Genomic DNA, 144179 nt, shown 5'->3' on the forward strand with positions numbered 1-144179 from the left:
AAACAGGCACCTCCTAGTTTGAAGAACTTGAAAGGAGGCACTACCAGCAGGTGGGCAGAGCCTGATCTGATGATCCTGATGGGGCGGTAGTGAGTGAGTTTCTTTTGGAGGAATTCCAGGCCTTTATTGTCAACCTTTCTGATGGGCAGCCAGTGGAGACTCCTGAGTGAAGGGAAAATGTGTTTCCTGAGGGAGAGTGCAAGGAGGAGCCTTGCAGCAGAGCTTTGAATCTGTTGGAGCTTTCTCGGTTGGCATGTAGGCACTCCTAGGTGGAGGGAGTTAGAGTAGTCTAGCTGCGATAGAATGATAGCCATGATTGTGGAAATTCAATGGGGTTAGGGTAAGATCAGCTTGAAGATACAAAGGTCAAAGGTGCACAAATTGTACACTGCATTGATGTGACTGGAGAGGGTCAGCTCTGAGATAAAAGTGCATCCTATGTTTTTGACTGAGGGGGATGTAGTGGGCACAGATCCTAATGAATGTGTCCAAGGGATAGGTTGGGGAAGGAAAGCTGTTTGGCCTCAGATTAGGTTTTCGTTTTTTCCATGGTTGCAGAGTCAGTAATTGTTTGTCTTCCAGAGGGCAATGTCTAAGAGGCAGGATGGCAGGTTGAGTTTGGAATCTTGAGGAGGAGGAGGAGAGGGAGGCTCGCTGGGGGCCTGGTTGGGGGGGAGAGGAGAAAGGATGGAGAGAGATGATTTGGGAGCAGTTAGAGAGAGAAAGAGGAGACCGTCTGAGGGTGGAGTCCCCTATGCCTAGGTAAAAAAAGTCTGTTGATAAGGGTGGAATGGTTAATCGTGTCGAAGGCTGCTGAGATGTCAACGAGGATGAGAGTAGCACAGCCCTCTGCGCCTGCTGCTCTTTTCAAGTCATACAGATAGAGACCAGGGATGATTCAGTTCCGTGGAGGGGTCTCAAGCCAGACTGGGCAGGGTCAAGAACGCCATGGGCCTCAGTGAAAAGGCTGAGCTGGGAGTATGCCATACGATCTAGTAATTTGGCTATGTAGTTGCTGCAGATGGGAATAAAAAGCCAATTTTGTTTCGATGAGTCTGGCTAGTCCACAACACTGCAAGTCATTTTGAGCATTTAGCAGTCATTCGACTCTAACAGCTAAAGTCTTTGATGGCCAAATGTGTATATATGCTTGATATTTACAAACGCTGGATTGTTAGGGTGAATTTTGTTTAACAAAAAATAAAAATAAAAAGTAAACACGTACAAAACCCAGAGTGCTTTAGGTATTTAGTGATTCAGTCATACAACGCTTGCAGACATATATGACAGACATCAAGTTCTTTGGTCATTCTTTCCAAAATGCTCTTTAAAATGCAAACCAGCCATAACCGCATTGGTTTTATTGGTGGCACTTCACATTATCTTTGGAGTACTTTCTAATCAATAAATACATTCAGTGTGTTAAGCAATCAACATTATATTCAAACACATGACATGCATTTTTCAAACCGTTGCAAAAATGATGGTTGTCTCTTCAGAAAAGTAAAGGGTAAACATGATGCATTATTTTACAATATTAAACCCATGCCTACATTTGAGGCAAGCACAGAGTTCCCACAGATGGCACTAAAATGATATTGAGAAGCAAGCACTAATTTCCCCGCCTGCCCCACATTTCAGAGGTCTGTGACCACCCAAAAGGTGCAAGCAGGAAACAGATCATAAAAAAATGGCGAAGAGTAAATCTGAATGCTCAATAAACCTGTGAAAGCTTACCCAAAGCCGTAGAAGGGTGAGAACAAAAAAAGTGTGCTATAAGTACACACTGTTTTACAGCTGTAAAGGTATCCTGAAAAGATATCCATTTAGCCAACTTTTACAGAAGCTGCTCATTGCTAAAAAGGCAAATGTCATCCCTGCTGGGTTTCTCATGTGTCTTTGATGACTTTCTGCTGCACGCACTGCACTACGAGGAGAACCAACTGCAGAGTATGTCACAAATTGCATAACTAAGATGTTTTTAATTAATCATTACATTTATTATATTGTAAATACACAGTAGGACGTTTACTGTGAAACAGTATTTCAAACAACAGCAGAACATCTATATCAATACCCAAGAATCCCAAAATATTCCTACATATTTTACAGTCCAACCAACTCTATGGAGTTAACACACAATTTAAATTTAACACATCACCCATAGCCTTAACTACACCCACAAAGCTAATATTATGCTGGAACGCCGATCCATTGCTCAATTTCACTCTTGGAGTGTTGGGTATTTTGAACAATTGCACAAACAGCAATGATGTAAACAGTGTGTACCACTTCATCTATATATATAAAACAAAGTCATGTTTGTTTGAGGTTTTGTATATGGCGTTGATCTTGGAGAGGTAACTCCTCATGAGCGGTGAAGTCTGGCGTCATGAATTTTGCATGGAATATTCTTTTTTTAATTGCTAAATTAATGCAACTATTTCTTGCTTGATAGGTCATCCCGTTCCTGAGACAATTACGTTTTTTGCTAATTTCGGCATTACATTTTGTGGTGTTCCATACGCCATCTACAGGTCATTTGTAGAACGTGCTAATCAGCAAGCTGTCTGTGCTAAACTGGTCTTGCATTTTTTTTGTTTTCAGATTTATTTAGAAGCGAGTTAGGGTGTCTTTCTTTTCATTACACTCAATGCATGTTAATTTCACTAATTAATTAAACACCACATTTTTACATACCTCCGATTTAAGTTCTCACATGTATATCATATTTGTATGTAGCGAAAATGGCCACCACTGCTAACAACACTGCAAATAATCAGAGTTACGATACAAATATGATGTTCATGTGACAATTTAAAGCAGAGATAAATGAACATTTGGTGTTCAAATAATTAGTGAAATTAACATTTATCATGTTTTTCCTTTGTGGCAAACAACAATATTTGTTTATCTTTTTCAGTGGAATATGAAAACAAATCTGAGAATGGACATCCCGGGGGAAGCCAGGTACTTATGCTAGCTTGTTATAAAAGGTGCCTGTATTTTGCAGCTACGAAGAATGCTGTTACTTTCTACACATTCAGGGTCACCCTTATCCATTAGTCCACCATGAAAAAACGTAGCCAAAGATTCCAAGAAACTTATCCAACTGTCTTTACTCTACTGAAGTGTCTATGCCCAGGCAGAGTATACAAACTTGACTTGTGATTTGGCCATATTTAATGGCGTTCCAGCCCAAGGGACTGGAGGTACATCGACTGCAGCACGTAACTTGCCTTATTTCCATTTGTCCCCATTTAAATATTAGAGCTGTAACCATGAGAAGGTGGTTCCACTTGCATATATTTCCTATGTAAACTTTACCATTTGACTAGACCGGATGTACAAATATAGTTATGTTGCATTAATATTACAAACCAGTCTAGGTGCTTCTCATAGAGTGACAGCAGGCAATTTGTGAGATAAACTAAATATTAGCATTGAAACCAAAATTCCTTGTTCCAACCTTCTCTAACTTGTGTCCAGTTTGCAGACATCTTATGTTCTTATCGATTCCTCTAAATTATTGTTTTCGGAACAAAAGTAGACAAATAGCCTTAACAATTACCTTTGTGCACTCAACTGTAGAACGCACTGCATTCTCCAAATCTTGGGCAGCAGAGATCTGAAAACACTCTTTCAACTAACATAACATAGAAGATGACAGGCTTGAATTAATAGAGCAGAAGCTTTAACAGTCTAATCCCTGCAACCTTAACAACAGACTTATAATGTTATGGAGCCTAAATGTGGGGCAAAATGGGGATGAAGGGGCATAGTATGACAACCCGGACAGAGGGGCGGAATCTGGTTGAGGTGAAGAGTCTGGCAGAGGTAGAGTAAAGTTGTGAGGACACATGCACTAATTTTTGTATTTTATATGTGTGTACCAATTTCTGTCTAAGATTAAAGGCAAAAATAGTTTATTTTTTATCAAGTGTGCCCTGGTTTTTAACAAGGTGCCAATTTGTATGGACTATCTTCTTGATGATATTGCTAACAGGGCTGTATGTAGTAACACATACAAGTCTGTCCATTGGAGCCTTAGGTTGTGAGGTCAAACATGTTTCTCTGCTTGTATTAGCTGCCCTTTTCAGATTGTTTCTAACAATCTTGAAAGGATATCCTCGGTCAAGAAGTCTTTTTTTTAAGATGATCCGCATGGGAGTAAAAATAATTTTTCCCAGAACAGTTCCTGCTATTGCTGAGGTATTGGCCATAAGGTAAGTTTGCTTTTAGCCCGGCCGGGTGGAAACTTGTGTAATGTAATAAAATATTCTGGTCCGTAGGCTTGTTAAATAGTGTGCTATGCAGACCATGTGTGTCTTTATAGATCTTTAAATCAAGGAAATTGACCTGCTTCGTGTTCCATTCCATGGTAAACTTTATATGTTTGTTACAATTATATAACCACAAATGGAAACTTCCTAACTGTTCTTGCGACCCTTTTCAAATAAGAAAAGCATCATGTATATCTTTTCCAGACTAATATATAGATTAAGAACGAGTTGGCTGCTGATGACACATTCTGTTGTTCAAAATTGGCCATGTATAAATTCTCTACATCCGGAGCAAAGATAGCTACCATACTAACACCCTTTTGTTGATTATAATATTTTTTTTAAAGAGGAAAACATTTTCCATCACCACCAGCCTGGGGCACCCTGCTATGTGTTTCCAAGATGTTTTTCACTACTTACTACTCCAGGCCTCCCTTGGACTCTCTCCCTCCCTCCTACTCTCCTCCTTCTCACCCATTGTACCAGATGAGGTCACTAAGACTGTTTGCCCTATGAAAGTCTCCTACAAACAGGTGCTTCCCTGCATCTCTAGAACTATCAAGGACAATATTGATGCCCTTGCTCCCTCTTTGGTTCAGCTCTGCAACCACTTGTTGCCACTGGCTCCTCCCTACAAGCTCTCAGGCACTCTCATGTGCAAGCCCTCTTAAAAAAGCCATCTGCTAACCCTTCCTGCAAGGCTAATTACCACCCTATTTTCACTACCCCCTTCCGGGGCAAATTACTGGAGAAGTTGGCCATCTCCCAACTCACCCACCAAGCTGACGCTGTTGGCTGTCTCCATGATCACCAGTCTGGCTTCAAAGCAGCCAGAGGCACAGAGACTGCTCTCTTGCGCACCTGTGACGATTTGCTCTCTAATCACAACTCCTGCTCTCCTTCTGTTCTCATCCTCCTGTACCTGTCCTCTGCCTTCAACACTGTCAGTCATGCCACTCTCTTAAATCGCCTCTGCAATTCTCTGGGCATAACGGACCGGGCACTGGCTTAGTTGACTTCCTTCCTCTCTAATCGGCCATCCTAGATTCAAATGGGCCCTTTCTCCTCTCCCTCAGTAGCTACTTACAGGATCCCTCAGGGCTCTATACTCTCGCTGTGGCTTTACAACATTTACCTTGCCCTCCTTGCCCACTGGATCTCCTCCTTCTTTCCTCCTTTCCAGTGTTATGCCGATGGGACACAGCTTTCCTTTAGGCTGCCCTACTCTACCTCCCCTCCTTCCTCTCTCATTCCTGATTGCCTTACTGCTATTGAGACATGGTGAGCTGCCAATGATCTCTATCTCAACTCCAGTAAGACCAAGATCCTTCTCATTGGAACTCTTGTCCCTTCCATCCCCCCTAATCTCTGGCTACCCTCCTTGGGCCCCCTCCCTTCACCCTCTTGTGAGGCAAAAAACCTGGGTGTCATCTTCAAATTCTCTTGCTCCTTCTCACCTCATATCACACCTTGCCAAGAAGGCCCACTTTCAGCTCTACCTCCTTAAAGTCATTCTCCCTTTTCTCACCTTCCACCAGAAACTCAATGTCTCCAGAGATCTGGTTCTGCCAAGCTGGGCTACTGCAACAGCCTCTTCCGCAATCTGCCTCTTTCCTCCCTCTGCTCCCTTTCCAACTAATCTACAATAGGACCGCAAGACATATTCTTGGCCTCAAGCCCAGGGACCGCCTCCCTCCAACCCTAAAATCTCTCCACTGGCTCCTGGTGGCTGCAAGGATCAAATCCAAGACCCTCTGCATCATCCACAAGGCTTTCTGGGGCCTGGGACCACACCATATCCATCTTTCCCTCCCTAAATACCTCCCAATAGAATGCTTTACTCCTCTAGCTCAAACCCTCTGCAGGCCAAACGTTTCTTTGAGCAGAGAGTGGGGGGTAAATCTCTTTCCTCGGCAGGAGCCTCCCTCTGGAATGGCCTCCCTCCGCCTCTCAGACTTGAGCCGGATCTCCATAAGTTCCGAAAACTCTTTCTAAAGAATTTCCTCGTCTCCTTCTCTCCCCCTCTCCTGCTAATTCCCCCTTCTGTGTCCTACAGGGACCAGGCCCTCCTCCTACCACTCTCTGAAGTACCCCATTACCAGCACTTGCATTCAGACACCCTTCTAGACTAGCCTACCGAGTCTTGTCCACCGCTGTTCCTTGTTCTCTACCCTTACCCCTGTCTCCCTGCGCACTTGCCCATCATGGGCTCCCCTAGCACTTACCCTGCCTCAGCCCTGGGGCCTCCGCCCACCGGTACTTGTTTACTGCACTTGCATGATACAAATGTCACAAGACCTAGCAGGACCGTTTCTTGTTGTTTATCCTCTCTTGTCCCCCTTTCCTTTTGTCTTGTGGTACCTGGAAACACTTTCTGCTGTATAAGCGCTATACAAATGTCCAATAAATAAATATAATTAGTATAGTGCTCATCATTCTCTACCAGAGTTTTCACTATATTTATGTAGAAACCAATCTGATGGACATTTGTTTCTACATAACTATAGTGAAAACTCTGGTAGATAATGATGAGCACAATACTAAGGTTAGACTTTACACCTCGGCCAGGTTTAGGGAGGAATTGCTTGACCTGTCTGCCAAGGGGTTGGATGATGGCTTTCTCACATGTAAGGAGGTTACATTCGTCACCTCTGATTAGTGTAAGGTGCCTGTTATCAATGCTATCCCAAAGATGCATAAGTCTACTGACAATCCCCTGGCAGGCCCATTTCTTTCCCTATGCAGTTCTATACCTGAACCAATGAGCCAAATGCATCGATGTATTTCTACAACCGTTGGCAATAAACACCAGATCTTACCTTAAGGACACACCAACATCCATAGATAGCTTTGAAAGTGTACCATTTGATCAAACTGTCCAAATTCTTGTGACACTGGACACTGCCGCCCTATACACAAATATACCTCAGAGCGAAGCACTCACTGTTATAAGAAGAATGCTTGGGCCCCATGTGGTACTCACCGCCTTTTTAGTGACACTCCTTGAGTTGGCCCTGTGTAACAACTTTTTTGCCTTTCGAGAGGACATGTATTCTCAGAAAAAGGGCTCCATAGGAGCAGCCTTTGCCCGTAGGGTGGCCAACAACTTCATGTCCGAGTTCGACAACATTTATTTATTTGTTTTATTTGCATTTTTAAAGCACTCACACAGCCCGCAGGCATCTTGTTTGTTTTAGTTGCGTATTTATAACGCACTTAAATACCTAGAGGTTTCTAAGCATGGACCCGGGGATCGAACCTGTGTTGCTTCGTCTCGTCTTGCTTCCAAGGCAAGCAGGTTGCAGCTGAGCTATCCTCCTGGGATATTTTCATGTGTAACAACAACCAGTATGCGTCCAATGTAGCAATGTGGCAATGTTATATTGACAATATAATCTTTATATGGACGGGCCTTGAAGATCATCTTGATGAATTTCTGACCTGGCTCAATTTATGCCACCCCGAACTGACCTTGACGAGCAATTTAGACTGCCATTCCTTGCCCTTTTCAGATCTTTGAATAGGGCATACAGATGCAGTCTTGTATAACAATCTATTTACGAAACTGACAGACCACAGTAACATTTTGGTTTATGACAGGCAACATCCAAAGGCCCATCTGGATAGTCTGCCCTATGGGCAGTTTCTCCGGCTATGGCACAACTGCATCTTCACTGCAGACTTTGAGGAGCAAGTTCAAAACTTAGCTGAAAGGTTTGGACAGCGCGGATATTCACGTATGGTTGTTAAACATGCCACAAAAAGGCCCCATTGCACCAATTGGGAGGCCCTCTCAGCACCCAGGGGTCTGCAAGTTCCCACAGATAGGATGGTGTGTGTCCCTACTTTCTCGATGCACACTAACAATATCTCGCAGTTGATTAAGAAGTATTGGCGCTTGATTACTTCACCTGCATGTACCACCCAGTTGCACCTTTTTTGCTCTTTAGCGTGGTTTCAATGTGAGGGATAAACCGGTCCGCTCACGTTTTAAAAAAAAGAAAAGGGCCCTCTCAAACCACTCTTCCTGCAGATAGACAAACCTTTAGAACTGCAGTGAGGGGCCATCATCCATGTGGTAATTGCTGGGCCTGCTGTTATACTAAGAAAACAACATAGTTTGGGCTTGTTACATTTAGATGGCAGCTGGGTTAGTATACTATATGTCACTCAATGAATGTAATCTATATCATTTGGTGTCCATGCAAATTGATTTACATTGGGATGACCACCCGTAAGATCTCGGTGGGAATAGGCAAGCACTGTAGACGAATCAGAAATGCTGTGGTCACTATGCCTCTGGTACAGCACTTCCAAGAGCAAGAACAGAGTCCAGATGACATCAAATGGTGGCCATTGCTCAGCTGAAAGTAGATAGTTTTGGCATCCCAGAAAAAAAGCTCTTTTGTTCACACTTAAACAAGTTTGGATCCATCAACTAGACAGTGTGAGGTCGGGCCTGAACGATGTAATACATTGTACTACATTGCTGCAATCAATTCAGCCCTGTGTGACATGGATATCCAGTAGGCAGTGAAGTTGGTGCCGATGATGCCCCTGTCCTTTCAGGGCCTGCAGCTTGTGCTGGTCATCACTCAGCCTCCTCGAGTCTGGTTTAACCATTAAAATATGATTCAGAGGTTCAATACATTGAGGTCTTTCACCATTTAGAATTCCAACTCAGTTGAGCCTTGTCTCCTGCTGTCACTCCTCTGTACTTCGGAATCTTTGACTGGGAGCCATGCAAGCTTTTGAGTGCTCAATGCCATACACAGATAGCTCATTGTTGATGGCCAGGGGTGTCAACACATGTATTGGAACAGCATTTTATATCCAACATAGTTGTGGTTCTGCTTTCATTGCCACACCCACATGCTTCAGACTCCTCCACTGGCTCCCAATTATCACTTCCGAGCATTCTGTCAGACACAGTTAGCCTGTCCAAGATGGCCCCAAGATATTACACCTGTATTGGAGTGGTATCGATGGTCACCATTTGTGCTCCTGCCCACGAGTGGAGAGGAATGTCCCCCTTCCGGCGCAAATTACTGGAGAAGTTGGCCCTCTCCCAACTCACCCACCAAACTGACGCTGTTGACCTTGCTTTCATTTTAGCTGGTCTAGATAACGCAGGTTGGAACCTGAGAACAGTTAGCATGGGATGCAGTAACAGACCCATGCAAGTTTGGCCTCAGGAGGGCCTCCGACGCCAGTAAGCACAGATAAGGGTCGTCCCTCTTCTAACTATTCTTTGCTTCACACCTTTTGCACATTGTGCTTGGCTCTGTATAGTGCTGTGTTCTATTCTTGGTGGCAGACGAATTATTGGGTCACTCTGTGTCTGTGTTGGTGTAAGGCCATTTTAATAAATAAGGTGACTTTGTGATGGCACATATTTCGTCACTTGGTGGGTTCTTCTCGGCATGGTGGTATTTGCGTGTTGTGCAGTGGGGTACTCCGCACCACGCATTAGTCTGGGATAAAAATCCACGTGCTAAACACATGCATGGGTTCTAGACACATGGAATTGCCTCTTGGATGTTTTTGGTTGCAGGGGCTTGACATGGTGAAGGAGTTGAGAGAGATTTTTCTCGGTCTGTTTTCTGTCAAAACTGCACCATTAAGGTACCATCAAATAATTTGACGAGATAGGTGTGGGTTTCGCATATTAAGATAACTCTTCGAACACACTGCCTACTTCCTTATAGATTTCCATCCAGAAGGCCACCATCAACCAAACGAATTTGCATTTAATCTTCATGTTTGTGTTGTGTCATTGCCGGCTTGCTACCCTTTGTGAATAGTTCCACACTGCCTTGCCTGGTGTCCCTTATGGTCTAAGTGTGTGCAGGGAGATTGCTTTTGCCCTTGCACCTGGCAGATTTTTGAGAACAAAATGTACAGGTTAGATTCCTGTACCCAGAGTTTTAATAGAAATTGGCAATAACCATTCAAAAGATGGGATGTATGTTGGAGTAACAGTGTGTTCTTTTGTTTGTGTTTCTTTTGCATAATGGTCAAGTTGAAAATGAAAAACAATTAATGTTCAATCCATATCTAATGCTTTACGTCTGCCCTGAAGAAGGGCGGGTGTTTCAATGAGAAATCCTTATACCCATGGGACAAAACACGAGTTGACATTGTTAATTGAAGGATGATAGTCTTGTGATTTTTCTGTGGTCAAACTATGTCCATAGGCGACAAGTCATTAAAACGGTTGTCCATCCATTAATCAAATGCGAAATGTCAGCAGAAGAAAAAAAGAAAGTTATTTGAATGAAAATGACTTTCGTTTTTATTCTCCCGCAGAGGTTTCTGGCAACCCACTCACCCCCACATCCTTACTTACCTGTTGGTGGCACACCTCGCTGTGTGCCGCCGACTCCCTGTCTCCCTGCAACGCCACTTCCCTTCCGTCACGTGGATGGGAACCAGCGCTGCAGGGTCCTTTTATTATTTATTTTTTACTTTATCCTACCGGGAGCGGGGGATACTCCTGCAACCCCCGATGCCCAACCCCCGGTCCCCTTGTTCACTATGATGGCTCTGAATATGAGAACTGTTCAACATTTTTGGCTGTGCGTAATTGTGGTACAGCCGAAATGTAAACAATTCTATCATTTGGTTTTTTTTTTCAAACATTTATACGGATACCTATTAAAACGCCAGGCGGTATAAATTAGTGCTGCACGATTGGGAAAAAGGGTGGCCCAGCTAGGATATACATACACGCACTTTGTCTATTCACATTTCACACATTACAACATACAAATACTTTAGTCTGGTTTTGTTCACTACAGGTTCAGCACTGTACTGTTGTTTATGAACCTAAATTAGCTATATTCATCTGAACAGTTTGTATTGTTTGCGGACTTGTGTTTATTTTGTATTTTGTTGTATTTGTTTACAGCACTTTTTGCAGGTCTTAATTTGATTCTCTCTCAACAAATGATTTGTTCTTATTGTTCATTAACAGAACAATACATTTGGTACAATTGGTTCAAGTCTGTGAGTATCAAGCATTTGAGAATTGTTTGTAAACTATCCTATATTTCTATGGACCTCATTACAAGTCTGGCGGTAACCGTGCCGGTATAACCGGCAGGTTGCCACTGGACTTGTACGTTTTACCAGCGCCTGGCTTGCCAGAAACACTGGGGCATTACAACCCCAGCGTTCCGGGAAGTCAGGCTCCGGTGATTGTAAATCCCCATTCCCATTTGAGTCTCATAGGACTCAATGGGAATGGGGACCACTGAAGCACCGGCACCCTTAATAACCAACGGTGATGGTGCATCCATGAAACTCTCCAGGCGGGTGCCATTCTGCCCGCAGACTCGCAGTGTGGAGGTCTGGTAACAACAGTGCCGGTAGGTTTACCAGCACCATTGATACCAGACCGGCACACAAGTAATGAGGCTCTATGGGCCTTCTTACAAGTCTTGCGGTAACTGTGCTAGTAAAACCGGCAGGTTGCCACCGGACATGTACGTTTTACTGGCACCTAGTTTGCCGGAAACACCGGGGCATTACTACCCCGGAGTTCCGGGAAGTCAGGTGCCAGTAATTGTAAATCCCCATTCCCATTTGAGTCCCATAGGACTTAATGGGAATGTGGACAACGGAAGCACAGGTGCTTCCATGAAACTCTGCGGGCGGGTGCCGTTCCGCCCACCAGGGCTGACAGTGGCAGGCAGAATGGCACCCACCCACAGACTCATAGTGTGCTGGTTCGGTAACAACGGTGCTGGTAGGCTTAACGGGACCATTGTTACCGGACCAGCACACTCGTAATGAGGCTCTATGTCTCCTTAAAGAACATTTTAAAATGTGTGCCTTGGGCTCTCCCCTTCTTTTTGCTATCTGGTCTAAATATAAATAAAAAGGTGCACACATAAGTTATTTGAGTAGCATTTCATGTTGATGCAATAGAATCAATTGGTTGAGCCCAATACATAAGAAGATGATGCTGCATTTCCTAGAGTAGCAAATATGTCAAACGCATGTAAACTACTGCAGCTAGGCATGGTCAGGACAGATTATGCCAAACTCGAATGCTAGAATGTCCAGGTGTCTAACCAGATCAAACTTTAAAGATTTTTCTAGAGACAAGACATAAAACAAGACATAGGAGTTCATACCGGGTTCGACTTCACATTCATATAAAGGCAGTTTAGAAAATAAGTGCAATAGTTGATGGTTGACATTTGAAAAGGTAGGAGCCATTCAGGCTTATTAGGGAAGGGAAGTGTAGCGAGGATACTGTAGGATAGAGTACAATTAAATTGATTATTATTCCTAATTAGACTTGGGGGATTTGATTAGAATATTTTTGGGTGGGTTGGGAGAACATAATTTGTGCATGGGTGTGAGTGGAATTGTGAGTGGAGGGGCAATACACCTTAGAGAAGCTTAAATCAATGAGAACAGTATTTGCATTCAGTAGGTGTATGAGAAGGTCAAATCATTGAGAACCCCACATGAAGTTTATTGTGAAAGTTCTAAGGACCCCACATGTATTTGGTGGATGAAAGATAAAGCAAGTGCACTTAGAACCTTACATGAATTTAGTAGACAGAGAAGGCCAAATCCCGAAGAACTCCACATGCCTTTAGAAGGAGAAGGCCAAATCACAGTAATCTCCACATGTACTTTGTCAGTGGAGGAGAAGTCAAACACACATTTCTAAACCCATGTGCATTTAGTATGCGTAGAACAAAACCAACACACTAAGAACCCTTCAATCATTTGGTGAGCTTAGGAGAAAGCAAAAGCACCGAGAACCTCACATACATTTAGTACATGGAGTACAAGCCAAACACACTAAGAATTTCATATTTAATTAGGAGGAGAAGGCCTAAGAAGTAAGAACACGTGTATTTTGTAGAATTAGGAGATGGGCAGAGCACTGAGAAATGCATGTCCATTCAGTAGGTAAAAGAGAAGGCCAAACGAAAGAGAGCCAACATGCACTTAGTAGGTTGAGATAAGCCAAGCATTGAGAACCTCGTTTGATTACAGGATGCATATATGAAGGTCCAAGCATGAGATTCTTATGTGCATTTAGTAGGGGAGGAGAAAGTCAAAGCTCTAAGAACCCCATGCGCATTTAGTAGGAGGCGGAGAGTGTCAGCATATTGTGAGCCTCATGGGTATTTATTTGTTGAAGGAGAAGGCCAACTCACTGAACAACACTTGTGAATTGAGAAGGCATCATGAAGCAAGACATACACAACAGACTTAAAGTTCAAAATAAAATACTTTATTAAATCAAATGTCAGGATGGTAGACGTCCTAAATTGCCCTATGCTAAGGTGGGATTTCCCTACCTAAATTAAACTAAGGAGAGTCTGAGTCTAAGAGTTCAACTTAAAAGTCTGTCTGCGTGCAGAACCTATATGTGCCCTCACAACTAAAGCTAAAAAATGTGTGGGGATAGCAATAATAAAAGAAATAGTGTTTAATTCAAAGTTCTATGCTACCACCACAAAGTCCTTGGATTTCAGCATTCAGTGGTCCCTGTCTAGGCGCAGTTGTCAGACCACATGGTCCATCCATCACAGGTCGGGCAATCAGGATCCCTGGGCTCTTCAGCCCACACAGGCTGTTCTGTACTTGCTCCTGTGAATCAAGACAACTTTACTAAGTTCTTTTTTATCAGCTTCTTGGCTTTATGTGCTGGTTTTCACTCCTCTGGCTTCTCTTTGTCAGCCTCGTGGCTCTGTCATCACATGTCACACACCTCTTGCCCGTCTTTGGTCTTGTGGCACTGCATCCACTCTTAAAAGTTCACTTTGGAGGTTTTTGTTCCTTCCCGACCTTTGTATGTCGCTCTGTAACACTTACAAACTTTTCTGTAATTTGCTTTCACATGGATACCTGGGCGATCCTCTGGTAATTGTTTGCCCAAAAAGTTTTATTCGATTCAGTGTTTAAAATGTTTAAATTCATGTTGCTTAATGTTAAGTTCCCAAACAGCGTGGTATTCAATATGCATTTGTTCTGCTTAATTTTAGGTTTCCATTCAGTTTGGTGTTCAATATACATTTGTTTTGATAAATCTTAAGTTTTTATTCAGTTCAGTATTCAAAGTGCATTTGTTTTACTTAATTTTCATGGACAGTTACCTTTTCGTTGTCTGCTAGAAGTGTTCCGATATTTGGGTGCTCTCCCCGACACTCACCAGCTTCCTGTGTCTCCACCTGGCGGCTTCTACTGCTTCCTCTCCGCTTCTGAAGCAAGGACGTCCACCGATTCCAGCCCCACTAGCGTGCTGTGTGTTTTCCTCTGCATGCCGGCAAATTGAAAGCTTCCTCATGGAAAGCAGACAGCGTCCTTTCTTCTGGGGGCTTTCTTGCATCTCCTGCTTCCTATTCTCTGTCATGGAGGCTCCCAGACCTGCTGCAAGGAAATTACCCACTTGCTTCGGGTCCCGCAAGTAGTCTGGGATATCTGTCAGTGTCCCGGCTCCTTCTTCAGTCCACCGCGGCTGCCTCACCGCAACAAAGGTCCCTTGCTGGTCTCTCCCAAACAGGCCTCCTTGTTGCTCCCTGCTCTGCTCCACTGGTCTCTCTTTTGTACACCTGCATCCCTTTGACAGTCTGCACGTGTGGAACCCTAATGAGACTTGCCTGGCCATAATTAAAGGGACATGCCTGACTGTCACAGCACTTTACAAGCATCTTCTTTGTCCCAGTACTAAAGTGGTAAAAAAAGTGTAGTGTTCACTACTCTTAGTCGCCTCTTCCTCGTCCCAGTACTGTCAAGTATCACATGTGTGGAAATGAGGGGAACAGTTTTATAGTTTGTTTGTTTGTTTATTACTTGTATGGCGCACCAAACCCAAAGGTAACTGGGTGCAACAGAGAACAGAATACATAGATACTTTAAGCTTAGTTACAGAGCACATGGGCTAAGGTAGGTCACAGTTAGTCTTGGGAGTCGTTGGAATGTAGCCATTTGAGAATATTACGTCTGAAGCTGTAATAGGATTGATCTATCCTGATGTCAAGTAGGAGAGAGTTCCAGTACTGGGCCTCCTTAACCGAGAAACTACTGCCGCCTGTTTTTTGTAGCCTGAATCACGGTATCTGTAGGCATTAGGAGTTGGAAGCTCTGGTAGGACGGGCAGATGTTCTTCTCAATATTCTCTCTGCAAGGTAGGGGAGAGCTGCGTTATTAAGGCATTTATAGGTTAGTGAGGCTGTTTTGAGTGAAATCATGTCGATGACTTTTAGCCACTGTTGTTCTCTTCTTATATTAGAGGTGTGTTCTCTAGTAGTTAAGTTGAGGGGAATTCTAAGGGCATTATTTTGCAAGATTTGCAATTTGTCAATGATGTATTTGCTGGCTCCTGAATACAAGGCGTTACAGTAGTCGAGTTTGGAGAGTATTAGGACGTTAGCATACCACTTGCTTGTGTTAGGAAAGCTTGGCATGCCCTGATGAGCTAGTAGGTATAAGAGGTGGAGGATGCTAGGGAGTTTACCTATTTTTTCAGCGTCAGGGTAGAGTCCAGGTGAAAGCCTAATGTTTTCACTACTTTAGCTACTGTAATTATGTTGCCGTCAATGTTGAATGCAGAGTAGTTGTGGCCAAGTTTCTTTAGGTTAACAGCAGAGCCGAGGAGAAGGATTTCAGTTTTGTCATCATTCAGGCAGAGACCGTGATTGCCATCCATGCCTGAATGATGAGGTATATTTCATTTACCAAGGCCGTATCAGAGACAAAATTGCCCGAAAGGGGAATGAGGATGAGAATGAGGATACTATCCCATAAAGGTTGGGGGAGGGTTAGCTTGGTCCTGAACAGGAAAAGGGAGATACCATGTCTCTCATGTGGGCACCCAACTCGCATTTCCCGAGGACCCTCCACCCAGGTGATCCTCCCTTGCTGTTCCATCCCCAGGGTCGCGATCTAAGAGCAATGGCCTTTCCCTGGCCACCTGAGCAGAGGATACAAGGGGAGTAGGAGTGAGAATACCCTCAGGTTTCTCACAGAATTTGGTAGGTGAGTGTCAGAATTCTTCCTCACAAACTTGACCCCGTAGTGTAGAGGAAGAATTCTTTCTATCAATGTACCTCTCTGAATGTAAAAGGAACATACAGAAAGATTGATTAATCGAAAGACTGGAATCCTTGGAGACCTTGTGGCTGTGAAGACAGATACAGTAATTAATAACCTGAATTATTATAACAAAATTCGAGCACAATATCTATTACACTAACCTGTGAGGTTAGTGGCAAGACCCAGAACTATTAGGACAAGGACTCTAGTCAGTAGTCGTGGAATTTCCTGTAACAGAAACCACTGCGTGAGAACAGAATAGACTGAGGGATCAATGATACAAATAATAGCCTAAACCCCTATGTTAGATAAACAGTATGAGGAGGTAATAATATCCCTTGGATAGCCAAACGTGAGAGAAAAGTTCCTATCTAACCAGTATAGTTTGTAGTGACCCACTTCCCTGAACCAAAAGGTAAACAAAAATGAAGCACAAGTTACCGTACCGCAATAGTTCCACTAGATCTCTCCCACGGTGCAGCTGAGGCTGAGTCCGGGTCTGGGTTTTCAACGAATCCTACGGGGTGGCCAGGATAGAAAACACAACACTCCCACGTAGCAGCGGAGGCTGGCAGGATCCCACGATGCAGCTGAGGCTGAGAACTCCTATCCCGCAAGGAAGCGAGGGTTGAGAAAGTTATCGGTACAAAATGCGTGGAAGTAACAAAAAGTGAGTACACAAGAAAGGAACTCAAACGAGGAAAACCTGAAATCCGTATGGGCGTCAAAAAACAAGGGGTCAAGAACAGCAAGCCAAATACCAGTCCGAATCAAGAACACAAGCGGACGGCGACAGAACCAAGGAGCAGGCAAGTAGAGAGTCCAGGGACGAGTGCCGTATGTCGGAAAACCAGAAGTTCCAGGTACCAAGAGAGACTAGTGAAAATCCAAATGCAGGTCCGAAAAACGTTAGCAGAAATCCCAAAAAAGGCACAGAACGAAGCCGAGTACCAAAAAGACTCAATCAGAAACACTGATCTTAGAACAGGGCGGAGCTTAAGAAGAGCAAGTCATGTGACTAGTGTTTGCTTCCTGAACGCCTACTCCCTCCCCTTGACAACGGCTTCCACCGTTGCAAAGGCAACTTCCAAGCCCTTCTGTATGAATCGGGTCGGAAACGCAGGAGTCTTTTGCCGTATTTCCATACTACATTAGGTTTAGCAAGACTCTTGGCGAATCATGGAATTCTTAAAACCTGTCTCGAGTCCCGTGGCATGACAGTACCCTCTCCAAAAGGTAGACCCCCTCTCCGAGAAGCCCATAAATCGGCAATCAACCGTGGGGCATGGATATGATCCACCGGTTCCCAAGTACGGTCTTCCAGCCCATAGCCCTTCCAATCAACAAAATACCATTGAACACCCTTGGAAACTTTAGTAGAGAGGATCTTGCGAATCTCATATTTCTCCTCAACCTGTATCTGTAGAGGCAGTGGACGTGAAGGCAGGGAGGTGTTTGGGTAGAATGGTTTCAGAAGGGATACATGGAATACCGGATGTATCCGCCACTTCAGAGGAAGGCACAGACGCACCCTCACTGGGTTGATTAATGCAGTGACCACATAAGGGCCCACAAAAGGAGGCAAGAGGGCCCTTCTCCCCTGTAAGTGCAGATTCTCCATAGATAACCATACCTTCCCACCCACAGAATAGCTAGGGGCTGGAGAACGATGAGCATCAGCATAGTGTTTGGCGCGTTCCTGAGCCAGTTCCAAATGTCGCTTAACCTGGCTACGGATCGACACCAAACCTTCCACACAAGAAGCCTCTGCGGGATGATTAGCAGGATAAACAGGGGACAATGGCAAAGACCTAGGAAGACGTCCAAATAAGGCAAAAAAGGGTGAGGACTGAGTAGAGGAATGCAGAGAATTATACGCAAATTCTGCCATAGTGAGGACTGAGAGCCAGTCGTCCTGATATTGATGGGTCAAACATCTTAGGTATTGCTCCATGGTGGAATTCAAACGTTCCGTTTGTCCATCCGTCTGGGGATGATATGAGCTAGAATATCTTTCATCAATACCAAAAGAGGTAGTCAAGGATTTCCAAAAATGAGAGGTGAATTGCGAACCCCTATCCGAGATAATAATTGAGGGAAGACCAAAGAAACGGAAGACATTCTTTAGAAACAACTCCGCCAACACCGGAGCAGTAGGTATCCCACGACAAGGTACGAACAAGGCCAACTTGGTAAAATAGTCGATGACGACCCAAATAGTATCAAAACCGGACACCGAAGGTAGTTCAACCACGAAGTCCATAGATATCATGTACCAAGGCTGGTCTGGTATGGGCATGGATTGTAGCAAACCTACTGGTTTAGCATGGGAACTTTTACACTGGGCGCAAACATAACAGCGAGCGATGTATTCAGTAACATCTCTACCCATGGATGGCCAGCAACACCACCGATGTAATAGATCCATGGTTTTCTTAGTACCAGGATGTGCTGCCACCCTAGAATCATGACACGAACTAACAGCTTTCTTCCGAGTAGTCTCATCTGGCAAGTATAACAAACCTTTGACATACGGAAGACCCCTGATGATATTAAGACTCAATCTTTTAACCTCTTCTGGATTTCTCTGCACCCAAACCAGTAGTTCAGAACGAAGAGTGGGTTTTAGAGCACAAGCACATACCACCTGATGGGGTAGAAGCAACTGCTTCTCGGGTCGGTTCAAAGAAGGAACACCATGCATACGAGATAATGCATCAGCTTTGGTGTGTAAAGCTCCAGGTCTGTATGTTATGGTAAAGTTAAACATTGAAAAGAATTCATGCCACCTGGCATGTCGAGCCGTGGAACACTTTATCGATTGTAGGGCTAGTAAGTTCTTGTGATCTGTGAATACCTGGACTGGTACTGCTGAACCCAATAAATGATGTCGCCAGGTCATAAACGTATCCCTTATGGCCAACAACTCCTTTTCTGTTACGGTATAGTTGCTTTCATAAGATGTTAATTTTCGGGAATGAAAAGCAACCGGGTGTAATGCATGGGTATCTGGGCATTCTTGAGACAAGATAGCACCCAGAGCTATGTCAGAAGCATCGGCTTCAACCACAAAAGGAAGAGAAGGGTCTGGATGTTGAAGAATGGAAGTGGTTGTAAACGCTGTCTTGAGATTAACAAAGGCATTAGTACAATCCTCTCCCCATATAAACAACTTTTTACTGCTTGTGAGAGCAGTTAAAGGACCTGCCACTGTAGAGAAGTCCCTAATGAATCTTCTATAGAAGTTTGTAAATCCCAAAAAAGATTGGAGAGCTTTAAGTGATGTAGGTATTGGCCAATCTAATACTGCTTTGACTTTTGACTGACTCATTTGGATTCCCTTGGACGTGATATCATACCCGAGAAATTCCACTTCAGTGGCATGGAAGACACACTTCTCCAATTTAGCAAACAGACGGCTCTCTCGAAGCCGTTGTAAGACCTGGGTGACGTGTTGTACATGAAGATCATAATTAGCTGAGTAAACCAAAATGTCATCTAAGTAGATAACAAGGAATTGTTCGATCATATCATGAAAGACATCATTTATGAAGTACTGGAAGGTAGCAGGGGCATTACAAAGTCCGAAAGGCATAACTCTGTAATCAAATAGGCCATATTTAGTTTTGAATGCAGTCTTCCATTCATCCCCACTACGAATGCTAACCAAATTGTAGGCCCCTCGGAGATCTAATTTGGTAAAGATAGCTGAAGAACCCAACTGATCCAACACGACAGAGATTAGCGGAATAGGATATTGATTCCTAATAGTGATTAGATTCAGAGCCCTGTAGTCGATACATGGACACAGATCCCCTTCCTTCTTAGGAACAAAAAATAGGGGGGAAGCCGCGGGAGACCGAGAAGGACAAATAACCCCAGACTTAAGAGACTGATCAATGTACTCTTTGAGCACTTGGTCCTCCTTGTGTGTCAATGGATAAATCCTCCCGGAAGGTATCTTGGATCCGGGAATAAGATCTATGGGGCAGTCATAGGGTCTATGAGGTGGTAAAACCATGGCACTTCCTTCATCAAATACGTCTTGAAATTCAGCATACTCTTTAGGTAGTTCCCCTGTGAGCACTGCTCCGATGGTGGATGTAACATTCAGCAACGGACGACATGGATTATCTACTGGAGATTTTGACTGCCAACACTGGTTTTCACAGTGTTCCGACAAGAATTCAATATTATTCGTGAACCAATCAATGGTTGGATTGTGTGCTCTAAGCCAGGGAATCCCTAAGATAAACTTGAGCTGTGGAGCTGAAATGAGATCGAATCCAATGGTCTCAGTATGCCCCTGACCAGTTTCCATAACAAGGTCAATAGTTTGATGGGTAACCATGCCAGACAACAAGGAAGAACCATCTACAGCATTAACAGCCACTGGTTTGTCCTTCGCGGGAATGGGTAAGGCTAGCTCTTTGGCATATTGCGAATCGATATAGTTTCCTGTGGCACCTGAATCAAGCACGCAGTAGCTGGAACCAATTTCCCAGGAGGGAACTAGAACATAACTGTCATAGTGAAAGGCGTTACCAAACTGGAGTCCATTAACATGGAAGGGCTCGACAAACAGACTCCTCTTATTGTCGAGCTTTCAAGTTTCCCTGTTTCCTCATGGGTTTCTTAGTACACTCCTTCAAGAGATGATCGGAAGCACCACAATAGAAACATAAATGGTTCTTTTTTCTATTTTCCCTCTCTTCTGAAGAGAGGGGTCCCCGTGTGGCCGCTCCAATTTGCATGGGCTCGGGTCCTCCTGCAGTTGGAATAGGGTTGATTGATACTGGAGGAGGTAACCCCTTTTTCTCACCCTTTCTAGCGGCCTTGCGGGCATCGATCTGCAGAACCAGTTCCAACAATCCTGGAAATGTGTTTGGGACGACTGGTACCAAAGCAAGTGTATCTTTTAATGAATCGGATAACCCTTTGTAAAAAAGCGAGGCCTTCTTATCATCCAGCCACCCTGTCTCAGCAGCCAGCTGGTTAAATTTGGCCAAATAAGCCAGAAGAGTTGAATCCCCCTTTTGTAAACTTAACAACTCCAACTCCATAACCTGGGCCTTGTACCGTGTATCGAAAACCTTACCCATGGCTGCAATCAATGCATCACAGTCAAACAGTAGAGGGCTACCCTCTTCCAATAAAGGGTTAGCCCAAGCTGCAGCAGTACCCCCAAGATGGGATAACAAGAAGGCGGCTTTGGTTGCGGAATCAGGGAAAGATTCTGGTCGACATAAGTAGTGCAACCGACATTGATTCAAAAATGTCCTGAAGTGTTTAGGATCCCCATGAAACCGTTCAGGAGGAGCTAATGGAAACTGTGAGGTAACCTACACCGGTCCTGCCTCGGCCTGTGCAGCTGCAGCACCTGCACCCGAAGCGGATGGAGGTGGATGAACCAGAAAGGAGGGGGGATGCATGGCCGTTTGTATTTCCAGGATTCGTTGTTGGGTCGTGGCATGTGCATTAGCCATGTCAGTGCGCAAATCTGCCACTAACTGAAACAAATTAGCCAGGGTCTCGTTAGATTCCATTTATGAGGCTTCTGATTTTGTCAGAATTCTTCCTCAGAAACTTGACCCCGTAGTGTAGAGGAAGAATTCTTTCTATCAATATACCTCTCTGAATGTACAAAGGAACATACAGAAAGATTGATTAATCGAAAGACTGGAATCCTTGGAGACCTCGTGGCTGTGAAGAAAGATACAGTAATTAATAACCTGAATTATTATAACAAAATTCGAGCAAGATATCTATTACACTAACCTGTGAGGTTAGTGGCAAGACCCAGAACTATTAGGACAAGGACTCTAGTCAGTAGTCGTGGAATTTCCTGTAACAGAAACCACTGCGTGAGAACAGAATAGACTGAGGGATCAATGATACAAATAATAGCCTAAACCCCTATGTTAGATAAACAGTATGAGGAGGTAATAATATCCCTTGGATAGCCAAACGTGAGAGAAAAGTTCCTATCTAACCCGTATAGTTTGTAGTGACCCACTTCCCTGAACCAAAAGGTAAACAAAAATGAAGCACAAGTTACCGTACCGCAATAGTTCCACTAGATCTCTCCCACGGTGCAGCTGAGGCTAAGTCCGGGTCTGGGTCTTCAACGAATCCTACGGGGTGGCCAGGATAGAAAACACAACACTCCCACGTAGCAGCGGAGGCTGGCAGGATCCCGCGGTGCAGCTGAGGCTGAGAACTCCTATTCCCACGATGCAGCAGAGGCTGATAATATCCCGCTGTGCAGCTGAGGCTGAAACACTCCTATCCCGCAAGGAAGCGAGGGTTGAGAAAGTTATCGGTACAAAATGCGTGGAAGTAACAAAAAGTGAGTACACAAGAAAGGAACTCAAACGAGGAAAACCTGAAATCCGTATGGGCGTCAAAAAACAAGGGGTCAAGAACAGCAAGCCAAATACCAGTCCGTATCAAAAACACAAGCGGGCGGCGGCAGAACCAAGGAGCAGGCAAGTAGAGAGTCCAGGGACGAGTGCCGTACGTCGGAAAACCAGAAGTTCCAGGTACCAAGACAGAATAGGGAAAATCCAAATGCAGGTCCGAAAAACGTTAGCAGAAATCACAAAAAAGGCACAGAACGAAGCCGAGTACCAAAAAGGCTCAATCAGAAGCACTGATCTTAGAACAGGGCGGAGCGTAAGAAGAGCAAGTCATGTGACTAGTGTTTGCTTCCTGAACGCCTACTCACTCCCCTTGACAACGGCTTCCACCGTTGCCAAGGCAACTTCCAAGCCCTTCTGTATGAATCGGGTCGGAAACGCAGGAGTCTTTTGCCATATTTCCGTACTACATTAGGTTTAGCAAGACTCTTGGCGAATCGTGGAATTCTTAAAACCTGTCTCGAGTCCCGTGGCATGACAGTGGGTGAGAAGTACAAACTACTGATGGTGTCATGTATACTTAGTAGGTGGGGAGAAGAACAAAGCACTGAGAACCCCATGGGTAGGCATACAAGAAAGTCAGAGCACTGAGGTCATTATCGGCATCTAAAAGATAGAGGAGAAGGCCAAAGCACTTAGTAGGCATAGGATTGGCACAAACACTGGAAATCCCAAGTGTATTTAGCCACTAGAATAGTAGGACAAAACTCTAGGAACCCTCACATGCATTTAGTAAGTGTAAGAGATGGCCAAGCACTGAGAACCCTGGATGGCTTTTGTAGGCGTAGGAGGAGGCCAAAACACTCAGAACCCCATATGCATTTAATACGAGAAGGGAAAAGCACTGTACATGCACATTTCATAGGTATGGGCAAATGCTACAGCGCAGAGAACCACTAGTGTATTTAATAGGCAGAGAAAGAGAACAGTTAACTGAGAATCCTAGGTGCTTTTGGTAGATGGAGGAGAAGTCGAAATCAGTGGGAACCTCCTGTGCATTTTTTAGATAGAAGAGTAGACAAAAGCACTGAGAACCATGTATGCATTGAGGATGAAAGGAAGATGTACAAAGCCCTGCGGACTCCATGCGCATGTCCTAGGTGCACGAAAACGCCAAAACACTGCCAGCCCTGCACGCAATTTGACGGCATATAAGAACCAATGAGAATTCCAGAGAGAAGGGCAAAGAACTGAGAAACCCAAATGCATTTTCTAGACATATCGGAAGGTGAGAGCACTGGAGTCCTCACTCGCGTTGGCAAAGGTGAACTCCAAAGTCCTAAGTACTCCATGTGCACTTAGTTGCATCAAGAGAAGGCCAATCGATAAACCCATATGCATTTAGTTGGGGAGCAAAAGGCCAAACTATGAGCACTCCTTGTGTTTTTAGTAGACAAGGGAGGAGTCTAAAACACTAAAAACCCTGCTTGTACGTTGCAGGCACAGAGGAAGGCCAAACCACTGAGAACTCTATGTGCATATCCTAGTCCATCAGTTTGTTGGTTCATGTCTCAAGCATGAGTTGATATGGCTTCTTTTGGTGCCAACTGATTTACGGCCGGCCATTGCCTCCAAAGTCTTCTGTGAAGGAGCGCATGTGGAGGATATCTTTAGGCGCACAGCTGGTCCAATTATTCTTTTTAGTACTTTCTATTGTAGATCTATTGGTCACACATCATCTGTGGTTTTTATCAATGTTTTGAATTTACATCATATGAAAACGTTGTGCACTGCCATTGAATTCTTTCTTTGCTTGTTTATGATGAAACATTAAGATTGTTTTAAGGGAACAGAGGCATAAATTACCCCACCTCTCTTGTTTTCAGTCTGATGTTCTGTATGGGGTATCCCCGCTTATGTACCTTAACTGTTTCCATGCAGGGTGAGGGTAACCAGTCTCGATCTTCTCCTTGAAGTGAGGAGTTGACGTTGACACAAGTACTGAAGATGACCTGAGGGTGGGAAGCCTTATGTGGAAGAAATGGGGACAGAATGGACTCACATTCTCTACAGGTCAACAAAATGAAGTAATGGGATGTGTAGTTCTGAAATGAAAATGGAAAAAAGAAAGGATCCTTTTAATGAATGCACTGCTGCTATCAGACATGATGGAGTTGTTGATGCATAATATTCACTTTATTGCCCTTAATAAATCTCAACTTCATTGTAAACTAGCGAAATCGAGATATCAATTCACAAGAGGGTTATTTATGTGGAGTTGTACTGACAGGTTTGCCAGTACACATTACATGAATGTTGTGGAGATGTAAACATGGGAGAGTCAGCAGGAAATGGCAACATTTGCATATTAGTTAAAGCTGCTTATTATCTTAGGCTACACATCAAGAGGATGAACAGGAACAGCAAATAGGTAATGCAATGCCTGATTACACCAACTCCAACCAATGTGTGCATGAAGGAAGACATGGGGCCATTGTTTTTAGACCCCTTAAAAAATAGGTGGGTATACAGGTTGAGGGTTAACATTTTTGAAATGTCATTTTAGCAGGTCAATCAATCGTATTTGCGGGTAAGCACGGTAAAATCGATGATCCTCAAAATTATTGGTTATAATAGTATACCTTGCATGTGCTGATGATCTTGCAGTTTTTGACACAACATTTGTCAGCCTCTGTAGAAGTGCAAAGGCTGTGACTGAATATGACTGAATATACGAAGCTAAATGTATTATCCATGCCTCTGGTAAGCAGTCAGGGAACACACTGGAGCCAGGTAAGTGCAGGTTAGGACTGGTTTATTATACAAAAAGTAGGTTAATGGTCCAGTCAGAAAGATAATACAGGAGAGAAGTACAGAGGCATCCTTCTAGAAAGAGCTCCCATCCTGTGTCCCAACAGTCATCCCTGGAACACACAACTGTTCAGGTTCTACATTCTACACTGGATTACTCCCACTGAAGAGATGTTCTTAGCCACATCCTACACACCTCCCTCTTATACGAATGAACAAGACGATACAGCTAGACAGAGGAAACATACACTATCAATTCAAAGATTGGGTTAAACGCACACCCAACAGAGGACCCACACAGGGCTTGGACTTCACACTCATCTCACCACCAAAACCACATTCTCTTCGCCCACCAGGGAACAACAAAACTCTTTTCGTCCAAGGCTTCCAACCTCAGATCTGGGCCTGCCACGCCCACTCATACCAGCTTTCTTATCTTTGATTCAAGAAAACTTGGGGCCCAGTTAGTCACATCTTTAATGCCAGAAACCCTGGAACCCCCACATAGCAACATTTGCATCCAAGCTAAAACAAAGTTAACCACCTTCCATCTAGGGCTGCCACCCCCTGATAATGAGCCTGCCACACTCGAGAACAAGTCCTAGTACCAATCAATAATCACATTCCCAATATTATCCTGTCATCAATCCACCCTCTCCTCATGAAACATAAAATAAGAAAAGAAAGGATAGAAATAGGAACTAACACGACACCAGACCATACAATGAACATAAAACAAACCAACAATAGAGATACTAAGAACCATAGGGTTAGTATGCAGGATGAATTAGGCAATACAATGTCTTATTCATGCACTCCATGTTATCGTCCTTTCCTTACCAGGAGTATCGCATAAATGCCACCCAGTTCCAAACGATAGCTCATATCCAATGCTGACGTTTCCTGCACGGGAAAACACCACAGAAGACCTTTGCTTTTAAAGTCCATAAACTCACTCTCACAATCAGCACTTACTCGACCTCTCGAATTCTTATTGCTCACTGCCACCTTTCATAATTCAACAACTAAAAGAAGGAAACCATCAACTTCACTACAATCCTCCTTTGCTCAACCACATGCTTAGTGCTGGGAGACAATAAAGAACCTTGTCTAAAATAACACATCATTCATGTCTATGTTTCTATCACTTCATATATGTATTGTTATAATTTATCCTAGAAGCAGTAAGGCACCCAATTTTCATTTCCCTTTTTCTTATTCTACACATAGTAAAAGCTATAGGAATTACTATATGCTAATCTAGCTGCTGCCATTATTCTAGAATAGAGGTGATCAGCCACTACCTCAAAATAAAAGTATTGCATGAAAGCGATGGTGACCAGTCACCACTCTCAACCATGATATTTGGCAACTTGCTTATTGTCTTAAATCTTCCCATAGCTGCACATGTTGAAGAGGTACCATTTTCAAATGTTTCCACTTTTCTCCTTTGAGACATTCGTTAAGGGTACCACGTTTGTATGATTGCATGTTTGCACATGACCACATGAACATTTAACTATATAACCCCTCACATATGCACGACTGCTTTCTGCACATCACTGCATTCACTACATGTAAGATAGTAATACATATTCAAATGTATATCAAATGACCTTGAACTACTCCTATTTTGCTTATCTATCACCTTTACATATACATGTCATAGGTTGTGTGGTACTAAGATCTATTTAATGTGTGCCTATGCACACTTCATATCTAAACTGCTGCATGAGAAACAATGCATCCAAGCAGGCCTGTATGTTAAATACGGTCTGTAACATTATTAAGGAGTCCCAGCTGCAAACAAAAATAAAAGTATTTGGCCATGCCCATCAACTCCCATATTAGCACATTGCCTAGCACTAATTTTAGAATAATTTAACAACTACAACTGTAGGTGATGACTTATCATAAACATCTAGATGAATTAAATTGCTAACTGCAATTGCTAAAACATTTGTAAATTCCTTATTACCCCCTCCAATGGTTAATCTCCTCCATTCATCGCACATACCCATACTATTGTATGTATTACTAAACAAACAACAGATTGACATCTTTTATTCGACTGTTGAGCCATAAAAGAACATTGTCACATGACACTATATCATATTGATACATTAATTACTGATACATATTTAAAAACAACTATTAAAAAAGATAAAAACATAAAAACAACATAACAGTTGTACTATCTTAAAAAACTATTAATTAACACATGGGAGGAGAACATCCAATTACATATCATAATATTTAAAAACTAGCAGCCCTCCAAGCATCAAAATACAAATACAGCAATTCTCCAAGGGACTACATCTCACAGTTAACCATTAATAAAGCTGCCTCTCACACTGTAGGCCTCAGCAGCCAGGCCCGTTGTATACATTTTAACACTTTATAGACCCATCCAGGTTCATCAGTTTTTTTACTTAACTCTAGGGCTTCATTCACTGTAGATAAATTTACCGATCTCAGAAAATAGTTTAAATACAGCTTTCTCAGTCCCTGAATGGCGGGGCGGAAAAACATAAAAAGTACAACAGTCTCTACACTGACAGAGCACAAGTGCAAGGTATTTGTGTTTCCTAGTCTCCATGAGCAACACATTTTGTCACCTTCAGTGAGCCTAGTCTAAAGTTAAGAAACGGAGCACAGGTAAACAGAGGTTTAATCCAGTGCTTATATTTCTCGAACCCAAAATCTAGCTTGGATGATATATAATCGTTCGCCAACTTTAGGTTAACAATCAGCAAAGGGTGGAGCCAAATTCCAACTCGTCTAGGTCATAAAGGCATTTTCTGACATGTGCCAGTCATGGCAGTCCAGTGGCTCCCACTAGGCTCAAAACGTGGATCATGTCCGCCCTAAAAACCTCTTGTTCGGGCATATCCCAGAGCCTTAGCCAATAGAGGATTGGTTTTTCTGCTACAGTTAGTTCAATTGGACATAGTTTAAGTTCAGGATGCAACAAAGCATTAGGCATAGATAAGGGGATGCCTAATAGTCTGTTGAGAAACATTTTCCACCATTCTCAATGGTTTCAGGTCCATAAAACCCCATAGCTCTGCCCCGTATGTGGCAGTCGCCGTAGGCTGCTTCTTGTATAACAGCACCCATGCCATGGCCATTAAAAAAAGGCACGTGTTCTGCCACTATACTTTTCTAACGTGACAGTGGACTTGGCCATTTGACTTGTCCAGGATCTGCTATCACTAAAACATATGCCCAAGTAATCATAATACCGTACCTGTTCTGGTAGCAGCCCCCTGCTCTAATATCAAGGTTCACCTTTTTTTCCATTTTCTCTGTATTCAAGGTCAATCCTAATTCAGTACATTTCTTCAGAAACATTAGCAATGACTACTTTAATTCCTTATGAGTAGTTGCCAGAATCACAGCATCGTAGGCAAAGAACAAACCTGGGTATCTCATTTTACCCCACTCCGAAGGATCTTTGCCATCCAGCAACAACTGGTTCACCACATCCTCCATATAAATGCAGAACAGTAGAGGAGCCAGGGAGCAACCCAGCCTTACTTCTTTAGTAACGTTAAATACTCTGGTAACCTCACCACCCAGTCCCACTCTAATTACTGTCTTATTATCCTTATAGAGGGCTTTAATTGCCCTTAATAGACAAATTGGCATTCCTCTTTTTTGCAAGACTTGCCATAGTAAATTTCGTGACACACTATCAAAAGCGGTCGTTAGATCTCCAAATGCGGCATACAATCTCATCTTGTTAAGGACGGTGTATTTTTGGGTAATGTTATAGAGGCGGAAGCTCTAGTCTACTGTTCCCTTCCCGCTCTGGAAGCCCGCCTGAAGCGTGCCAATAATCCCATTTTCTAAGATCCAAGTTTGCACTTGACCCAGAAGTACCTTGGCAAAAACGTTTCCCGCTCTGTCTAACTGCAAAATGGGGTGATCATTTGCAGTACTATCCTTCCCCCCTTTTTTATAAATGGGCACAATTTCTGCCATTATCCATGAATCAGGGACAGAGTCAGTAATAGCACATGCTTCGAATAGCTTCCAGAGGATCGGGCCCAAATTACTAGTTCTTCTTTGAATAAGGATTCATAAAGGTAATGTGTGCTGATAAGCAAACTGTGCTCGTACTGTTGACAGACACATTGTTCAAGGGGTCCATTCTTGCCCTATGTGTTTAGAGCTATTAACGAAAACTTATTTGCAGAAATAGCCTGGAGTCAGGATTGGCACGTGGGTTTGGGCATACTTCTGGTATTGTTTAAAAATAAATATTTGGAATGTGATTGGGCCCAGAATCATGGTCCTGTGGATTGTTGCCTTCCTTGCACACCTTTTCTAAATTATATTTTCAAAGCCCAGCATTATATCTACCAGTTACCCAGTCCATCCATGCAGTGGATTTTCATGCAAATGAGATTAAATCATTTACCAGTTATGGCTTTTAAGGGTGCCTGCTTGCATGTATCAATGTGTTAGGCAGAATTATATGCAGTGCCCTTTGGGAACACCACACACAATTAGGACTACACGTGACAGTACAAATTCACCTTTGGTACAAGCCTGTACTACACAGTAAAGTGGTAGTGATGGCTGAGCAGCCAGACTTATCTCAAGAGCAAGTGAGCAGTATCAATAGTTACCCAAAGGACAGCAATTACTATGATTCAAACAAACACTGACTCAAGGTTTCTGAGTAAAATAATATACATTTATTTACACATCAGTTGTAAAACATTTCACTAAAGTAAAGTACTTGAAAAATCACATTCTTAATACACTACACCACACCCAATAGATTCTGGACAAGTTAGGCTCAAAATGAAGTGTGAGCAAAATGCACTAAAGCAATTTAAAAGGGAGGGAAAGACAAAGTTAGGCAAGAATTGAGCAGTGATAACAAATAAGTAAGCAGGGCAATCTAGAAAAAGGAACTACAGTGAGGAAATCAAATTCAAGGGGCCTGGCCCAAAGTCAATGGACCAAAGTCTTTGCTCAAGCTCACACAGTTCAGGGTAGTTCACGGTTAAGTCTTTGCCAAGTGTTCAGGATGAAATTGGTCGGCAGAAACATTAGTTTAAAGAATGGAGAAGGACAAGCCCTCGGATTGGCAAAAGGTTTCACACACTTTCACCGTGGCTGAACAAAACGGACAACCGGATTTGAACAGTACCTTAAATGGAGAAGAAGGCTGTAGCTGAGGCGGACGTTCCTGGCAGGTCGTGCAGGCTCACAGTTCCTGAAGCGACTGTCATGAAGTAGGAAGACTGGAGGGTCTTGCACTGCCCAGGGAAGAAACCAGCAGCAGAACAAAGCAACGAATAAAAGGTGCGCTCCTTAAAATGCAAGCAGGGTCCATTCCTCCTGGCTATCCGGTTCACTGTAGCTCTGTACAGCAAATTCGACCAGAGAAGGGAGACCTGGCGAGCTGTTTGGTAAACTGGTTGTTCCCAACAGCTCAAAGGGAGAAGATTCCTTGAAAATCTTCCCTGTCGTTGGAGTATGAAGATTCGGACCTGCAGCAGGGCTTCACTGGGCGGTTCAGTCGTTGTAGGGGTCCTCTTCTGTCAGCTCCTCTTCGGTTCTTTCGTTCCAGTGGCGACTCTACCTTTCCAGCCCCAGAGACCTGCTTTTTATGCAGTTTGTCCCCATTCACACAGCCTGGCTGTCAATCACACAGCAGGGTGGCTGTCCTGTCGGGACAGTCACCACAACCAATCAGATCAGAGTGTGACGTGGGTCTCCAAGGAAACCCTGTGCAGGGAGTCCTAAACCCCTCCCTCACATCCTGTCCCCCCCCCAGACATACATGCACCTAAGGAGGGCTTCTGTGTAGAAGCCCGCAAAAGGACGGTGAACAAAAGAGCCAAACCTGGTTTGGCGCGCAGATAAAAACACGAGAAAGACTTTTACAAAAAGAAATGGCGACTAAACCCAGCCGGAACCGTATAAAAACTTATATGGTCTAGCGGGTTTAAGTTCCAGGTTCGAGGCTACCAAGATAGCCTATACAATACCAGGGTTGTTTAAGATAACCGCGGTAGGAAAAATAGGGTAGTTACCACCGCCACCAGCAAAGTCTTAATGAAAAGGAAGCAAAACAATGCTCCAAGAGCAACAGACAAAAAGGGATACGTATTAGCCCTTTCCAGAACTCTATTTAAAATAGTTTGTACTGGGTCTGTGAGTTTTAAAAGAGACTAATAAAGTCAATGGCAACTTTACATGTTCTGGGAGACAGTAGTCAGTCGTAGAAAATGGAGTTTAAAGTGGGAAGTCTGAAAAAGACAACCCTGTGTCACTGCACTGAAAGTGCTGTGTAACACACAGTAAAAATATGATGCCACAGTCTATGAACACAAGAAAATGTTAAACACACAACAAAATACATGTAAGAGTGGAAAAAAAGGCTCACACTCTTACCAGGTAAAAACAATAAATCCTAGAAATCCAGCAAAGCTGCTGAGGGACTCAGTAGGTAAGAGAAATAAGCCATTCTGGAGAATTCTCCCTAACACAATGGAAGAGCGAAGTTGTCACCTATGTAGTGATTGTGATGCGACAGAATCACTCAGACATGTAATCACCTCCTTTAAATCTATTGTACCTGGCCGATGGACTGTTGCGATAAAGAGCAAATTGTTTTGGCTAAATGGCTTATCCAGATGCAGTCTGTCCAGATCAATTGCTATGGTTAAAGTATGACAGGCCTTTGAATATGAACTTGCCAACATACTTTAATCCTGTGTATGTTCTTTAAATTGTACAGGTCCTACCGAGGTAAAAATTTGACTTAAAATATGTGATGAAGCAGATTTATATTTTGTGTGCATATTGTATTCATTTTTAACTTTAACTTTTTAAGGAATTTTTTAATTTGTGTTGTATGGTATTTGCGTTTTAGAAATTCTTCTGTATTAATTGTATGAATAGTTCAATATGAACTGTAACCCAATGAAATAAATTAAAACAAATATTTGGACTTTGACTATAGGATGTTTCTCTTGGACTTGTGTAGTAGGCAAAGGAGGGAAAGGAGGGCGACACTGAATTCAATATTGTGGCTGAACACACTCTTTATTAATAGCAATACCATGGAGTAGCATTGGGTTACTGCCTACCTAGTTTTCTAACACAATTATTGTCAAATATGTTGTTGAGGATAATCAAAGTAAGTGTGGCTCCAATTCTTCCCCCCTCCTATCAGGAATATATTCTTGAAAGACGTTGCCCCCTGAGGCACCCTACCCTAAAACCAAAAGTTCCACATAATGGTATACAGAAATGCAACCTACTTTTAAACCTAGTCTCCCATAATCTAATAAACCAAATTTCCGAAGATCAATCTGAACAAATGTCTAAAACCTAATCTTTATAAATCCATCTCTCAATTAACAAATTTCCAAACAGTTCTTGTAGAAAGGTTCTTAGAAACCGTACTCACAGTTGGGCTGTTTCTGAGGCCTCATTGTCCTCAGCTGTTTGATCAGCCCTTTTCCAGGTTTCTAGGGACTTTGCTCAGTCACAGCTGTTTTCGTTTCTGTTTCTTAGACACTTTCTCTTCTCTATTGAGGACTCGGTCTGGACCTAGATCCCCAGTTTTCACTGTACTTCTCAGATGTGTTAATATATCATCTGTTGTTGTAGTAAATGGTCTTGTATGAAACTGAGATGGTCTTCCTCAGTAGAGCCTTCTTCTTTAGGGATAGTTTTCTGGAATGGCCACCCCTGCTACCTATGGGTGGTGAGAGGTAATTATCTTCCTTCCCTTGCTCCTTTCAGGCACACATCTTTGGACCCTCCTGCCATACGTCTGCCTCTGCCCCTGGGTCACAGGTTAAAGGTATGCCCACCAGCAATGTGTTGGGTTTTGTTACTCGCTTCCAGCCTCTTGCCATGTCCCCAACTAAAGCACTTTCTCATTATTGAAGTTAGAAGCCTTCCACGGCTGCACTGAAGGTTAGTTCTGTTTGTCTTTCTCTTTGGGTGTCTTCCACAGACCCCCATGGTGTCAGGGCAGTTGGGCTTTCAATTGTTATCTCTACCAGAGCTCTGTTGCTGTCTTCCTGGGTAACACAAACATTTGAACATGCAGTCCTCACTGCTTGGGTGATCTTCATGGTGTTATGGTGCTGGTAATTAACCCCTCTAAGCGTCTCTCTCTTCTGGGGTTTCCTCGTCCTTTGTATAAGTCAAGGAGAGGCTCCATCCCTCTTCCCTTCAACCCATTGGCCGATTTCTAGCTGGGATTGAAAAACTGATCAAACTGACGGTTAGAAAACTTCATCAGAGACAAGGATGCACCAGGGTACCTAGGTGAGTAAATTAGTGTGCACTGGTCTGGAGGAAAAAAAGGATTCCGCATAGTAGGCAATTGGGTGTGTTTAGTGTACTTGAAGGAATTAATGAAATGTTAAAGTTCCAAAAAGGGGGGAAACCTTGGATAAAATTATTGGTGTGTGTTAATTAACCTGTCTGTCTCTCTCCTCTGTTATTGAAAACGGTTAACTTGTTTCCCTCCAAAAAGGTCTGCTGGAGTACGATACCCACAGAGGAGACCCCGGACAAGGGAAGGAGGAGTCCTGGGAAGAGGAAAGGAGAATTCCCTAAGGCAGAGAAGGCAACAGGGGGCATAGGAGAAGACCAGATGTCAAGACAGCAGTTCAAGATTTGTTGAAGTAACAATAGGGCCACTAACTTTCTTTAATTATTTAAAAATGTAGTTCTTCTGACATGCCTAGTTAGTTACATGGTCACAGGCCATTCCAGCATATGGACAGGTTTTGGTGGAGCCGGGCCCAGCATCAGGCATTGTGATGGCGAATGTTCCTAGATTCATATTAGGAATAGACTTTTTTTGCATCAAAATATTGATGCTATTTTAAACCCAGATTTTATTTTAGAAAGAAATTTTACATTTACCGAGGTTAAATCCACCTCAGTGAGAAAGTGGATTGAAATGTGTAGGGAAGGACCTTAAAGAGCAGTGAAAGAATTATGGACGCATCTGAGGAAGACCTTTATGAGCACATGAAGTGCTAAGAAGAGAAGGGAACTGTTGGGATGAGCGTACAGTATTCAAGAGTGTCCAAAAGATTCAGACTAAGGGAAATCTATTAGAGCATGAGAAAAGAAATGTGCATGGCAGAAGGGGCACAAGGGTTGCAGTTGGGAGATGACCATATGATAGGTTCATTGAAAATAGGGAAAAGGCAAAACTTGCATCGTTAAGGTAGTTATAGAGGCTTAGGTAGGCCAAGGTATAGGACAGGGAGGTGATATTGTGTAGCAGTAGCGAAATTATAGTAATAGTATGAAGTGATAATGTGTGACAATGGTGGTGCAGACACAGGGCCCGAGTGAGGGAAATACTGCCATATTGAAAGTGAGGCCTAGTATTTTATATTCCTTGTTGTAAGTGCAGTAGTGTAGCATAAGTAAGAGTTGGAATCATTTCCCTTTCCCAAGCCCCAGTAGTGAAGCTGAGAACAGTGGCATTCATGCTGAATAGATAATGGTTTATTTGTATTCAGCTGAAGGCCCTTGGCAGACCAAGATTGGAATACGAACAACAGAGCGAGGGTAGGGCTGCAGCCTTCCCAAAGGACAAATCCATGGGAATCAGATTAGAGGTCTCGAGCTGCCAACATGTAGATTTAGATTAAGGAAACTAGATCCCCCTTCCCACCCCCTTATTTGAACTACCAGGCAGCTGAGGAACAGATTGCATACATTGATAAGAATTAGGCCTGGACTTGTGAGTGGCTTTTTCTTTTACCCGACATTCCCGGTGACTAGAGTGCAGGTTCTCTGTGCTGGTCTGTGTCGCGTCTTTTTACAGTAAATCGGTGAAAAACTGAATACCAACAGATCAGATCTTTGTGCTTTTATTCGTGAAAGACAAGCGCCAACATTTAGTTTATGGTTTCACCATTTATTTATCATGTACATGTGCCCTTGTGATTAAAAGTATTTTGGCTGCGTGCCTTTTTCAAATCTGGCCAGATTTGAAAAAGGCATGCAGCCGAAACACTTGTTATCAGAAGGGCACATTTACATGATCAATAAATGGTGAAACCATAAAATAAAGTGTGGTGCTTGTCTTTAATGAGTAAAAGCACAAAGAATGTACAAGAATTAGACTGATTAATGTGGTCCTCGAGAAAGCAGTGAGGTTTCAAGGTTCATTTAAAAAATCGGTGCCATCTTGAATGTGTCTTGATTGCGGACCGTGAGATTTCATGGCTCCATATCTTCTGTGTTTTCTTTGGTTTTTGGGATGGGAAGAATTCAGGAGCAGGTTCTTTGTGATGCTCCTGTTGTGAGTGGCAAGCAGTTCATGGTGACTGCCGCTGCAAGGTCTTGTGTTCTTCTTTCACCTACATTGTTCTCAATGTTTAGAAAGGCTTATGCGTTTGCGATATAATCCACAAATTGTCTAGTTTATCAATTGGGAGCTTTGTCACTGACCTGTGTTGTTCTTGGATCTCCCATGACAAAACCTGGTCTTGGGAAAACTATGAATCTTTTGGCAATAGTGCCTAGTGTATTCTGTGACCTATTGTCCACCCCTTTCCTTTAATTCTCTCTACAAGGACATTGGATCATACTGGCCTTTAATTGGTATAGAATGTCTGCAGGATCCCACCTGAGCCACCCTCGGTGAGGAAAATCGGGTAGTGCCTCATCCTGCCCCTTCCATAGCGGCCTGCTACCTCAAAGTTTGACAGTTCTTAGTGTAACTGCACCGCACATGATAAAAGAAGAACGTGAACCAAAGAAAACAAGTCAAACTGCCATTTCAACATTAGTGAAAATTCTGTCCACAAAGGATGTATTCGTTAAAGGATCCCACCAAACTACAGTAGCAATGGCTGCAGATGTTTCACAATCGGCATTTTGCCATACTCTGAATCTCTTCATGTAAACATTATTATCCCTCATCTGTGGCTACTGTTGTTCCAAGAACTGCAGCAGAAAACTATAAAATGACTTCTTTCCCCTTGCTGTTTTCCACAACTTTGTTGGAGCAATAGACTGCATCTCCATATGATTAGTGCCTCTACCCTGGTGAGGCCATATGTTTTAAAAAGAGAAAAAAAAAACCTCTTTTCCATGAATTTGCAAACTACCTGTTCTGCTGACCTCCTAATCACCCACAACAATTCCAACTTCACAAGATCAGCCCATGTTAAATGCATCATTAGCAGCAGACGCGCAGTGTCCACCACAAGAATATAATTAACGTTGGATCATGGCATTACTCATGTGTTGTGTTTGTCACAGTGCATGTTCAATTACATGAATTTGATGGTAGAACAATTTCACTAACACTGTTGTTTGTTTGTACTTTAGCTTCTTGTTCATACTCTTTACCCTATGGTAGTGATCTTCAAACTGTGGAGCTGGCTCTCCTAAGGGGCGGGGGCAGGCCAGGGAGTGTCCAGGGGGCAGTGAGGCTCTACCAAAAGGGATTATGGTGACTGATTTTAATAGAAAATATAAGTAGAAATTGTATTTGTGGGGGGAGCAGCAATATATTTACTCAAAACATTTGGACTCAGTGGGGGGGGGGCTCTGCATAAATACATTTGAATACCACTGCCGTAGAGTGTGTTTTTGCCTCTATAGGCGACAGTGCACAACCACTTAAATCTTTGTTAATGGCACCCATTTAGAATTCTAAAGGCACTTTTGAGACCAGGTACAAAGTGGCCCATGTGAATTCTGGAAACTCCACAGATTGCATTTTTGTTCTACTGAAAAGTAAATTCATTTGTTTGCATGTTCCTTGTTCAACCTGTTTTATGCTTGGAAAATGTATGTCTTATTGTAATGGTATACTTAATTCTGCACAATATTGACACCCAAAGGAACATCCCATTATTTGACCAAGAGTAGGATCTCAATAAAAAGGAAAGCAGTGATTCTGTACACTCGGATGACGTTGACAACAAAGTGGATAGAGTCAGGCAGGCTTCAGGTCAGATTTAACTTCAGAAAGCTGCTGCCTACCGAAAAGATGGACCTTGAAATAACTAGAAAAGCAGCACATATTCAATTAAAGGCAGTTAGAAACTTGGTAGTATATGTCTAACACATAGATGGATTGCAACTAAGCGTATGAGGAATGGAAATTGGTACATTAAATCTGTCCAGCACATGATAAATTATTCATAGACGAAGGATTGCTGGTGTTGCGTTTGGAATTTAGTTAACCCCCTTCTAAAAGATGACTGTTCTGTGATTTATTTTCAAAGAAACAGCTCACAGAGGCATTCTCCAGAGGATTTTTTAGGCAGGGCAAGCCGTACTAATAGTTAAAACAGAGCTCATAGGAAGACAGCAGAGGCATGTTTTGAGTTACACAAAAAAAGAGAATGTAACACAGGATACTATTTATAATTCAGTGTATTTAATTAGGAAGCATATATTGAAAGAATGCATGTATAAAAGGTAAAGATAATGCACCGAGTAGAAGGGACAAACATTACAAGAGAATAAATAATTATATATGAAGAACGTGCTAGTAGTAGCAAGAAGAGGTCAGGACAGAGTTGGGATTGAGAGATATCTTTTAAAGGGCCTGCGGTAGGGGCCATGTAGTTATGCTTAAGTCTTAAGTAGCTTAACTCATAGAAAGAGCATTTTTTGGGCGGCTTATAACTTTGGCGGTTTTCTAAGAATCCTAAAACAAACTTCGCACAAAAAGTATATGCAACTTCGGTTTGCGAAGTTTGGTGTGGTTTCGTCCGGGGGGGGGAATTATATGGGGTCCTCACATTTTTTAAGTCCTCATACACACAACGGAATTTTTTTTGGAGCAAGCCTACAGCCTAAACCGCTGTATGGATTGTCACCAAACTTGTGCCAGGAGTGGCGGCTTGGTCCCAATATCATGCTTTTGCAAATTGGGCGTAAATCTGTCCAGTAGTATTTTTAAAAAATTGCCAAAAAGGTGATATCTGGGTCCGGTACGCTGACTAATTTCCTGATTTGGAGTAATCAAAGACGCATGCTGATTGGATGCTTAAAAACATGAGGTGCGTCATAATTTTTTAAACAGTCATATTGGGTCTGCAGACAGCCACCATTGTCCATGGACAGTGCAGTGAGCAAAAAGTCTGCAAATTGCATTTGTGGATATTTTGTGGCAGAAAGAGGGCCTGGAAAATGTGGGTGTGGAACAAAGTTGATATGGAGCTGTTTTAATAGGTGAAAAAAGCAGCGCAGATGCAGCCAAGTACGCTATCATGTTTACAGTCCGCAGACGTCCTTGGGAGTGGGGAGGTTCAGTGTGAGTCTTGTTTTTTGAAGGTTTATTGTACATACGTGTATATGGTTTCATTCTATTGTGTTGGTTGTGGGCAGATTCTTGGGGGCATGGCCATGCTGTCAGGATTATTTGTTGCATTTCTATGAAGAATGAGCATCTGCAAACACAACTGGTCCAAGCCGTTTAAGTAAGTGCTGTGAACTATTGGTGGCAATTGGAAGAGAAGATTGATTGCTACATTTGCATAGTAATTTACTCCAGTTGTGTTGCTGAATTTAAATGGACCAGAGAGTTGTGCCTCTGTATCCTTTGGTGGGCCTGCACTAGTTTTTATTAGAAGAGCCATGTGTATCTTTGTCGTCTGATGGACGTGCAGTTGTATTTGGACTAGTGAGTTTTGTAGTTGTACTATTTGATGGAGCAGCGGTTGTTCTTAGTTTTTTCAGCAGTATTGCTAGGAGATCTGCTATAGATTCTGTTTGTAATTGTTTTCTTTGTAATGTTTTTCTTTTTTGAGGTACAGAGTACATATTTAGATGGTGGTGTACAGTGCACCTAGCCTGTTGTATACTAGGATGTGAGGAATGTCAGCGTTGACTTTGTTTGCATCACAGTTAACTAGGAATAAACCATTAAGTGTACCGAGATGTGAAAGTGCTACGTAATTCATACCTTCTTTGAACACTCTGCTACCAAAGTCAATCAATGCGTGATTTAGGGGTAGACATTGTGATTTGTGAATAGTGAAAGCAAATGCAAGAGATAGAAAGAATTGTCCTCTGTGTATGTGCATGTCTTCGAAAAGAAGCAAACGTGCTATTGTGCAGTGTATTTTTTTTAACTTCTGCAAGTTTGTCAAAGTGGATGTTGACAAATTGAATGTTGTTGTCAGGTGGATATGTTTGAAAGCCAACGACTGTACCAATTGCACCATTGACTAAACCATGTTCTACGTCAAGGTTACATTATAGAGTTACTCTGCAGTTTAGACACAGAGCTAATACTTGTTCTAATCCAGTTGTGTTAGAGATACATTTTCCTAAGCTATTTGGTTGTGCTGTTGCTTGTTGACACATAGGGAGTGTCAAACCAAGCACTTCTAGTTTGTCTGTGGAACTGATGTACAGTATGGGTTACATTTCTTTTTTCAACAGTGTATCATTGAATTGACTACATCTTGCAAGGGTTGGCATTTGGGACATGCATTTAATATTTGATTGAGTTAATCTTTCCATGACATCACAGGCAGATGTGTTTTGTCCATATAGCTCATGGATTAGTCGAGTTTTTAAGATGAATTTTGCATCTTTAGTAAGCAGACCAGTTCTAAAGCTTTTTAACCTGTTAGCATAGGTGAGATCTGCTAACTGACATGTTTTGAATTAGTTCTCTGGAGTGAAAATGTTTCCAGAAATGTGCATCTCCAATACTGCCGAGTGTTTTACAGCATTGTTTGTGTCCTAATGTTTTGAATATAGGTTGACCTTTTACTAATGTTAACTGTAGGATGTGTGCTAAAACAATAACATGTTTTTCCTCCAAACAGTTCTTTGTAGTCAGTTTTTAGGAATTCTTGCATTCTGAGATGAATTAAAGTCAACATAAGGTTGGAAATCATGCTTACTTCATCTATCAGGACCAGTATCATTTATTTCAGAATTCTGCGTACTTCTGTAGCAGCTTCTGCTGATAAAGTGTAGTATTCTAATTTTTGTTTTGCTGTTCTGCTGGGAGGAGCAGTAGTTGGTGTAACATTACACCTCCTATCTTGTAAGCAGCTAAATCTGTGGGGGCTGTTACAACAGCTGAAATATTGTTTGTTAAGTCTTGTAGAAATGTGCTGATATTTTAATTGAGAACTTTTTGTCAGAGCCAGTTTCCCAACAGGAGGAGAGTTTTATCATTTTTACATGTACACATTTAGTTTCATGTTTAAAACCATGTTCAATTTCTTGAGTGACTTCTAGATAAATGGTAAGTTGTTCATCATTTAGCTGTGATTTCATGACTGGCAAGTCTTCTTCCGATTGTTTAGATTGATACATGCTATTTTCTACCTCAGTCATGGCTATTTCTGCTTTATTTAGAATGAGTGGTTCTCCAAGGGGTTATTGGCTTCCTGTAAGAGAAGATTGGCTGCCTTCAGGAGTGTCTTTATCTAGTAGAGATTCAATGTATTCCTCTTCTTGGCGTTCATTGTCCAACATTTGCTTGCATTGTTTAAAATTGACATTTGTTATACAGCTTTCATTTGCATTAATGCAGCTTCAAATGCATCATGGGGCCTCATTACACGTCCTGCAGTAACACACCAGTGCTACTGGTTGCTTGCCGCCTGACTCATAACACCATTTCTGGCACCTGATATCCTGATGCCACTGGGACATAACAAGACCCTACAGCCCTGGATGTCATGCGCCAAACATTTTTAGTCCCCATTCCCGACTCCATCGGGAATGTGGACATGGAACTACTGGCACCATTACTAATGGTGCTTCTGTGAGAGATATGCCGGTAGGGGCAGGATCCCGGCAGGTCAGAACTGCCCGGGATCCATGCTCCTGGCAGCATTCTCATGGTACGGTGGTCCAGAAAGGGTGCTGGTACTTTGGTACCAGCACCCTTATTTCCAGACTGACGTATTTGGAATGAGGCCCATTGTCACTTAATAATTCTTGATCTTTTCTCCAAGGTTTAAAAGTTGTAGTAGGGTCATGTAATACAGTTCTCTATGTTGCAGAGATTTAAATGATAACTTTATATGATTAAGTAGGCTGGGTTTGGTAAGTTTTACTAGGCTTCCTTCACAAGTTGAGAAGTTGTCTTATCTGTTGTGACATTGTTTTTGTAGGAGTAGTGTTAGGCTTCATCATACAGTCAATTGTTATCCAAAGCAGTACTTCTGTTCTGGTAGTATGTGTCAATTAAATGTTTATTTTATGTCCAGGTTGTTGGAATCATTTGTAGCTTTTGTTCCCACGTCTTGGTAGGATTTTAATACTCTTTCTCATGATGAAGCTGGACCAAGTTTTAGCCAGACAATGGGGTTCATTACGAGTTTGGAGGTAGCTATGACGCTATTAGTGCCATGGCTGCCTCCAAACCCAGGTCTGGGTCTGGTCTGGCTGAATGGGGACTTACCGGGTCATTCCGACCTTGGAGGACCCGTTAAGTCCCCATTCAGTAAACCATTCCCCTTCCCATTTCAGCCCCCATAGGGCTCAATGGGGAAGGCGCAAATAACGGGCCCGCAAATGGCGGGCCCGTTATTAGCTCCAAGGTCCCTTAACAGGACCCGCAGAGAACGGCTGGTCAGACCAGCCGTTCCTGCTGGGACCCGCTAAGGGACCACAGAATATGACGGTAAGGGTTTACCGACACCGGCATCCTTACCGGTGCCCGTAAACCCTTACCGCCCAACTCGTAATGACCCCCAATGTTTTCAGATTGCTCATATAGGGTGTACCTGTAAAACGGTCTGCTGCTTCGTAGCATTTTTATTTCAAAACTGTACAATTTGTGTGACCGTGTTTTTTCAGATGATATGTTATAGCAGAGGTCCTCTTGGTCTGTTTCCTCAGCTTTGGTGAGATAGGCTGTGACATATCTTGCAACTGCAGTGGTATCACTCGAGGGGATAATGACCCTCTAGAGCCAGCATCTTTGTCCCATGGCACTATATGGCTTAGATGCCTTAGCCATGCATGATTTACATTGGCTTGACAAAATCAAGGGTTATTTCTGGAAGCGGATATTAAAATTACGACCCTCGACCACTGTTGAGTACCTAAGATTAGAATTGGTGTCAGTCTCACTAAAGCGCCAGGCGATGATTAAGCAGGGGTGGCTACACCTTAAAATTAATACTGGACGAACATGTCAATTGATTTCCCTGCTGGGGCCCGCTTTGGGTTCATGAAAAAAGTCTAAAGGAGAGGAATTCAACAGCCTAATAGTTGAACTGTATGAAAATATTGGTTGGTTCCCTGACTTCAAATGAGGCACTAGGCTTGTTATTCTACAAAAGCTATTTAAAAGCAAATTGAAGAAATAGGATTGGACCAAAAACTACATGCACCTCTTTACATTGACCACATATGCACATCTTTCAAATGTCACCCATCGGTTTTTGAATGCTCAAAGATATTTGAGACAGTGTCCCAGCCCCGAGGTTCAGCACTTTATATTGAAACTAACTATAAACCAACTTCCTCTGTTAATAACTCCTGGTGATTATTTTAAGATCCCGCTTCTGCACTGGACCTATCGCATTTGTAATAGTCTATTATTTACAGAATGCAAAACTCTTGGACCGGCTATTATGAATGCAATGGGTGGTTATGACTCTATAAAGCAGGATGTGCATTGGAGCTTTTGTCTCAATACAGAGGGCCTCATTACAACCCTGGCGTTAAGGGGCTCACGGCGCCGTAAAAGACTGTGGCGCCGTTAAACCCTTAACACCAGATTCACACTTTAACACCTGCTTTTTGCAGGCGTTAAAGTCCATCCCGCTAAGGGACCTTGGTGCTTATTACGGCACCGTCATTTACGGTGCCGTAATTAGTGCCTTCCCATTCCCATTGAGCCCTATGGGCCAAAAATGGGAATGGGGAAGGGGCCATGGTGAATGGGGATTTACCGCCCCGCCAACCTTGGAGTGGGGCGGTAAATCCGCCATCCACCATGGCGGAATCCGGCATGGACCATGGTGCTAATAGCACCATGGTCCAACGCCAGGGTTGTAATGAGGCCCAGAGAATGAAATGGTACAGCTAGCCTTGTACAGACTCGGTGTACTATTGACAAATGACTGCCCAAGAGTAACAATCTGTGTATATGGTAACAATGTTCCCTTGCTCTCATACAATGAATGTTAATCGATCTATCTAATAGGCCGATCTGTACTAACAGTTCCTTTTACCTTCTCAGTGAGTATAGTTAATGATGACTGGTACATTTTAGTATTTATAGTTTTAAAGATTTTAAAGATATTACAGAAATGTAGAGTGAATTGTATGTAAGTATTTACTGTGATGTCAAAATCTGATGGAGCAACTAATTGTTGTTGTACACCGTCAGATGCGATAACTTGGCTGGTGTACTCCTTAACAGAGTGAATATGTGGAATTTCTTTATGGGGAAAAATGTATTGTGTATTGTGTATTTTGATTTGTTTGACTTTATATCAATAATATGTTTTAAGTTTGTAAATGAGACCATGGATAAGGTAGTGTGACGGATGGATGAATGTATGGATGGGTAGATGGACAGATGGATGTATGGATGCATGGATGTGACTTCATCAGCATGATGATGCAGATCATCTAGACCAGCTGTGGTCAACCTTTCTTCCCGCTGATGTTGTCGCCTACATAAACCATCGGTCCCAGCAAGCAATGCCAATGCTGAAGGATCATGGGAGCTATAGGCCAAAACATTTGGAGTGTGACTGGTTGGCGACTCCTGATCTGGATTCATGCAAATCTGATTTCTTAGTTGTGTATATATTTTAGTCCGGTGTTTCATACCAATGCTATTGTTTAGATAAACAACATAGAAGCGATGCACAATACACAGTTGTTCTTGTGGAAACCTTTATCAGAACATACATTTCCGTTTAGCTCACAAATCCTGCATGCAGGCATATCTGATATTTGCATCCATGTTAACAAAGAGGCAGTGTACTGAATTACAAGCCAGAACTTTAAATTCAAATAAGTAAGCACAAAGTTAAATTATACACTACTTAAATTAACTATCATGATTTTAGAATTTTAAAATGCTAATCAAACTAAAGCTGCATGTAATGAAAACAATTAACTTTGCACACGGCTTCGTATCTTCTTGTCATGTGCTAATGTTAAACTAAACAGTGTGGCGTTTACTGTGATTGTCGCTATGCAGCCAGACAATATTAAGTGAACAGATCCATGGCTGGGTTTCCATTTGAATGTCAATACAACACATCTGTGCCCTGGTCCCCAAAGACTTCACAACATTAGCATACAGTATGCTGTTTTGAAAGCTAAATAGAATAATAACAAATCCAGCAATATACTGCTCTAAAACAATTCAAGATCACCTTTTACTATTATGTCTGGAGTTTATGAAAAAGCAAATAAATGCAAACATTTAAGTGATATAGGAACAAATAAAATAATGCAATAACCATTCTCAAGGCGATCAGCCCTTGAATAGAACATTGGCTCGGCTATGTTAATGAAAATCTCCATGAGGGATACTTATCAAAAACCCGTTTATTGTTTGGTAAGCAGCAATTCTGTAATGGGTTCTAAAGCATGTATTAATTATTTATCAGCTGCGTGGTTTGCATAGCAGGGAAGCTAAAGCAATGATGTGAAAAGTATTTCCAAAAGCACTCACATTCTATTAAAAAGATTCCTAAAAATGGTGGGTGCTCAGCGGCAGAGAATACGATATTGGCTCCTAGAAACGAAGGCAGAGGCCTTATGAAACTCAGGGTGCTTCAACAGTAAAAAAAATAATAATAATCTATTTCCCCATGATAAATGGCTGCCTGGGCAATGTTCTCTTTTATCCCCCTTCCACTGGGGCTAGATTTGGTATCTTATTGCCATAACGGCACCATCTGCAGCTCTCTCCTGGGGGCACTCTAGCAAATCTATTCATCTTTTATAACCCACTTAGTACCAGTGACCGGGAATCAAACCTCTGTTGCTCTGCTTGTTTTGCTTCCAAGACAAACCCGCTGCCCCTGAGCTATCCTCCCAGCTGCAAACCTGCTAAACTCTCTAGTATTGCATTTGTCTTAAGAGCAGAGTTCTAACTCCTCCCCACCACATACATTGTTAGTTCTTACACCTTCCTGCTCTTTTAAATATCTTCATTAATGACGGGCTTGCTATTCAAAAGCACTCACATTCTATTAGAAAGTGGTTGAAAAGCTGGCTGTTACAAATATAGCTTGCCAGATCGCCCCATCTAAGTGCATGCCAACTTGCGCCGTTGTTTTACTACTGACTAAAATGAAAGCAAGTAAGGGGTGACAGCATTTGTTTCATGCTACATCAATAAAAAGCCGGACATCATTGAGAACACATGCAAAGGTTTGGTAGCTGGTCGATCTAAGGTTGCTAGACTGCCGGTCACATTTACTGGTAACGCGTTACAGGGTGCGTTACAGGGTGGATGGATTGACTATTTCAGTGTCTGTTTTTCTCTCGTTATGCCCATGAGCCGGCAGATCATGGGAAGTGGAGTGGCTTTGTTGCATAACAAGCGTCCCTTGTAACTGCAAATGTTGGGGTTCTGCAGCTGCCTAGGCCATTAGTCTTATACTGTCAAGTCGTTCCTGGCTGCACTGCACACAGCACAGGATGGGATGCCAGGTGGGCATGAAAGAGCACAACTTGCAAGATCATTCCTTTGTATAAAGTTGTTTTGTCTCCCAGCCAGTACTCTAACTTACTCTACAGGTGGATTCCAGGGGGTAGGGGGGTCCGGATATAAAGAAGAGAGTGATGTCCTTTGTCTATTGTTATTATTGAGTCTTTTCGGCCAGAACATGGAAAACCACCAAACAGGATGGCTATTTACTTATTAGAATTGCCAACCACCAAGGAAGTAATGCTGCTAATCCCAGTAACTGACATTACAGGAGCTATGCAATCTTTTGGGCGAGTAGAGCACCTTGCTGTAGGAACATGGTAGGTACTCTTTTATTAGGACCAGGGCTTTGATCAAACTGACCTACAAAAAGGAGGAAAAGTACTGGCCAACAGAAAGCATGTTTCCCACTACAGGCATTGTTTTTGCTGTCTGCCGCTTGAGCAGCTATTAGCACATGCTAGGATACTACAATAACCAGTGCCAGATGCTTTCTGGCAATCTATGAAAAAGGTTGCCACAAGTGCAACATAGCCAGGTCCCTCATGCAAACTGAGACCGATCTGAGTGGACCTGTCTGTGCCCATGGGAGAGGATGAATACCAAGGAATCTATGTGATTACTGCGCGCCCATAATGTCGACAATGAAATTGCTGAATCCCATTATGGCATGGCGAGGTTATCACATAGATCACTGTGCCTGGCATCCCCATAACCGCCGCCCCCTCTACCCACTTACCTTTTCGGTGGTACACTGTGAAGTGTGCTGCCGTTTCTCCTCCGACCCTGCGGCATCAGTTCTTGCCCACTAACGCAGGCCTGAATACGTATCAGAGTGTCCTTTTTTCTTTTTTCTTTTCTTTTGCTTTTCTTTTATTTAATGTCCCCCCTACTATCTAATGGAAGCAGTGGGGACACCCACAATCCCCTTACCCCCACTACACAGAGAAAAGCGGAGCGGGGGACACCCCCGCTTCTCCCATTAGTCGTGTAGTGGGGGTTGGCATTCTATTACTGCACAAAGGCACAGTATTGAGGAGGTTGCAATTTTCGGGTCAACATTTCAGTATTATTCCATACCAATTATGGGTGTACAAAGCAGACATATGCTATTTAAGTGTCTTGCATGCCAGAAGGAAGAGACTTATTGTGGAGAATCTCAGAAAATCAGAATGAAAGGTTATACAGTTGTGATGAATCCAGGGTATTCGTCCCTTCTCCCCCAGGGACAGCCAACCACTTTGAGGCTGGGAAGGTGAGCAAGCTCCGCAAGCAGGAGCTCACTGGGAGTGACTTCCCCATAGGGGATGAGAACTCCCAAACTAGAAGAACAATGCCTGTGAAATATCTACTCCCCATCTATATGGGGGCCACAGAAATTAGAAATGTGTTAAGACCTGTTTGTTTGACTAACACCATTGCTGATCTCCTCCTCAGAGTCGACATGTTATAATCAGAAACCTGTTACCTCTCATTACAGTGATCACTATAAAAACGCTGAAGTCCTCTCCTTGAGGAGGAGACTGCATGACGCAGCGCTGAAAAGCAGGGGAGGTGATGGGCAGAACGAGCACTGCCACTGGAGTGTGGAGCAGAGACTGCCTAGGGATGGGACCAAGCAAAGGACTTGTTGGGGCCAGAGCCCCTGGGACACTGCTGAATCCAGGAATGCAGGGGATAAAAGCTCCTCAAACCCTGTGCTGAGAACTTGACTAAGAGACAGTACCACCAGTACTGGCGAGACCCCAAGAAGGACACCAGAATGAAAAGCAACTGAATGGCAGGTGGAGACGAACAGCGCGAGAAAGGCATCACTGACCCTCCCAGACGGAAGTGCCATGATAAAGCAGGTATGGAGGCTATTAAGGAAGAAGTGAAGTGGGCAGTTGATCACTAAAAGGGGAAATCCAAACACAAAATCCTTTAATGTCGAAAGAGCCTGAATGCAGATTAAACCAGTACCGGAGAGTCCTAAGAGACATCAAGAAAGACAATAAAGTAGAAAGTCAAGAGAAACTGATTGCTAAAACCCAGCAGGAGAAAGGGAGGCAAGCGCTGATAGAAATTGAGGAGAATATGATTGCTAAATCCTAACACAAGAGCATGTGCCTCACCTGGCCTTTTTTGACATTTTTTAATAAATGGAAGGATGGTAGACCAACCTCAGAAAAATGTGTGGGGCTATTCTGCACACATTTTCATATGCTCAAAACACAACAAACGCATAGGCCCGTGCACTCTGGGTGGACACAGCCCACAGGCACAGTTTGCCCTATGATATTTAGTTGGAATATGACAGCCAAGAATACGCCATGTCATCTCCAGAAAGGGAGAGGGTCCAGATTCCCCCACCATGGCCAGCCTTATTAACTAACAAAGGCTCCATGGATCCGTTCTTTTGTTGGGCCATTAAGCTGGTGGCTGTGATTACCATACTAATAGAGTGTACTTCAAACAGGCCCACATGAGGTATGAATGCAGAGGTTAATAAAGGAGAGAGAAAAACCCAGCAACCTTTCATATGTAAGTGTTTCAACCTGAAGCCAGCTCCCATCCTCAGTATCATTGATAGTGAGCTGCCATGTCTGGGACTGCGTAATTAAAGTAGGCTACCCTAGTAGGGGGACCCCATTCATAAGGTACAAGAATGTGGTTTGCAGGAGCATGAGGGTTTGTTCCTGCCACAGCTTCAAGGGAGATCTGCCGCTTTAACCGAGAACCACAGAGAGATCCATTAACCAGATAGAGTCTTTGATCAACAACAGACAGCAAGATGGGTGGAACTTAGCATTACAAGTTTTCACCCCTTTACCTTTCCTGTTGCAAAGTGAAGGAAAGCCAGAATCTCCAAAGAGGGAAACAGGATCCAACTTCTAAACATCTCCCAGGGAACAGAGGGAGATAAAGACTCAGAGGACCCTCCGGATGATCCAGAACTGGTACGCAGCCAGCACACACAGTGCCCTGATAAGATCTGCAGTACGCTTCCTAGGTAGGAAGCGACAGAAGCCTCCTGAACCTGCAACAAAATACAAGGTAGCTGCCTGAAACATACTCCTCAGCTTTTGGCAATCAGTCTTAAAGGATGACGTGAGTCCATTGAGGAAGCAAGGAGAAGTGCCTCGACGAGCATCTACCAATGTCCACCTTAAAGGACATCTTCAAGCCAGTCGAGTTACTCCAGCTGCAACTGACTGCAACACTGACCGTTGTCAAGCCGCAGTCATTTAAAGACATCCAAGACATGTTGGTAAGTGCTTTAGAACTGCTGACCAGCACTGAGACAACAGTTTCGGACCCTGAGCTGCCGTGTAGTCAAGCCTGGAGCCATTTGTCCAGCCTTGCTCGCCAAACAGTCTTGCTGTCTGATAACCGCAGCTGACTGCCATCTTGAACTCTGCCACAGAATCCGACAAAGCACCCTGAACACCTACGGCACAAGGTACATTGTGGTTATGTCCCCCTGGTTCTTCCCTGACGGCCCCTAGAGACATATTAAGACATATTATGACCCATTGCACCCTTTCTGCTTAAGCCAAGTAACTTTAACCTGTTGTGGTTATTATTCTTACTGACTACCCTCCTGTCAGTATTCCGAGTACATCCCTTTTCTTTCTTTGAAACTGTCGGTCCTCTGCATTGCTTTACAGGGTGGGATGTATTTCTTAGTGTTATATGAACTGTCCGTGGTGATATAAAAAAAAGTAAATATGTTTGATACAACCATGACTAGACAGTCCTTTTTATCATTGGGTAATAATTGTGTTTTCGCTGTATTGCAAATAACCAACAATCCATGAGCTTTCAGAGATAAGACTGCTTTTCCACCATGTTACCAAAATTGGACAAGGAGGTTTATAATGTGCTTGTTATTCCAATCTGTTTGGATTCCTTCTGGTATACTAGAGGTGTGGGTCTGATTGATGGTTTCGAAACCAATCTTCATCCCTGGACCACTGGTGTCCTGGAAGTTAATTTGTCACATTGGTGGCAGCAGCCAGATCTAGTCATCCAACGATAAAAGTACTGTTGCAGGCAAGGTTTAGGTACTGCTAGGTATTGTGCAATAATCACAGATTAATTGCACTTAGTCATATAGACTTTGAAAGGCATGAGCAAGGATGTACAGCGTGTCCTGTGTCAAGAGATGGGACTTTCCCACAGCACCAGTGTTAATAAACCTGAGTTGCTGACCAGTCTCGAAGCTTGTGTAAAAGTGAGGATGGCTGTGAAGGAGACTCCAGGGGACGGGCTGGTGGAATATGACAAGCAAGACAGCATAAACAGTATTTCTCACCAACCATCCCTCTGGCAGCAAGTGTGGTTTCTCAACACTCCGGAGTGTCAGTGAGGTCAGGGGCTAGTGTGGCATCCCGAAGGTCCCAGGGCTCAGCACATACTCTAGGAGGCCCTGTAATTGTTCTGGTGGTAAACGATAAAGCGGCTAGAAAGCTCATGCCGGAGGAGAGGAGACGGGCACTGGAGGAACAAAAAGAGAGGGACAAGATCACCATAGAGCTGCGCAAGCTGGCTCTCAAAGAGAAGAAGGAGGCCAACAGATCCATCTCAAGCAAAACCAGTGATAGTGGATCAAATCAGGGTGCCTGGGATAAGCCCTGGTACCAAATCTCCAAAGAATTATTGCAGACTTATGAAGTAGGGAAGGACATTTTTGACTGGTTTGAAGCACTCAAGCTTGCTTTTCAGCTACAGGAGGTGGAGGGGGAACATTGGGGACTGATGCAATCCTTCAGTTAATTCCTGAGGGAAGGCCTGTTTATAAGAGCATGAAGGGGGCCCTTCTTAGGAAGTTCTGTAAGACTCCAGAATAGTATCTCAAGAGCTTCAGAGTTCAGAAAGAACAGTAGGCAGACATTTAATGCGTTCACACACTACTTGTTGAAATATCTGAGCTGGCGGGTGGCTACTAACAAAATTGACACATTTAAATGGATGACTTGGTCATGGCATTAGTGACAGATGGAGAGCCTGAGGAGGAGAACAATCCCCTCCCAGACCACCAGCACACAGTGGACACATATGGGTCAGTTGAAGGTGTCAACCTTTCAAAGGATCTGTCAGAACAGCAACTGACAGGTTGTAACCGTTTACTGTTTTCGCTGACTCTCAGTCACGCAGATTGGTGCACCTATGATGTGGACACTGGGGACATTAAGCCAGTGAAGAGCAACAGTCACTGGATGTCCAATAAGGTAGGGACACCATCAAGGAGGAATCTTCCAAGATGCTGTCTCCAGGAGTGATAGAGCCATCCCACAGTCCCTGGGCTAGCTCTGTGGTACTGGTCCCTACAAAGAGCAGTGGTGTGAAAACTGAAGTCCGCTTTTGTGTGGACTACAATGGGCTCAATTCTGTCACGAAGACAGATGCTCACCCCAACCCTCGGGCAGATGAACTCATTGACAAGCTCAACACTGTCAAGTACATAAATACCTTTGACCTCACAGCACGGTACTGGCAGGTCAGCTTGACACACAGAGCGAGAGAGGTCAGCATTCTCAACCCGAGAGGGACATTATCATTTCACTATGATGCGCGTCATATTGAAGAATTCACCCACCACTTTTCAGGTGATGGTTAACCTTGTTTTGTCAGGACTGGAAAAGTTCAGTGTCACCTATGTAGATGGTACTGCAGTGTTCAGCCACACCTGGGAAGATCACCTATCCCACCTGAAACAAGTGCTTTTGGTGCTGCAGAATGCAGGTCAGACTATCAAGGCCACACAGTGTCAGATAGCACAAGGCACAATGACTTACCTAGGCCACCTGGTCAGTGGAAGTAAGAAACAACCTCTCTAAGCAAAGGTGCAGGCTTTGAAGGATTTGGACATCCCTACCACCCAGACACAGGTGAGATCCTTTGTAGGTCTCACCGGGTACTAACAGTCATTCAGCAAGGGTATGGGACCACTAACATGCCCCTGAATGATGTAACTTCCAAGAAAATGCCAAAGAAGTTAACTTGGACCCCCATGTATCAAACCTCCTTTCAGGATTTAAAGGACGGATTGTGCAGGGCTCCAGTTCTGAAAGTGCCAGACTATGGTCAGGAGTTCATTGTCCTGACAGACACCAGTGATTTTAGGATTGGAGCAATGTTAGCGCATATGAACTCTGAAGGGGTAGAGCAAGCTGTCGCCTATATTAGTAGGTGATTGACAATAAGGGAAAGGAACTGGGCCACCGTTGAAAAAGATGCTCACGCAGTCGTGTGGGCAGTAAACAGGCTGAAACCCTACATCATTGGGTGATATCTTACTATCAAAACAGACCACCGACCTCTTCTATGGTTAATTGCCATGCAAGGAAAGAACCATAAACTTTTGTGTTGGGCCATATCCCTACAGGACATCCAACACAAGCAAGTTCCCAGCATGGAAATGCAGATGGCCTGAGCCAGTGCTTTTGCCTAGATGATGAACCAGACCCTCAGTAGGGTGGTGGCTCACATGTTGAGGTGGGGGGATCATGTGAGGAATTCAAACATTAACACAGTGGGTGTGCACTTGCCTGGGCTTTTTTGTGTACTCAAATACTTACAAACTGGTCTGTCGCCTTTGCAAGCTCCCTATTGTCTGTAATAGTCTTGTCCACCAGGTGCTGGTATATGTCAGCATAACAATTCTATAATGCATGCTTGCACGCAATCAAATTGTACAAGGAGTTTTATAATTTGCTTTTTATTCCAATCTGTTTGGATCCCTTCTGGTATCCTAGAGGAGTGGGGCTGATTAATGGTTTAGAAACCAATATTGACTCCTGGACAACTGGTGCCCGAGATGTTGATTTGTCCCAGTACTTTCATTATTATTTATGTGTAACCAAAATAAATCTGCATTTTTGCTTTATGAGAACCGTGAACTGTGGCAAGGAACTGAGAGAAATATTGATTTACTTCATGAGAATTGTTGCTTTGACCCAGGTCAGTGACTGGTCTTGAGAGACCATTCATTAAGAGAGTGTTTAAATAAGTGATCAGCTAGAGTGGTTGCCCTAAAACCAGGGTGAGAGCCTGTGTTGTTATTGTGTTTGTTTTCTTCTAGCGGTAGTGCCAGATGGTTGGACAGGTTAGGACGGGGGACTATTTTTGGATGACAAGCACCTTAGTTTTCATTGTATAGGAAGCAAGTTCCCTTCGAGCACTAGGGGCAGTGAGGCATTTTACTTTTCTTTTGAATAAAGCATAGTTGGATCATGTTCTCTGGTCCGAATTATACTACCTGTTCACTACAAAAACATCTGCTCCACACAACTGGACCTAAAAGTAGAGATGTTGTTGACACACTGAGCCTTTTCATTACAGTATCTTTATCTAAAATCAGTACAATTCTACACTAGTTGCTTGGAAAATACATTTTCATTTTCAAGCTGCTGCTGTAATGAGGGCACCAGAAGATGGGAACTGCTGGGCATGACATCAACTCATATTGTCAGCAACTGATATTTATAGAGCTTAAATCATCTGTGAAAATGTTGTGGAATTTAAAGTTAAAAGTCAGAAATGACAAGCTGCTAAGTCTTCAGGAACTGATTAAAGGGAACACGAAACAGGTGAGAGAATGGATGAGGCCCACGAAGCCCAAGAGGCCACCTCACCAATGCTTGACAGAGGAAGAGTTTCAGCTCAGGCATTTAGAGAAAGACAGACTTGGTAGTTACTCTGGGCACACATGCTTCTCGTGCCCGCTAAACGTAGGTTTCTCGGGCCATCACAACCCTGAAAATTCTGTCACTGCTGAGGAGAAAATGTAATGAGCGTGTAGCAGAATTAACTCAATTGAGAGAAGACTTGCAGAAAATATAGAAGCTTTAGCCAAAAAACAATGTAAGTGTAAGGAAATACCAAAACATTTCAGGACAAGGAGGAGATAGAAGTCTAATTCCAGTAAGAGACGTGCAACACCACACAGGATTGCAGTGAATCCAGGTGCTTCTATACCAGCATCCAGACAATGAATGGAAAGCCTCTGGTCTGCAAACACAACATCAGCCTCACCATGTAAAGACAAAACTATACTGCCAACACTAGACTATCACTTATATGGTGCCAAGATAATTCCAACGGCAAAGCTTCCTTCTGTGTCGATGGATTGTTAATGAGATATGAGATTTGTAGTTATTCCTAGGATGGCACACATGGCAGTAGAACAAATACATAACACATCTTTCATCATGATGGAAACCTTGTGAACAACATGCCTCAGCTTTTGAAGTTGATCAAAGCTCCTATTGCCAATATTACTGGCTATGATGTCATCAGTGGTGGGGGGTTTCAGGATAGCTCAGTTCCATCTAGTTGCCACAAACATCGGACACCCAACAAACATCAGATTCTTGCATTCAACCATCAGGAATAGAATTTTAGTGATGCAACCTTATCTAATAGGAACAGGCTCTGTAACAAGATTGCACTAAAATTCAATGGGCCTCATTACGACCCTGGCGGTAAGTGGTTAACGGCGCCGTAAAAGGCTGCGGCGCCGTTAACCACTTAGCGCCTTACTACGAGGTCCCTTTGCGGGACCCGACCTGAACCGCTGGTCTGGACCAGCCGTTAAAGTAGGGACCCGCAAAGGGACCTCGCAGGCAATTACGGTACCGCAATTTGAAGTACCGTAATTGCCGCCTTCCCCATTCCCATTGAGCCCTATTGGGCAAAAATGGGAATGGGGAAGGGCCATGGGGAAATGGGGAAATGCCGCCCCGCCAACCTTGGAATGGGGCGGTATTTCCCCATTTCCCCATGGCCGACTCGTTACAACACCGGCACCAACCATGGTGCTAATGGCGCCATGGTTTAGCGCCGGGGTTGCAATGAGGGCCAATGTGTTTCTGCCTGTAAATAGGACATTGGGAAACCCCACATTGTTCAGCACAACATCAGGTTCTCTGATGAGAGCCACTCTATGAGCAGATCTAGGAGATGTTAAAGATGTCCAACATCATCTAAATGAGCTACAATTATGGTGATCTGGGGGAGGTGGAAGAAGGAAACTCAGAGAAGGTTGTTAAATATCAAGAGGAGGTTGGACGTGAATAGGCAGGCTGAACAGACAGACAGCACATGAACTTCAAGGAGACTGGTTGTGCCCAAGACATGGGATGAGGGAAGTCCAGATCCAAAAAGGGCGGACTCACAGTATGAATATTCAAGAAAGTGCAGCACTGTATCACACAGGGCCAGTGCCAACCTAGAGAGATAAACAGGAGGGGAGACATTCAGACTTTCGGAAATCATAGATCCTTTCATCAGTTGCTCTGAACACAAGGTCAGTCAAGGCTACTTGGCACTACAAATCACTCCAGCAGAAGCAAAAACAGATTTCGTGACCTTTGGCGGCAGTGTCCCATCACCAACATGGAGACACCAAAGAATAAACAAGGAGGTGATGTGGTGGTGGAGGAAATGCACAGCGAACTTTTAAATTCTATATACTCATAGATAGAGGAATGTTGCGTGAAACCCTCAAGCCTGAGACTATGAGATAGAATAGGGGCATGAAAAACAGTCAAAATGGTCCTAACTGTGGCCAGGAAGACCATTGAGTGAGAACAGAATAAAGGGAAAAACCTATTAAGCGTTTCACCCTGATTTTAGGTTAGGTTGGCTGGTATCGAAACACAAAGAAATCCTTAACCATTTTGGCCCATTCTGTGTTAAACCCCTGAATAAAGGCACAGTTCCCAGTTATTTACCATTGGTCTGGTTTCATATCCCTGCTACCCTCATGACACTGAGTACACAGTTCAATAAGTAACCATCTGATTAGATCCAAGCGCTTTGCTCACAGCACACTTACTCGGTTTGTCATATACAGATTTAGTTTGCTGTGATTCACAAAATTGTTGAATTCAAGATTTACAGTAGCATTGTAGTTCCAGTGCTTAATTTATAAGAAAATAAGTGCCAAAGTGCCAGGTCCGAAATATTTTTACGAAATATTTTATAGCACGCCTGTGACAAAACAGGGCAGGCAGTGCCCCACCCACCGCTGGCACCACCCATGGTTGTTCCATACAGTGTCAACATATTTGAGGTTGAAGCTGCAACTCCCATTTGTTAATTAAGGGTGATTGATGCACTGTGTAATTTACAGATATCAATCCATGTAGTTGTGTCTTGAAATATAATAAATGTTTAAGTGTTTCTTTGAAACACATCATCATTAACATTATGCGCTGATCCTATAGGTGGCAGGTAGGGTATTCAATCTTAATATTACGAGTGACTGTTCAACTCAATCTGTAACCAGTGATGGGTGATTTGGAAGACTCAGCTACTATAACACATATGGGACTACCAAGATAGTGTTTGAGCCCTGAAGACGGAGTTGCATCCGAAGTGCATTGGCTATAATACACAAGGCTTATTTGTTCACTTCCTTTTACAGAGCAATACAAGACTGAGTCATGATGGACTAATGATTTTATGATCATTTACTACTTTTGTTATTTACTGACAGAACTAGATTTGAAACCTGGTTGAGGGGACGGATCAGAGAGCACTTTGGTCGCCTCCGAGTGAACTCTAATCCTTTTGTTGTATCTGATTGATACCCTTTTGCGAATGGGCTTTTGACCAAGGTGCTCCTTGAATTTGATTTACATAAGGATTTTTGTTGACAACAAAATTTAAAACGTGCTCACCCTAGCCCCATTTTCAAGGAAGAACATGTTACCCATCTATCCACAAAATACATGAGCAAACATGCTTTCCTCCTATGGCAAATTGATGGAAAAATACGGGAAAAAACACTAGCAAACTGATGAACTTACTTGTCAAACACTGCAGCAAGATCTTCCTGTATAGGTGGCCACTCAAGACAGGCACTTCTCTTCGAAATGGGCCTTTTCACGGACCTTGCCCCTCTATTGGGGTTGCTTGCTGGTGACTGGACAGTTGCTGTCAAACCATCCTGCCAGTTATTACAATACAAAACGTGCAGCAATGTCATGCAGGCTGAGTGGAGCAGTGCGCTTTCATGGCTCATGAACATCAATGAACACGCCCAGTAAGTAGAAACCCTGGCCAGTGGACTTTGCAGTTGATTGTTATGTTACTGGGACTGACTGACAGTTAAAATAATAACGTTGCCAAAATACTAAAGCATAAACAAGCTGGGGTCAGAAATAAGTGGTGGGGCTCAACCGTGGGAAGCCCCCCTCCCCCATGCATTACGAAGTGTTTAGTTCTATAAATTGACAACACATGTTTCAACATTCATAGGTGAGCCTTTTCCACTGCCCTGTCGCTTTTTTCACCTGGGCCTGGAGTTATGCACTATAATGCCATGAACTTAAATCTTAAAACTCATCTCTACGAGCAGATGAATTGGGGCATGTGTAGTAATTCACGAGATTTAAATTCAACATAAAAACACAATAAGGAGAGATTACATTATTGATGTTCATAGTACTAATTCAATAAGTACACATTATACAAGCATGCAAGGATTCTCATGTATCATATGGTGGGATGATGTCTCTAGTTATCACATTACATTGTTTCTAAATGTAAATGTAAATATGTCCCAAGGTTAGAGGTTAGCGTGCATTTTTAATGTTGCTTGATCCTAACACAATTGCTTCTCACAAATATATCCCAAGGTTACCAGGTTATACATACATCATTGCATGACTCCAAGATCCCAACAAGAGTGCTAATAGATCATTCAAGTAACATGCATGGTTTTCAAATAAAATGTATTTTTCCGTTTGTGTACTATTATGTGCTAAATTAGACTGCATTTTATTTTTCTGCGGCATTTGAACACCATATTTCATGTGCTTTTTTCAATCTCATGCATGTTCCTGACTCTGATATGACCATAATTCAGATTCACAAATGTCCTTGCTTGTTTATTTCTTCTCACTGCTGTAGGGTTCTCGGAGCTGGCTGCAGATCGGATAAGGAATTCTCTTCTTGACTGGAACTGGAATTGGAACACAAATCACGTGGTTTACAGAATCACAATCATTTTTAGCAGATGGCGACATAGCTAGTCCTGTATTTTTTTAATTTATTGAGCATTTGTTAGGCACCTATACATCATAATTGGGTTTCAAGGCACCACAAGGCTAATTGGGGAGGGGATAATGGAATTAATAACAATGGCAAAACAGCAAATATACATTTGCGGTCCTATTAGGCCGTGTGGCATTCGAACGTGCATGTGCAGTGAAGAGAAGTGGAAAGATAGGGACTGGTGGGGGGAATAAATGGACAAGCGCAGGTGAGTGCGCCGGGAAGGAACTGCCAAGGAGGAGTCAAGCAGGAGGCCTCAGGCTAAGTGATAGGGTGGACGAATGCCAAGGGTGACAAGCACAGCTGGCTGGCATGGCCCTGCAGGGGCAGTGCAGTGGTGGTGGGTGCTGGTGTAGACTGGGTAGCAAGCCTGGTACTTGTGAGATTCACGAGGACCAGGCCACCAGACTCAGTGGCAGTGGGGTAGATAGCAAGGAAGGGAAAGAGGGAAAGAGAAGAGCAGAGTTTTGAGAGGTTTTCGGAATTTAAGGAAGTTCGGCTCAAGTCTGACAGGGACTGAGAGGCTGTTACAAAGGGAGGCTCCAGTCGAGGAGAGAGACTTGCCCCCACTCTCTGCTTGGAGAAATGTTTGACAGTCAAAGGGTTGGAATTAGAGGACCGATGAGCCCTAGAAGGGGCGTATTTAGGCAGTGCTCGAAGTGTACGAAAATAAGTAGTGGAGCTATGTTCCCTGCTGTCCTGCCCCACTCCCCACAAACCCCATTCCTGCACCCTCACCCACACACAATCCACACCCCCCAAATAAACACACCTGCTATTTATGGGAAAGTGCAAGCCTCAACTTCTTCCTACACTTTTATTGTAAAACTGAACCATTCCAGAATGGTTTCTTTTCAAAATAAAAGTATAGGAACAGTGAAACTTAAAAAATAAAAAAGTATAGGAGCACCGTTCCCGACCGCTCCCGTCCACTTCGACCTCTGTATTTAGAGAGGTAAAGTTGGAGGTAGCATGGTCCCAGGCCCCAGAAAGCCTTGTGGATGATGCAGAGGATCTTGAATTTGATCCTTGCAGCCAAAGGGAGCCAGTGGAGAGATTCTAGGGCTAGAGATATACAGCCAAGGATAAGCCTTGCTGCCCTGTTCTGGATTAGCTCAATGGGGTATCGGGAGCAGAGGGGGCTGTTGCAGTAGCCCAGCCTAGAGAGGACCAGAGCTCTGGAGACATTGAGCTTTTGAAGAAAGGTGAGGAAATGGAGAATGAATCAGAGGAGGTGAAGCTGGAAGTGGGCCTTCTTGGCAAGGTCCAAGATGTGAGGGGTGAAGGAGAGAATGGAGTCGAAGATGACCCCACAGTTTTTGTCCTCACAGGATGGTGAGGATAGAGGGCCCAAGGAGGGCAGCCAGAGGGAAGGAGGAAAGCAAGGCGCAGGTGTTCCAATGAGAAGGATCTCCATCTTACTGGCATTAAGACAGAGATCGTTAGCTGCATACCATGCACTTGCGCGATCTCAATGTCACTTGGCCTAGTAAGATTGTGGTCTCTGTCCTCCCTCTGTTCCCCCTTCCTTGCCTCGTCGCTCCTTGAAACAATTGTATATAGGCACGTTACAAATGCCATATCACATCATATCATATCATGCTTGGATGATGGTCGGACAGTTAGGGATGAGAGTGGAAGAAGAAGAGGTAGTGGAGGGGAGTTTGAAGGAAAGCTGTGTCATCAGAATTACACAGGAAATGAGGAGAGAGGGAGGAGATCAGGAAAGCAGGAAAGCAACAGGACACTGCAGGTTGAGAGTGTGGCGGTACAGAAAAAAGGGCACAGTTGCAACTGGAAGGGCTATTGGAGAGGAAAGAGGTCAGCCATTTAAGTGCCCACTCCATGATGCTGAGGGTATCACAGAATCGTTTTATGAGGATAACATGATTGACCATGTTAAAGGCAGAGGAGAGATCGAGGAGAATGAGAATAGCAGGAGAATTGGAGTCAAGATTTGCAAGCATGTCTTCACGGGTGTTCAGGAGAGCAGGTTCCATGCATCGGGATACCCGGAATCCATACTGATCTTCATGGAGCCAACCAGCTACCCCAAGAGCTATAAAGACTTCAAGAAACTGACAGAGGTTGGAAAACTTTTGGGATTCAGTATGTAATGTGCCCACTACTTGGGATTCCAGTTCGCCCCTACCAAATGTAGGTTTGTGGCTTTGTTTAACCTCCAATTCCTGACCATTCTAGCCCATTCCTCATAACAACCTTGTTCATTATATAGCATCAGTCCCTAGATCACACTATGCATCCTTGCTAAGTTGCTTTTCGTTTTCCTTTGTACATTGTATGGTTTTTGGTGCTAGTGAACTTGTCAGCATGACAGTGACTCAAGCCTACTGTTCGTCACAACTTGGTGCCCTGTTTCTAATGAGGCATCGCTCATACTTTATAAACATGTGTTTCTCTATAATAGAAAACCACCTACAAACATTAAAAAAATAACCTACTGCACAGTTCTTTAGGCATACTCTCCAACATTTGAAAATGTGCAGGGCAGTGATTTTGGACAGATAACGAAATGTGTGCTTTCTTGTCAAACCAGAGTAAAGCCTGACTAACATTGAAATGTGACAATTCCAATCCAGAGTCCACTCAGCAAAGTATGTTAATCCATTTGTGATTTCAATCCCATGAATTGATGATAGCAGAGGTGCGAGCTGCAATATTCATATCACCATCCCCCTGATGAAGGGAGTCAATGATATCACAAAGGTGTCTAAAAGTGCAATAAGCAGAATTAAAGTGAATGTTATTGTTGGAAACAATGCAAAACATATACATTTTCTTTTGCACTGCAGAATAGCTTCCCAGTAACACTCCACCACTCCCTAAATTGAACTCCACAGCACTTACCCATCCTGGTGTTTAATTATCCTCTCACGTGAGATCATTCCCTGGTGTTGTGCTAGATACCAGACTACAAGAGGTAGAGTTAGAGAGTTAACAGCCATTGCTGGATTTATTTTATGGTATAATATCAAGCTTGGTGTTCATCTCAAAGTCTCGTTTCTTGTCCTTTTGTATTTTATAAATGTAGGAAAACTGTGCATGATCAAATACAGTTGCTCCCTAGTTGCAATGCACAAAGAAAAGAAGGTGGAATTGAAAAGCTTTTGTTTAAATGTCCTGTGAGATGAGAATAGGGGTGATAAAGCTCTCTAAACTCTGGAGTTCAATTGCTTAACAGAGCAAAGGGTTAAGCGCAGCAAACAAGGCTTTGCACATCAAGAACCAGGGTCAAATGGCCTCTGCTTCCTTTCAAGACAGGAATAACCCAAATGAAAGATGCACCTTGACACATTGCAGGAGTATAATAAGGTATTCCATGTCAGCTGGGTTTCCCATTCAGCACTACATTACCATGAGAGAAATACATCACTTCACAGCCAGCAGTCCCTGAGACAACTCTTAAGACCAACCAAGTATGATATGAGGCCAACCTTGGGAAAAATAATGTGTGTGTCGCTGGTGGAGTGCTTTGAACCCAGCTCCCAAGTACGCTCCATTATAGCACAGTTGGCATGAACCATTTGTTTTGTATCTCTTGTTTTAAACAGAGGGAAGTGGCAAGCACTGTGCAGCTTAGAAGACATTTAACATGAATTGAATGATTGCAATGTGTATATTAAATTCATGTCTCTTTTAATATTTCAAACTTCAGTAGCAAAAAAGTGCATGTTTTCAATTAGGGGTAGTCAGAGGTAGCACCTTTTACCCCGGTCACTCCCCTTGGTGTCTCTAGATACATGTCTGCGAGAGCTGGGCACAGAAGCGGCACCAGTGGCCAATTGTCCAAGCACTTAGTGTCAGAAAGTGCTTTATGTCAACCCTAATCCTGTAGTACTCTATTAAACAAACACAGCAGTGAAAAACTGATTACCCCTCTCTCCGCCCATAACGCACTGACTGGTAACGGATTTCTCAGAAAACACTTTTCTGTTTTAAAAGCATTTGTCAAATATCTCCGCCATGAGACATGTAGTCAATTCTATGTATCAAAAAGATCAACTTAATTTTTTGCCATTTCACATATAAAAATTAGATATACAGCACATCATATGTGGTGCAATTAACAAACACTAAAATGTGTATCAAAAACACAAATATCAATGGGGTAAAGTAAATAGCTGTTATGTTTGATCATCATCGATACCTTAGACGTGTGTGCAACAGTCACAAAAACATTCATACGTATCCTTCTGAAAGACAACAAATCTTTTTCATAGGTTTTTTCCATAACATGACACAAAAGTGTGATGTTAAAACAACCTAGCCTTAGTCTCAGATCAAACAATAAGACTTTCTAATGTATGGTCTTAAAGATCGTTGACATGTTTCGGGCATTAATATCTCTAGTATCTTTTTCCAAATTATTTTATGTGGCCCTCTTCAGGACAGGAGCATTTCTTTTTATCAATGCGTTAATCTTGTATACCCCCTTGGTATAGAGCGAAAAGGTAGCAACAGAGCGAGGGCGTGAGTACACTAATATTTCAGCGATTTCTGAAAGATGTCATCTTTTAGAAGGTAGGACCGTCTAAGTTGGTATCCTGATTTCTTGCGGATATTACATGGTTCTTATAATGTGATTTTTATGAGGGTCCGTCTAAACTCAGAGTCAGCAAGTCACCCTTTTCCAGTCATTGGCGTTCGGTTACGTGTATTGTCTGTTATTCGATTCCATATTAAAATCCCTTTACAGCTTTTGTCTCGATAGAGAGTGAACGCCGATGTCCTCCGGCTTCCCTCTGTATTCGTGTCGGTCGAAACCATCTTGTGGCAGAGATATTTGACAAATGCTATTAAAACAGAAAAGTGTTTTCTGAGAAAACTCTTACCAGTCACCGCATTATGGGCGGAGAACGGGTTAATCAGTTTCTCACTGGTGTTGTTTGTTCCTTATTTTTCCAGTTTGGAAACTGATCCCCCATTAACAAAAAAGAAGGGAAAATACCCATTTTGTGATAATAGTACCCTATTAAATCCATCTTTGTGAAATAAATCACTTTTGTTTAGACATTTGTCGGTGAGTGCAGTCCCATGATTTTCAAAAGCACTTCCTTGTACAAAAATGGAGCCACCATGATGAACACTACCTGTCGGAGTGTGAACTGTATCCATAGAGAAATGGAAACTATCGTACCCACGTACCCACCCAGCTATCATGGGTGGGTACATGATCTGAAGAAATCTGTTTTAAACATGCATTGGCAGTGGCTGAGTGGTGCTCTGAACCATAGAAATTCAAGAAACATCTGACAGCTTCTATCTGCAGCCAAGGGTCCCAGAGAGCAGCATATTCTAAATCCCATCAGTGAGGCTGCTTGGCTGGAACATATTGGTGAGAAACAGAAGTCTGTATCATCAATCTAGACTGCTGGTAACCCAAGGAATGGGGAACGTTGGCCAATTGATGCATCAATCAACACCTTGATGGTGGACAATCAACACCCTTAACATTTCTAGGGCACTGGGGCCTAATGGCTAGCCAATCTGGTACTTAAAAAGAATCCTGCTGTTTGGACTCCCTGTCTGAAGGCACTGTTTGATGAAGTATGCGATGAACACATGATCCCATCCACAAGGAGGCAGTCTGTGCTTGTCGAGTGCATAAGAGTAGGTACAGGAGTAAACCAGCAAATTACAGAATGCTCTCCATGTTGGATGTGACTGTCAAATTATTTTATGGCCTGGTACTAAAGGAACTCCAGGATTGGGTTAAATCTGAGAACATCTTGGATGTTCTGCAGACAGGCTTTCAGGCAGGTTCCTCCACTGCGCGTAATATTTGTATGCTTGATCGGTTGATATTAAAGCCTCTCAGAGGGACGCTCCGGTGTTATACGTGGTGTTTATAGACGTTAGCTCAGCCTTCGACTTAGTTTACACAGACATACTCTGGAACAAGTTGACGCTGTTGGGCTGCCCGGGTAGACTTCTGATCTTGCTGAGGAAGTTGCACGAGGAGACAAGTGCTAGAGTATGCCTTGACAATGCGGGGGAGTGACTGTACCGGTGGTGCTCAGCAGGGGAGTCAGGCAAGGATGTGTCCTGGATCCTCTGCTGTTTAACCTCTATGTTGCGGACCTGCTGAAGAGAATGTTAACACTCTAGCTATCCACCAGCAATATGAGGGATTAAGATTACTGGCATGTTATATGCCGACGATCTTGTAATCTTTGATCATACCCCATCCAGAATCAGAGCTATGCTGGAGTAACTGGCAGAGTATGCCAGGGAGAATGATCCTGTGGTAAACATTGCTGGTGGCGGGAAGGAAAATTAACAGTGTGAAAATGTCACCAGCCTGGGGGATATTGAGTATGTTGAGCAGTACCCTTCTCTCGGGTTGGAAATGAGTGCAGATAGTAGCTACCCTCACATTGTCTCTACTAAAAAGAGGAAGAGAGCTTTGCTGACCCACATGTTCAGCCGCTTTGCACATCAAACATCAGGTTATTCCCTGAAAGGGGAATAATACTCTATAGACAGTGCTTCTGCTCAGCAATTTCATATAGCCTAGAGGCATTGACTATGAAATACCTAAAATGGTTAAACCACAAAGAGGGTGCGTTCTGGAGGAACCTTCTTAAATTTAGACCTTCTGTCCCCATGGAAACCCTGCGCATGGAGCTAGATCTTATATCATTGGCTCCCCAGGTGGAAAGGAAAAGGGTTGAATTATATCTTAAAGGAATAGTGTGCTCAAAAATATTATTGTCCCGAGGGTTCGGGCATGTATTTTTAAGAATACGTTGATCGATCGTACAAACATTTCCTATGCACCTTACCATAGTTTTCCTATTTTTTACACATGCGAAATCAGGCAGCAGGGCACGGCCATCTTGTGATACTCTTATCAGTTGCTGCATCACCCAAGGTGGACTGCCCTGGTGGGACTAAATCATATCCCCCACCCTTGAGGCTGATATCACAAGACGCCTACCGCCCATTTCACAACACCAATGCACGTCTCGTGTCAACATTCTCTGCCCTCTTGCTAATGACGTCTCTCCATGGAAATGGCAGGACGCCCTTTCCTCAATAAGTATAAACAGACCACTTCTCATCAGACAACATCAGATTTGCTTTTTCAATCGTTTCACTGTCTTTTTTTTAGTATTCTGTCCTTCGTTTCTGTTCTCTGGTCAGCTACCTTTGTTGCTCATAGCCCATGCAGACAGATACCCCCACATAATGGCAACAATACAGCCCTACCTGTACGAGTCGGAGTATTCCTAGGCGGAATTACTCGAAAGAGAAAGATGCACAAACGATGGGGCTTCAAACAACAGTTGGGAGGACGATTCAACAGATCAAGAGCCTGAGCCTAATCGCATGAACGATGTTTCCAACTGGTGTACCTGCAATCGGTGCACAGTAATGCCAACCGAGGAGGAGAGCTGGTGCTGCCGAGAAAACTCTGGATGCTTGTCTTACATATCGGAAGACGATACATGGCCGCAATGCGTTACCGAGCTGCATGACTTCAGGGCAGCCTGCCTCACACGGTCCGTGTTGAGGATTATGATGGTGCTTATGCACGAACTTCGAGCAACAGTTCGCCCTCTCAATCCAAGTAACGAGTAAGTGTACTCTAGTTGTGATGCCACTTAGGCCACTACCATTTCATGGTTGTCTCCTATATTGTCGTACTTTGCTCTATTAATGCCAAACAAATGTAGTCTTGCAATTCTATACATCACTCGCAATTTGGGGAAATCATAGTGGTCTCCTTATGTTTATTTCATGTACAACCCAGTGGCGTAACACAAGATGTGGGGGCCCCCCTGCGAGCCATGCTGAGGGGGCCCCCCAACTCAGCAACAAATCAAGGGTCATGCCACACTCTGGGCCAGCCTAGATTATCATACTTGCGCAATACGCACAAACGTGCTGCTGAATGGATATGTCGCACACTGCACTAGGAGAAAGATTTACATATGTGTTTTAATATGACATACAGCACACTGTCTGAGAAAAATTGGCTAAAAAGCCAGAGTGTTTGCAATTGTTTTGTAGGGTAACACCAATCCAATAGATGAAAGTCACCAACAGAGCACAGGAACATTAAAGCTTTGCTATTAAAAATGCCATGCCACAATGAAAACATGTTCAACTGGCTGCACAAGGTAGACCAGTGTCGACATGTAATAACAATATAGTAAAGCTTGCCAGGCCACATTTAGACATATCTAGATTGGTTGCACCAAAATGGCAGTCGAAGCAATAACACTCATCAAGAATAGAACACACATTCAAGCTTGTGTCTCTGTGGCCTCTAAAAACACGGCCAAACTCTTTAAAATCTGAAAAGAACTGGTCAATCCTGTTGAGGTCTTTACATCTCCTGTTCCCTCCCATGCCCTCTGTATGGCTCTGTCATCTCACTTCTCTGCTAAAACTCAGGACATCCTGTCCTCCATCTCCTCTTCCTCTACCTCTTCCTCTCTCGGCTCCCCTTTGGCCATCTCTACCTCTCTTCCTCCTTTCTCCTCTTTCTCGCTGACAACACCTGACGAGGTTTCTAGACAAGTCCGATCTATGAAAGTGTCATCCAAGCAGGTGCTCTCCTGCTCCACCAAAACCATCAAGAACCATATTGACACACTCGCTCCAGCCTTGACCGATTTCTGTAATCACTCTTTCCCCTCTCCCGTTAATCACTCCCTTATGCACCCACTCCTCAAGAAGCTTTCTGCCGATCCTGCCTGCCCGGCAAACTATTGCCCAATCTCCATCACCCCTTTCCTGGGCAAACTGTTGAAAAAGCTGGCCATCTCCCAGCTTACTCTCCACACGAAATCTGTTGGTTGTCTCCATGACCATCAGTCTGGCTTCAGTGCCAGAGACACAGAAACTGCTGTCCTGAACACCTGTGCAGTTCTGCTCTCTAACCTTGATTCCAGCATTCCTTCTGTCCTCATCCTCCTTGATCTTTCCTGTGCTTTCAACACGGTCAACCATCCCATCCTGATCAATCCTGATCAATCTACTCCATGAGAACCTGGGCATCACGGATCAGGCCCTTGAGTGGCTGACCTCCTTCCTCTTGGACTGCCCCTCCCACGTCCAACTTGGTCCCTTTCTCCCCACTATATCCTCTCACTCTGGTTTTTCAACCTCTAAGTGGCCCCTTTGACCCACCTGATCTCTACATTCTCCTCTAACTTTCAGTGTTATGCGGATGACACTCCGCTTTCCTTCAAGCTCCCCTCATACTCCTCTCATCTCTTGCTCATTACCGACTGTCTATCCGCGATTCAGGATTGGTGTGCCTCCAACTATCTCTGCCTTAATGTCAGTAAGATGGAGATCCTTCTCATTTGGACTCCTGCCCCTGCTTTCCCTCTCTCACTCTGGCCGCCCGACTTGGGCTCTCTTCCTTCGCCTTCCTGTGAAGCAAACAACACTGGTGTCATCTTTGAGTCCACTCTCTTTCTCTCCTCACATCTCAGACGTTGCCAAGAAGTCCCACTACCAGCTGCTCCTCCTCAAAGGGACTCTTCCCTTTCTCACTTTCCCCCAGAAGCTCACTGTCTGCAGAGCCCTGGTTCTCTCTAGGCTGGACTACTGCAACAGCCTCTTTCTCAATCTGCCTTTCTCTACGATCCAGCCCCTGCAACTAATCCAGAAAAGGACTGTAAGACTTATCCTTGGCCTCAAGCACAGGGATCGTATCTCTCCAGCCCTGAAATCTCTCCACTGGCTCCCAGTTGCTGCAAGTTTCAAGTTCAAGACCCTTTGCATTGTCCAGAAGGCTTTCTGGGCCTGGGGCCCAAACTACATCCAACGCTCTCTTCCAAAATATCTTCCTTCTCAAGCCCTTCGCTCAGCTACCTACAACACTCTAAGGGTTAGACGCTTCTCCAGGAAGAGAGTGGGTGGTATATCTCTCTCCTCTACAGGTGCCTCCCTCTGTAATAGCCTCCCTGCCCCTCTCAAGCTTTAGCAGACCACCTGAAGTTCTGATAGCAGCTCAAAGCTTTCCTCTTCTCCTCTGCTTTCTCTCTCTCCCTCCCCTGCTGGCCTACCTGACCTACCTGTCTGCTGTACTGACTGGTTGCTTGGCTACCCTCAGAGTCTCACTGAGTCGAGACTCTTTCTTGATCAGTCACCCTTGCACTGCCTCTGGTCCTACCATGCACTTAGGGGCTGTAACTGTAACCCTAAAGTCCCTTGTTCTCCTTGCACTAACCAGAGCTGTGCTGCCCTGACAGCACTTACACAGAGCATTGCTGCCCTGTTTTTCCCCTCCTCTCTCCCTTGCACTGCCCCGTCCCTTTCCCCTTGCGCTTCTCGTTATCGCACTTGCACGATCTGAATGACACAAGGCCTAGTAAGATCGTTTGTCTTGTCCTCCCTCTATCTTCCATCCCTTGTCTTGTCTTGTCGCACCTAGAAACACTTGTGCAGGTGCGTTATAAATGACTTATATCATATCATTTGATCACAGATGACCAGAAAAATATACAATGCTGCAGTAAGAAACGGCTGACTGGCAGCACCCAAATGGCAGTCTAGCCAGGTAATTCACTTAGCAGGACTGCTTTATCATAAATGCCCCATTAAAATAAAATCATACCAAACTGAGGAATGACTAGACTGGCTGCACCAAAATGCCTCTCTAGCCACTAATACCACATATCATGCCTAATTAGCCTGGACATGGACAGCCATTATAATTTTTCGTATAATCCTGCCCCCCCACACATCCCCTCTCCCTCCCACCCCAACCTTCATAATCAGCTCCTTGGCTCAGAATTACCTCCACGTCCCTGTCCTTGCCCCAGAGCTTACGGTTGAGGCTCCTTGCCTCATAGGTAAGTACTGGGATGAGGAAGAGTGGGACTAGGAGTATTGAAGATTACAGGTAGCTAAATCAAGCATTACTTCCATGTACCTCTACCTCATCCCAGTACTTGTGTATGAGGCAGAGTGCCTTATACACAAGTACTGTCGCATACACACTGGGACGAGGAAGAATAGGGCTAGGAATAATGAAGATTACCAATAAATAATCCAGGCATTAAACACAAGTATTGGTGCAACACCATTGAGTTGACTCGGATTCAACACTCCCCGCCCTGAAATGTTGGGCTATGTTGACTAGACCTGGCTGACCTTCAGAGCTGTTGCCAGACAGAAAAGGACACAGATGTTAAACGGCACCTGGGTTTCTCTTTTAGCATGAACCCACCAATTACTAACATAAAGCAATTCACTGTTAGTACCTGCATTCAAATGTCAAATGTTGTAGGCAATTGAAATCGTGATGTGGGTTTAATACTTGCATGCCAGGGGAGTGATTGGAAGGGTAGAGAGGGAACAGGAGACCACTCATTCTCACAGCAGTCCATAAGTGGGTGCTTTAAACCTTAAAGGAGAGAGTTAACTGCTTGTAACATTGAAGCTGCACTAGAATAGTCTCATAAAAATGCATAAAGTAATTAGATGACCCAAACAAATAAGTTTGCCCCTCCCCCACCGCCCATGAACTTGGCACCCCTCCCAACATTTGAAGAGTTAGCCCCCGAAATGTAGGTTTTGTTGTGCCCCTGAACGCAAGCACATACACCATTCACCATATACACACACGCACACCCAGCCATCCATACATTTAAGTGTGCAGTCTTTCACCATACTGGCACACCCAGGCAGCCATCCATACATTTAAGTGTGCACCCTTTCACCATACACTCACACAGGCAGCCACCTATACATTTAAGTGTGCACCCTTTCACCATACAGGCACACCCAGGCAGCCAACCGCATATTAAAGTGTGCACCCTTTCACCATACACTCGCACAGGCAGCCACCTATACATTTAAGTGTGAACCCTTTCAACATACACTCACACACGCACACATCATGGGGTTGAGGGGAGCCCTAACACTTAAAAAAAAAATTGGGCCTCATTACAACTAGGCTGACTGTAAACAACGGTGCTGGTAAGCTCACCGGCACTGTTGTTTCCGGGCGGCATATTACAGCAGAACGGCACCCACCCGCATAGTTTTCACGGAAGCACCGGCACCGTTATTAACGGTGCCGGTGCTTCTATGGTCCCCATTCCCATAGAGTCCGATAGGACTTTATGGAAATGGGGACTTACCATTTGCCGGCGCGTGACTTCCCAGACCGCCGGGGTTGTAATCCCCCGGTGTTACCGGGAAGTCGGGCGCCGATAAATCATTACGGGTCTGGCAGCAACCTGCTGGTAGCAATGGCACAGTTGTCGCCAAACCCGTAATGAGGCCCATCGTTTCTTTTTGAAGTCACTCTGAGTTCATAAAGAAATTATTTCTGTTACAGAAATAATTTCTTTATAAATGCAGAGGGAATTCAAAAAGAAAAAAAAATATTATTTTTTTTGCAAAAAATATATATATTTTTTTCTACAAATGGGGGCCCCTCCCAGGACATGTGCTGGTGGGGCCCCCTGCACCGCGGGGGCTGCGGGGGCCCCTGTTACACCAGTGGTACAACTATGAAGCAATATTTCTTTGTTTCCCAAATTTAATGGAATGCATAGTCGTTCAATATTGTACAGTGTCTAAGTAACATTTGTACTGGCAACAATGCCATTGGATACAAGATTGCATTTTCAACTAAGGTTTACTACACTTATCTTGTTCATTTAAAAACAGTTTTGTATCTTTCTCTTTCACAGGTGGTACAGGCTGGTGGCCTATCGTTCGTTTACATGGTGGCTTCATGGGAGGCTTGGACACCGCGTACGACAAGTAATACCCGCCTGTGTCGTTGGTGCCATTAGAGAAACTGTCCTCAGTGACAGCGGTCAGTACAGGGGATTTTCCCACACTGTGCTGCAACCCAAAGTTTTTAATGTGTAGTACATTTGTGCCATCAAAATCAGCAACAAAATAAAACACAACAGAACTTTTATTAATGGTTGTTTAAATGTTTCAGTGAATTAAGTGTGTCTCCATTCAGCAGTGTTCCGGGCCTTGTCTGCACGCCTCATGCCCATCCATCCCCCTCCATTGTCAAAGGCAGTTGACACCAGTGGATGTGCGCTGTCAAAGGAGGCTGGCAGGTGTGGGAACGGCCAAGGTGCCAAACACCATGTACACTTCAAAGGTATCTTACGCGCAGGGGTCATTGTTCACATGCCCTCCTCAGACCCTGTGTCTCCAGGCAGGTTCCCCTTGAAGCAGGCTGTGCCCCTGCAATCAACATAAGCGTGTCTCCATTCAGCAGTGTTCCGGGCCATTCCTTCATGCCTCAGGCCCCTCCATCCACCCCTCCAGAATCAATGACTGTTAGCACCTGTGGATGTGCCCACCCAATGGGGGCTGGGAGGGGTGGGAACGGCCAAGGTGCCAAACACCATGTACACTTCAAAGGTATCGTACGCGCAGTGGCTATTCTACACATGGCCTAGCCAGACCCGTGTCTCCAGGCAGGCTCCCCTTGAAGCAGGCCACGCCCCTGCAATCCACATAAGACCATGCCATATACACGTCATTCATTCACATACACACCCACTTTTCTAATTCTTTATAAACCACTTGATATTTATCATGAGAACATCTTTGAGCACTGCAAGTCAACTCGTGAACGTGCTACATGAGAACTTCTGTGACCACTGCGAGTCAGCTCGTCATTGTGCTACCTGTGAACATCTCCCTGTTCTCCTGCTACCAAATACCCTGCTTGCTGAATCTGTTTGTTGGTCAAGGTAATGGCAGGTCACCTAATCATATCTCCTTGATCTTTAAATTTCTATCTATTTCGAAAGAACGTACCCAGTAGTGTAATGTTCATTCATCACATTGCCATTGACTTGAGTTTAACTTGTTATGTTATCAATATATAGCAATTATCATCAGTGTCAATTGGGATCGAATTGCATCCTTCGCAGACCGTGTCTATAAGCATCTTTCCTTTTCATGCAGGATAGTACATTCAAGGAACGAGCAATATGTTACGATTTGCATCACATCAATGAATTGTGTATGAAAGTTATCCTATAATACAGCCGGCTACGCTACACAGGTTTTGCTTCGGTGACCAAATCATAGATTGCATAGATAAATGAAAGATATAATTCCATCTTTCTCACGCTTTTATGCAAAGTCATTTTCTAATAATTTTGACTTTTTTTCTATACAGAATTTCCAACAATTCCTGCATGTACGGTTTACGGTTGCCCCTCTAACACCCATAACAAACCTTAAGGCACTACAATGCATGTATTCCCGAGGAATATAGATCTAATAAGAGAATGGTCAGATATTGTGGATATGCGCCGGAAGAGCTTGAAAGTAGAGCCCATGAAGTCTTGGGGGACTCGAGGGGTGTTCGATTCCACATATGCAGTCTGCACTTTGCCATGAATATGTACGACCAATCGCACTACACAAAGAAGCATTGACTCACAACGTATCCTAAATTGCTTCCAAATGCAATTCCGACTCTATTCATGCACACACTGCCTCAGGTGAGCCACGGTTCCTGATTTAGCTGTAGGCCTTGGGGTACTGAACAGGTAACTACATGGACGGATTGGTATTTTAGGTGTAAATGTCCCTCATAATACTTTTCATATTTACAAGATTATATTGCTTTGTAACTAAACCCCATTTTGCTAAACATCTATCCTTGGTTTTAGGAGCATCATAGAAAACAATTTTTGGGCACAGATAACTCTGCTATAGTGCCCTTGGAAATAAGCATAATCTTTTTGTAATCGCTTGCTTTACATGTCAATTTTTTAGATTATTAGATTAGCATTTCTAATCAAATCTAATTTTCCCTTTACAACTCCATGACAATGCTCTGAATGTGAAGGAGCAAGATTCTGCATCCATGTCTTTCCTGGAGTCAACAACACCTTGAGCGCATATCAGGTAGTATTATTTAGCTATTAAGTTCCAGAAATGTTTTATGCATGGAATTTGAGATAATATGATCAAATTTACATAGCCTATCGTTTGTTTACATAATGTTAGATTTGTGTGTTTTTATTGATATGTACCATTGTCTGCATCACATTGTGTGTGTTCAATTTCACTTTTTTTCATCCATACTAAAACAAGTTCTGTTTTACAGGATGATGCTGGTACTTGGACTACAATTACATCATCCTTCGGAGCTGATACAGAGCCAGAGGTATGCATACTGACAGTTCCCTCGAATGAAAGTAAGTTGGTCCTAGATCTGATACCATTAGACATTCACATTATTATAAACTAGCATCTTTTGCAAATTGCTTCAGTGCAACATTTCCATCAGTGGGTTTCGCACAGTCATCTTTCATCAAGTAAACTAGCCATCTATCAGGTGAAATTCGAAATGTATATTTTGACTAAATGACGTACGCGGTGTGCAAGGGTATCTGTGCGATATAATCATTTGATTTCAAATACAAATTACTTATTTTTAATGGATAATCTTTTCTAGGGATGTATACAAGATCGGGATATAGAAGAGGAGGCACTTGGATCCGAGTCGGTGGACCAGCTTGCTGATGCGGTTGTTACAATAAAGAAGAAGAAGAAGTTTTCACAGAAAACCAAGAAAGCTATGGTAATTTACAAACAATTTCATTTTCAAACAGTGTTTTGTGCTGGTGCCTTCATAAAATGCTTTTAAAAAAATCTAAAGTGCCATATACTGTATGTTGGATTTACAATGAACATGTTTTCCAACCTGTTGTCTGGCTGTCCGATGGTGTACAAACTATTCAGATACAGACAACTAAAGAAATCAGAGGTGCTGCTTGCCAAACTGATTTGACCATGTAGCAATTATTATTTGAGGCGCAGCATGTTCACATCAATAAGCAGACTTGAGATGCTTTTGCCCAATGGCCAGAAAATGAATTGAATGTGACCTGCGAAGTCAGCAAAGTGTTGTTGGACCATTGCTACAATGTAAGAGCTCCACCAGATGAAGATGAAACTGAATGTAATGAAGATGCTTTAGAATGAGACGCAGAACTCTTGACACAATCGACACCCGCCAAAAAAGGCCCACCCAAAAAACAATCAACATTGATGTTTTCTCTGATTCGTGTTCTAGTAACAGAAGCTGAAATAACAGAGACTGAAGCATCAACACAATTGACTGAGGAACTACCCAAAGATTTCAACTACAGTTTGTCCGGTTGGGCTGATATGTCAACCACAGTTGAGTCAGAAACAACATTCATGCAGGATGATAGTCTAATAAAGGAACCCAAATACATTGAATTCGACAGCTGCTTGATGGAGATCATAATGATGCTGAAATGTTTGCATCCAGTGAGAGGGGAAGTATGCGGGAAGCCATTGGTGAATGTGACTCGTGTATCACAAGGCAGTAACCTCAAAATACAAGCCACATGTGAAATGCTCCATGCAAAATGTTCATGGTCTGCTCAACCGATGCTGGGGAAACTGCCAGCTGGAAATCTACACTGTGCAGCTGCATTGTTTCATTGACTCTAGTTTCAGAAAGTTGTCCAGTTTCTGTCAATTTGTGGGACTCCAGTTCCTTTAAAATGCAGTAATACAAATATCAACATCAATATCTATTCCCTGCTATTAGTGAAGCTTGGAAAATTGAACAAATGTCTATTCCAAATACATTCTCTGAAAAATGGTTCAGGCTAGCTGGCGATGGACAGTGTCACAGCCCGGGATTTTCAGCAAAGTAATGAAAATACTACTTTCAGGACATGGAAACTACAAACATTGTGAGTTTGGTGGTCGTGCAGGTGTCCGAATGTCAATCCTCAGTGGCCATGGAGAAACTTGGTTTTATAAAATCCCTGGAAGATCTCCAATCGAGAGGAATGCAAATCAACCTCATAGCTATGGACAGACATGTTTCAATAGCCAAGACAATGAGAGAGCAGTTTCCAAATATTCACCATCAAGTTGATGCATGACACGTTGCCAAATCAATCAATAAAAAAATCTCAGCTGCAGGAAAAGAAAAAGGTTCTGAAAATATTTTACAGTGGTCCCAGTCTTTCAGCAATCATCTTTGGTGGAGCTCCAATACTTGTGATGAGTCTGTGGAAATTCTACTAGAAAAATAGCACTTGCTAATGCACCACTCTACCAACGTTCACTCTTGGACAGAAAACCAACATTTCCACCAATGTGCACATGGCGCTTTGCCACTGGAGCATGAACTGAAGAAGATGTGGTTGATTCCATCTTCACCTCCACACAAAGCTCTTGAGAAGATTGTGTTTGATAAAACTCTATCAACAGATCTGAAGGGACTCACAGAATTCTGTCACACAGAAGATTTGGAGGTTTTCCACAATATGTGCCTAAAGTGCAGGCCCAAGAGATTGCATTTCGGCATAGACGGGATGCAATATAGCACATTACTAGCGGTATTAGCGCATAACGAGAATGTGTGGCGTGAACAATCGAGGACTGTGGGAAACTTTGGGATGCTTTGCTACACATTGGCCTTTACGAAAAGAAGCAAAAAATGGGTGGTAAAGCCAATATACAAGAAATGGAATTCGATTTTGCAAAAGATCTTATTTTCACTGTCTTGGACCTACATACTCACGAAATTGCGCGCAATTTAGTTCTGAGGACACATACATTGCCACAAAACATTACAAATGTGCCCTGTCCACCTAAAGCAGAGTTTGTGAAACAGTTCACTTCCAGGTTCAAATGATTACCATCTGTTTTTTTGATCAACAATGTTTATTTAAAGTGTCCAAATAAAGCATCAAATTTGTCTTTTTAAATCTTTCTTCTTTGTCAATTTTTTTTTAAACAAGTACCATTTTTACGAATGCCATACAATGTAACACTGTGCTTTTACACTTCGCAGTTTGTGGAGCTACTGTGGGACCTTCACTGATCGTTGAAGGCACATAAAGATAACAGCATGAAAGCAACTTTGGGTTTCTGCAGTTACCAAACAGTTGCCACAAAAGGGAGTAGACATAGGCTAGATAAGATACTTGGCACGCAAGAACTACTGACTGTGAGCAAAACAGCGCATCAAAGTGGGTTGTTGGTGAGAAATAGTTGCATTCTGACCAATATATTCATGGGGGCATGTGTTGGGGTCGTTGCTAATGTAAGGAAGGAGTGAGTCCGTTGAGCCCCCAGCCCCATACATTATATGCGAAAGTGACACCCTGCTCTTGCACTCCTTTTCCCTTCTGCAGCCATGAGGAAGAAAGCCCTGACATAAGCAGAGGTGGGGCTTTGGCTAGACACACTTGGACTCCATTTTGCATACCCTAGACTCCAACTTTGGACTAGGCCGCATTCTGGCATTGCAAAGTTTCCCCTCCCCTTCAGCAGCACCGCGAACAGTGAGCACTGGCAGCCCCCACCTTTTTCCTCCTGCGCCTCCCAAGTCCCTTTCTCATGGATGCGCCGAGACAAGATGTTGTGAACAAAGAATGTATTCATTTAATTCTTCCTCTGAGATCATTGTCCTGTGAGTGTTAGGGCCAAACCATGACTTGTAGTTGTTCATCCATCTCAACAAATGTTCTCCTGCACCTCTCACCCCTGCTGCTAGAAAACTACTGCTTGTTCAACCTTGTGCCCCTCCAAAGCTATTCTTTTCATGTACCAGATGTGTGACCCTTCCTTGCTGACCACCCCAGAGTGCTTCCCAATAAAACAAGACCCCAGTCACAGTATATTCTGTCCTAAAATAACGTGTCACTCCACCCTCTTTCTAGCTCTGATGTGCCAGACCAGTCAGCTATCAATCCCGACCCCTGCTGGTTGCCTCAGGGGCAAGACCCTCACACTCTTCACCTCGCTAGTGACCCAAAGTGGGATAGTGCAAACACACGTGTGCAATTTATCGGCCTCTAATATATAGGTTGAGGTGGTGCAGGGTTAGGGTCTGGAAACCAGATGCATTCAAGGAGAACTGCGGTCATGGGTTCAGGGGACAGAGGCCTGGCAGGAAGGGGTTACAGCAGGGCTTGCTCGGACATTCTCGTACAAGCACATTTTATCAGGGCTCGAGATTTGCTCCTTGCGAAAAATGTTTACGTGATTTGCTGTGTGAACAGGAGATGGGCTGAGCTGACAGGTGGTGTGTGCTGACTGTGGAAGTCACTGGGAGAGTGCAAAGTTATCCAGAGGAACAAAGTAAATCACATTGGTGGATGGAAGCAAATAATTCATATGTTTTTCAAAAATATTTCTAATGCCACTGTGGTCTGAAGGGCTATTGGCTCCCATTCTGAGTGAAGGTCAGCGGCTTTGAATTTTCCCTTGAGAGCTGAGCAAACCCATGCATCGTACACAGTATAAGGTTTTTAAAACTTTGAAGGAAAGGGAGGATTCGGAAAGGAATGAATGAAGGGAGGGGTATAATAACGTCAAATATGATAAGGTTCACCATTCCAAAACTGGACAAAGGAACATGTCATTTCATTTTATGAAAATGTGTTGATCTGAAGGAGTCTCTGTGTTACACCGAGAGAATGGAAATGCTGAATATTATGTACGTTTGTCTTTCAACGATTTTATAGACCAATGAGTCAACGTATCATTAGCCTATCATTATTGCTGGTTTACATTGTACTGAGTTGTTCTTTGTGTCATATTGCAACAACACACAAATACAACCTGTGTGTGTACTTGTCTTTGTCCCGTGCACATGGGCACTCCAGCATCGAGATGCATGTAGTCCACCACTGGGTTTCCCCAGCTTCCATAAACGCCAAATTCCACGCTAATATTTAGTTAAAATGCCATCTATGTGTTCTTTGAATTGTAGCGCCAACTTCCGCATCCCATTTCGAGCTGAACATACTCCATAGCACTAACCTCTGAAGCAAATTGTAGACTACTTTCCACGTTGTTTTCTCTGTGTTCCTATTGTTTCACGTCTGTGTTCATTAGTTTTAACACTGGCCGAATTAATGGGTAAAATGATAAATTGTAATAAAGATCGGCTACTGAGACACATTTCTGTTATGTTTTTCAAACAGCTACATCCTGCCTTTCTACGATTGTCATCGATTCCAGATACCAACTGACAGCTTTTTTAACCAGCAGCTCCAGATGCACTTGAATGGCTGGATCACAATGATGCTTTTTGGGACGATCGCCATGGGCAGATATGCCCTTACGTGGTTCCAGCGATAAGGAGCAACCTGACTTCTTTTACAGTGGCCTAGCGCCAAGCTGATGCCCAAGCCTTGCAATTCACGGTGCGTCCAATGCACTTCTTATACCCAAAAGGAACACCGCGTGACTCACGATAAACATTTGTGGATCGAGAACAAACAACAAAAAAATTACCCATTTGCCTGAATATGGCTATCACCGGATGTTCTCGGAGCATTTATTGTGAAATAAAAGTACTTCACAAATTGTTTTACAAAGGTAGCGGGCGCCCCTCTCTCGCAAGAACAGACATGATAACCTGTTCAGTGGTTATTAACCACTTGAGAGTTCGCAGCCACTGCTTTTACTCACTGTGCCTTTCACAGATGGGAAATATCCATTTGCATATCAGTCTTTGTCCTGCCCAGGGGCAGTCCAGCACCGAAATACAATGGCAACTACAATCTGAACGAGAGTACCACCAGCAACCCCATACACGTGTTTCACCCTTGTTGGGGATCATCAGTGAGGTGAAGCTGATGCCTCTCTAAGCACAGTGAGAGGGAGACCACGTCTGGTTGCCCCCAGGAGACCTAGGGTTACCAATCCCAGGTTCCTTAAAATAGTTTTACAAAGGTAGCGGGCGCCCCTCTCTCGCAAGAACAGACATGATAACCTGTTCAGTGGTTATTAACCACTTGAGAGTTCGCAGCCACTGCTTTTACTCACTGTGCCTTTCACAGATGGGAAATATCCATTTGCATATCAGTCTTTGTCCTGCCCAGGGGCAGTCCAGCACCGAAATACAATGGCAACTCCAATCTGAACGAGAGTACCACCAGCAACCCCATACACGTGTTTCACCCTTGTTGGGGATCATCAGTGAGGTGAAGCTGATGCCTCTCTAAGCACAGTGAGAGGGAGACCACGTCTGGTTGCCCCCAGGAGACCTAGGGTTACCAATCCCAGGTTCCTTAAAATAGTTTTACAAAGGTAGCGGGCGCCCCTCTCTCGCAAGAACAGACATGATAACCTGTTCAGTGGTTATTAACCAATTGAGAGTTCGCAGCGCCCGCTACCTTTGTAAAACTATTTGTTAAGGAACCTGGGATTGGTAACCCTAGGTCTCCTGGGGGCAACCAGACGTGGTCTCCCTCTCACTGTGCTTAGAGAGGCATCAGCTTCACCTCACTGATGATCCCCAACAAGGGTGAAACACGTGTATGGGGTTGCTGGTGGTACTCTCGTTCAGATTGGAATTGCCATTGTATTTCGGTGCTGGACTGCCCCTGGGCAGGACAAAGACTGATATGCAAATGGATATTTCCCATCTGTGAAAGGCACAGTGAGTAAAAGCAGTGGCTGCGAACTCTCAAGTGGTTAATAACCACTGAACAGGTTATCATGTCTGTTCTTGCGAGAGAGGGGCGCCCGCTACCTTTGTAAAACTATTTGTTAAGGAACCTGGGATTGGTAACCCTAGGTCTCCTGGGGGCAACCAGACGTGGTCTCCCTCTCACTGTGCTTAGAGAGGCATCAGCTTCACCTCACTGATGATCCCCAACAAGGGTGAAACACGTGTATGGGGTTGCTGGTGGTACTCTCGTTCAGATTGGAATTGCCATTGTATTTCGGTGCTGGACTGCCCCTGGGCAGGACAAAGACTGATATGCAAATGGATATTTCCCATCTGTGAAAGGCACAGTGAGTAAAAGCAGTGGCTGCGAACTCTCAAGTGGTTAATAACCACTGAACAGGTTATCATGTCTGTTCTTGCGAGAGAGGGGCGCCCGCTACCTTTGTAAAACTATTTGTTAAGGAACCTGGGATTGGTAACCCTAGGTCTCCTGGGGGCAACCAGACGTGGTCTCCCTCTCACTGTGCTTAGAGAGGCATCAGCTTCACCTCACTGATGATCCCCAACAAGGGTGAAACACGTGTATGGGGTTGCTGGTGGTACTCTCGTTCAGATTGGAATTGCCATTGTATTTCGGTGCTGGACTGCCCCTGGGCAGGACAAAGACTGATATGCAAATGGATATTTCCCATCTGTGAAAGGCACAGTGAGTAAAAGCAGTGGCTGCGAACTCTCAAGTGGTTAATAACCACTGAACAGGTTATCATGTCTGTTCTTGCGAGAGAGGGGCGCCCGCTACCTTTGTAAAACTATTTGTTAAGGAACCTGGGATTGGTAACCCTAGGTCTCCTGGGGGCAACCAGACGTGGTCTCCCTCTCACTGTGCTTAGAGAGGCATCAGCTTCACCTCACTGATGATCCCCAATAAGGGTGAAACACGTGTATGGGGTGGCTGGTGGTACTCTCGTTCAGATTGGAATTGCCATTGTATTTCGGTGCTGGACTGCCCCTGGGCAGGACAAAGACTGATATGCAAATGGATATTTCCCATCTGTGAAAGGCACAGTGAGTAAAAGCAGTGGCTGCGAACTCTCAAGTGGTTAATAACCACTGAACAGGTTATCATGTCTGTTCTTGCGAGAGAGGGGCGCCCGCTACCTTTGTAAAACTATTTGTTAAGGAACCTGGGATTGGTAACCCTAGGTCTCCTGGGGGCAACCAGACGTGGTCTCCCTCTCACTGTGCTTAGAGAGGCATCAGCTTCACCTCACTGATGATCCCCAACAAGGGTGAAACACGTGTATGGGGTTGCTGGTGGTACTCTCGTTCAGATTGGAATTGCCATTGTATTTCGGTGCTGGACTGCCCCTGGGCAGGACAAAGACTGATATGCAAATGGATATTTCCCATCTGTGAAAGGCACAGTGAGTAAAAGCAGTGGCTGCGAACTCTCAAGTGGTTAATAACCACTGAACAGGTTATCATGTCTGTTCTTGCGAGAGAGGGGCGCCCGCTACCTTTGTAAAACTACTTCACAAATTGTACAGTTTTGCTTTTCCTTTAAAAGTATAGTTTATATTCAAAATTAGGACATGCTGTGTTGTGAGATGATGTGTGTATATATTCCGGGTTCTACGTCAACTAACGTTAACATGTTGGTGATGATTGGGTGCTTTGGCGAAGCTGCCCAGTAATGTCATGGAGATAGGTGGAGATTATCACTAGGTTTCGTGATGTCAGCCTCAGGGGCGGGGGATATGATTTAGTGCAGCCAGGGCAGTCCACCTTGGGCGATGCAGCAACGGATAAGATTATCACAAGATGGCCGCGCCCTGCTGCCTGATTTTGCATGTATAAAAAAGAGGAAAACTACGGTAAGGTGCATAGGAAATGTTTGTACGATCGATCAAGGTATACTTAAAAACACATGTCCGATCCCTCGGCACAATAATATTTTTGAGCGCACCATTCCTTTAAGGAACCCTAATTCATATACATACAGATGATCAAGATCTGAACATCAAAAAACAACAAAAAAGAAGAGGATACTCTTATTATGAATTTGTATTGGAACCCAGAGGTCCAAGAAGGGAGTACTTTCATTGAAATTGTAACAGATATGATCGTTCAAAGTTTAGAAGAAGAACCAAATCTTTGCATAGTGATCTGTGCTGATCTGAATTCAAATTGTCTTTAAAAAAAGCACTAATGAGACAGAAGGAACTGCGAAAAGAAGCACAAAAATTCGAAGAGCAGAAGAATGGATGGAGGAAATGTAGCTAAGAGATATGCATCTCCTGAACGGAAACATCACGGGAGAAACACCAGCGGCTGCGACATGGACAAATGGGAACAGTCGAGCAACCCGCGACTATTGCTTTGTATCAGGTAATCTCCTACCGGAAGTAATAAGTATGGTGGTAGAGAAGTTGTTACACATTGATCATGATCCTTTAATAATAACATTAAAAAGAGCCCCTAGTAGACCTCAACAGAAATCGAAACAAATAGAGGTTGAAGGAGGGCTTAATCGCTTACGAATCAAACCACAAGAAATTTCAAAAATATTAAAAGATCTAGTGATTTGCTAAGAGAGGAGCCGGATTCAGTTGAATACGACCGGACGTTATTAGCATTTAGAGAAATAAGAAAAGTAATAATGAAGCCGAAATTCAAGCATTTACATGTCTGTAACATAGAAATAATAGCACAGAAGAATCTTCTAAGGATAGACCTATGAGAATTAAGTATGTTAAAGACTTGAAGTAAGAAAGAACTTCTAAGGAAACATAAACAAATGTACTGAAACTGGATAATAATCCAGAGAACAAACAGACATGCAACAGAAAGTCGCTGAAATTATGTTAAGATCACTTGCAAATTTCGAACAGCAGGAATTTCTGTCAACTAATGAAAGAAAAAGGAGAGTCTACAGACTCACACCTGCTAAATCCAAAAGCACAGGAGACTTGGGTGGCACACTTCAGACAGACAACTATTTGAGAAGCCAAATATGACATCTATAGTGCTGGGGAAAGATAAACCCAAAACAAAAAATTGGAATATAAGTGAGAGGGAAGAGATCTTGCGACTGATAATGAACGACAGTCGGTCAAGAGCCCCAGGCTCCGATGGGGTGTCAAATGAGATGATGAAGGAGGTACCTGAACAGTGTGCAGAATTCTGCGAATTCCTATTTAATAGGATTTTTGAGAAATGTACAATACCCAAATCCTGAAAGTCAGCCATAGTGATCCTCATTTTCAAGCAATGGGACAAACAAACAACTTCAAATTACAGACAAATTGCCCTCCTGGGTGTGGTAGGGAAAATCTTTGTGATGATCATCCTGAAGCGGCTAAAAGATTGGATAAAAGAATCAAACTCATTAGACAAAAGACAAACAGGGTTTGTGAAAGAAGTAGGGTGTAACCTAAACCTATTGATCCTGAATCTTCTCAAACAACGTTCTGAGCAAAATAAGGAAAAGATGTACATGGCCAGTATTGATTTGAGACAAGCCTTCGATAGTATAGATCGCAACTTACTATGGAAAAACAAAGGGTGTGTCATGGCCACTAACCAAGGGCCCTTATTTCCTCCTTCCAAAGGGTCCAAATGGACCCTGTCCTGGCGCCTTTGGCGCAAGGCTCATAAGAAAGTGTGCTCTGCACATTTGGGGTCCAAGGCACGTGTATCCAGGCCGGGCGTGGCCATTAGAAAGCGTTGGAAGGCATGTGCAATCACATATGGGAATGGTGAGGTGGGGCCACAAGGTGGAGCTAAAGCGGAGTGGCTAAGGGCAGACTATTTGCGCCGGCCCCACCTGCATGTTGAGGATTCGCATTAATCTGCTGTATGTAGCGTAACGCTTACCGCTGTCTGAGGCTCCTACCTGTCTCCAGCTCTGGATCTTCTGATTCCAGCTTCACATCTTCGGTGCGCACCTACCTAATTCCAGCTGTACATCTTCAACGCGCACCTTACCTGGATCCAACAATACCATCGCCCGGAGTGCATCCAATCTTGATCCGGCATACGCAGTGCGCACCTTACCTGAAGCCAGCCATACCACTGCTTGAAGTACTACGAGCTTCACGCCAGTATCCTCAGCGTGCACCTTGCCTGTCTCCTCAAATCCATCTTCTGTTGGGCACCTCTTCCTCACCTGTCAGAGTCTTCACTCACGCAGAAGTCTTCTTCTCGTCAGGCATCCTCGCGGTTCTTCCATCTCGCAGCTGCGAACAGCTTCCCAGATATCCATCTTCTGACTCCAGGCCATCCCTGCAAGAAATAAAGACAGCACAAGGTTACAAACCACATAAACATTTAAAGCTTGGCCGCGCAACACCTAAGCCTTGCGTTTCATTTAGCAACCCTACTTACCTTCTAGTGAGGTCTGCTCCATTCCTTTTTGACACCGCATGGGTACACTGTCAGCAACGCGACTCAGCAGAGCCATCTTCAACACCTATTGGGTAAAAGAAAGACATTATTAAGAATACAGACAATAATCATTGGGAAAGACTTTACAGAAGCATACGGACAATAATCATTATCAACACTCCCCTCCCATGCGGATTGGTCGCAGCCGGTCTGGGCCATTGTGCATATGGACCAGTGAAGCAACTGGGTCTGTCTATAGTGCCCCTGCTGAAGAGAAGCAGGACAGAGAGCTCATCTTTGCAAAACAACAGGTTAGAGCATATGGGAAAATGCTTGCACACCTCGATCTGGCACGAGGGTTCCGAGGGGATCGCAATTCAGTCACAGCATTCTCACTGCCACTTATTTTCCCCCAAGGGCATTGCCAGCAACCTGACCAGACCAAATCGCCACAGCTGGGGGTAAAGCAAGATCCAGGGAAGCCAAATCCAGGGAGGACTCCAACCGTGCCCCAACGTCCTCACAGAGACCAGGTGAGCGTAACAGAATGCAAAGCCTCTCCGAATCTCTGCCTGGGCGTTATGGAAACCTCTGAGACTGACTGGTTGTCCCAATTTTTGGGGGAACTGCGGGCTCAAGTGCATGCCTCCAGACAAGAGACTAATGCTCAAAGAAGAGATCTTATTGTCACTCGGGAACAAACTGATGATCTGGCAAGACATATGCTTCAAACTCATGTAGGGCAAGTTCCTTTACCCGGTGTCGCATAACCCCTTCGCCGCAGCCATCACCACCAGTCCAATTGGTCCTCCCGGGGGCTGTGCCTTTGGCCCCGTCCAAACGTTTTACTGGAGATCCCAACAAATATGCTATATTCATGAACCAGTGTCATCTCCATTTCCTGTGCCACCCTGGGGCCTTCCCTAATGACAGTGCCAGAGTTGCCTTTGTACTTTCATATTTGGGAGGCAGCGTAGCAGATTGGTCCATGCAATTAGTTAACCAATATGATCCAGTACTCCACAATTGGTGTATTTCAACAGGAATTGGAAAAGTTGTTTGCTAGGCAAACCCAAGGACAAGCCCTAGACAACAAATTGTTATCTCTCAGACAGGGGAGCCACGATCTGCTGACATATATCTCCACCTTTAATCGCCTCATTGCACAAACCAATAGGCCCGAAGAAAAGAGAACCACACTGTTCTATCGAGGGTTACGTGGGGAATTAAAGGACGTACTAGCCCAAGTGGTCAGCCCTCCGGAATGTTTTGCAGATTACATTAATCTGACGGTACAACTGGACCATAGGCTACAAGATCGGAAAAAATGGACCACACAAGATCTGAAGGGAGGTCGGTTTACATGTGACCCAGAGACAATCAAACTAAAACTCATGAACCAAACAAACCTATGCAGATTGGGGGATTACATCCAAAACTGAGAGAGAAAGAAGGAGGCAATAGCAACTTTGTTTGTATTGCAGTAAAACAGGACATTTTCTTCGGGATTGCCCAATAAAACCTCCCAAGAGAATAGTAGGTACAACGGATAACAGCATGGATGAAAAGGATCAGATCCCGGAAAACTCCAATGCCCGGCAAGCATAGGGGTCCACTTGTCGAGCGAAAAGAAGAAAGTTGTTCAGACCTCACACCTGGTCATTCCAGTCCTTGTAGTCCACCAACAGCAACCATCAAGGGTACATGCCTTTGAAGCGTATATTGATGGTGGAGCTGTTGGAAACTATATCGATCAGAATCTGGCCACACACATTGGCCTTCCTCTCCAGCAGAAACAACAATCGGAAAACGTCACTGCAGTGGATGGCTCTCAGTTGCCATCCGGCCCCGTAACGCAACATACCGATAAAGTTACACTGATCTGTCAGGATGGTCATCAGGAAGACATTTCCTTCGCTCTTATTGGGGCACCTCAGTTCCAAATGATCTTAGGAATGCCATGGCTAGAAACTCACAACCCCAAGATTGACTGGCAAACCTGAGTGCTGAACGTTCCTCCAGAATGCACCAAGAGTTACTACCACAAGAGTGTAAAGAGTCTGAAAGTCAAAGTTAAACCCATCCTGGGGCTCTCTGCTACCTTACCCCCCGAGTATCTCGACTACCAGGACGTGTCCCAAAAAGAACAAGCAAATACCCTGCCTCTGCACAGGCCTTACAACTGCCAGATCGACCTGATTCCTGGTGCATAGATTCCTTGCAGCTGAATCTACGCTTTAACAGAGCAAGAAAACCAGCATCTACGGACTTACCTAGATCAGTACCTAGCTAACGGATTCATCCGCCCGTCTAAGTCTTCTGCCTCCTCTACTCTCTTCTTCGTACCCAAGAAGGAGGGGGACCTTAGAACGTGCATAGATTATAGGGCATTAAACCAGATCAATGTGAAGAACAGATACCCTCTGCCACTCATTCCTGAATTACTCGATCAAGTGAAGAATGCTCGAATCTACACCAAAGTGGATCTTCGAGGAGCCTATCACCTCGTCAGAGTTAAAAGGGGTGACGAGTGGAAAACAGCTTTCTGAACTAAGGGCCTCATTACGACCCTGGCGGTCCAGTAATGAACGGTGCTGGTATGGGACCGGCACCATTCATTACGAGATGACCTATTACAAACACTTGAAATTGTCACCTCTAAATGATTGCGCAGCCCTGAGCAAATGGTAAATGTCCTATTCAAATTGAGTGTGTAACAGGACAACAGATACGGTGAAACAAAGAGTCCAAAGCAAGTAGATTCTTCAGTCAAAATACGCTGTTGAAACAGATTTTATGAAATGATGCAAAAACAAGACTGCCGACACGTGTTTCGACCCAGAACAACGGGTCCTTTTCAAGGCAAGACTGTGGTGTTAGTATGATTCATATGCATTCAAATACAGCAATATATTATGTAATCATGCCATAAAGATAAGAACATTTGAAATTTAAACAAAATTAACCAGCAGAGGAAGAAGAGGAGGCCAGGGTTAAAGAAGAGAAATGCAAACAAGAAAGAAAAAAGCCCATATGTACATTACATCATGTCAAAGAGCAAAGCAACCATTTCAATGTGAAACATATTCCAAGTAAATAAGAAGTAAATAAAAAACATTTGATTTATTACCATATATTGTCGAACCAAAAATCGCGGTCGAAGTGCCAATATGTGAATGTCCATATGATGAAAACAAAATAATATGTAAAAAAGAGAGAGAGAAGAAAAAAAAAAAAACACCATAAGCCTGAATCCTAAATGAATAAACAACTGGTACATTTTTACAATTAGTTAATCCCATGTACACGCATAGTGCAAAGGTATCAAACTATTGTGCCAAGGATCAAAATGCTCATCCCTCATGCGCCTCATGGTGGTAAAATGTATTGTTACATTGTCACCCGTGTGTGATATAAATGTTAGAATGAATAAATGTTTTACCGTATGTTATTCAAACTGCGTTGGATAACCCAAAGCCCTCCTGGGGGGGCAGATATATGGGCCAATTCTAAAGTAGTTGATTCTCCTCAAGAAAATAAGCGGCAAATAACTGAAAAATACATAAACAGAGAAGCCCAAGGCATGAGTTGCCTTGACAAGAGATCGACTTATGACTTGAATGGGTTGTCAAAAAAATCCAAATGCGTAAAAATAATGGACAGCAATACCTGAAGCAGTCTCTGTTACTGATACAGTGTGGTACATTCCCAGAACATGGGAGTTTGTTCAAACGTTGCAACTGCCAAGGAAAGACAATGCATCAAAACCCAATTCCACAGATGGGTCAAATAACATGAATATTTGTGAAAATCGTTCTAACAGTGAGATACTCTGAAGGTACTGTCAAGCCCATACCTGTGAGTTCAGGGGCTGGTTCCCCACTGTGGCCAAAGACCAAGCGCTTCACGAAATCAGTGTTGTGCAGTTCATTCCTTCCATGTGTTTAGAGAAAAGAACCTAAAAATGTGTCACATGACTCAGTCATGTGGTTAAATTTAGTGCATGGAATTGTGGTAATGGTAGTCATTTTATTAAATAAGGCAAGCGCTTGCATTTTATATGTGCCCTAGAGAATGTCTACATCCGTTAGCACAACTAATAAATATTAAATAAAAGTCTAATGCATAATAAGCTGTAATGGCAGTGTGCATGCAAATAGAAATAATAAAAATATTTTAATTGGAATTAAAAAAAAAAATAAAAAAAATAAAAAAATGTGAAAAAATCACAAATCTCTCGAATATTCAATGACAGCAGTGGACGGATGGGCAATTAGAAACTGGCAGCGATTCCTGACGATCTGGGTTGTTTAAATTTGACTAAAAGTGAATACATAAAAACAAACAGGGAATAATGAAAATGCAGTTACTGCAAGTATAGGAAGTGTGCACCAGCATTTATGTAAAGCATTACAAAAATACATTTAGTTCCGTGTCCGTGTTGAGACCAAGACTGGTACAACGAAGTTTGGCGATGGTGCGTGGCTCAAGCTGGCGTAAAAGTAATTGACGGTCCCCGCCTCTTGGGTGGGAATGCGCTTGAATGAGCCCAATGAACTTAAGATCTTTTACTGAATCCATTTGATGATTCTGTTGCCAATGAAGTGCAAGAGGCAGCTTCGGATCTTGACTCTTCAGGTGTGCAAAATGTTCTCGAATGCGAACTCGCAGTTCTCTTATAGTAGAACCAACATATACTTTGCGGCATACGCATAAAATAGCATACACCACAAATTTCGATTTACAATTAATAAAATCAGAAATGTGAATTGACAAACCATGGTGGCAACTAAATGTATTTTGAATAAGAGCATATTGGCAAAAATTGCATAGACCACATTTGAAAAAACCAACAGGTTTGGGTGGAAGCCAAGTCAGAGGCTGTGCACGAGTAGGCTTTGGTTGTAAAAACGAAGGGCAGAGTTTGTTGCGCAATGTTTTATTACGAGTAAAGATGAGTTTGGGTGTAGCCGAGACATAAGGCAGAAGCTCTGGGTCAAGTCTCAACAAATGCCAATGTTTGCTTAACAGGCGATAAAGCATACAATGGTCTTCTGAATATTTCGTTATGAACTGTACATACTCCAGACTTGGTCTGGTAGATTCTGTATTCGTAACCAACGTCTGATCCTGAGTGAATGTGTTGATACGATTAAACCCTTGCTTAATGCATTGACTACTATATCCACGTTCATAGAACCTCCGCCTAATCATGCGACACTCATGTTGAAAAGCCATGTCAGTACTGCAATTACGTCTCGCACGATAAAATTCTCCAAATGGGATGTTAGAAATGACAGATTTTTTATGGCAGCTGGAGGCATGCAACATAGCATTAACTGCAGTGGGTTTCCGAAAGGTTTGAGTTTGTAGTTCACCATTCACAATGTTTATCTGAAGATCAAGGAATTCCATAGACTGAGAGCTCAAATGTCCAGAAAATTCTATGCCAAAATTATTACGATTAAGATATTCAGAAAAACCAACAAAGGACGAAGACGTCCCATTCCAAATGACCAGGACGTCATCTATGTAGCGTCTCCATACTATGAGATTCTGTTTATATGGGTGGTCTGTGTATATGTGTTTGTCCTAAAAAAAAACCATGAATAAGTTAGCCAAAGAAGGGGCATATTTCGCACCCATGGCTACTCCTTTCGTCTGTAAATAATATTGATTGTTAAACAAAAACTGGTTATGTGCTAACGTGAAATGCAAGAAATCTTTAATCATGTAAACATGTTGACTGTGTGGTGCTGAGTGGTTGCGAAAAGTGTAATCAATGGTTTGAAGAGCTAATCGATGCTGTATCGATGTGTACAATGCTTTAACATCAAACGTGGCTAGAAGATAATTGGGGCACCATTTTAATTGATGTAAAATCTCCAGTGTTTGAGTGGAATCTCGTAGGTAGGCTGGTAATGCTGGTACCATATCCTTGATTGCAGAATCAATGTACTGGGAAAGTCCCTCAGTGGCCCATCCTAAGCCACTCATAATAGGTCGTACCTGGGGTAATGTTGTGTATGCCTTATGAATTTTGGGCAGAAAATACATTGTAGGAATGACCGGATTAGGTCTGTAAAGGAAAGCCTTTTCCTCATCTGTCAATGTCCCACGTGAGTGCCAGTCATATAACAAAACTTTCAATTCAGATACCGTCTCTTTGGTAGGGTTGCCAGGTAACAATTGATAACATCGAGGAGTACTCAGATGTTCATTAGCCATAGTAATATAATCTGCAGTATTTAAAATGACAATATTACCACCTTTATCGGCTTCTTTAATGACAATGCTTGTATCCTCAGCAAGATTTTTGAGAGCAGTTTTTTCGGAAAGAGTGAGATTGCTCTTGGTTGACTGAAACTGGGAACGATCTATTTGTTTGTGTATGTCTTGAATGACTGCCTGATAAAAGGTGTCTATAACAGTAGCATCAGTAATAGCTGGTACAAATTTGGATCTGGGTTTGTGCTCCATCATTTCAAAATTATGTTGGTGAATGCTTAATTCCTGTTGTAAGCCATTGGAGGTGCTAGCAGTATCAACGTTAAGTGACATAAGAAGTCGTGTGTCTTCTATATCGGAAATGGTTAAGCTACTCAGTGATGGAGAGGCAATATGTGGCCTGTGGATTGCAACTTGTTGATGGAAATACTTTTTAAGTCTAAGCTTGCGAATAAATTTGAATAAATCAATTTGGAAATCAATAAGATCAGAATGACAACTCGGTACAAAAGAAAGACCTTTATTCAGAAGGGACAGTTCAGCGGAGGACAAGACCTTACTTGATAAGTTACAAACTAAGGGCGGAGTATCGATTTGGTTGGCAAGTTTTTGGAGCTGGAACGAGTGTGCCTCTTGTTTGCGTTTCTCCCTTTGTCTGGCCCTTGCTCCTCTTCCTCTTCCTCCTCGGAAGATGTGGCGGGAGTTATAGTAGGTCGCCCTAAAGGGACAGTGAAGCGAACTGTTTTATTTGATAGAGCAGTTTGGCTAGGGATGTTGCCTTTTTTTTATCGTTTGATTTCAGCTAGAAAGCCTCTGCGTTGGTGCGTAAGAGCAGGAGTAAAACTTTCCTCCCCTTTATCGGTAGCACTGGGTTGATCTTCCTCGGATTCTATCTCAGATGAGACCGGTGTGGTGGTGGGAGTTGCGATTACAGATTTGATGTTATCCTGATCAAATTTCGCCTGAAAGGTATAGACTCGATCATTGTTATAATCCCTTTCGTCACGATAAAATTTGCGAAATTTCCGGATTTTCACCTCATCCTGATAGTCCTTGAGTAAAGCATGCATTTTATCATAATTTTTATCTTTAACTGTGTTAGGATTGGCCATTTCGGCTATTTCTTTTTGTAATGCATCAATTTGTGTAGTGACACGTGTGTGTTCACGTTCAGCATGGATAACCAATAACTTGAGCATTTTCTCTGAACTGAGCGTAAGATTTTCTTCCCATTCCTGGGCTAGATCTTGGTCATCATTATGAGTGAAGTCCGGAAAGATAAGAATACGCAGACCTCTAGGAATCATGTTGTGCTCAATATAATTATCGAGTGATACCTTCTCCCAATATTTATTTATTTCTCGTTTGGACAGTCGTTCCAATCGGACAAATTTATTAGATAGTGTTTCTGTAGCTTTGCCATAATTGGAAAAGGCATTGCTCATGCTACCTTTAGGGGCGAAGAGTGCTACTCTGTCCCTTTCACGATTAGCAATATATTCTGCCATGGTTAACCCCAAAATAGGAGAATGCGGCGTGTAGAAAAAGTACAAATACAAAAGCTATGATAACCCTGCAGGCCTCCAAGGCACGGTAAATTGAAAAACAAAATTGAGGTGTGCCGGTGTGGTGAGGAGGCGCTGGGTTACAACTAAATTTGAGAAGACAAACTAAAGTCAATGAGACCCTTACAAACCAAATAAGATTGGGTTGCTGCACGAAAGAGGGACCAGCAGTCACCTCATAAACTGCTAATAGATACAAACACTTGAAATTGTCACCTCTAAATGATTGCGCAGCCCTGAGCAAATGGTAAATGTCCTATTCAAATTGAGTGTGTAACAGGACAACAGATACAGTGAAACAAAGAGTCCAAAGCAAGTAGATTCTTCAGTCAAAATACGCTGTTGAAACAGATTTTATGAAATGATGCAAAAACAAGACTGCCGACACGTGTTTCGACCCAGAACAACGGGTCCTTTTCAAGGCAAGACTGTGGTGTTAGTATGATTCATATGCATTCAAATACAGCAATATATTATGTAATCATGCCATAAAGATAAGAACATTTGAAATTTAAACAAAATTAACCAGCAGAGGAAGAAGAGGAGGCCAGGGTTAAAGAAGAGAAATGCAAACAAGAAAGAAAAAAGCCTATATGTACATTACATCATGTCAAAGAGCAAAGCAACCATTTCAATGTGAAACATATTCCAAGTAAATAAGAAGTAAATAAAAAACATTTGATTTATTACCATATATTGTCGAACCAAAAATCGTGGTCGAATTGCCAATATGTGAATGTCCATATGATGAAAACAAAATAATATGTAAAAAAGAGAGAGAGAAGAAAAAAAAAAAAAAACACCATAAGCCTGAATCCTAAATGAATAAACAACTGGTACATTTTTACAATTAGTTAATCCCATGTACACGCATAGTGCAAAGGTATCAAACTATTGTGCCAAGGATCAAAATGCTCATCCTTCATGCGCCTCATGGTGGTAAAATGTATTGTTACATTGTCACCCGTGTGTTCCCTTGCAGGACCCGCTCAGAACATCTTGTAAAACCAGATGTCCTTAGCGGGTCCCGCAAGGGGACCGGGGAGCTAATAACGGGCCCATTATTAACGTGCCCGTTATTACTTCCCTCCCCGTTCCCATTGAGCTCTATGGGGTCTCAAATGGCAATGGGGATGGGTTTTTTCAATGAGGAATTACCGGGTCCTCCAAGGTTAGAATGGCCCGGTTATTCCTCATTGAAGGAACCTGGTACTGGAACCCGGTATGGAGGCAGCGATGCCCTTGTTCAGGGCATGGCTGCCTCCATACTCGTAATGAGTCCCTAAGTATGGACTTTTTGAGTATCAGGTGATGCCCTTTGGGTTATGCAATGCACCAGCGGCATTCCAGTTCTTCATGAACGATGTGCTTCACAAACTATTGGACATCTGCGTCCTCGTTTACATCGACGATATCCTAATTTACTCAAAATCTAAGGAAGAGCATGTTGGCCAGGTAAGGGCAGTCCTGGAAAAACTTTGTCAGCATCGGCTATTTGCCGAATTGGAAACATGCTTCTTCCATGTCACAGAAGTCGAATTTTTGGGCTTTATGCTTACCCCACAAGGAGTTCATATGGACACACATAAGGTGGACGCCATTCTTCAATGGCCATCTCCAACAAATACCAAAGGAGTGCAATGTGTGCTCTGGTTCGCTAATTTTATAGACGATTTATCCCAAACTTTTCACAGATTGTCCACCCAATCACTTCTCTCCTTAAAAAGAACAAAAAATTCTTCTGGTCCTCCGAGGCAGAGAATGCCTTCCAAGAATTGAAACAAGCATTCACCTCAGAGCCTGTTCTTAGACATCCTCGACCTGACCTGCCTTATGTGGTGGAAACGGATGCATCCAGTGTAGCCATGGGGGCGGTACTATCACAAAGGGATCCAGAGACGGGGCAATTGCACCCCATAGCATTTTGGTCCCGCAAATGCTCAGCACCAGAGAAGAACTACGCAATCACTGACAAGGAACTGTTAGCAATTAAAGGGGCCCTAAAGACCTGGAGACACAGGGCCTCAATCCAAGTTGGGCGGTAAGGGATACCAGGCACAGGTAAGGAGACCAATGCTGGTAATCCCTTACTGCCTTACTACAAGGTCCCTTAGCGGGTCCCTCCTTTAACGCCTGGACTGACCTGGCATTATGGACGGGACCCGTTAAGGGACCAGGGAGCAAATGAAGGGCTTGACATACGCCAGCCCATTATTTGCGCTCTCCCCATTCCCATGAGCCCTATAGGGTCTAAAATGGGAATGGGGATGGCATTTTCAATGGGAACTTACCGGTCCCGCAAAGGTCGGACTACATCGGTAAGTCACTGTTGAACTAGACCAGTGATGGACCCAGTATTGGTGGCAGTCATGGCATAAATAGCGCCATGACTACCACCAACCTCAAAATGAGGCCCGCTATCTCTTAGGGGCAAGACACACGGTCACTGTTATCACAGACCACAGGAATCTGCAATATTTGAAAACTGCTAAGGCTCAATCTTCACAGTAGGTTCGCTGGGCCCTCTTCTTTGCCGAATATGATTTCATCATAACGTACAGACCAGGTGTACGAAACAGTAAAGCAGACGCCTTATCACACATGGGAGAGGACAAAGATGCCATCTCTCCATCAGAACCAGTAGCCATTATTCCTGAAGTACGGATTCAGACTCATATTGCTACAACCGCCTGCTGGGAATACTTGAAGGCTGATCTACAATCTCAAATGGATCAATCAACCAAACAGGAATGGTTGAGTAAAGGAGATCAGTAGTCCATCAAAGACAACTTACCCCATTTTCAAGGAAGACTATGGAGTCATTCTGAGTTTGGAGGTAGCCATGGTGCTATTAGCACCATGGATGCCCCCAAACTCGGGTCCGGGTCTGTGGTGTCGGAATGGGGACTTACCGGGACACTCCAACCTATGCGGACCCGGTAAGTCCCCATTTCGAAAACCATTCCCCATTCCCATTTGAGCCCCCATAGTGCTCAATGGGAATGGGGAAGGAGCTAATAACAGCCCCTAAATTGCGGGCCCGTTATTAGCTCCATGGTCCCATAACGAGTCCCGCTGGTATTACCTCGTAATAGGGCGGTAGGGGGTTAACAACACCGGCATCCTTACTGGTGCCGTTAACCCCCTACCGCCAGGGTCGGAATGACCCTGTCCATGACAAGGAAATGCAAAACAAAATAATATCCAACTACCACAAGTCATTAGTGGAAGGACATCCAGGAATTGCAAAGACTCGGGCCAAGATCCAAAAGAACTATTGGTGGCCCACCTGGAGAAAGAATGTTACCCAGTTTATTACAACCTATGGAGTTTGCGCACAACTTAAATCCCAGAAGTCACGTCCTGCAGGATTATTGCGTCCATTAACAGTACCTCCAGCACCATGGCATACACTATCTATGGACTTCATTACCAATCTACCACCCTGTGAACGGTTTAACACAACCCTGGTCGTAGTCGATCTATTTTAAAAAATGGCTCATTTTATTCCTCTAAAAGGACTTCCCACTGCTGCTACTCTGGCCACGGTATTCTTGGAACAAATTGTCAGATTACACGACTTTCCATCCATATTGGTTTCGGAACGCAATTCGTCTCAGCCTTCTGGAAGAGATGTTGTAAGATCACCCAAATCGACCTACGGTTGTCCACAAGCCACCATCCCCAAACCGATGGTCAAACGGAAAGGACCAACCAGACTCTCGAGCAATACCTGAGATGTATGTTGCAGCAGACAGAAGGATCCTGGAAAAACATTCTCTGGCTAACTGAATTTGCTTACAATAACTCTATTCATACCAGCACCGGACAGACACCATTCTACACAATGAATGGTCGGCATCCTAGGACATCTTCTTTTGATCCGCTGGACGAATTAGAAATGCCTGCAATCACTTTCTTAAATAACATCATCACCCATTCGCTTAAAAAAGCTACTGAAAATTTAAACCAAGCCAAGGAACATCAAAAAAGGTTTGCGGACAGACACAGGAAGGAAGACCCGCAGTATCAAGTCGGGGATAAAGTTTGGTTGGCGTCCAAAAGCATTCCATTGAAGGGACTGCGGGCCTTTCGTCCAAGATATCTCGGACCCTACCCCATCAAAGCCATCATTAATCCAGCTGCCATGAAATTGGAGTTACCAGTCAACATGCGGATTCATCCGGTGTTCCATGTTTCTCTTCTAAAACCAATGAAACCTGATAATCCGATTTCAACACCACCTGAGCCAGAGATTATAGAGGGGGAACCAGAATATGAAGTTAAGAACATTTTGGACTCCAAGGTAGTATGATCAAAACTATGCTACTTCATCGATAGGCAAGGTTATGAACCCCAAGAACGCACCTGGGAACCCGTCGAGTTTGTTCATGCTCCACGACTAGTCAAACAATTCCATCGAGACAATCCCACCAAACCGGGGCCAGGAGGATAAACACCCTTGAGAGGGGCATTGAGTGAGCGTGCTATCATAGCCACTAACCAAGGGCCCTTATTTCCTCCTTCCAAGGGTCCAAATGCACCCTGTCTTGGCACCTTTGGCACCAGGCTCATAAGAAAGTGTGCTCTGCACACTTGGGGTCCAAGGCACGTGTATCCAGGCCGGGTGTGGCCATTAGAAAGCATTGGAAGGCATTTGCAATCATCTATGGGAGTGGTGAGGTGTGGCCACAAGGCGGTGCTAAAGGGGAGTGGCTAGGGCCAGACTATTTAAGCCGGCCCCACCCGCATTTTGAGGCTTCGCGTTAATCTGCTGTATGCGGCGTAACGCCGTCTGAAGCTCTTAGCTGTCTCCAGCTCTGCATCTTCTGATTCCAGCTTCACATCTTCGGCGTGCACATTCCTGATTCCAGCTGTACATTTTCAACGTGCATCTTACCTGGATCCAGCTATACCATTCCCCGGAGCACATCCAATCTCGATCCGGCATCCGCAGTGCGCACCTTACCTGAAGCCAGCCATACCACTGCTTGAAGTACTACGAGGTTCACGCCAGTATCTTCATTGCGCACCTTACCTGTCTCCTCGAATCCATCTTCTGTTGGGTGCCTCTTCCTCACCTGTCGGAGTCTTCACTCACGCAGAAGTCTTCTTCTTGTCAGACATCCTCGCGGTTCTTCCATCTCGCAGCCGCGAACATCTTCCCGGATAGCCGTTCTCCATCTTCCAATGCCAGGCCATCCCTGCAAGAAATAAAGACAGCACAGGTTAGAAACCGCATAAACATTTAACGCTTGGCTGCGCAACACCTAAGCCTTGCGTTTCATTTAGAAACCCTACTTACCTTCTAGTCGGGTCTGCTCCATGCCTTTCTGACACAGCATGGGTACACTGTCAGCAACGCGACTCGGTGGAGCCATGTTCAACTCCTATTGGGGAAAAGAAAGACATTATTAAGAATACGGACAATAATCATTGGGAAACACTTTACAGAAGCATACAGACAATAAACATTGTTATCAACACTCACCTCCCACGAGGATTGGTCGCAGCTGCTCTGGCCCATTACACATACAGACCAATGAAGCAACTGGGTCTTTCTATAGCTCTCCTGCTGAAGAGAAGCTCATCTTTGCAAAATAACAGGTGAGAGCCTATGGGAAAACGCTTGCGCATCTAATTCTGGCACGAGGGGTTTGAAGTGGATCGCAATTCAGTCACAGCATTCTCACTGCCTCTTACTTTCCCCCAAGGGCATTACCAGCAACCCGACCAGACCAAATCACCGCAGCTGGGGGTAAAGCAAGATCCAGGGAAGCCAAATCCAGGGAGGGCTCCAACCGTGCCCCAACGTCCCCTCAGAGACCTGGTGAGCGTAACAGGGTGCCTGAGCAATCTATTAGAACTTATCCAAGAGCTATCCCCGGACACAAGTATGAAGGTAAAATCGGCTCAACAAGGAAATCTATAAAAAAAGATCAAAACATCTATGGGGTTGAAACAGGGATGCCGCATAGCAGCAACCATGTTTAATCTCTTCATTGAAGATATAAAGGATGCATTGACAGACAAAACTACATTTCCACCAAAAATCAACTGCACAGAAGTGGGATGGCTATTATATGCGGACAACTTGGTCCCCCTAGAGATGACCAAGATCGGCCTGCAAAGAAAATTGTCAATCCTACAGAAGTACGTTTATAGAAATCATCTGAGAATGAATGCCTTCAAATCCGTGATTATGGTGTTTGGAGAGACGAGAGGCAGGAAGAAACCAAAAGAATCTTGAGTATTGGATAAGGAAAGATTACACCAAGTTAAAGAACTGAAATATCTGGGTGTCATTGTAAATGTGTATAAAGGTGAAATACCCTGGATAGAGAATTTGAAGAAAAAGGCTTGTCAACTGACTGCACAGGGAAGAGCAATGGATAGAAGATTTGGAAAATGTTCACTAACACCCATTCTGAACTACTACAAAAAAAGGTGACACTAGTACTTATCTTTGGAGCAGAAGCTTGTATGGGAATAGAAGCTGAAATATTGGACTGTTGTCTTTTGAAGAGGATATTACATCTGCCACAGGTGGTCCTAGTGGCTGTGGTTCGCCATGAGTTAGGTTTAAATACCCTACAGTCCAATATTCAGTGGTACAAAATATAATTGATCAGAAAAATGATCTTGAAGGAATGTCCACCACAATTTGAAGTACTTAAGAGTAGAGAGAACGGGGAAGATGAATGGGTCCTTAAGAAATGGAAGAATGATTGTGAAAATGATCTTTATAACTTGGGTATATCTAAGGAGACCCTCTGCAAAAACGCACTGCTAGTCAAGAGGATTATATGGGCAGATGACTGGAGAAACACAAAAGAGAAGATAGCAGCATCCAGAAACCACACGTACCACAAGTAACAATGGACATCTAAATGTGACGAGAAGTTACCTAAAGAAATTCCTGAACAATAAATCACAGAATATACTGATAAGACTGAGACTAAACCTATTACATAATAAAACCACACTTAGGAGCTATAACAAAGAGGTTTCAGATAAATGTTGATTGTGTGGCATCCAGAGGGAAACATTGGAACACCTAAGTTTATTTTGCTCGAAGTTGAGGGATTTAAGATCAATTCACCTCCATAAAGAACTTCAAAAGAAAGTAGGGTTCAATGCTGAGAAATGGTGGGAGAGGATTTACAAGCAGTTGACCAAAGAGCTAATTATGCCACTTTAAACTTCCTTAAAGTCCACATGGAAAAACTGAAAGAAAATCAGTACACTTGAGAATAAATGAAAATGAAAGAAGAGTCTGCAGCAGAAGGAAAAATGAAATTTTTAAAACTAAATGTAAAATGAAGATGCATCTTTCTTTTTTTCCTTCTTTTTCAAAAAAAGGGGGTGGTGGGAGGGATGGAGTTATGACAAGAAATACAAAATGTTTGTAATAAACTAAATGCAAAAAAAAAAAAGAATTGCGCACCAGTTCTGGTTGTTGGCTTACTGCTTATGATCCCGGTATAAGAATAATAACAGGCAGTCCTACATATTTAGTGCTCACCAAAATATCATGAGATTCCTCAAAAGGCTCACCAAAACGTCTGCTCACTGTGTCTTAGAGAGGCTCATCTTTACCTCACTGATGAGGCCTGACTAGACTGAAACACGTGTCTGGGGTTGCTGGTGGTACTCTTGTTCAGAGAAGATTTGCTTGGCATTTTGGTGCTGGACTTCACTTGTGGGTTGGACAAGACTAATATGCAAATGGATATTTCCCCTCTGTGAAGGGTGCCCTGAGCTAAAACGTGGTTGCCGACCCTCCTAAGTGGAACACATTCCAAAGAACAGGGTATTTGACACATTCTCGTTCTCAGTAGAGGAGCTCCCACACGCCTTTGTTTCAATGGAATAGTGTACATTTTATCTCTATACTCTAATGACATTTAGTTATACCTAAATGATCCATCCTTCCATCTACCCCGAGCTCTGGTCATAAGAGATCAGTTTGTCGAGTTCTCAGTGCTATAGATTAGTTGGTCCAAGTCAGTCGGGAATGCCGCTGCTGGAGCCTGTTCCTTTATGTGTGAATGTGCACCAATGAAACTCCAATAGTCATAGAAGCATGCCACAATAAAACAAGATTATTTTCCTCATAACACATAAGTAGAGTATGCAGACAAATCATGTAGAAAGGTTTTCTGTATGGGTGTGTGTTTGCGCTGGGACCAGCCTAGTACAAGCCTGCACCTCTGCAGGTTTGCATTTGCTTGAAACAACTCACTAAGATGAAAGGACAGCGCTTTATACTTTGCATTCATTTTTGCGAAAAGTAGACAAAAAGGCAAATAATCACTACAAACGTCACAGGAAATTATGCTGACAAATAGGTAAATGCAAGTTACAATGAGCACAGATCTTGCATTCCTTCATTATTTTGGCTGTGCTAGGGACCCTCAATGATCACTAGACTAAACTCTTCCCTTCTCAGGCCAACATCCATTTCGACACAGCAGACATGAACAGTCGCTAAGAGGCCTTCGGTTTCCAGGACACCCTATGTACACTGCTAGCTGCTGGATGAATTCCCCTGCCCCCCTGTTGGTACAAAGGTTTTATTAAGTGATCCTGCCCATCACATACTACGTAAACCCTTCTCAAAGCTAACCCTTAGCTTGTTTGATATGATATGATATGATATGGCATTTATAACGCGCCTATACACAAGTGTTTCAAGGCGCGACGAGGCAGGGGTGGGGGAACAAAGGGAAGACAGAACAGCGATCCTACTAGGCCAGGTATCATTCAGATCGCACAAGTGCATGGGGAGGGGGAAAGGGAAAAGTGTGTGGGGAACGGAGAGGGGAAAGTGCAGTACATGGGATAGTAGAATAAATTAGATAAATAAAAACGGCTACTGGTGGCAAGTGCAAGGTAAGTGCAGACATAATTGCTGTTAGGGGGACTGTAGGGATACAGAAAACAGTCCCCAAGGTGCAGGGGTTGCCAGGGAGGCAGTGCAGGCGGGCAACTGGCAGGGCCTGGGCCCGAGAATCAGAAAGGGTGGCCAGGTAACCAGTGCTGTCTCTGCCAGGATTTTAACAGGGGAGAGGGGGAGAGAAAGCAGAGGGAAAGAGGAAGGTTTTGAGGTGCTTCCGGAACCGGAGATGGTGCTCCTCAAGTTTCAGGGAGACAGGAAGGCTGTTCCAGAGAGAGGCCCCTGCCGAAGAGAGAGATCTACCACCAACTCGTTGATTGGAGAAGCGACTGACCCTGAGGGAGTTGGATGCAGATGAGCGGAGAGCTCGAGAAGGGAGATATTTAGGAAGAGAGACTTGAAGGTATTGCGGCCCCAGGCCCCAGAAGGCCTTGTGGACAATGCAAAGGGTTTTGAACTTAATCCTCGCAGCCACTGAGAGTCAGTGAAGAGATTTCAGTCCTGTAGAGATACGATCCCTGGGCTTGAGGCCAAGGACAAGTCTTGCAGTCCTGTTCTGGAAAAGTTGCAGAGGGCGGAGAGTAGAGGCAGGCAGATTTAGATAGAGGCTGTTACAATAGTCCAGCCTAGAGAGAACCAGGGCTCTGGAGACAGTGAGCTTCTGGGGGAAGGAGAGGAAAGGAAGGATACCTCTGAGGAGGTGCAGCTGGTAGTGTGACTTCTTAGAGACGTCGGAGATGTGAGGAGAGAAGGAGAGCGTGGAGTCGAAGATGGCTCTGAGGTTTTTAGCCTTGCAGGTGGGAGCAGGAAGAGGGCCAAGGGAGGCTGGCCAGAGAGCTGTAGGGAAGGAGGGAGCGGGTGTGCCGGTGAGTAGAATTTCAGTCTTATTGGCATTAAGGCAGAGGTCATTGGCGGCACACCACTCATGGATGGCAGACAGACTGTCAGAGATGAGGGAAGGAGAGGAGGAGGCTGAGGGTAGCCTGAAAATGAGCTGGGTATCATCCGCATAGCACTGAAAGTTTGGGCAAAGAACAGCGATGCGGTGGGCAAGGAGTGCCAGGTATTGGTTGAACAGCATTGGAGAGAGGTTAGACCCCTGGGGGACACCACAGGTGGAGAAAAAGATATTGGAGAGGAAGGACCCAAGTTGGACCTGGGAGGGTCGGTGAGAGAGGAAAGAGACAGCCACACCAGAGCCTGACCATTGATACCCAGGTTATCACAGAGACGGTTGAGCAGGATGGCATGACAGTGTCAAAGGCAGAAGAGAGATCAAGCAAGATGAGGACGCATGCGGTGTTGGAGTCAAGGTTGGAGAGCAGGTCTTCACGGATGTTCAGGAGAGCAGTTTCCGTGCTTCTGGCAGCTCTGAAGCCAGACTGATGGTCATGAAGACAACCAACAGATTTAGTGTGAATATTAAGCTGGGAGATGGCCAGTTTCACCACGAGTTTGCCCAGAAAGGGAGTGATGGAAATTGGCGAGATAGTTAGCTGGGCAGGAGGGTTCGGCAGAGGGTTTCTTAAGAAGAGGGTGTGCAGGGGAGTGCTTCAGGAGGGATGGGAAGACTACAGTGGCGAAGGAGTGATTGAAGAAATCAGCCAGGACAGGAGCCAGGGAGTCAATGTGGTCCTTGATAGTTTTGGAGAAACAAGGGTGAACCTGTTTAGATGAGACTTTCATAGATTGGACTTTTCTAGAAACCTTGTTTGCAGATAAAAGCGGAAAGGCAGAGAAGGAGGGAGGGGGGTGGCTACAAAAGGGCCAGAGGAAGAGCAGGGAATAGAGGGAGGGAGGCTGTAGGAGGAGAGTGAGGATAGGATGTCCTGAGTTTTAGAAATGAAGTGAGAAGCCAGTGCCGTGCAGAGGGCCTGGGAAGGGACAGGAGAGGTAGAGACAGCGGCAGGACTGGCCAGTTCCTTGCAGATTTTAAAGAGTTCAGCCGAGTTGTTAGATGCCGCAGAGATGTGGGCTTGGATATGAGCTCTCTTCTTGCTGAGGACGGAGAGCCGGTATTGCCTTTGCAGCAGGCAGCAGGCCAGTTTGTCAGAGAATGAACATGAAGCACGCCATTTCCTCTCAGCCACACTGCACTTGCGTTTTAGGGCGATGAGGTCTGAGTCATACCAGGAGTTACACTTGACTTTGGGATTCAGGCAGATTCTCATGACAGGGGCAAGGATATCAAGAGTATCAGATATAGAAGAGTGGAGCGTAGAGAGGGCTGTGTCAGGGTGAGAGTCAGCCAAAGAGGTAGGAGGGGGTGAGAAGGTGGCGGCGAAAGCCTCAACTGACACGCGCTTCACGGGTCGGATGACCGAGAAGGTGGGTGGCAGTGATGAAGGTGGCTTGGCCTGAGGGGTAGGTAGGGTGAGGTGGGATGGAAAAGTACTTGTCCGCACCTGGCATCCACTCGCTCCTTCCCCCTACCTTGCAGCGACTGAGCAGCTTCTGGGAAGTGCTTTTGGAATGCGGTTTTATCAGTAACCCAGTTCATTCTGCGTATATGGTGCAAATGCGTACCTGTTTACATGGAGCCTTGCTTGTGAATAGCAAAAGCTGAACTCTGTAAGCATTTCACTGTGCACTCTGAAAATCAATTAGCCCTATCATAACTCAGGCAGTCTGCATGCCCATGCACTGTTCTGTCATTACACAACAAAAGACATCAACTCTGGTCAACTCCACCAGCCACTGGCTGGGAGTGGGCGTGACCTTCAGCAAGCAATTGCGAACAGGGGTGCGGCATCCTTACTGGAACTTTAGTCAGAGTGCTTGATGTGAAGGGTAAGATGTAGGGGATCCACTGCTTCAGTGATCTGTACCCTAAAGGCAAATGTGCGCAAGTAGCTGAGCTTCACAGCAGAGAGACAGCAGGAGATAGGGATGCTAAGAAATGCAATGGACTATTTCACTGCCCAAATGCCACAACCCTCCAGCTATGTACTGCAGTACCCATGTGAACATCTCTATTCAAAGACAGCTCGGTAAATTACAAGTCAGAGTTAATCAGGACTGGTTGATTGCCACCACTTTTTCAGTAAACACTACAATTGTGAGCACATCAGCAGAGGGCAACATAAACACTCCTTGAGGCCCAGGCCACTGACCACCAGGTTAGAGGTAAACTCCACCCACCCAATGGAGACCCAAATGACTTTATGCTATGCAAGCCGCAATAGGCCTGTTTGCCCTCCCCTTCTTATTGCAGAAGGGCCAGAGAGGCACTTGATGCATTCAATATATCACTAGTATCCAGAAAAAGGTTGTCTTAATTAGAACCAAATAGTACTCCCCCTTCAAAAGGTCCTTAATCAAACAGAGGCTGGAAAGATTTTGAAGCAATACAAATAGGCAAAGTAATTTGACAACAGGTGTAGAGTTCAGAATAATAATGCATTTAATCATTACTAAACAATCTTGATGTTGTGCATGGGATTTATGTTGTATATCATTGGGCATCATTACGAGTACGGAGGTAGCCATGGTGCTATTAGCGCCATGGCCACCCCCATACCGCATACCGGGTCTGGGTTCCTTGAATGAGTTATTACCGGGCCATTCCAACCTTGGAGGACCCGGTAATTACTCATTCAAAATACCCATTATTATTATTAAAATCCACATTATTAGCTCCCTGGTCCTTTAGCGGCTCCCACTAAGGGGGCCTGGTAAAACCAGCCGCCCTTAGCGGGACCCGCTAAAGGACCTTGTAATGCGGTGTTAAGGGGTTAACGGCACCGGCACCCTTACCGGCGCCGTTAACCCCTTACTGCCAGGGTCAGAATTATTTTGTACGGAGAAGAACAGCTCTCTTTTGACAATAGAGACTGCGAGACTTGTCCTTGGCCTCAAGCCCTGGGATCGTATCCCTCCAGCTCTGAAATCTCTCCATTGGCTCCCTGTGGATGCAAGGATTAAATTCAAAACCCTCTGCATTGTCCATAAGGCTTTCTGGGGCCTGGGTCCAACATACCTTCAGCTATCCCTCCGCAAATACCTCCCATCTCATGCACTCCGCTCCTCTACCTCTAACTCCCTCAGGGTCAGTCGTTTCTCAAATAAACAAGCTGGGGGTAGATCTCTGTCTTCGGCTGGGGCCTCCCTCGGGAACAGCCTCCCTGCCACTCTAAAACTTGAGGAGAACCATCTCCGGTTCCGGAAGCACCACAAAAACTTCCTCTTTGCTTCTTCCTTCTCCTCCCCTCTCCCCTGTTGATTCTGCTCTCCCTCGGCGCCATGCACCTGGCCACCCTCTGTCCTCTGGGCCCAGGTACCTGCTCATCTTGCCACCCTCATGCACTGCCTCCGGGCCACCCCCTGCACTGGGGTCTGTATCTGTACCCATACAGCCCTCCCCTTTTCTTCCTGCACTTTCAGACCAACACGGCCTGCTGCCATTAACCCAGCACTTGCCACTTGCTGGCTGCACTCCCATTGTTTGTTTCCTTTTTTTAAATTATTTTATTATTATTTTTGTTTATTTTCCTTCTCGCTCCGCACTCTCCTTTTGTTCCCCCTTCCATGCACTTCTCCCCCTTCTCCCTCTACCCTGCACTTGCACGTTCTCAATGTGACTGGGCCTAGTAAGATCGTTGTTTTTGTTCTCCCCTGTTCCCTTTCCCTGCCTGGTCGCGCTCTGAAACACTTGTGTATGAGCGCGATAGAAATAAAATATCAATCAATCAATCAATGGGCCTCATCACGAGTTGGACACTATCCCCACTGGTATAACGCCCAACTTTATTTGTGTTAGCGCCCACCCGTCTGATGGTATTACTGCCGGATCATGTGATGGGCGCCGACTGTTACTCCCCTTTCCCCATTGGGTTTATTGGACCCAATGGGACATTTTCTGCACAATTACTGTGCAGTAATACTGCCGGCGGTAATTGCACTGAAAATGGGCATTTTTCCATTGTGTTTACCCCACGCCAGACTCCAGATTGGGTGAACCCTCCGCATTTAAGGGCTACCGCCCAACTCGTCATGAGGCTGAATGTATGATATAATCTGATTGTATTTCACTAATACTGTTTAAGATGGGCAGCGTTTTTGTTGTTTCTACAGTGTCACCAGGGATCATTCTTTTAATTATTTTGATGTAAAATGATTATTCAAAAACAATGCAAAAAAGGATTCAAGTGAATAAAATGCTCCCCACACAAAATAGCTGCAGTTATTATTTCTCGTCAGGGTGAATACATTGGGGCACATTTTGATGTCTGCACTTAGGATAATTTACTGGCAGAGACATGGGCCTCATTCCAAGATTGGAGGTAGCCATGGCGCTATTTGCGCCATGGCTGCCTCCAATACTGGGTCCGGCACCGGTCTGGTTCAATGGGGATTTACCAGTGCATTCCGACCCTGGAGGGACCGGTAAACACCCAGTCAACCAACCATTCCCATTTGAGCCCCCATAGGGCTCAATGGGAATGGGGAAGGCGCTAATTACGGGCCTGCTAATAGCAGGCCCGTAATTAGCACCCTGGTCCCCTAACGGGACCCGTAAAGGACTTGTGGTCCGACCACACGTCCCTTGCGGCTCCCGCTAAGGGACCTTGGAATTGGGCGGTAAGGGATTACCAGCACCGGTCTCCTTACCGGTGCCCGGTATCCCTTACCGCGCAACTTGTAATGACCCCCATGGTCTGCTCCAGTACTCTTGTGTTGTTCTTGAACATGCGCGCATGTTCAGCTGGCAGGATGCCGTTTGGCTTGTAATTCCTTACTGCTGAAACTTTCATGGAGATTCAGCAGGCCAATCAAATCTCTACGATCTCCAGAGAGAGGTTCAGCAACCATATTAAAGGTCAAACTCAATTCCTCTGCCTATCTGGGTAGGGATTAGCTGTTAAAATGGGTAACTGAGGAGCGGATCCTCGCCGGGAGAGAAGACACACGCTTGTCTTTTAGCTATTTCAGCACTTTTTTATGACATTTGATTCCCTGTTTATGCCATTTTATATGTAATTGTGATCATTTCGTGAAAGCCTTACATGTTTACTCCTTCCCTCTATACCTAAAGTTGCCAACCCACCAGAAACTTCCTGATTCTGGCTGTGCCTAAAACACTGATCGCAAAAAGGAAGCATGACAAAAATGCCTGCAAGGTCAAAGTAACCTGTACCACTCTAACTAAATATTGAAGGGCGTTCGGGAAGGTTCTCTCTGAGTTAATTAATGAAAATGTGGTTTGTTTATAGTTTACCAGAAAGGAGTCACCTAACACTACTCATGAGACACCCACACACTTCAAGACATCTTAACTCAACATTTGGATGGACCCTCCTTCAGAAGACTGCCTTAAAAGAAGATGCAACCTTAAAGATATCAGAATATTTCAAGCAGATCCTAGCCACGCCCTCGCCTATACTGAACCATGGAAAGCATTTGTTGAGTGTATAGTGCAGGAGTAAGAATTTGAGAAGGTCATGTCTAATCAGCTGTGACTCCTGTAGTAGAACATAATGCGCTCTGAGGCTAATCCAATCTTTGATGCGATATGTTTCTTGGCAATAGAAGTCCATCTGCATTCGATTTGTGTCAGAAGAGGATCTTATGCTCCTTAAATAGGATTAGCTAAACGAGGTGGATGGCGTAATGTCTGAAGGTGAATATATTAATCGGATCGATATCTTAGATATCTTAAAGATTTTTTATGTTGTCTTTTTCAGAATGTTGCCAGAAGAAAAATGACTCATAAGGAATATGATGCTATTGACGCCTTTATATGTTACTAATAAAATGAGGCAATGGTGTTTTGTTTGATTAAAAAACATTTGTTGTAAAATGTGGTATCTATTCTAAATGACTGAAGTGCCCTTGAAAACTGATTTCTTTCTAAAATATATTTCATTGACTGCAAAAAAAGCAAAACATGAAATGATTTTATCTGACGTGCATTAATGACAACTGTTTACAATATAGGGACAAAACATGTATCGATGGCAATAGAGCAGGTGGGATTGTTTTTGCTACTCAAAGGGGAGTAAGGCTAGAGGTTGGGTTGAATTTTAAGGGGGCAGCATTGTGGAAGTCGACCAGTAGGTGAGCCACCATTAGCTTACACATTCCACATGCAAGACACATGTAATGACTGTTGGAGTTGCTAACCTTTTCAAAATTTTGGTTTTACAATCGAGCACTCTCAACCTTTTCCCTCGCTCCGATCATTTCAATTTCCAGCAGCATGGAAGCTCATGGAGCTTCCTTGTTCCCAAATTCTATATCTTCCAGAATAGAATATGGTAACTCTCTCTACCTAGTCATACACCTAACTCACTCAAGCTCATCAAAAAACGTAGAGAAATATAGGTTGATAACCAAGGATAGAACAGATAACACCCACCCGGTCCTATAAAACTTTGATGGTTTTCAGTTCACCAGGGAATGCATCTTAAATACCTGTGTACTTCAGATGGGGTCTTTAATCCTCTAGCCCCAGCTTTAACATGGAATGACTCTGTGGTTACCTTAACTATAGACCTCTTTGTTACCGCATTCTCTGTCTCGTCAACAGTAAAAATGAAAATGATAGGATGTCAAAATGAATCATTTTGGGCACCCCAAGTTTGGGACTCAATGACCCTGATCACCTAGGTTGCTGGCTGACTCTAAAGGTCTAGGTTATTCCAAATGAAAGGCTTGAATCATAGTACATTTTTTTCGCAATATTTACTACATAAAGGGCCTCATCACGAGTTGGGGGGTAACGCCGGCGCTAATAGCCCTACCGCCAAACCTCCCCGGCGATATTAGCGCTGGATCACGGGTTTGGCAGAATGGTTATTGCCCATTCCCCATTGGGCCCATTCAGGAATTCCTCATTCCCCATTAGACCCAATGGGGAAAATTCATGCTATTACCGCTGCAGATTTCCTCCAGCTCAGAGCTGGGGGGAAATCTGCCAAGGTCATGATCTGGCGGACCCTTAAAGTGGCAGTAATAGTGCTACTGCCGCATTTAAGGGTTACCGCCAAACTCGTGATGAGGCCCAACGACTATTAATATCAAATAATAACATAGAAAACATGAATAGAACTGAACGCTCCAATAATAATGTCTATGGATATGACCCATGCAGTAACTCCAGGGCATAGGTCTAAGAACACAAGGCATCAGAGTTCTATAAGGAAATGAGGGGTTGTAGAAAATACTTAGGTTTTTAATTAGTGCAAGATAATAAGAGCTTAGAAAGTCACGGATAAAAGGGTTGGCCTTTCTGGTATGGGTATTTGGAGGTTTAGTGGTGCAATTAAGTTGTAAATCATTCAAAACAAATTCTTCTAACTTGGACTCTATCACTAACTCTCTTTCCCCTCTACAACCAAGAAAAAATATTGATGGTAAGAAAAGTAAACCTTGGTTTCTGCAGAGCTTCAAAAATTAAAATCCTCCACTTTCAAGTTATTTTATTCTTGGAAAGCAAATCCATATTCCATGTCACTTGCAGCCTACAAAGCAGGTGCTAAATCTTATAAATCGGCGATTGTGGAGGCAAAGACAAATGTCCACAACACTAGAATTCAGAATGCCAATTCCGAGGTACAAGGAGCTTTTCAAAATATTGAAAGAACAAGAGAACATCCAGCAGCCGGTCGCGCATTCTCTTATAAAGTATGATACCTGATGCCAGGAAATTCAAAATGTGATGCAAAATAAGTTAAAGGTATTTGACCTGATATTGCTATTAAAAAAGTCTGACTTCCACCAGCTCCTAGCGGGTCGGAGTCTTTTATCAGATGTTCTTCTATTCCCATTTTTAATTTCCAGCCGATTCGGTTGCTGAGCTGAAGAAGGTGGTGGAGCAATTGAAGGCTACCAGATGTAAGGGACCCATGATCCTCTATTACAATTAAATCATGTCTTCCTACACCTCTTGAGGCTATATGTACATTTGTTAATACCTCTCTGCATGATGGTCCTGTAGATATAAAACAAACCTGGGTTACTCCCACCTTGAAAACACCTACTCTTGCTACTGTCATTCCGCTCATTTATAGACCTATAACAAACACGCCTTTTCTGTTGACAATTCTTGACCGTGTTGCTTACAGCCAGATCGTGCAAAACTTGAACCAGTTTCCCATCCTGAATCGCTACCAATCAGGTTTCAGGCAAGGATTCGGAACTGAGTTGTCTCTTTTGGAGTTGAAGTCAAGGCTTCTGGGGCATATGGACAAAGGTTTATCCTCTCTCCTAATTTCTCTCGATTTGTCAGCCGCGTTTGATTTGACCATGCCATTCTTGTCACCAGAATGGCTGAGGTGGCCAATCTTTCTTCATCCATGGTTAATTGGATTGGCTCCTTTCTGGAAAACAGACAAAGTAGGGTCTTCTTGGAGGAGGCAGAGGTTTTACCAGTCCCGGTCAACTTTGGTGCGCCGCAGGGAGCATGTACCGCCCCCTGCCTTTACAATGTCTTGTTTGCACTTTTAGAGGAGGAAGGGGTCATATTCTCTAATTACGCAGACGACACTCATTGTGTTGTCCCCTTGACAGGCATTCATTCACAAGACGAAGAGGAACTCAACAGAGTTTATACTTCGATCGAGAATTGGATGGTGTGTAATAATCTTGCTTTGAATAGAGATAAACAGAGCTAATGATCGTGGGTACTCCAGCATCATTAGCTAAACTGGACCCTGCCTACAAATGTTTTTCACTGGATGAGGTAAAAATTGCTCCGCAAACGAAAGTGAAAATCCAAAATGGAGCAGTTAGAGTGGTCGTTGGACTATCTCCCCGAGACCATGTCTCGGCCACCAGATGTTCCTTCCACTAGCTCCCTGGGGAGACACGAGACAGAGTAATCACCTTTAAATGCAGATCGGGTCTCATGCCGTTTTATCTGCAGGACCTTATTATTGAGAAGGTCAATAGCAGGACCCTTATGTTTAGCAATCAGAATTACTTGTTCCTTCCTAGATGCAGAACTAAGAAGGTTGAGAATGGTGCTTTCTACTCAGCCGCCCCTATGGCTTGGAAGCTGTTGCCATTGACGCTACAAGGCCAGGTCTCACTAGCTCGCTTTAAGAAAGAATTGAAAAGCCGGCTATTCTCTTGAATCTTTCTATGAAGCTGAGCCGACTGATGTTTGGATTATTACTACTGACTGTTATTATGTTTTATGTTCTGTCTGCGCTCTAATGCGTAAGGGTCCATGGCTACCCTATATACATATATAAAGTAAAGTAAAGTAAAGTAAAGTAAAGTACTCAATGTATTCCTTTTTGTAATTTTATTTAAATGTCTATACAATACACTGATCACACTGCTTATTTATCTAGTGTATATGTATATTTACATTCTTGAGTCTTTCCATGTAGGATTTGGAATTCAACCATCCATAATTCTGCTATTTTAACTCCAGATTATTAAATTCAATCTTAATACTGAGTGTTGGCCATCAAGAATGAAAACAACACTTCAGTTGAAGGCTTTCAAACCATATCACTGAGAACTAATCCTGATGAATGTACACATTGATGCACAGGACTCTATCACAAGCTTGTAGGTATCCCGACTATAAATCTGCCAGGATACCGCCAACGCAAATAGCGTTACAGCAACTCGGTCCAGCGCTATTAGCGCCGGTTCGCGAGTTTCATTAAGGCTCTGAATCCCCATTTGTTAAATATTCCATTGTACTCCATGGGGCATGCTGGATGCTATAACCGTGGTGCAAATTGGTCAGAATAGGCCTTGTCCTAATCCAAACTGCCAACTCTCAACAATCACACCTCACCTTGGGCAAAGGTAGTTATATCATCTTTGAAAAACTGCAAACATGGATGTGCATTTAAAGACTACATGCTGGATTAATAATTCCATTTGAATTCATGCAGATCCTCTACTTTGACATTGTGTCTACTAGGCCTTGGCCCCTATCTTGTGTATAGGCGCGTTACAAATGCCATATCATATCATATCATATCTAATTCAATGGGCCTCATTACGAGTCCGGCGGTAGCCGTGCCAGTAAAACCGGCAGGCTGGCCTCCAGACTTGTGATTTTTCGGTGCCTGGCTTCCCGGATTAACCAGGGTATTACAACCCCGGCGTTCTGCAAAGTCAGGCGCAGGACATATGGTATTCCCCATTCCCATTGAGTCCCATAGGACTCAATGGAAATGGGGAGGACGGTAGCACCAGCACCAGTCTTAATGGTGCCGGTGCTACCATCAAATTCTGTGAGCAGCTGTCCTTCCACGGGACGGCTCGCAAACTTGTACTCTGCTGTTCCAGTAACAACGATGCCAGTTATCCTACCGGCACCGTTGTTACCGGACCGGCAGGGTCGTAATCAGGCCCATTGTCTTAAAAGTGCTAGGGAAATACTCACTGCAGTTTCTAACACTTAACGCCTGCTTTTTAGCAGGTGTTAAAAACCAACCCGCAAAGGGACCAGGGTGCTAATTACGGTACCACAATTTGCGTACCGTAATTAGCACCTTCCCCATTCCCATTATGCCCTATGGGGCAAAAAGGGGAATGGGGAAGGGCAATGGGGGAACGGGGAATTACCGCCCCGCCAACCTTGGAATAGGGCGGTAATTCCCCTTACCTCCAAGGCGGTGCCGGTATTTTACCGGCATGGACCAAGGTGCTAGAAGCACCTTGGTCCACCGCCTACCGTGTAATGAGGCCCTAACTCTTTAGTAATGCCACTGAGTAACCTTAATAAACCTCAACACGAAATTAACTTGAAAGCTAAGGATTGTTTTCGGCAGGGGCTGACTAGACAAAACGACTTTGTTCAGCACACAAGATCGATGCATGTGCTTCTTTTAACAAATAGCATTTGATTTAGATTAGTTTTGGCTAGGCACTCAAAGTCAAACTTTTCCTGTAATGATTAAAACTAAATTCCTTCTTCACGAGTCCATTCACAGTGAAGGTTCCAGCCTATGACACTGCGGGAGCATCCATGTTAAATATGGTGCCAGCCATACGAGGAACGAGAAGACAGAATGTAGGGATTAAAAACACGATAAAGCACATGTTTAATCTTGTACGTTGTGGTGATGATTCGCCTGTGTCTGATTACTGATATACATTCCTTTTGATCTTTTCTGAGGGAATCTGTTCTAATACACTGCAAATCAAGGCAAAAGTGCGCAGACACAATATGCATTCCTATTGTCGACATGCATCCCGAGTCAATTTCATTTGTAAATTGTCCATCGGTATTAGTAACCAAGGCGACAGGATGAGAAGTATTCCAGGTTGTTCAATCTTTTCTTTGCTGCTAAGATTTCATGTTGACTAAGAACATGGAATAAAAGAAGTAAATTGCAGCCTTTGATATTGACGTTATGGTTGCAGTGCAAACAACAAAAGATGTCCATGAATGGTTCTGAAAGCAATCACACCGTCAATGGTCATGCTCAGTTCATGGTGAATCATGCTGTATTCATTGGGTTGGAGAAACGGCTTTTGGAAATAACCTTTGCAGTCTTTTTGTGCTTTGTTTTGTGTTGGCCCACAAGTGAATATACAAGTGAGCACAATTTGACTGAGACAGTTCTACTTTTCCTTAGCTCTTTGGGTTTCTCATGTTTTGTGGGGACTATGTGTAGGTGCATTCCATTTGCCATTAGCATTGCATGGTGATAGGCCTCTTATACACGTTCTCTGTTTATTCTTTTTTCATCATATGTGATCACATACAACCAGCGCCCATTGGACAAGGCAAAACATCATACCAGTAGACACTGTGCCCACAGATGGGCCTTGTTCCTTAGTAAGAACAGTTCAAACCACACACTGCATTTGCTAGGGATGGCCTGTGTCCATGCTCAGTGGCCACTTTGCCTGGTGTCACCTAGCCACCCACTGTGCCATATTTGTCACACCCCTTGGGCACTGGGCCTTGAGGGGCTACTGGGGCCTGGCCTGCAAAATGCCCAGTAGACAATTTACTCAAGGCCTGCCATTTTCCATGCCCCAGACTCCTCCTTGAGCTCCAATATGGCAACTGTGCATAAGTTACAAACATGACCAGTGCTCCGTTGACATGGGGGATGGTCTCCTTCCATGACTTTGGCACCCTTTAGACACCTCATTCGCACACTGCTCATGACCACTGCACACGTTTCCTGTGCCTTCCTCAGAGAACAGCTATCTGTCCCTTTTCCATGTTTTTTTCCGTTTGGCTTCTACAAGTCTCTGCAATAATCTGTAGCCCACAATGTAAAGGGTTTAGAACATGTTCAGGTGCCTAAAATCAATTGATGGCTGTTTTTTCTGCCAGGCATTTGATTGTGACTTAGTAACATTTGCAGACCAGGTCTGAGTCTACGTTCGCAAATTTAATCAGGAACTCAAATCCCCCCTGTAGGTCCACAACGATTGTTTGTGTTCACTTGAAGGGAATTGGGTAATCTTTTGATTGCATTTTGAAAAACACACTGATTGAGTTTTCCCAAAACATGAAAATGTGAACAATCCGGACCATAAATACGTAATATGAAACCTATCGTCCATAGGAAATGTAGACATTCTTCTGTGTCTACTAACTTTGGATTCGCCGAACAGACCAAAACTGGAAATGCTGCTGCAAATTCATGTTATGGTTCAAAATATGTATAGGGGCAAATTACATGTTAGTTTTTTTTTTACTTTTTGCATTGCTTTCCTCATTTGGAAAATGTGCAATTTCCATTCAAGTGCATAGCCCTAACGCTTGGATGGACTTTCTCAAAATAAGAGATAACGTAGGCACAAAGTGCTGGAAGAAAAATCTTTATTGGTTTGGGGTAATGTTCTGACTTGAGTGTCGTGTAGACCGATGAAACCTCCGTCCTCAAGTGACGCACAGGGGAACTAAAAGAAACCCGCTGTGTGATCTTTGGGGACACAGGTGGGAGATGTTACTTCCCGGATCCACGGAATCTCTGGAACACCGATGCTGCGGTCAAAAAGGAACGAGGTTAAGTACCAGGCAATTACAATACATATATTACAATGACCAAATGATCTGAAATAGTCTTACCTATCTGGTGTTTGGGAAACCCAGAAAACCTAGGAAGGAGGTTCGAGACTCAGATGATACGGCCCCTAGAACAAGAGGACCGCGGGCAAGCGTGGATGCAAGATAAACCACCTGTAGAACTGAAGCCGTGACTTGAATCCCAAAAAGGGAAATAGCGTAGAAGTTCAACAAGGTACCAAGGGACAATCCGAAGACAGGTTAGGGGCGTGTCAGAAATCGGCAATAGGTAAACAGTTCCAGGCAAAGGTACAAAAGGGTAATCCGAAGGAGTCCAAGAGAGAGTTCCAAGATCAAGGTAAACCAGTAGTGTAATCCAAACGTAGCGCCAACCAGGGTCTGAAGAAAGCTGAGAAGCAATGAGTGTTCCGCACATCAAGCCTTATATACTGTGCGTTTCGGGGTCATGTGACGTCCACTAAGGTCACGTGGGAGACGCCAGTCTGAATCACGTGAGCAGGTGAACGATCGGCGTGTAGGTGTAACGCCGCCCTTTCTGCTGTATATTCTCCATGGCAACTGCCAGTGCAGGAAGGGCTGCAATCGAGCCCGTAAATCGTACCTGGTACAGAGTTTTCGGTCCTTTGGGAAAACCGAATCACATGAGCCTCGAACCATGGAGGGAGGTGTTGGAGAAATGTGAGCAGTGTTCTGGTGTGCGGTGGATCGGCATGCAGAGGATCGCCTAACAGGTAAATCCATTCAGTATTTCTTTTTTTTGGCAGAGGGATGGGCGTCCCTGCTCCCAATAATATAGTTATCTCTCCAGTGATACATTGCTGGACCCAACAATCTATATTTTTGAAAATCCGCCATATGGAAAATCAAAATTTGTGAGTGCGAAGGAATCTAGGTTATTTTTTAAAACAGCCTTAAAAGGATATATGGTAAAGGAGTAGTGTAGTCTTAGGGGTGAGGAGCATGTGAGAGAGGATCATTTGTGAAGGTTTGAGGCCTCGGCATAGTGTTGATTTGTTTTAGCACTTGTTTTAAAAGATGTATTAGGATAGACTGGTATGTTTCTTCATACACACGTGATCATGTGCATCGGATACTCTAATAAAAAGACATTAGTCACATATTCAAAACTGATACCACATTGGTTACATTGATCGGGGCACGTTTCCCCTTTCACTGACCTTTAATTACTTGATGGTGAGTAAAGTAATGTTCATGGATGTCCCATTAATGGTGCCGTCCAACCAGTTTGAGTAATTCACAACTGTATGTAGAGAAAAAACAAACCGAAGTTGTTTCCTCTTCTGACAATCAACAAATTGTTAACTCTTTTCACAGACGGTGCTGTGTTCCCCCCCTATTTTATATGTTGAACGTGGCAGTTATTTCAAGGTGGAGATACCAATATTTATTTGGCTTATTTCCTACTTAGGTCTCTAGGCTAATTATCACATATTTTACATGATTCTCGATATCTGATGTCTTATGATGAACTCTTCCATTCACGCACTATATCTGTTGTTGTTTAGGAAAACTATAGCTACCCGAAAAGCTGATATTTCAGTTTACTAAGTGTGGGCAGGGTAATGCATAGTTATTTTCTATGCATGTGCACCCTGATGTCATACATCTTTTGTTTTATGTTGTCTTCCCGTCTATCCACTACAAAAAAGAACAAACATCATTTTTTCACTCAGATTGCCTTTTTGCAGAATGATTACTGCACATATATTCTTTTTCACAGCATCACAGCATCAACGAGGACACTGTTGTATAAAATGTGCCTTCTGTATGAAGGCTATGGGCGGCTAGTTGACAAGTCGTGTAGGTTAGATTCACAGAGTCGCTTGGATCACCTTGCGCAAAGCCCCTACGTGTAGATTCTCAGATAAAATGAATCTTCAAAACGACGTATCTGCAACACGGAATAAAGCACAAATACATGCTATATCCGTATCACGTTTGTCTAAATGCAAAATGTGCTTAACAAAACTTCCCGCTGTGTGCAAAAGCATACCTTACTTCTTAGTAGTTGATGCCGAACTCGTACAGGTCTTTGTTCTGACCTTGAGGGTTCGCTTCTGGACCTTTCTTTAAAAGATGTCACATGGTTTTTTCATGTAATCTAGACCCGCCTCTTGCAGACTATAGGATGGCACATTCAAGTGCCATTTTGGGAGCAACATTTTAGCGCTAGACTGCAGCTAGCCTTTTGAGTAAAGCAGTATGATGTGGCTCATTATTAACAGGATGTTTATTCTGACATCAAGTGTCCGGATTGTCTGTTATGAGACAAATATATATGCATAGCGCGTACCCAGTTGTAGAAAGTGATTTTACACTGACTAGTGCTAATCCAAAATTCGACAACTAAGTTGTTAAACCAGAGGTGATTCAAATTGTATCTCCATTCCTTAAACGGATACCCATTCTTGTATCAGGCTCTTACATTCTCCATTCTTGAGAACAGTCACAACCTATGCTATCATGTGTGGTGCAATACTACAACAACACAATGGCAATTTTGGCCACCTGTGAATGAAATATAGTTAAATGTTTGTGGTTATTAGTGTATGAACAAATTCCACTCAATGAATACATTAAGACCATTTTTAACCAAATCAAGCTTGAATATCCATTTTGTTCAAGTTTTCGTAATGCCAGATCACTGTCTCTCCACGTGGATGAGGTTTGATGGTTTGTATAATAAACCAATAGATGTCTTCATAGCTGTGTTTTGACATTTTAAAATGTTTAACTAATGGCTTATCTGGCACCTAATTTTGAACACATGAACGGTGTTCAGAAATTCTTTGGCGTATAGGCCTCTTTGTTTTTCCTATATATATATATATCAATCCACATGGGCATTTAATCCCATATATGGCCCACTGAGTGAGACAATTTATGAATGTTTTTAAATGCCAAATGTGACCATTCAAGTCAATTTCTTTGATGTTTTTAGTCAAATGACACACAGAGCAATTGCCATATTTGAAATGGCCTGCTACCAGTGGTAATTGCCACAAGGTGGTTTGGGTGGAAGGTTTTGCTTTTTGAAGTGCATATGTGCATTAGTTTGTCCCTTAAGTTGGACAATCTTTTGAATGCAAAACGGGGTTGGTTTATCTGAAAATCATCCATATGTATCATCTTCCAGTGTTTTAAAATACGTCTCCGGAAATCATTGCTGATGGGGGCGAATGAAGTGATACATGTGATTTTTACAATCTGTGTTTTTATTCTGTTTGGTGAGGCACATTTGCTTTTCAGTGTTACGGGTCAGTTTAGGTGACCTTCTGATGATATGCGAGGGGTTGCTGCAATCAAGTTCTTTACTGTTGGCATCAAAATCTTCCTTTTTACTACAGTTTCATCTGATACAAAGGAATTTTACCTGCAGGCTTTGAGGATGAAAACTAATAAACAACAGAAGAGTGTTCTTATCTGTTGGTTTCTGAAACAGAGTGGTGCCAAGTTGGTTTTCAGTAGACCTATATATCTCAAGGTCAAGGAACGCTATCTTCTCAGTGTTAGCTATCATGGTAAACTTGATTGATGGTTCAACGAAGTCATGAATATGCTTAGTGTATCCAAGCCTCCACTCCACAACATGAACGCATCATCAATATAGTGATACCAAGCTTTTATATGGTCACGGAAAGGATTAGTGTCAGAATATATTGGTTTAGATTCAAAGTCATCCATGTAAAGGTTAGCCAAGTCGGGGCAAATGTCGCCCCCATATTCGTTCCATGTAGCTGTTGGTAGTAAATGGCATCACATAGAATTTTTTGTGAAGCCTAATCTAATGCATTCACTGATAAAGTCAGATGGTACTGTCCGGTCTTCTCTTTTCTCTAGATACGTATGCATAATCTGGATAGAAACCATTACTTGTGTACATCTAATGTCACATTTAAATAATTTATGTTGATGTCAAGATGTTCATTTTTATCATGGCAGTGGAGTCCTAGAAATACGATTGCATCTTTCTCACAAACAGTCTAAGGAATTAATCCATCTGCATAGATCAAAAGGGGTTCCAATAAGGAACCAATAGCAGAGACAATAATGGGCCTCATTACGAGAATGGAGGTAGCCAGGCGTGCAATCCGGGTCCCGTGATGGGAAGCTTGTAATCGGCACTCCTGGAATGAAGGTGGCCGGTCTCGTACCGGCCCCCTTCATTACGGGGCTCCAGCCTTATAATGAGGCCCAATGGGTCTCCCAGGGGGAGTGCAAGCATGTTTATGAACCTTGTGTACATCTTAAATTGGGGCAACTCCCACAACCTGAGTGAGTAAAAGCAGGGTAGCTATTGGTGAAACTTGTATGTTAGTTGAACTGTTCTTGTCCTCATCCACATAGCGCCCTACACATAAAAAGAGTACTTCAGTACTTCTCTTGCTCACCTGTTTGAACCCTTAGGATAGACTGTCCATTGCACTTTGCCATATTATTGCACTTATAAGATTTAACAGTGTAGCCTCTCTATTACGCTTAGAAGATGTATTAGGATAGCCTGTCTATTGCACATAGAGGATCTATGAGGGTAGCCTGTTTTTTTTTATACAGAAGATCTGATCAAACAGCTACATGGTAATGGTAATGTTTATTTATAAAGCACCTATACACAAGGCAAATGTTTCAAAGCGCTCAAGGAGGGTGGGAACATGGGGAAAGACAACAGCCAAATCTGATCCCTTGAAATTCTGAGACGATAATAGCCTGCACGGGCAGAGTAAGTGCATATAATACTATTACACTTGAGACCCAGCAAATAGGCCTGGTGGCGTCTCTGCAGTTTTACAATTGCAATTAAGGGTTGAAGACAAGGGAGAGCAGACAGACGATCATCTGGTACGGTGCACGGATGTTACAGGGAGGGGGAGGTGCAAGTGCACCCAGTTTGGTGAGTCTGTGTTAAGTGCAGGGAGAGCCACTCTCTTTGGTCATTTCTCAAGTGCAGTGTGGGTGGGGCGAATGCAGAGCCCAGAGGCAACTATGAGAAGGACTAGCGGAGGTGCACAGGACCTGTGAGACTCTGAGGTACACCAGATGGCCAGTCAGCCAGCTGTGAGGAAAGGAGGGAGAAAACCTAAGAAGATCCGCTAAAGACGGAGGGTGGCAGGAAGGCTATTTCAGATGGAGGAACCTGCTGAGGATTAGGATCTCTTTCCAAATCTCTGTTTGGAGAACTGGCTCACACGTAGAACATTGGAGGTAGATGAGCGGAGGACTCAGGAGGGACAGAATTTAGGTAGGCAATGTTGGAGATAGGTAGGTCCCAGGCCCCAGAAAGCCTTGCGGACCATGCAGAGGGTCTTGGACTTGATCCTTGGAGCCACAGGGAACCAGTGAAGGGATTTCATCGCCGAAGAGATGAGGTCCCTGGGCTTGAAGCCAAGGATAAGTCTTGCAGTTCTGTTCTGGATGAGTTGCAGAGGGTGGAAGGCAGAAGCAGAGAGTTTGAGGAAGAGGCTGTTGCAGTAGTCCAGCCTAGAGAGAACCAGGGCTCTGGAGACAGTGAGCCGCTGGGGGAAAGTGTGAAAAGGAAGAGTACCTCTGAGGAGGTGTAACTGATAGTTTGACTTTTTAGAGATTTCCGAAATGTGAGAGGAGAAGGAGTGAGTGGAGTCGAAGATGACCTTACGGTTTTTAGCCTCACAGGTGGGTGCGGGCGCAGGGCCAAGGCAGCCCGGCCAGAGTGAGAGTGGGAAGGCGGGAACAGAGGTCCCAATGTGAATGATGTTAGTCTTACTGCCGTTAAGGCAAAGGTAATTTACTGCACACCATGACTCGGTAGCAGACAGACAATCAGATATGAGCGAGGAGGAGGAGGTGGCTGAGGGTAAACTGAAAGATAGTAACAATTGAAGTCAGAGGTGAAAGAGGCAATCACATGTGCCAAGGCAGACATATAGATGTTGAAGAACCAGGGGGATAGGTTAGATCCCTGGGGAACGCCACAGTTTGAGAGAGCGATAATCGAGTGAAAGGCTCTGAGTTCCACCTGGGATGGGTGGTCGCAGAGAAAGGAGTTTAACCACGCCAGACCCTGACCTGTGATTCCCAAAATGATACATAAAAAACAAAGCTCCATCTGAGCTTCACGCACAACTTCGGTGGACATCTTCCACAGGCACAGCTTCCCGTCCGCATGCATCAGAATGCAGCAACGACCTATGTCAAAAGATGCAGATCTAGCAGAACACATAGGGCCTGATTCATGAAACAATTTGTGCCTAAAAACGTGTGCAAATCTCCGTTCATCAATTCATGCAACACAATGCGTGAGGCTACCCAGGACTTGCGAAGAATCCGTTGAGGTCCAACAAGTCACTGCGAGCTGACAAATGCCTTGCACAAGACTCCAAGGGAAGGGCCGGCCGGGCCGGTGCAGCCACCTGAAAAGTGGGCGGACATGTGGAATGAGGAAGAACAAGCGGACATGTGGGCGTTACGATGGCCGTTCCAGCGTCAAACAATCGCACTCCCCATAAGTGCGCATAACAACCATATTCATGAAATCTAACAGGGAACGCTGGCGCAAATCCTGAAACACCTACGCCATGCAAAAGCAGACGTAAACGTCAATGCACACACTACCAAATGCATAAAAAGCATGCACGATTAACAAACACATGTTTACAGCCACGGCAAATGCACCATTTGTTGCAGCAGTAAGCCTGGGACACTGCAGGAGGAGGAAGATGGCCAGGTCCCGGATCTTCCACCCAAGGACCAGCCTTTTTGCAATGCCTGATGACCAGGGCTGTAGCAGATATAGGTCTCCCCCCATATCATATTAGACCTGGTCACAGAGTGCAAAGATGACCTCACATCACCCACCATGTGCTTGCAAGACCTGAGACCCTTGCAAAAGGTGCTCACTGTTCTGCATTTTTTGGCCACTGGCTCATTCCAGCAGATAACCGCCATAGTTGGTGGCATCAGTCAAGGTGCCTAAACCAGGTGTTGGCTATCATAACTACACGTCCTTCGGTCCACCGGCATATATATATTCCCAGGACACTGGCAAAAAGGCAAGCAGTGGTCCAGGATTTTTATGGGGTGGTACACTTCCCAAAAGTGCAAGGTGCCATTGATTGCACACATGTTGCTCTACGTCCACCTCGTGCAACAGAGCATATCTACCACAACTGTAAACATTGGAACTCCATCAATGTTCACGTTGTGTGTGATGCCAATGTCATCACTACTGAAGTGTATGGCAACAATCCTGGTAGCACCCATGACATTTACATCTTCAGGATGCCCCTGCTACACTGGGCCCTGGAAGCTGGGAAGCATGGCAACACATGGCCCATTGGTGAGTATGAATGGACATGCACATGCAAGCATGTTGCACACAGACCAATAGATACTGTCAACAAATGACAATGACAACCATTCTCACCTCTACAGGAGACAGTGGCTACCCTCTGAGCACATACATGATGACGCCCAAACGCAACCCCATCCACACCCACAGGCACAATGCTTGTCTATTGCTGGGCAAAGGGCAGGTGGAGTGGCTGCATGTACCCAACTTGTGCAATATTATTTCACATACAACCCTTCCCCTGTGGACTGCAAACAATCCCCAAAAATCCAAGGTGCCATTCAATGATGACAATGGGCCAATCCACGGTGCCCACAAAACCACCCTGAGAAAGTGCCCTTGGAAGTGCAAAGAACTAAAAATACATGTATTTTAGTGTTTCCAAAAGAAAAACATTGAAGAGTGATTACACCACTACCGCCATGCTAACCATTTAATTAAAACATCCCCTTGGCACTAAAACCATCCCATGTGTAAAGTTAAAGGATATTGATACCGTGCACTATCCCCACTCTAGTGGTCCCCTGGTGCTCTGGAGGTTCTGACTAACATACTTGTCAAGTGTGTAAGCATCAATGAATCCTGAAACATCATGTCAGAGCCTCAAGCCATACATGCCCTCAACAATTTACATGGACACAAAATTCAACAAGCACAATTTCAAATAGCTGCACACATGTCCTACAATGTGCATGATGTGTGTAGAAAAGCAGTGCAGTATTGACACACAAGTTACTCAACATGTCAACATGACCACAAACACCATCCACAAAACGAAATATTAACAAGAGGCAATAGACATTTGTGACAAAGAGTGAGACCCGCCAGAATGACCACATCCAGACATGCAGCAAAAAAGTATCCATTCCATAACGATCAAGATAAATGCACATTTTACCTGTCCCTTTGGCATGCAGTTGCCATTCAAATTTCATCACAGGAAAGAACTCTCATTCCCAGACAGAAGGATCTGCAGACAATGAAAAAAATGAAACTGAGTGTAGCTAACACATCAATGCACCAAAAATTCAAGAGCGAAATGCACCCCTCAGTGACATACAACACATTCAAACAACAACTCACAAGACAACCATCAACGTGCGTCCCGGCACACATGCAGCAACACCTGCACACTGCCTGCAAATCAAACACACAAAGCACACACTCACAATCAACAACATCCCCCACACTGCATGTACCCCTCAATGACATGCAGCAAATGTGCATGTCACATATCCCGATTCACTAGCCGATGGCACATATTCAACACATGCATCAGTCAACATGTTGCATGAAAATGAAAAGACATCACATATCACAACACCAAAAAAATACAAAACTTTCAGAACAATGCCCATAGAGCCGCACTCAATATCCCAATAATGTTTAATATTTCATATGATAGGCACACTACCCATTGAAGACCCTCTCCATCACACACAAGAGCATCGCTAACACAGCCCCAAAAAATACCTGGGGGAATGACTTCCTTCCCCTGGCCTTTCTCAGATTTGGCTTCACAGTCAACCTGGTTCACTACCCTGCAGGTACTGTGACTATGAAGATCAATGATAGCTTTTGCTTTTTATCAGTGTGTGTCCCAGACTCGCGTCTCTTGCTTATATTTCTTCTTCAATAGATTTGGTTTACTCTCCTGCCAAGTACCATCACGCAAGCAAATTGTTAAAAATGTTTCTTCACAACTGTCAGGGTCCCAGACCCTGTATTTTCAGCTCTCCTATTACCCCTCCTTGTTTGTCACTACCTTCTCGGGTCCCAGTGCTTTTCTGGCAACCCACATTCATGTATTCTTGGTCTGTGATGGTTCTGTCTCTTCCTTAGCATCTGCACTTCACTTCAGGATTCTTGTGGCATTTGGAGTCTTACTTCGATCTGCAGCAGCTCTGTAGTACCAATCTTATCCTTGACGTTGTGATGGTCTTGCTCCATGCTTCCCAGGCTTTAGGATCGCCTGGAGCCTTCGTCCACCCCCTTGCCATCTGGCCCTTCCATCCTGGACTGGCTCTTGACTTTCCAGCTCCTCTCTCGGCATCCTGGTCTGCTTCCACTCTGTGCTTGCTCTTGAGGTTCCACCAGGGAGGCTAGATTCTATCATGAGTCTCTCCTTCGTTTTATGCTGCCACAATGTCTATATAGACCAGTATGTTCAATTTGGTTCGGCAGGGCGCTCTTCCTGGCTCTGCACATCTTCTTCGTCCCAGTATGAGTATGATCACTCTCCACTGGGTTTGCTCGACTCTCCCTCATCCCAGTTTTCTCGCATACTTCAGGAAAAGCAGTCAATACTCTTCCTCATGTCAGTCATTGTCACAAGGGTTGGACTGTATACACAACTCCAATACATGGATGTGTAGAGGGACTGGTGTACTGTGCCCAGGAAATGAGGGTGAGGGTGTTTGGGATGCATTGTGGACATAACACATTCTCCCTGAATTCTCATCACTGGCCCCATAGGGGGTTTTCTTACCCATGAGATCCTCCTGCTGAGTTCCATCCCCAGGGGGACTATGGGGTAGTGGACTCACGTCCCTGAACCCTTATGGAAGCAGTGATACCATCCTGGGATTTGTCACAGTATTTTTATGTAATGTGTGAAACATTTGCCTAAATTAAAACACACAATTACATGGCTTGTGGTAGTGGCCATGTAGTTTTGGTTAAGTTGCTAAACCCGTAGGAAGAGCACTTTTTGGGTGGCTTATAGCTTTGCTCCCCCTAGATGAATCCTCAAGAAACTTTGCAAAAAATGATATGGCCCACTCTTGCAAAGTTTGGTGAGGTTTGGTGAAGGGGTGGGGGGCAAAATTATAGGAGGGGTCCCAAAATGTCTTTTTTTTCCCATAGACATAATGGGAAAAAAATTCTGTTGCGCCTACATCCCAAACCGCTGGATGGATTTTAACCAATTTTGTGGCAGGAACGGCGGCTTGGTCCCGAAATCATGCTTTTGTTAATTTGGTGTAAATCCGTCCAGTAGTTTTTAATTTAAACTACCAAAACATAAGGCAAAAAAAATAGTGAAATCTTTGTTTATGTTTATTATTTATTTATGACACACTTCCCTGTTCACTCCGCGGACAGGACACCGATTGGATAATTGGCTTGCGTCATGTCCGCAGACATGCGTCAAGCTCTCTGATTGGCTGGGATGAGACATGAGGTGCGTCAAATTGTTTCGATGCGCCCGCCATATTGGATGCGCAGACATGCGCTGGAAGTGAGCATAAATCCAATTTTGGGCAATGTGTTGGTGTGTATGAGTGCTTGGAGAGAGTGGGGGAGTAAGAGATGGGTCAAAAACTGTATTTGTTTAGGTGGGAGAAGGCCGTGATGGGTTTGCGGTGTCCGCGTTCACTGCAGTTGTCAGCGGACATACTAAACACTGGGCGTACTACTGGCTATTTTAGTTTAGTAAATTATTTTTTTTTAATAATAATTGAAGTGCATAGTTTTGAGGTGGATGTATTATGTTTTTGGGTTGTGGTCATTTGGTAGGTGTTTGTTTCTATGGTGTGTTATGCTGAGGTGGTTGTGGCCAGGGCCTAGAGTCTTGGGTGCAAGGCCGAAGGTCGTAGGCCATGCACCCAAGACTCTAGGCCCTGGCCACAACCACCACAGCATAACTCTACAATGCTACCAAACATTTTAATTGTGGTATGTAGGCTGCTTAGGGGAAATAAATCTGAAGGATTTGATGGGGTCACCAGCTGATTACTCAGTAGGTGATTACTAAGTACTGGGTGATTATGTGGTGCTTGGAGAAGGGAGAGTCTGAATTAAAGTAAGGGTTGCAAGGAAGGACCTGATGCTTGTGTTGCAGACTGAAGGGAAGGGGAAGATGTTGTATGTCTTGCTTTATAACACTGTACATAGTTGTAGATGATGTGATAGATATGACTGCACCTGTGCATAGTTGTATGCTGTTGTGAAATCTAGAACGGAATGGGCAACCAGCTGGAATGAGAGAGCTGCGTAGATTGGAGGAACAGTTGTAGAGGCATTGGTGTTGTTTCAGCTGGGAGCCTTTCAAATGATATTGGCTATCTTTGTGCAGAAATAAAGATGCATTTACTCATCCTGGTTGTGTGTAATTTTATAACACACTAGAAAGCCTTTTTCTATAATGATACTGTTATTTCTCCCATCTTTTAACATGAAATGACACTTTGTTAGATAGCTGTGTGTGTTGTGTCTGATTACTAATCTAGTCATTTGTAAAGGAAGTTGAAATGATAGCATGTATGTGAAATATGAAGAATGTATAGATTACTAAGTACTGGGTGATTCTGTGGTGCTTGGTGATGGGATAGTCTGAAATATAGTAAGGGTTGCAAGGAAGGACCTGGTGCTTGTGTTGCAGACTGAAGGAAAGGGGGAGATGTTGTATGTCTTGCTTTACAACACTGTGAATAGTTGTAGATGATCTGATAGATATGACTGCACCTGTGCATAGTTCAATGCTGTTGTGAAATCTAGAACGGAATGGGCAACCAGCTGGAATGAGAGAGCTGTGTAGATTGGAAGAACAGTTGTAGAGGCAGTGGTGTTGTTTCAGCTGGGAGCCTTTCAAATGATATTGGCTATCTGTGTGCATAAATAAAGATGCATGTACTCATCTTGGATGCGTGTCATTTTATAACACACTAGAAATAATTTTTCCATAATTATACTGTTATTTCTCCAATCTTTTAACATGAAAGGACACTTTGTTAGACAGCTGTGCATGTTGTGTGTGATTACTATTATAATCATTACTAAAGGACTTTCAAATGATAGTTTATATGTAAAATATCCAGAATGTATAGAAAGGACATTGTATGCACATCCTATGAACTATAATGCATTAAATGCTATTATGGTTGAAATGTGGATAAATAGCAGTGGTTACACAAATGACAGAATGAATGAAGAGAATAACAGTTTGCACATTACAGTTAGTAATATGGGTAAACAGAAATTTGGAGAGCAGACAGTTTTGCAAGTGACACTTGATCATAGCAGATGGGAGAAATGACAGTAAGCTTTTTTACAGGTTATACAGGGTAAGTGGAAGTTATCCTGTTTATATGCATTTATACAAGAGCTGTACTTGTACTGTGCTGAAAATATTCATAACTGTAGTTTGTGTTCGTGCATGAATCTGCAAGCATAAGTATTGGAGAGTATTATAGTAGTTCTTGACGTAGGTGCTTTGCAATCACAGCACCATTGTACTCAGAGTGATCAACAATGCATCTAAAGTGCTGAACTGTGATGATGGAGTTAGATGTAGAGTTCGTGGATGTGATTGGTGGATGATTGTGAGACTGCTTAACAGTAGCCAATGAGGGAATGGTGCAAAGAGTGAAGTGGAAAGGGTATAAGGGCTGTCCCAGTGTTAAGCTCTCCGCAGACAGTGCAGCTGTTCGTAGACAGAACATGCCACATCAGGGGCTTCTCTACATATCTGGCATGGAAATAGGACTAGGGGAATTAGCCAATCAGGTGCTGAGGATGTCATTCATAGGGAGAGAGGGTATTCATTTTTTTCATTGCTGTATGCTGTGAAGATGGCTGTGGTTGCTGAGATGGACAGAGATAGAGTGTGGATAGTGGGAGATCATTATATTACTAGTGCAGTGGTATGAAAACATGTGTGGCATTTCAGACAATGTTGGAATGCAGGGAGTGGAGGCTCCCTGGTGTGATGTGCCAGGGAAAAATTTGCACAGTGTTTATACACTTTGTAGAAATATGGCTTATTTTAACACTCCTGATATTTTGGTGGTAAATTGTGGAGCAATGTATATGGGCTATCTGAGTGCAACAAGTTTGCTGGGTGCACTGAAGCAGTTGCTAAAGGAACTGATGCACCTGTTTCCATCTGCTAAGATACTTTTTACACATATACCACCTAGGACTGCATGGATGCCTTGTCATGTATTTAAACCGCAACAAGACATAGCAAGATGTCTTTTTAATGAAGGAATATCTTGTTTTATGTATTCTGTGGGCATGTCATCATTCCAAAATGAGAACCTTTTGGAAGATGGTGCAATTTTTTCTTGTAATGGAATGACTTTCACAGATTTTGGTGATGCAGTATTTCTTGGTAATATGCAGACCTCAATCATGAAGTTGTTGTGAAGTAATATAACAGATAAAATCTGAAAAAAACCTAAAAAGAAGCCTGAAAAAATCTGAAAAAGGCTCTTTTCAGAGCCAACATTAAAGGGGAAGTGGGGCACACTATTTAAATTTTCATTCCCCACCCTCAGATTTTTTTATTTGTCCACGGACAGCACGGTTGTCCGCAGGCAGCGCATATTACATACAGGGATTTTGAAGTTGAGAGGGATGCAAATGAGACACAGCACAGGAAGAGATTGGTCACTAGGGTTTACTGGGTGTGATGTGTGAGTAGAGAGTTTGTCAGAAAGTATTTTGCCTGAGAAGAGAGGAGATAGCTATGGCTGTGTGTTTCAGAAAGCAGATTATCCGGATTTTGGGAGATTTGTGGATAAATTGGTTGGAGGTGAATGCAGATCGCTGCAGAGTGGCTGTAAATCTTGGATTCCCTCATGTGGAATTGCACTGGCATGGAGTGCGTGGAATGAAGTGGCTGGATTTGGTACCTCTTTGTGCTACATTGGTGACACAGTGTCAACCAGACATTATTACTATTAATTGTGGAGAAAACAGTTTAGGACATGTGTCTGGAATTTCTTTTCAATTTGCAATGAAAGAAGGACTTGGGAAAGTCATGGATATGTATCCAAACTCCAGAGTAATTTTTTCCCGTATTGCACAGAGACAAATGTGGCTGCATTCTTCTTCATTTGGTCCACAAATGGAGAAAGCAAGGCACAATGTTAACAAGGCTCTCTGTGCCTTTTTGAGAGATGTTGGTATGTCATCTTTTCACAATGAAAACATTATGTTTCGTAGTACACACTTTTTTCGCAGAGATGAAGTACATCTTACTTATGCCGGCAATCATATTTTTCTGCAAAATATACAAAATGCATTGCAACCTTTTTTGGAATTGGAGCAATCCATTTAGCAGTAGGTGTTGACCATTTGAAGTTTTCGAAACACTAAAAAAGCACAAAAGGCTCTTTTCAGAGCCACCACTTCCTCCCAGAGAAAAGTGCAATGGCTGTGACAGGGCAGCACTGCACAGATTTTAGATGTCCGCTGACTGTCCGCGGACTTCTAAAAATGCAAAGGGCCCTGTGCATTTCATTGACACTTTTTTTTTTGTACTGTGAAAGGTGGCTCTGAAAAGGAATGGAAAGGAGGGTAAGGACTGGACACCAACCACAGGGATAAGAACGGGCAGGTGGAGAGAGGAAGATGTAGGGTGGGGTTTATTCAGGTAGGTAGCAGTTCTTCTCATTCTCCTTGACCAAAGTATCAAAAGCACTTCAAAAGTTCTCCCCCCTGCAGTGTACTGCATTGCAGTACATGCACAATGCTGTGACTTTCGAAAGGTAAGGATCAACAGCATCATTTATGGCCTGCGAGGCAGTTGGAGGGATGTGCTGCCCCACAGGAGTGTCTCGTGTGGTGGCAGGAGTGGAAATGGAGGATGCTGTAGGGGAACTCAATCTACTACGTTTATTGCAAGGTACAACCTTACGAATAGCCCCACCGTGGAACGATTTTAGGTGTTGCTTCATTGAGGTAGTACCAAAGCTGTATAAACCCGGTTTCCCATGACTCAGCACCATCTTGCACTGATTGCAGGTCTTATTCAAACTACAGAGGGAGGTAAAGGGATATACAATCCACAAGCATACCCTCTAAACTAAAGGGATCAACCCTTGATACTTTGAGACACAAAGCTCGTGGTGTCATTGCTGCCTTACTTAGGAGATTTCTACTCCAGTGCCCTGTTTCCTACCGGCATTCACAAAAACCATTTCTGATAAGCCAATTTCTTTCTATAAAAATATACATATTTTATTTTTAATTACATACAAATGTTAAAAACATCATTCAGTGTATTTCAATGTCTATCAAGTCTCCTATATTGAAAAGACAGGAAGACCCATTCGCTGTGGTATATGCAAAAGCTTCACCCCCTCAACAGTTAAGCATATTAGTTAAATTACTCATGCAAAAAAAGTGTCTTGTGCTGTGCTAATATTCACACTAGGTCATACCTCAATGTACACATTTCACTCAAACTCATATTCCATTCACTCTATTGTTCATTCACTTTTAAAATGTCATTCACCAACCACACATTGTGCCCATATCATTCAACAACCACATATTGTGGCCGACATGTTTCTTTCCGATCTTAGTGTCTTGTATTGAATACTCAGAAATTCTTCAGGGGCTAACAAAAAGAGGTTAGTAAAGCATGCACCACATTACAATAAAACCCCAAGAAAAGGCCATCTGTTCCAACTCTGCAATAAACTTTCGCAGTATCCTTCTCAGAGTTATAATACTTTTCTTAGTCCATGGGATTGCGTTACCCTGGAAGGAAGTCTCCTCCGTTCTGTAGCTAGTACAGTGGCTGTTGTCATCAACTACTTGGGGTTGTGAACTGAGGATTGGTTAAGGAAGGAGCCGTCTCGTCACTGTTACCAATGCTGTCTCCCATCAACCGGATCTCTGTGCATAATCCTTCTCCAGGGGAATTCGAGGTTCACTTCCTTTCCGCTTTACTCTCCAAGTTTGTTTTACTAATCTCGTGTTTCAATCTCATTTTAATTCCTTCTCATGATGAAGGTCTATATTTGCAGCCAGTGACACTGTATCGTCTCTGTTTCTGTGGCTCCATGGGTTTCAGCATGAGCCACCAAAGGCTAGTCCCCACGTATCCTATAGCCGTCCGTGAGGCGTTTTCAGTTGATGATCAGTTCACTGATTGCAGGTCACCTTGTGTGCACATGCTTTTGGTACTCCATCAAGAGTAGTAAATAACCTCCACACCCAAGAATCACAATGAGAACTAGTAGTAGGGACTTCCACTACCTCATCCTCTTCATACTCTTGATCACTCTCCTCTGTATCCTGATGCCTGTTCCCTTCTGCAGGCCCTCGGGGAGGGGTTGGTGGTGGAGGGGATGGGGGTGCTGCTGAGACAGCAGTAGCACCAGCAGCAGCCATGGATGCCATCAGGACAGCTGTTTCAAAGAGCAAGAGCAATCCAATGCAACAAGGAGCAGTCTCTGTCCTGAAAGCCCAAAAACAGAATAAGGAGCAGCTCTGGGGTGTGGCCTTTTATAGGGGTACTGGGGCACGCTTTGCGGACATCCGGGCTGTCCGCGGACACTACGAACACCAATAAAGGGCTCAGAAAAATTCAAAAAAATATGCAGATCGCAGGAACGTAGTGTGGGAGATGTGCAAGGGTGAACTTTCACAGGAAAATACCTTGGATTGCTGAAAAAAACACTTTTTAGGTGTCCGGGGGCCCGGACAGTGTTAGTTACGCTTAGCGCGGGTGCGGACACATGATGACGCCGAGGACACGTTGGTGAATGGGACGGCTATCCGTAGGACACCAAATGTGCAGGGTCCGGTCTACGCATGCATGCAGGTGTTCTACGGACAGTGTTCCAGTCCCCGTAGTAATTAAAAGTGCGACACATGTGTGGCGGACATTTGCGGACAGGCATGATGTTCGTAGGGGCAAGGGTGTGCTACACATGCGCGCGGGTGTTCTACGGACAGTGCTCAGGTCCCCGACCAAAAAAAATGTGCATCACAACTTTGCGGACAGACAGACGGGCTATGTGTTCTATGGACATATTCATTCTGGTTACGGACAATGCGAATATGGGGAATTTTGTTAGGACACTTTATTTTTCATAGCTACGAACATGAGGACATCTTTAGTGTTCTGCGGACCTCTCCCCATATTCACTACAGCCTATTCGAACAGGTATAGTGTCCATTTTGGTTAATTACGGACAGGTGAACATCTTGTGTGTCCTAAGGACACTTCCATCTTGGCTCAGAACTGTCCAAACAGGTATAATGTCCTTAGGACACCCCCATTTTGGTTATAGAGGACATCACGGACAGCCGTGCTGTCCGCGGACACCCTAAATGCCTTTTTTTTTAAATGAGACACAGAGGAATAAACTAACAACACACTTAATATTTTATTATTGTATAAAATATAAAAATTAAGAAAGAGAGGAGGAAGCAGAAACAGATACAAATACAGGGGAATTAGGGGTTTGCACATGATGGATGGTAGGGGAGGAAGGGAGTGAAGTCTCATCGTAACATTTTTCTTGCTGGGAAGTTTTTGGGGATAGTTGGGGGGGACTTGGAGAGGGGGTACAGGTACATGTGGGACAGTAATACAAACATTTTTCTCTTATATGTTCCTCCACAAAGTTTTTTAAAACAATCACATTTTTCATTAACAGGTCAATTTTTAGCTCCATTCGCTGCAGAGGATTTTCTAACATCTGTTGTCATATTATTTTGAATGTCTGTATGGTCTGTTTTAAAAAAATAATTAAGTACTCATAAAGTAATGGTTATTAATTGGCTTATATAGAGAAGTGTAGTGTCAACCATTAGTATCACTGTCTTCACTAATTTCATCCTGAGGAAAATTTTCTTCCAGCCATTCCGAAGTGCTAGACATTTCTGTGTAAAAAAAATAAATTTGTTTTTGTGATGTCATCTTTGATGTCCTGGGTGTTAGTCTTAGCAGTTCACTGTGGTGGCACGAGTTGTGGTTGCTTACATTACCATAACTGGCACATTTTGGGGGGGTTCGGTTTTACTTGGAACCATAACGTCCCTTTAACAAAGTTGTTTTCACTGAATTTCATAGGTTTTTAGAAGCGCAACTTAACCATAATGTCCCTTTAACAAAGATTGTTTCACTGAATATATATATATTGCACAGCCACGGTAGTGGCTGTGTAGTTATGGTTAAGTTGCTGTTTCCATAGGAAGAGCACTTTTTGGGCGGCTTATAACTTCGCTCTCCTTGGACGGATCCTCACCAAACTTTGCAAAAAAAGTATATGGCCCACTCTGAATTGTTTTGCAAAGTTTGGTGAGGATTCGTCCAGGGGGGGAAAGTTATAGGGGGGTCCCAAAACTTTTTTTTCCCATAGACTGAATGGGAAAAAACTTTGCACACGGATACAGCCCGAACCGCTGGACGGATTTACACCAAATTTGCGGTAGGAGCTGCGGCCTGGTCCCGAAAGCGTGCTTTTGCAAATCTGGTGTAAATCCGTCCATTAGTTTTTTAAAAAATGACCAAAATGTAAGGCAAAAAAATTAGTGATATCTGTTTTCACTTCGCGGCGGACTTCCCTGTTCGCTCCGCGGACAGCACCCCGATTGGCCCGTGGCCTTGCATCATGTCCGCGGATGATTGGACGGCGAGGGGCGTGGAGCGCGTCAGATTTTCTGTGGCGCCCGCCATCTTGTATTCGCCGTCGACCGCATACAGCGCGGTGAAACGTGGATAAAAAATTGTATTTAGTGCCGTGTGTTGGTGTGTAAGAGTGTTTGGGGAGGGTGGGGGAGTATGAGATAGGTTCAATGTTTTGTTCTTTTATGTGCTAGACGTTTTTGCTGCTTTCGATTTGTCCGCGGAGAACACGGCTGTTCTGACATTTTGTAAATAAACTAAATGGTGGGGTGTTTAGAGGACAGAGTATGTGTCATTTTCGTTCGCAAGGAAGGTAAAAATGAGCTATGAACACTCGCGGTGTACTTAATTGTTCGTAAATACACAAACTGTGGGTGTCCTCAGGACGCTGTCCGTATTGTAATCTATCTAGTTGAATGTGTTCTAAGAAGACTTGCGGTGTCCCGAAATGGTTGCAATTACACAAAATGGGGGTGTTCTGAGAACGTTGTTTGTACTGTTCGTTGTCAGGGTGAAAGTGTTTTAAGACCACTCCTTTTGTCCGCTAATAGTACAATTTCCTATGGGCGTCAACCGACTTTTTGTCCACTAAAGAAACGATAAGTCCGGCTGGTGTGCGCCAACATTATGTGATAATCCTATGACTGGCGCTATTGACCTGGCTGACTTGCTTTTGCGACACTAAATCATATCTCCCGCCGCTAAGCCTGATATTATCAAAGCATTCATATTCCCCGCCTCTCTCCGTTACGTTACAGGGTGCGTCATTGAACACGCCCAGTTCTCTGCAGTCCTAAGTGACTTTACACAGAACCCGGAAGACAACACATATTATGTCACAACACAGCGCGCCACAATTCGGAATATGAAACAGTGATTTAAAAGCAAACAGCAAGATTGTACATTTTGTAAAGTACATCAAATGTTTAGAGAATATTCAGCAATTTGCATTTGTCTTTGTTGTCGATCCGCAAAAGCTCATGTTGAGGCACGCGATGTTCCTTTGCGGTACAGAGGGTGTTAGATCAGCTTACAACTCAGTGCGCCACAATTCGGAATATGAAACTGTGGTTTAAAAGTAAACAGCAGGATTGTACATTTGGTAAAGAACATTTATTTCACCTGAAATGTTTAGTGAATATTCAGCGATTTGCTATTGTCTCTGCTGTCGATCAGCAAAAGTTTATTTGGAGCCATGCGTTGTTCCTTTGCGGTAGATAGGCTGTTGGTTTATGATAAAAGCAGTATATGGTTGCTCTGATAATCGGAAGGTTGCTCCAACAACGAGCCATTAGACCACCCTATTGGTTGGTATGTTGTTTGTAGCCGCTAGTACTGCGTAAGGGCATATTGGTCCTTGGCGATTGTCCCATAAAATGGTGAGGGTCATGAAGTTGCATATTTGGACCTGCATCTGGCAGTTGAAGACCCCATCCGCTGGAGTCTGTAAATCGTGACATAGGCAAAATGGGGCCACATACCTGTTTTAAAAAACATAAATTAGTCTCACCAGCCGATCTTCATTAAAAATCATCATTTTATTTATTAGGGCGTGAAACTATTTGCTATCGAAGATAGTGCAACGGAGTATGTTAATAATAAAATAATAATATTTTCCCATTCATATAGCGCTAAGAACCGTGAGGTATCTTAGCGGTGCTTATTATTAACCACGGTGTGTGGTGCTCATTTATCGACCACGGAAGGATGAAAGGCTGAGTTTGGCCTTGACGGGATTCGAACTTGCGTTAGCAAGCTGTGCACGGATGTCAAAGCGAGCGTTGTACTCGCTGTGCCACTTGACAGGCTACAGTGAAGTGGCACAGCGAGTAGAGCGCTTGACCGCCTATAGACCGGTTAAATTATTTCTATTAACCCACCCTGTGTTGTCTGCCTTTTTCAGATCCCTCTAAACGACAGGGGATCATTCCGGCGGTGATAGTGCGCGGTAGAAAACATTATGCCACTTTCAACGAACAAGTTCAACTTGAGCGGCCTTTAATGCTACGCTATTGTAATTATATTTGGTATAAAATAATCTAAAGGATTACTTACGGTACAATTGCAATTTCCATTGTCTACGAGTGGTGCAGTCCCAAAATATGACTCCGCGTGTGCGAACGATCTTTCGCATAGTGATATAATATATAAAAAAAGATTCATTTCAGAAATTTCATCTTTATCTTCTCTTACGTTTTAGCAACACTCCTTGAAGAGAAGTCTTTCATCACAATCTCTGTCTGTCAAGGTCAAAACACAATACAACCTTATAGTCCGCTTCGTGAGCCTCTCCGGGGCCCGAGAAAAAAATTGAAGCAGCTGACCTTCACTGTGAACGAGCATAAATTCTTACTTTGCAACATTCTGTGTAAAGCCATCTGTAGAAGTTGGTTTTTGCACGCCATGTTTGTATATTGTTTGCGTGATATTAAAAAAAGTTTGTTTAAGGGACGTTATGGTTCTAAGTACAGCCGAAAGACCCCTGAAAATCGCAAGTTATGGTAAGCTATGAAAAATAACTTGCACCACCACCACCGTGCACTGCTAAGACTAACACCCAGGACATCAAAGATGACATCGCAAATGTCACTGATGAAATCACTGATGACATCACATGTGTATGTACTTTTCATGGAATTTGTGTACTAGGGATTTTTATTATAATGTTGTGAAAAAAGTGTGAAGGATATTGCAATAAATATCATACCGTTATTAGTGCTTTGAACGATGCATTGATATAAAGAGCATTGTATTATGGGATTCTATCTAGTATACTGAGCTACTAATGGAGAAACATAGCATTGTGTGCAGAGTACAAGATGAAAGTATAATATTTGTAATGTTAATTTGTTGAATAATGAAATGATAATTGTCCTGAAATGTTCGAAAATTCACAAAATGGGGGTGTTCTGATGACGTTATTCGTATTGTGTGATTGCTTAGCCTTATGCAATGAGGGAATGGCACAGAGAGTAAAGTGGACGCCGTCCGCAGACACCGCGGCTGTTCGTCGACAGGGCGTGCTACATCCGGGTTTTTCCAGGAAATCCAACATGGAAAGAAGACTGTACGGATCAGCCAATCAGATGGCGAGGTTGTGGATTTGTGTTGAAAGAGACTGTGTGTGGTGAAGATGGCAGAAGTGGAGAAAGTCAGGGTGTTGTTGCTCGGAGATACGTTTGTGCATGGTTTACAGCAGTACGCTGAATGCAGGCATGTTGCAAAGAACTTTGATGTGAAAGGAGTGGAGGTGGTGTGGAGCACTGTGCCTGATTGCAATGTACAGGGAATTGTACAAGTTTGTGAGGATATGGCCACGATGAACAGTCCGCATGTGGTAGTTTTGCACTATGGTGCTTTCCATTTGGGCAACGTCAGTGCCCCTACTTTGTTGGCTGATTTGGAACGCTTGGTTCAAGCCGTAATGAAGATCCTTCCAAATGCGAAAGTATTTTTTTCTGGATTACTACCTAGGGCAATATGGGACATTAGTTCAGTTTTTTGTCCTCAGCAAAACATTGCTAGGTGTGTCAACAACCGAGGCATGTGTGCCTTCATGCTTAGAGCTGGTATGTTGTTCTGTAACAATGAGAAAGAATATTGATGCCAGTAATGCTGTTAATTTGAAAGAAGATGGCATTTCTTTATCTTTTACGGGAAATGCCTTTCTATTTTGGAATGTAAGGGTTGCTTTGGAGAAGGTTATGTGAAGATTTTAGGAGTAAAGTAAGAAAAAAAAAACAAGAAAAAAAATACAAAATAACAGGTGTCTGTGAAGCATCTGTAAAAAAAAACGGCTCTTTTCAGAGCCAACTTCAAAGGGGAAATGGGGCACACTATTTAAATTTACATTCAGCACGCTCAGATTTTCGATGTGTCCGCGGACATGGCGGTAGTCCGCGGACATGAAAATCACTACGAGGGGGTTAGTATGTTCTATGTTACATGTATATGAAGTCAGGGATATTATGGTTAAGTTGTGCTACAAAAAACCTATGAAATTCAGTGAAAAAACTTTGTTAAAGGGACGTTATAGTTAAGTTGCGCTACTAAAAACCTATGAAATTCAGTAAAAAAAACTTTGTTAAAGGGACGCTATGGTTAAGTTGCGCTACTAAAAACCTATGAAATTCAGTGAAAAAACTTTGTTAAAGAGACGTTATGGTTCAAAGTAAAACCGAAAAACCCCTGAATTCGGCAGTTATGGTAACATAAGCAACCATAACTCGCGCCACCGTGCACTGCTAACACTAACACCCAGGACATCAAAGATGACATCACAAATGTCCTTGATGACTGAATTTCATAGGTTTTTAGTAGGGTAACTTAACCATAATGTCCCGTTAACAAAGTTTTTTTTACTGAATATATATATATATATATATATATATATATATATATATATATATATATAGTTTTTTTTTCATTATTTTTTTTAAAGGCCAATACATGTGCTCTAATGTCTACCATTTTAGAATGGCATCTTTCTTTACTGCACATCTCTATGCTTCAGTTTCCATAGTTTACTGTCACAAATTGACAATTAAATTCCAAACATTCATGATTTCTAAAAGGTCATTTTGAATTTCATGTTTATTAGTTTTAGTCCCTTCCATGTGTTCTCAGCATAAGTTGGTTGTTGTCAACATTCTGTAAACTTTCTTCCCCAGGGATATCAAACTCACTATAAAGAGGAATGTGTGATCATATTTATGTGGTTGCCATATTGCTATGGTACAGAACTTTTCAAAGAATTTCTTATGTATCACTCTTTGATCGCCCAGATGTCTGTGCTGGTTTGGCCACAATCTACCTTCAGTATTGATTGCGTCCAGCCTTTCTAGACACTGTTTATCATTTAATTAGTTGGTGGCTCATTGGCATTCAACAGAGGTGTGGGTACGCTCTGAATTATGGGCTGGCCCAGCCAACAGATGTGATGCAAATGGGAGGAGAGTGTGAATAAGCACAAACACATTGAGACACACATCACTCTCTACAGCAGTGGTGATAGCAGAGTTGAACACCTACCTGGTGTAGCACTGATAGTCTAGTTTAAGCTTCCTCAACTGGGGGAGTACTTCTAAAGTTGGAAATCTCCTAATCAACTGGGTCCCAGGATTCAACCCACCCACTGATGCTATTTGTAATGAGTTCAATAATTTGTACATTTATCACCTTATTGAGCGCACATCTGTGATTTCTGTTTTTGATTATCCCCCATTTCTTTATGTGTATTCTATTGCTGTGGAGACTATTAATTTCTTTTTTTTTTATAAAACAAAAGCATACAATTAAATGTGCAAAAATAGCATTTTCAAAAGAATTTGGCAGAGGTGGTAATAAAACTCAGCACCTTGCAATCAGAGGCACATGCTCTTACCACTTCACAAATAGTGCTGAGATAATAAAGCCTGCAGAAGTGTAAATGAGCTTCACATCATCCCTATATCTCACAATGTTCTCTTCTATAAAAGGGCAATGCACTAAAGTGGCAAAGCATCCAGCTACAAAGAAACAATCCCTTTGCAGCACTCCATGTTTTGGTACACTATGGTGTACACACCTACGTTCCCCATACAGCAATATCTGCACCACTGTTTTTGTACATTATACTTAAGAGGCAGCGTACACTTTTATCTCTTATTATCCTGCCACAGCTCCATGCTTACATTTTCTCACACCTCTGCCCCAGACTGCTCTTACAGCGGAGTGGTGCATTCACACCTTACATAAAGCCAATTCTCTGCTTAACTTAACAGGGCCTTATTTACTCGCCTATTGTGGGCCAAGCACCAGATGTGTTTTCCTCCTCTTTGGAAGCAGCTGCTGTCAGACGTTGGTGGCCCAAGAAAGCAATGATTAACATTGCTGTACTCCTCCCTGTGGGATGTATTGACCCACTTCGCTATGCTATGCGCATTACTCTGATAGTATGTTTGATGCAACAAGTTTGGTTTTTCCTGGATCTTTAATTAAGAATAAATTAGCTCGGCTGAGCTGCAACCCTTTGGAAGTGTACAAACAGGTTTCTCCCAGAGGGAGGAATATCCTCTCAGCTGAAACTCACCAGTAGATGATAATTGTGGGTTACCCCAGACTTTTGTTTACAGAAAGAGAATGAAAAATAGCAGACCCTTCAACCCAGGAAACGGAGGTGTGAGAGGGTCAAAAATGGCTCCTGGAAGGAAATTCCTCAAGGAGGGGGATGCTCCTGGACTCCAGGGAGAGAAAAAGGGGCGTACCATTTGTTGTTAAGAATGAACAAAGAACAATTTTAAAAGACTCATAACTTGTGATTCAAAGTGGTGAAAAATATACCAAGGACATATCTGTTAGTCTAATGTTTGGATGCACATGTTCTGGACAGGAATGGACAGGAATGGCAATATATGTGGTTTTATGTGTAATGCATTAATCCTAGAATTGTGAAAATGTACACACACATCCCTATGTTATGTTGAACACACACATTTGTGGAAATGTGTATAAAGTTTGGAATTTGTGTTCATAGCGAAAAGGACAAAATTCTGTAGATAGTTGAAACAAGATCCCACAGCTACTGGATTTTGAGGAACAGATGCTACATAAAATATGGAATCTTTATGTGTGATTTGTGTAAAGGTGACCAATGTAGAAATGTGTATTTAGTATAAAATTTTATTATGAGACCAGTGGCTAAAGGGAGGTTTCTAAGAACTGTAAAGCAAACCATTAAATGTGACATTATCCGGGCTTGATCCAATCACTCGGATGCAAGGCGGAGATTACGTTTTGATCCAATCCTAGCTCACAGGGCAAGCTTAGCTAAGCCGGCCCATAAACCCATTTTGTGATGTCATTTGAAAGGATAAATACAGACAGATGACAACACATAGGGACTCACTGATTCACTAACTTTCCTGATTCCAGCGAAGCACTCTGATCCAGCATTCTACATCCAGCTCTAACATCCTTTCAGATCCAGATGCCAAGACTCTTGCAAGCAGTAGAGAACTATTGGCTTTCTGCAAGGCCTAATCCTCAAACTTATTCTTGCAACCCAGTGAAGCACTGTGGTGTGAGAAGGCCTTTTGAACTAGTATCCTAAAATTCTCTGGCTTGCTACCACAAGGCTTGCCTGAGGAACTCTCTATCCATATCCACCTGATTGAAATATCCAGAAATAAGAAGGATAGATCCTGTGCGAATCCGGTGACCGGCCCAGCTGATTAGATCCCATGCCTGATGTGCTGTTCTTCCTAGACCAGATCCAATCCATGACCAGAACTGACGGTCCAATTTAATAACTTATTCTGTGAGTATTAATAGGAAGAAAAGTGACCCTAATATATCGCATTATATGATCCCAATCTCAAACCCATCCCACGTTTTATTCAGAATCAGAGTATTGTCAGAACCTTTCTTGCACTGATTTTCTCTCATTTGTTTTATAAAATCATAAGTCATTAGTGATTTTGAGTAACTAAAGTGAATCCCAGAAAGAAATTGAGTATCCACCACCTGAAGGGTTAAACCGGCTATGTAACTGTGGAGATTCATGTTTGGCATCCTCTTTTTCATAGTCATAATATAGTGTAAGCAAACCTGTGTGTCATTTTCAAAGTGCATTTCTATTTTCCATTCCCGCGCCTATTTTGCAAAAACCACTCTCACTAAAACTCCTATAACTCTGCCAGTTATTATGATAGAAACGAAATTTCAACTGTACCTAACATCCTTAGCTATTCATAGAACCGTGTTGCAAAACTGTGCAATTCTCCCATTATAGTGAATATCGTATAAGGAAAAGTTTGCAGCGATTTTACATTCTGAGGAATTTTACATGTGTGAAATAGCTTTAATTTATTTCCCACTTGGACTTTGAGATTTCAAAAGTTTTCTTCTGACTAAATCATTGCTTGAGCTTGTTTGCAACTGTTCAAAAGCAGCACAATAGGAATGTATGATCATTTAAAATTTTTGAGCACATTTGTGTTTTTGCTCAGTCAATTCTAAAGACATTTCAAAGCCATACTTACAGCTGAAAAGTCAATTCCGTGTTTCTCTTGTGTTTGAAGGGGGAAGGTGGGACTGATATTCTGTTTGATTTGTGTTATTCCTGAATACCGGCTCTCCCCTCCCATCTCTTTACATTGCCTATTGGGGGGTTGAGGGGTGTTGCAGGGGGAACCCTTAACCATAGTGCCATCTTTTCCAAACCAAACCAAAAGTATTCTTTCCTGTGCTGCATTTGTTTTTATGCTCATTACTTAATTCCTAGTGTATTAAAGATATTATTCTGTGTTCTGTCACCCCATTGGTGATTGTTGTTTACCTATTAAAATATATTGTGATTTAAATTCCAAATACATAAATAAATATTTACCTTTGCAAACTAGCCTGATCTCTGGTTCAGTGTGACAGGGGGGTTCCAGGAGAAGGGTGTGATATGAGTGGTATATCGTTCAGAATATTGAACTTTTAGATAAAATAAATAAGGGTTTAATTTGTGCACTACACACTGGGCGTGACTTGGGTGTGTGCCAGATTGAAATCACTTATAACTTGTGGAAAACTTTCTTTCGCCATGCGTTGCTCGATCCAGATGTCACAAGTCTCCTGGAGCTCTTAATTAACTAATTGTAAATGTTTGTGTAGTCCGCTACAAGGAACATAACTCTCAAACGTCAGAGATGTATCAAAAATAGAAAGAGGACTGTGTTTCATTCAATCTCCAGTATTCTAAATACAGAAAACGGACTTTTAGTCCCATCTCCATCAGTATATTGACTCTGGTTCTAAGGAAACCTCACTTTAGCTTCATATCTAATTTGCAACCAAAGTATCATAAACCAGAACACACAGCATCGTGCTTATGCTTACCATTAAGGGCGTGCTTTACTACACCTGGGTGTTGTGGCATGATATACCGTCATATTTCTGGCCTTGGGCGGCTGACTCGCAGTGTGGGTTGAATGTCCACAAGCCCAGCAGTGCTTCCCGGGAGGCCTGGTACATTCTCCGCCCTATCCCGGAGGGAGAAGCTGTAACACAGACAAGCCATAATACCAGGATGGTTGGGGATCACATACCTGGCCTTGGACACCCGTCTCCAATGTGGGTTGACCATCCCCAAGTGCAGCAGCAGTCCCAGGGATCCCCGGCAGGATCCCAATTCCTTCCCAGAGGTGACATCTGTAATGCAGCACTGCCAGAGGTGCAGCCTGGGCTTGCTGAAGGTCAACCCACATGGGAGACAGCAGCTCCCAGGGAAATGTCAATGTTCTGCTGGCATGGGGGCAATTTGTGGCCTGCCCCTGCAATTGTGTCCCAGCCCACCAAAATATCTCTCCAGATGGCCCACTCCCGCCCACACCATCAACAATCCAGCCCCAGTCTCACCCACCCCACTGACAATGGGCCCTAACCATAGAATAATAAAAAACAGTACTCACATAATGTTGCAGCTGCTCACGTAGAAAAAGCTGTAAACGAAACAAAAAATATTTGTTACCTACGGTCACCCCAGCAAAAACAAATCATACCTACTACTCACCAATCACAGCCCTCCTTTCAAGCCATCCCTGGTGGTCTACCAACTTTTCACCCACCAGTAAAAAACACAATTGCCCCTTCCAAGGGGCAGAAATCTCCCCCCAAGGAGGGCTACATGAGGTGTCCTGGAGTGGGCCACCCCCCCTTCAATATGAAAAAAAAATCCTGGTGTTCTAGTGGCCTCCCCCCACATCACAAACGGATCCCTGGTGGTCCAGTGGCATTGCTGGGCACGAATCAATCCGCGCCCAGCAATGCTTCAAATAAAGGTGTCGTTGGATAGAGGCAAGTTATCTCCTCCTTGGCACTACAAACATAATGTCAAGGACGAGATACCTCGTCCTTGGCATTTATATGGTTACATTTATGTTTTAGCTTCCAGGACGGCCAAACTTTCTCGGCTATTGCACAGTGCTGGTCGAAATATACATTTATAAGATCTACACAATATTGAGTTTTAAGGTACATTTTGAAGTGCTACATTGGCAAGTTTGACATATTCATTATGATGCCTACATGAATAGTACATATGAGCTCCAGAGTTATAGTCAACTGGTAGCAATGTTTGTATATTTATGCTTCCAAGTTTACAGTGCTTCAATATTCACCTTGAAGGGGTTTCATGTAAACCTTAAAGAACGTTTGAATGACTGGTTTTGAACGCCAAGGTATGCACAATGGTAAAGCAATGCACCATGAGTACTCTATATGTTTTAAATCACTATGTTATCAGAAGTTGTAGGTTCTGTAATTTGGACATAATTTGGCTGGCTGGCGGTATAGAAGGATACCACTCTAGCCCTCTGAAAAGCTTATTAAGTAGAATTGCCCCACGTTAGATAGCGAATTGGGGCTGACAGATGCTGAACTATGATGGTTTGATGACTGTGTCCACCGGTAGTTGCATTTTGTTTTCTGCCCTGTATTCATGGTTCTGTAGAAAGGAATGATTGAATCCCACCTTTCTTTTTTTGGTTTGCCGAGATTTCTGCAACTCTGGCAACGGATTAAAAGAAGATCTGCACAACTTCTTGAGTTGAACAAAAACGGGTAAATTGTTCCTCACTATATTAAGTAATAGGAAACATATTACACAATTGGGAGGTCTAGGGACGGTGCATCAGTGTTTGGTTTTTTGATGGTAGTTGTTCTTATTTGTTTTTAGTAACTTTCAATCAATACCTTGGGAAGAATATTGGCAACCCTCTTTACAAGTCCTGAAGAAGACA

This window comes from Ambystoma mexicanum, chromosome 6q (genome assembly GCF_040938575.1).
Source record: "Ambystoma mexicanum isolate Mex_15411 chromosome 6q, UKY_AmexF1_1, whole genome shotgun sequence".
Lineage (NCBI taxonomy): Eukaryota > Metazoa > Chordata > Amphibia > Caudata > Ambystomatidae > Ambystoma > Ambystoma mexicanum.